Source organism: Martes martes (assembly GCF_963455335.1).
Source record: "Martes martes genome assembly, chromosome: 5".
Taxonomy (NCBI): Eukaryota; Metazoa; Chordata; class Mammalia; order Carnivora; family Mustelidae; genus Martes; species Martes martes.
Window position 1 is genome coordinate 64,186,781 of NC_137892.1, and position 138,623 is coordinate 64,325,403.

General features: G+C 40.6%; 3 protein-coding genes across 12 annotated transcripts; 1 reads left to right on the plus strand and 2 right to left on the minus strand.

Moving 5' to 3' along the window:
• The first annotated feature begins 4,662 nt into the window (after positions 1 to 4,662).
• ZBED3 (zinc finger BED-type containing 3) lies at positions 4,663 to 13,989 on the plus strand. 9 transcript variants are annotated; one of them, XM_080803570.1, is made up of 5 exons: positions 4,700 to 4,808; positions 7,103 to 7,170; positions 10,474 to 10,621; positions 12,005 to 12,140; positions 12,772 to 13,989. In XM_080803570.1, the coding sequence occupies exon 5, from the start codon at positions 12,786 to 12,788 to the stop codon at positions 13,473 to 13,475; it is 690 nt and encodes a 229-aa protein (XP_080659696.1). In that variant the 5' UTR covers positions 4,700 to 4,808; positions 7,103 to 7,170; positions 10,474 to 10,621; positions 12,005 to 12,140; positions 12,772 to 12,785; the 3' UTR covers positions 13,476 to 13,989. The 9 variants fall into 9 exon arrangements, with proteins under 9 accessions (XP_080659691.1, XP_080659696.1, XP_080659694.1 ...); XM_080803572.1 differs by lacking the exon at positions 10,474 to 10,621 and adding an exon at positions 8,092 to 8,191 and having other exon boundaries at positions 4,718 to 4,808; positions 7,130 to 7,170; XM_080803571.1 differs by lacking the exon at positions 10,474 to 10,621 and adding an exon at positions 8,092 to 8,191 and having other exon boundaries at positions 4,722 to 4,808.
• AGGF1 (angiogenic factor with G-patch and FHA domains 1) lies at positions 8,467 to 71,221 on the minus strand. Of its 2 annotated transcripts, XM_080803564.1 has the most exons (17): positions 70,599 to 71,221; positions 66,601 to 66,645; positions 65,834 to 66,104; positions 63,039 to 63,141; positions 61,842 to 62,050; positions 60,295 to 60,459; positions 57,698 to 57,886; positions 52,119 to 52,449; positions 50,080 to 50,191; positions 49,054 to 49,105; positions 42,230 to 42,331; positions 41,190 to 41,355; positions 39,455 to 39,537; positions 32,613 to 32,740; positions 30,416 to 30,515; positions 28,687 to 28,889; positions 22,910 to 23,587 (listed from the first exon to the last, which is right to left on the minus strand). In XM_080803564.1, exons 3-16 carry the CDS (start codon positions 66,041 to 66,043, stop codon positions 28,689 to 28,691), a joined length of 2,151 nt encoding a protein of 716 aa, XP_080659690.1. In that variant the 5' UTR covers positions 66,044 to 66,104; positions 66,601 to 66,645; positions 70,599 to 71,221; the 3' UTR covers positions 22,910 to 23,587; positions 28,687 to 28,688. The 2 variants fall into 2 exon arrangements, with proteins under 2 accessions (XP_080659689.1, XP_080659690.1); XM_080803563.1 differs by lacking the exons at positions 22,910 to 23,587; positions 66,601 to 66,645; positions 70,599 to 71,221 and adding an exon at positions 8,467 to 8,835 and having other exon boundaries at positions 65,834 to 66,388.
• Positions 71,222 to 108,350: 37,129 nt separating this feature from the next.
• Positions 108,351 to 121,604, minus strand: CRHBP (corticotropin releasing hormone binding protein; the record flags this gene model as incomplete). Its single annotated transcript, XM_080804793.1, has 7 exons — positions 108,351 to 109,110; positions 111,769 to 111,886; positions 116,451 to 116,599; positions 119,121 to 119,331; positions 120,640 to 120,797; positions 121,068 to 121,161; positions 121,524 to 121,604. 7 exons carry the CDS (start codon positions 121,602 to 121,604, stop codon positions 108,953 to 108,955), a joined length of 969 nt encoding a protein of 322 aa, XP_080660919.1. The 3' UTR covers positions 108,351 to 108,952.
• Between the last annotated feature and the right edge of the window lie 17,019 nt (positions 121,605 to 138,623).

A 138,623-nucleotide genomic window follows, 5' to 3' on the forward strand; every position in this document is an offset into this window, starting at 1 on the left:
AAATTAACGAACAAAGAAAAAAAAGAGAAAACCAAAAAATAGACTCTTAACTACAGAAAACAAACTGATGGTTACCAAAGGGGAGGTGGGTGTGGGGATGAAGGAAACATGTATGGGGATAAAGAGAACACTTACTATGATGAGCGCTGAGTGATGTATAGAATTGTTGAATCACTGTACTATACATCTGAAGTTAATTTAACACTGTATGTTAACTATACTAGAAATAATAAATAAATACTTTTTTTTAAAAGATAGCTAGATCCTACCTTTTTCCCCAATCCTCAGCTCTTCAAACTACCTTCTACTTTTTTCTACGTCAGTTAAACTGTAGGCAGCTGCTAACCACTGCTCCCATTCCCCACCCCCACAAAAAGAATAAATTTGAGAACGCTTTCCTAGCCAATCTTCCCCATCCCATTGCCCATTCCTGCAACTACATTCCCCAAGTTACAGGTTTGATTTTTCTTGGCAAACTTTTCTTCCTCCCTCCCTTCCTTCCTGCCCTCTTTCCTTCAGATTCTGCTAAGATGCATACAATTAGGAAAAAACTAAATAATCCAGGGAATCAGGACAAAAGGAAAATAAAAGATTAGCACAAAGAAAAGTTGACAGTGTTATGAGCTGAATTGCATACCCCCCCTGCAAAAAAAAAAAAAAAAAAATGTTGACATCCTAATCCCAGGTACCTGTGAATGTGACCTTATTTGGAAATACGATGTTTGCAAAGGTAATCAAATGAAGACAAGGTCATTAGGGTGGGGCTTAATCCAATATGACTGGTGTCTTTATTTTTTTTTAAGACTTTATTTATTTGAGAGAGAGCACTCACCACATGAGCGCTAAAGAGCAGGGCTGAGGGGGACAGGCAGAGGAAGAGGGAGAAGCAGACTCCCCACTGGGAAGGGAGCCCTATATGGGGCAATCCCAGGATCCTGGAATCATGACCTGAGCCAAAGGCGGACACTTAACCAACTGAGCCACCCAGCCGCAGCTATTTTTTACTTTTATTTTTTAAAGATTTTAAGTAATCTGTATACCCAATGTGGAGCCCACAACCCCAAGATCAAGAGTCACATGCTCCACCAACCAAGCCTGCAAGGTGCCCTCAATATGACTACTGTCTTTATAAGAAGAGGGAAACTTAGACACAGACACACAAGGAAAAGGGCATGTGACAACAAAGGTAGAGACTGGAGGACATAGCTGGAAACTAAGGATGGCTGGCCACCACCAGAAGCTAGGAATAGGCAAGGAAGGATTTTCCCTACAGGTTTTAGACAGACTATGGCCCTGCTGACACCCTGATTTTGGACTTATAACCTTCCATACTGTGAATAAATTCCTGCTGTTTAAACCACTTAGTTCATGGTAATTTGTTAGAAAACTAATAGAGTAGGCATTCATTATATATTTGACTCTTAGTCTCTTCCTAGTAGCTGAAGCAAGGAAACAGTCTGTTACATGATCCACAGTGCCCACAGGATTGGGGGATACAGAGTTTTTCATGACACTGAGAGTTCAGAGAATGGTCTCCACTGGGTCCTACAAAAAAAAACAAAAACAAAACCCACTGTGGGAATCAATGGACCACTACAGTGGATGACATCATGACACTAGCCCCAATAATAAATTTTATGCAGCTATTTCCTACAAGGGGGGTATCCAGGAATCAGAAATGAAGAAGACAGTATTACCAACTTTACAGAAGTAAAAAGGACTATAAAGGAATACTAGATGCAACTGTCTACCAATACATTAGGTAACTTGAATGAAATGGACAAATTCCTAGAAAGATATAAATGAACAAAACTGACTTGAGAAGAGATGATCTAAGTAAATCTAAACAAATGAAAAGATTGAATTAGGAATCAAAACACTGTTCATAAAGCCCAGGCCCAGATGGCTTCCCTGTGGAATTCAACCGAACATTTATTTTTTAAAGATTTTTAATTTAGTTTATTTCAGAGAGAGAGAACAAGCAAGCACAAGGAGGGGAAGGGCAGAAGGAGAAGCAGACTCTCCACTGAGTAGGGAGCCCAACCTGGGGCTCGAACCCAGGATCCTGAGATCAGGACCTGAGCCGAAGGCAGACACTTAACAGACTGAGCCATCTGGGAACCCCTCTACCAAACATTTAAAAAAGAATACCAATTCTTCACAAACTCTTCCCAAAAAGAGAAGAGGAAGAAATACTTTTCAATTTTATGAGGCCAGTAGTACTTGGACACCAAAACCAGACAAAAACGTCACAAGGAAACTACAGACCAAATGCACATATAGAACCTACCAAAAGGGTATGTTCCAAGTACACAGCTCTATAATTTTATGCATTTGAGGTAATCTCCATAAACAGTTTTCTCATGATGGGTTTTTGGTAAGGTCAGACAACAGATTTCAAGGCTATAATCTTTGGGAAGCATCTGGGGAGTAAATATTCTGTGTTACCAATGAAATGCAGGTCTTTATGCTTTGCCAGCTTCTAGAACAGCGAATAGAAATGAGATCTTCTGAAGAAAACTAAATGTTATTTATTTATTGTTAAATGGATGACAAAAGTTAGGGGAATTGCCACTACCAAAGCAAGAACTAAAGAGCATTTTTCTTGCTGCAACTTGAACAAAGAACATGGGACAAAGAAGAGTTATTAGATAGTTGACATATATTTTATAATTTATTTAAAATTTAATTTAAAACTACAAGAAAGAGATTCTAACTCATAAGAAAGTTCAAGCATCGACTCAAACACAGAAAAGACAGCCTCTATTTCTCTGGACTTCAAAAATAAATTCAAAACACATCTTGGCTAGGATAACAAACATGTAATTCCAGGAGTCCAAATCCTATACTTCTTCAAGTCTTGCTTAAATGTTGCCAGTTTTGTTTTGTTTTTTTTTTTTTTTAAGTGTAGCTGTTTTCAAATTAGTGTGGCACCTGAATGTTTCCTCTTACATCATTTTCCATTTTCTTCTTGGAGTTGCATTTGTCCTACTATCTTACTGAAGTGTAATCTTTTTGAGGGCAGGAACAATCCCTCGAATCTCCAGACTCCTACTCAGGTTTAAAACAGAGCTTTGCTCATAACCAGCACTTACTACAAACTGTTCCACGAACTAATGAAAATATCATGTATCTCATTACATGGTCAGCCTAAAGCCAAATGGATTTTTAAGGTATTCAAAGTAATAAAGCCTCCTGTTAAAAGGACTGCCAAATATAATAATCTTTAAAAATATGTTTATGAATTAAGCCACAAATAAGAGATGACTTAACCAGATTCACTGATACTAGTTACTGCTCTTGTAATCGATGTCCACAGCAGTTAAGTGTCCCTTTGAGAAGAAAAAGGTCAACCTAACAGTTTACCTTCACATTGAAAAATTATCCCTTTTAAGACACCCAACCAGTTTTTTCTGAAACCATTCTTGGAATGGTAAGGAGAAACTCCATTAATGGACAGTGACACTTAGACATTGTTCTAATTCATAGGAAAAAGTGAGGTTGAAAAAAAATTACTTGAACCAAAACATGTACATCCTATTATAATATTGTAATCTGTAATTCCCTGTCCTCCTTTTAAGAGAATTATATAATCTCTGCCCATCGTTATATGACCTGCAAAGTTTCTTTTTGTGAGTGCACTTTCTGGCCCCATTGACAGCAAGCTTTGCCAATGTGACTCGCTTAGGCCAATAAAATGTGAACAGAACTGGGGTGCGCAAATGTGAGCTGTTTTGTTTTAAGAGCACCATGTGCCAGCGGTGTATAAGAGTCGGTTGTAAGATTTCCAGAAATTTGGCAAGTCACTTGTGACACTTGTTAAAAGTAGCTTGAAATCAGCCGCGGTGGGAGTATTTACAACATGGAAATAGCAAACACTACAAATCAGGACTCTTCTTCCCTCAAAGTTGGTTCCAGCACACGGCGGCAAAGTGAGTGTATCCCCAGAAAAGTTGATCTTTCAACCCGGAGCGTGGAGTAAAGAAAACTAGTGGAATTGATGTAGCAGATATAATTTGCCTGAGAAATGAATATTTCTCTCTTATTGTAAATCACTGAGTTGTAGGCGTTGTTACCTCAACATAATCCATGCAAAGCTGATACCCTAGCGTTATTAAGTTTTCAAACACCAAGGAGCCCTACCTTTACCTGTCCAGACTTCGGTTCGGTGGGTTTATTTTTTTTATTTTTTTAAAGATTTTATTTATTTATTTGACAGACAGAGATCACAAGTGGGCAGAGAGGCGGGCAGAGAGGGAGAGGAAGGGAAGCAGGCTCCCCGTCAAGCAGAGAGCCCAATGCGGGGCTCGATCCCAGGACTCTGGGATCATGACCTGAGTTGAAGGCAGAGGCTTTAACCCACTTAGCCACCCAGGTGCCCCCCCACCCCCGTGGGTTTCTTTTAACAACTTGAACCATCTGACCCCTTGAACCTGAAAGGATGCAAACTGCACTCAGACTCAAGACAGGAAACCAGGTCTTGGAAGGTTAATGTAAAAGTATAAAATAAAAATTAAATTTTTAAAAAGCACTAAACAACTGCATCATTTTAAAACCTTGGCGAACACCAGTCTGTCAGTCGTGGACCTGGATGGCTAAGGAGTGACCGTCCAGCCCTTTCCCCTACGGGTCACACGTTACCGTCCCCCCTTTCACCCCCCCAGATGCGTGAATTGAGCGCTGTGTCTTTAAGGCAGACGCGCGGAGGTTTCTGCACAGGACAAAATGTCTGCGACGATCTGGAGGGGACCGGCGATCCCAGACTTGTAGCCCGCCTCCTGCTCCCGCCGCGCTTTGGGGGTGATGGGGTGAGTGTGTGCCTCCACGCAGGCGGCCGTGCTCCCAGAGGCCAGGTCAGGTCGCGGCCCCGCAGGGGTTTTGGGGAGAAGGGGGGCGGCGAAGGGAACGGGAACCAGTCCTGGGCCTTAGGGGCCGCAGGTGAGCAGCAGCCCGCAAACGCCACTGTGCGGTATCATCACAGCAGGCTGCTGGGCGGGCTGCTGGACGTGCCCTTCCTTCGCTGTGCTCAGGTTGTCCCTAGTGGGAAAGGCGCATGTGGCCCCGAATTCTGTCTAAAGGCACTGTTGAGCTTCTTTCAGCACCTCCTTTTTGCTCCTCCAGTCCCCTTTCAAAAAAGTTATTTGAGAATATCGAAAATCATCTGCTCTCCTTTTAGTAAAATTGCCTTTTTACAGACTTTTAACAGTGGCAAATGGCTGTGTGCCCTGTAGTGTGCTCTTTCTCTGAGACTTTTTTTTATTGTTTCTCATTTTGGAGAGGAGAAGGGAAATACGAGCCAGATGCTCAAACAGGAATCCCTGCCCCCATCTCCACGGTGCTCAAACAAAAGAATTTTCTGATCCTCTCCTAGTCCAGAGGAGCAGTTTGCTGTAACTACTTACAGTAGCCAAATGCCCGAAGCTTACCCAACAAAATTTTTTTTTCTTTCTTGAAAGAAAAAAATACCATCCAAACTTTGAATTAGCCCAGAGTACATGGGTATGGTGTTAAACAGAAGCTGTTGTAGAAAAAGCTTAATAGGAGTGCCCGAGTGTCTTAGTCGTTAAGTGTCTGCCTTCGGCTTAGGTCATGATCCCAGGGTCCTGGGATCCAGCCTCGCATGGGGCTCCCTGCTCAGCGGGAAGCCTGCTTCTCTCTCTCCCACTCCCCCTGCTTGTGTTCCCTCTCTTGCTGTGTCTCTCTCTATCAAATAAATAAATAAAATATTTAAAGGAAAAAAAAGCTTAATAAATTGACATAATTAGGGTAATTATTTTATGCACTTTGCATTCATGTATTATTTGTACGCCCTTTTTGGCCAAAACTGGCATGAGGCAAAATACAATAAAAAGTATGCAACAATGTGTACAATGGCCAACAGCCAAAACAAGGTAATTCTCTATTAAAAATTCTTTGTATTACAAGGGACTTCAAAGTAGGGCAGTTTTAAATTCCTGTAATTCATATTACAGTATGCATTTTACAAGACAAAATGGATCAACACTCTTCTTTTGAGGAATGTATGTATTAAAGTAATGTAGACCTAAAATAAAGGTTCGGTTTCAGATAGAAACTTTTCATTTTTAAAAATGCATTAATAGAGAATACATCTGGCCTTTTAGCTAATGGTAGAGGTATCTAAGATTTTGGCTTAACACATTCAAAGAACATCTCTGACTCACCATAAAATTAGCTGTGGGTTCAGTACATTTTTTACAGTCCATGTGTAATCTTTTATCTAAATATTTTCACACTTACCCTGTACTGTCTGAGCTGAGTATCCACACTTCACAGTTTGGAGGCATTTTTTTGCTTTTTAACTTCATCTAAGTCTTCAGCCTCATGATCCCAGACTAATTTTTCTGATTGGCTGGATCTGTTTATAAAGAGATGAATCCATGGTAGTAAACTAATATTTCTTTTTTTTAAATTATGTTAGTCACCATACAGTGCATCATTAGTTTTTAAAAGAGATGGACAAGTAACAGGTGAACAAATTGTGGTTTCCTTGATATTTCAATTGTCAAGGCTAATTATTTGTTTTAATTATTATGTTCTGCTTTGACTGAGTTACTGGTGGATGAAGTAAATGAAAATGTTTTTAGTGTTTCCACCCCAGTAGTGAATTTCACATTAGTGTGAATTTCTTACCTAAGATCCAGGCTCAACATACATGTATTTGTTTATCTCTGTCAGATTAATCCACCTGAAGTGATTAGCCTTGGCTGTGGAAGAACAAACAGAGCTATAGTTCATTTGCTATTACCTTTTGAGAACATTGCCTGGTTCTTTGGTCTTTAGCCTGCCTAATATTTTGTATGTGTCCTAGCATAAGTATAAAGTAATAAAACTAACTTCTGTGGGTGTTTTATAGAATGATTCCTAATGTTATGGTCATGTATGTATATATACCCAAATTTACACAAAATATTCATCCAGGTTTTGATCTTCCTTATTCTCTATATTGTTTTTCAGGGAGATGATACTGAGGAATCTGGGTTTTAATCTGCTAGATTATTAGAAGACTAGAACTTTAGAGAACTGCTAATAAAACTTCAAATGCAGTTTGAAATAATTAATGTGCATTTATTATCTTCCACAGGCTTAATTATCTTATCATTCCTTCCAGATAATGGATACTCAAATGAAACACTATGGGCAAGTTCAGAGGTGCGGTTTCAACTCTCCCCTCTTCCATGAAATAACTAAAATCTACTTTTCTTTCAGCTTTTTCCCCTCCCCAAAATTGGACTAGAACATTTCCATTATTAAATTAATTTCATGCTAGCTGCTTCCACTTAGCATCAAGAAATCTTACTTTAAAATAATGAGCTTGGAAGCCCAATTATAAGACTAAAGAATTGGAACTTTATGAATAGAGTCAGCACTAGTGGCTATGTGTTTTTGTGAATTTGGGGCCCTGAAGGAGCTCAGGAAGGGAAGAGATGCTGAAGCAGGAGTGTCTGCATGAACATTTGTGTTAGGGCCCCCAATGCCCACCCTTTCCCCAGTATAGACATTCCATGATGGAATTCACCTTCATGAGTGAACAGTGCTCTGACCTTTACCATGTGTATCAGAATTATTGCGGAAGCGTCTCTCCCCACCAGACATTTTCTTCACCTTAGCTGACCATGTAGTTAATAGGTGTGTGTTTTTCTTGGTTACTTGGTAAGGAAGTATTACACATCATAGGGTTCCAAGTCACCAGACCTCCCCATCATTTTCTACCTGAGAGAGGAGCAACCTATTTTTCATGAAGGTCCATTTACGAAGTGAAAATAAATTTGGCTGGGGAGGGAAGATGGATCTGTGATTCTTTTTTCCTTTCTATATTCAAAATCCTCAAGAGAATATTTCCAATATTTCCAACTACTTACTCTAATGAATAACAATGTCAAAGAGAGTAATAACACTTCCTTTAGCCACTAAGATACTAATGTGGGTGTGTTTGAGCAGTAAAGTCTGGTAGTCTTTTTTGTTCAGGCCCTGAAGTTATACAGCACTGCAGAGTCAACAGTAAGATCATTTGGATTATCTGATTTCAGCCACAGGTTTAGAGGCAGATAACCTTATCATTTTCCTTGACAGATGGAGAGACTGGGATTTGGTGAGCTGGGTCTAAGAAAACTAGAGTCAAGTTCATTGCATTGAATGCAGCATCCCTTGAGTGCCAAGGGAGATGAGCAAGGTGGGCAGTCCTCCCACAGCACCTCCATCTCCTGTGCATACAGAATCTCCTTCTGTTCAGGCAGGACCAGCAAACCACCTGATGCTGAGCAGCCTCACACACTGGATTCCCTCCAGGGCCAGATGGCAGCATGCTATGCCCCGCAGGACTGTGCTCTCCAGTCTCCGTAGTTAAAGCTGCCTAGCCCAGCTTGCACTCACATGCCTGAGGATTTATAAAATTACTTTGTATTTACGTTGTTGGGAAGCTACTCTGTTAAGGTGTATACACAGGTTGTGTCTTTCCATAACATCCGCTTTATTGAATCATAAAGCAATGTTAACACAATTGTAAAAGCAGGTTCAGAATCCCAAACTCAATGACATTTCACTGTGCATTTAACTTGGCTTCGTATGAGACTCACAACAGAAAGTACAATATAAAAGTCACAAGATAAAATAGGGGAAGTGAATGAACCAAATGCAGTCAGTCTATGAGTGCACAGCTGAGATGAGGTCTTGACCAATGTGGGTCCACTCAGTGCTTCCCTTCCTGCTTAGTACGTTCAAGCAGTGGAGGATCCCTGTTATTTTCCGAGATCAATTGGGCAGAATCTTCAGTAGCAGTTGCCTTTTTGATGCGGTCAGACATGGAAGGGTCAGCATCTGGAGAATAGAACAGTTTGCTATAAAAAATCTTCCCTTTTTAAAGGAGTTTGATGAGTCTAGCCCTTCTAGACTTCTGATTCTACTGATCACCACTTCTCGGTTCATCCAGGCTCTCTTGCTGGTCATCACTTCTGGGTGCCACCAGGCTGAGACTTTTGGTGATATTTATTCTCAGTTCATCACCCTTGTCTGCTTTCCTGATTCATGACATCACTGCTGGACATGAGTGACTCCATCTTGCCTCTCCACATTATATGTAGACCCTGCCATATACATAGTCTACCTAAATGTATCCACAAATGTGCATGCTTTCCTAGGACCTCTTTACTCCTCCTTTTGTGTTTACCTCTTCCCATTCTCTTTTCACACCAGCTGCCACTCCTCAACCGACAATGTATCTTCATACCAGCTGCCACTCCTCAAGTGACAATGTATATTCCTCCTTATTTTTCTTCATATATATATAAAATCTTCATATATGCTACACAGATCTGTATTAATAATAATGACATCATAATATACATATTTTTCTGCATCTGGCTTTTCTTCCTGAAGAGTTCCTCCAGAAATCCCTCTAGGTCTTCTAGCAGAGCTCCAATCCATCCTTTTTAATGGCTGCACAATATTCCCAGGTGTTAATACACATTATTTACCCAGCCATTTTCCAGTTGACAGGCGTTTCTGTGTTTCCAGTTTTTTGCTATTCCAGACAATACTGTAATATTGTATTGTATTGTAACATCTGTATTGTATTGTATTGTAACATCCCAATACATATCATTTTATGTATTGGTACTTTTAGTTCTACAGAATAGATTCCCAAGAATGGGATCCCTGATTGTATCTATTTCTAATTAACAGAAATCACCAGACTGCTTTCCTAAAAGCCTCCACATCTCCACTAGTAATGCATGAACGTACCCTTTTCTTTGCCTCCCTTCTAGCTTTGGCTGACAGACCTCTTTTGTTTTTGTTAGTGTGATGGATCTAAAATGAGACCTTACTGTTACTTTAATAGCACTTCCCTGAATATAAGTGCTGTGTATCTTTTCACAAATTCCTTGGCCATCTGACTTTGTTCTTAGGTCATTTACCTACTTGTATTTCTTGCCCATTTTTCTATTGGATTGTTCGTCTTTTTCTTGTCAGTTTGTAAGAGCTCTTTGTGTATTAGGGTTGTAGCTGAAGTTGCTAAGGCTTCTCTCCCAACCCAAGATAGCAGACTAGGAGGCTTCTCTCCCTCTGTACTGTAGGGATAGCTGAAACAAGCCCAGGGGTTGTTTAGCAGAACTAGGAAGGCTATGATGACCTCTGGCCCCAGACGCCTGGTCACTGTTTAGATACTTAGTCTGAACAGAAGACTGTATTGAGCCAGAATGTAGCTGCGTGCGGAGGACTGAGAAGGTGAGGCAGTTCAGTACTGTGCTGCCTTCTACCGGTTAAGGCCTCCGAGAGTGAAGGCCTGCCAAGGCAGAGGATGTCCCTCTGCCGCCCTTGGAGGGGCAGCGCTGTGCTGGCCAACATTTATGGTGCTGCGTGTCCCTGGCTCAGATGAGGCAGTCCACTAAGTCCAAAGGATTAAGACATCAAAATCAGTGCTTCTCACTCTTGTTTCCACCTCTGCTCTGACGACAGATGGCATTTATGTGGCACTCCTCTGGGCATCCCAGATTTTGAAGAAACTCAGAAACATCTTGCAGGGAGGTAAAGCATGACAGTAATTGGTCACCCCTGGCACTTTTAAGAGCACATCAGTAATGCTCACTCTCAGACTTTGTTACAGGTAAGATAGTCTGCAGTTTTATATACAGTTTCCAACCCCCCAGCTCTAGAAAGCATATCAGAATGCAAAGTGACAGTCTTGATATAGAAAACCTTTAAATCTCTCTTAATTTATAAAAATTCAAGGATTCATAATCCTATTCTCTCCCCTTTGTGTCTATCTAATAAGAAAGGAACTCTGTAAAGAGGATTCTAATGTAAAAGAAATGAACTTAAAAAAAAAAATAGAAAAAATTTTAGGTGAATTTAGGTTACCAAAAACAATTTTTTATACTAAAATCTGGTCTGTTTACCAACCATAATGTTACATAAACATAATGTTTACTAAGCATAAATGTAAAAAATTATCCTTGAAAATGGTGTGTAACTCCAGTCCTCAACCTATTACTCCCCCTTCCGGGACTTCAGGGATTTAGTAAATCTCTTGGAGGAAATCTAGCCTTTTAATTTCCAAAGACTTTTTATACTAATCGGCCTTCATGAGGAACTACATTCAAATCAGTGCCTGCTGTATCACAAGATATGTAAATAGCTAGGTTTTTTTTTTGTTAGAAGAGGGCTGTACTTGTCTTTTTTGATGATTCTGGTAAATTTGTTACCTTTTTTCAAAACCTGATATGTTAAATGTCATGTCTGACCCTGACTAGAACGGCTCGAGTAACAAGACTCTTAGCAACTGAAATAAAAGCTTACACTAAATACTACTACTATTAGAGCAACTTATTTTTCCTGTTCTTAACTGTGTCTTCCTTCATTCCCAGTGACGTTATAAAAAGAGATTCTGGACATTTATCATCTCCACTGCTGTTGGTTCAAAACTTGACAGTACGAATGGACACAGGCTATCTCACTATGCATCTTGGCCTTGATTTTCCCCCTGACATAAGCTCTCAGAAGACCTGCAAGCCTGTGTGTTCTCTTATTATTTTTAAATTTTCAAAACAAATTTGTTTAGAATCACACATTTGGTCCTTTGTGAAGTTACATCCTGAAGAATAAACTTCACCTTTTCTATTTCTCCTTGTTTGATAGGTTATTGCTGTGATAAACTGTTTTAATAGGAAAGACTTTACAATGATAGTCCCTGGGTTGTGTTTGGGTCCTTTTAACCACCGATATTTGTTGGACAGAGCAAGAAGCTATTACTTTTCTTTATTTCCTTCCTCAATTAAAAGCATTGACAAAGGTTTTTATCTTTTAAATGTATAAAGGGGATGAGCAATACAGAAAACTGATTTGTTTTATAACTGGAGCAACTCTGACAGGGTGAGAGGAAAAAAAGAACACGAGAGTAACATGGTGCTAGCCAGTATTTCCAGTATCTGTTTAGGGAGCTGTTTACTGAATTTCTTTTACTCACTGCCTTCCCTTTTATTACTCTTAGCACTGCTGATGGTTCTTTAGAACTCAGGATTCATGCTGCAGTGTTTCTACTGGAGAATTGACATTGGCTGGAAACCCTGAGGCATGACAGGGACCCCCCAAGGCCCACAGGACATGGCCTACCAACTAACTTAAAGGTAAAATTTTACAAAACTGCTTTGTATATTTGTTTTCCTAAATATGTATACTTTAAAAACAGTTTAGTGGTTTTTAGTACTGACATTTTCCTCTGAAGCACATCGTTTTTAAAGTCATAAAACAAAGACTTGTATTTTGAAAAACAACGTCCTCACTGAAAGGTCTTTAAAAAGGCTGTTCGCCCGGGGCACCTACACCCATGAAGTTTAAGAAACCAATTTTCTTTCCCAAGGCTTTCTTTCCGCCTCGTTTCTACAGTCTGTCCCCTAACCCCGAGAGCAGAAGACAAAAGGAAGTTTACTCTGTAAGGAGTAACCTTTGTAAAAGAGAGCAGGGGACATTAGTTAAAACTCGTTAGTACAGCACTGACTGGGGTGGTGCTTCCCCTTTGTTCGTGTCAGCCCCTGTGAGCGGGAGACCCGTCTGATCTTGAAGAGAGCTCCCAGTCAGGGGCGGAAGGGCTAGGCAGGGCTAACATTCCCTGAGGACTAAACCGTGTAATAGGAAAAAGAAACCCAGGTACCACCCAGACGTAATAAAAAGGCGGCCACCTCTGGCCACCGAAGTTGTGCGTTTGAGTGTGTGTCTCGTCGCGTGGCTGTCCTTACCCCTTTCTCCCCCGGAACGCAGGCGCGGCGGAGAGAATGCGGAGTGACGAGCTGGCGGCGCCCATGGAAGACACCCGCGGGCCAGACGACGCGGCGGCGCGGGGCGGCCCGTGTCCCGGCCTGGCCCCGGCGCCTCCCGGCCGCCTGGGGGCGCCGTACTGCGAGGCCTGGGGCTACTTTCATCTGGCCCCCGCGCGCCCGGGCCACGCCGCGGGCCAGTGGGCCACCTGCCGGCTGTGCGGGGAGCAGGTGAGCCGCGGCCCGGGCTTCCACGCCGGCACCCCGGCGCTGTGGAGACACCTCAAGAGCGCGCATCGGCGGGAGCTGGAGAAGAGCACCGCCCGCCGCTCGCCGCCCGCCGCCCCTTGCCCGCCGGGCCCCGCCGCGGCCGCCGAGGGCGACTGGGCGCGCCTGCTGGAGCAGATGGGCGCGCTGGCCGTGCGCTGCAGCCTGCGTGAGCGCGAGCTGGCGCGGCGCGAGGCGGCTGTGGAGCAGGGCGAGCGCGCCCTGGAGCGGAGGCGCCGGGCCCTGCAGGAGGAGGAGCACGCGGCGGCCCAGGCCCGGCGGGAGCTGCAGGCCGAGAGGGAGGCGCTGCAGGCGCGGCTGCGGGAAGTGAGCCGCCGCGAAAGTGCCTTGGCCGCCGCCTCTGTCCCGCTCCAGACCCCGCTCAAAGAAGAGCCCGAGGGGGAGAGGGACGGCTACAAAATCACCAAGGTCCTGCTGTAGGCTGTGGCCGCCTTCCGCCGCCAGTCCCTCCCATGCCAGCGCTGCTCCGAGTGTCCCTGGACCGGCCTTACCTAGGACCTGAATCTCAGGCCCGCCGACATCTCCACCGGTGGGCCCTTGAGAAGCACTTCAGAGGCCAAAGCAAAACCAAAAATCACTAACGCTCCGTGACAACCCCCCCAACCCCGGGGGCCTGGGAGCACAAGCTCCAGTGGCCTCCTTTGCTCTTGGGCTTTAGTGAGCACGGTGCAGGAGCTGGTTTTCCTCCAACTGCCTTTGGAATGACAGCTCCAGCAACTTCGTGAGACTAGGTCACCGGAGCAGTCTTGTAGCCGGTGACTTTGAAAGGACGGAAACTTCCTCGTGTACCAAAGACTATCCTACGTGCCTGTACACCAGCCAGGGCAACCCAGGGTGGAGGGTGCTTGAAAATTAGGATAAAGCATTTTATCCAAGAAGAGTTTTACTCACTTCCCAATGAATAAATAAATCTTTGGTAATTGGTTTACTTAGCAGGAAGTTCTGAAAATGGGGCCATTTAGTTTCCACAAGGGCTCTTTACCCTGTCCTCTCTAGTGCCTCATCAGAGCAGTCTGCGAGAACCCCTATTTACTCCACTCCCTAGCCTGCAGATAGTACCAAGTGCATCCTGTCCTCACACCAGCTGTTTTCTTTCCGTTTCACACCCAGTACCAGCTGTAGTGAGTTTCCCAACTTTCCTGCCTCACACTCCCTTACTAACAAAACATGACCTCCTCCCTCGTTGTTAGGAAGAGAACTTGGTTTCCCACATATCCACAGTCCTCGCTTCTGGGCCATAGTAGAAGGAAGGCATTCCTTCAATCTGAGGCCATCTCTGCCTCTTTATCTGTTCTCATCCATTTCTCTTCCACCATTACTGGACCTTTGCTCCATTGCAGTTTCTTCTTTCCTCTGACTTATTCCCTCCCTTCCCCAGATTACTGTTCCTCAGTAACACCCAGTCTGCTCTTGTACTAAAAAGAAAGACTCCCCCAGCCTGGCTGCTCCCACTGAACACTATCCAAGGGGGGCCTGGTTATTCTTGCTGCCTATACTTCCTCCCATACTCCAGTTCTTCACTAGTGGTCAGCTTCCCATCCTACCCTGGACCCTTAAGAAGCTGAATATGACAATTTATTTTCAGCCTTTATCTTGCTAGTACAATGAACACCACATATACCCTCCACCTAGACTGAGCAATTGTTAACATTTTGCCTTATTTGCTTTTTCGGCCCTCTCCCCCAAACACACCTCTCATTTCATCCATTAGTATTTCAGCATATATATCCTAATAGCCTCTAAAGTAGTCCTTAATCAAAATTCTGCAATTGTCTCAGAACTGTCTTATCTTCTCTTAAAAAGGGGGGGGGTCCAATCAAGGTTCATTATTTTTTATTATAACTTTGCCTCTTTTAGTCTAGAACAGCTCCTATGACACTTTTGAGAGTTCCAGGCATCTGTCTTATAGAATGTCCTTTATTCTGGGTTTGTCTGATTGTTTCCTTAAGTCAATTTATGTACTCATTCTTGACTCATCTACCCATGTGCCGGTGACTCCTGACTACCTCCAGCCTCGAGGTTCTTCCCAGTTCTGTCCTTCATGTCCAAACCCCTGCTGCATGTCTCCACCTCTATTTGTATATCCTGCCACTGCTGATCCAAAGGGCAAATCTATCCCATTCCACGTTCCCACCCCTTACCTAATAACTAACATTTACTGGGCTCTTAAAATGTACAGATACGTACTGCACACTGCATACATTACCTCACTTTATTCTCATAGCAGCTCCCTAAGGAGGTAGTAATGTTATGCCCATTTACGGCTACGGAAACTGAGATACAGAGGCGTTAAGCAGCTTCTACAGGATCACAGCTGGTAAGTAGTAGCGTTGAGATCCAAATCCAGTCTCCACCTCCAGACACGCTGTTCCTAGCTGCTGTACTGTCTCCCTTGCTAGTCACTGAGCTGACACCAAGTTTCCTCCCTCTCATTCCAGGTACTACTGTCAGTGACATTAACATGCACTGAGCATTCACCATCTGCCAGAGCTGTGCCAAATGCTTTACAAGAATAACTGCCTACCACAGAGCAACCCCATGACATAATTAATACTATGCCCATTTTGAAGAGGAAGAGACAGGCTTAGGGAGTTAAGCCATGTTGAGGCAGAATGGGAATTGAACTCATGTCACTGAATCCCAGGTCCCTGATCTACTGAGTCTATTTCTACAAATTGTCACACCTGTCTTCCTTCTGATGCCACCTGCCAAGCTCAGGCCTCATTTATCATTCATCTGGGGTTCATCTTCCCATCCTTGTCTTCCCAACTGTCCCCTTCTTAACACTCAACTTGACCAAAGGAACTGTTTGGTTTTTTTTTTTTTTTAAGATTTTATTTATCTGACAGAGAGAGACACAGCGAGAGAGGGAACACAAGCAGGGGGAGTGGGAGAGGGAGAAACAGGCTCCTTGTGGAGCATGGAGCCCGATGCAGGGCTCAATCGCAGGACCCTGGGTTCATGACCTGAGCCGAAAGCAGACGCTTAACTACTGAGCCACCCAGGTGCCCCCAAAGGATCTGTTCTAAGCCAACACTGATTATATCACAATTCCTGCTCAAAGGCCCCCCAAGATCACCCATCATTAATAAGCTTCGACTTTGTAGCCTGACATTCAAGTACCCCAACCCTGCTGCCAGTCTTTTCTGTCCCCTCCCCTACCTATACTATATGCTCCAGCCCAACCGGACTCTGTTCTTTTTGACATGCCCTCGTCTTGGCACCTGTATGCCTGTTCGCTTTCGCTCCACTTAAAAGGCCTTTTCAGTCTCTGAGTATGAAGAATTCCACCCATTTTCAAAGACCAAGCTCAAATTCAACTGCCTGCATGAAGCTTTCCGTGATTATTCCTAATTTAGAGACGATTCTTTACTTCTCTGGACTCCTTAGCATTTTATAATCTCAACACTTAGAACGTGCCATCTGGCATATAACTCTATGGATTCTTGTCTTTCTTCCTGCCAGACCCGAACCCTTGGGTCTATTCCTACAGTGCTTTGCATATAATAGCTGCTCAATAAATATCTGAGGCATTGAACTCAATGTGTTGAGTTTTACAAGTCAGTTTTCCCAGTTATTAATATAATTATTCATTTATCTTTAATTCTGAGTAGAAATCACAGCAGAAAAAAATAGCCTAGAAGGAAATAGCAGTAATAATTTTTTAAGTTTTTTAGTCAAGTGTCCATTATTGCACTGTTCGGTTTGAATCCAAATTAGTATTTCACTACTAGTATGTCATTATCAGGAATGTTTTTCTTAAAACATTTTTCATTACCCAAGTAACACAAAGGCAATGCCCCAAACTAGGAAGAAATCAGAACAACATCCCCCAAGATCCTGTCACCTTAAGAAGACTGTATAAATATTTTAATGTATTTTATTCTTTCGTCTTTCACAGTCTTTACATTTCCTAAAAATAGTATGTTATTTCTATTAAGTACTGAAATATAACTTCTTCATGTGGATGTATAACTTTGGCTATATGAGGAATTTGAACACTTTAGAAGAAAGAAATCATCTACAAACGTTACTCTTCTATTTCACCAACTGTTAGAACCATCAATATCAGCAAAGACTGACTTTTAGAATCTCCAACTGCTCGCTCAAGAATGATGACTAATGGGAACACCAATAGCTTCTGTTTGCGAGACAGGGGGAAATAGCCTGATAACTCAGTGCTGGCGGTGGGAGTTAAGCAAAGAGATTTTACTTTCTGCTTTATATAGTTCTGCATTGTTGTATTTTTTTACACCAAGCATGAATTACTTTTATAATAAAAAATAAAATTATTTACATTTCTCAAATTAGAACTCCTGACCATTCCACTTTCTTAGGTAAAATACACAAACCCAGCAAAGACTAGTGTAATCTCCACTTTTAGAAAAGCCTAGAGAGAAATGCAGCCCTTGTCCAGTCTAACATTATCATTTGATAGAAGAGAAAAATGAGCCCCTGAGTGGCTTCCCCACTACCAGGAGATAATGGCTATGGTGGTTCACCTGACTCCAACCCCAACAGATACTGTGCCTCTTTAGCCTTAAGGACTTCTGCTGGCTCATCTGTCAAAGCCCAAGGGCTGTCAGGACCAATAAGTCAAGCTGGCCTCCAGAGAACGTAGACATGGGTTATGGGGACTGCACTGGTCTGCCTGTGACCCAGCTGACTCACAGCTGTCATTGCTGATGGGTGACAGTGACACAACTTGCCTAGATCAGCTGGGCTTCCCTGACTTCCGTGACTGGGCTTGCTAATAGAGCCACCCACATGCTACCTTTGAGAGCAAGCACTCAGTAGCGAGGTGGATGGCTGGAACGGGGATGCAGAATGCCCTGAACCCAACTTCTGAACTCCTCCCATGATGTAAAGTGATCAGTCACTTCTTTAAGTTAAAATTTGGCAGAGACGAGGGGGAAGCAAAGCAGGGTACTGACAACCAAAGTTGAAACAGCTAGAGCCCTTTATATACCCAAGTTGTCATCCCTGGATCTGGAGATGGAAGAGCTGGTTTGGGCTTTCTATTTTAAATAGCTGTCCATATCTTTGACATCTTAGGCATTCATTAAGACTGGGCTTTTGTTTTGCTGCCACTCAATAGGGAATTCTACTTTTAAAGGTTTGAACTTCTTACCTTTCCACAATCTAAATCTGCTTGTCTGCAAATATGGATGAGGTGATCATTAAGGTCCTCTTCGGCTCCAACATGGTATGATTACATGCAATAGTTTAACATCAACTGACCTTTGAGTCATTGAGTTGTTTAACTGGATTTTCTTGTTCACTTTAGAAGAAATGTTGACAGTAACATGCTTATTCTCAAAAAAACAAAAACCCTGGGGCACCTGGGTGGCTCAGTGGGTTAAAGCCTCTGCCTTCAGCTCAGGTCATGATCCCGGGGTCCTGGGATCGAGCCCCGCGTCGGGCTCTCTGCTCAGCGGGAAGCCTGCTTCCCTTCCTCTCTCTCTGCCTGCCTCTCTGCCTACTTGTGATCTCTGTCTGTCAAATAAATAAAAATATTAAAAAAAAAAAAAACCTTAAAAAAAAAAAAAAACAAAACAAAACAAAAACCCAGGAGTATATCAAACTTCTTCCACAATACTGAGGTACTCACTCTATCATTCACTCCCTAGGAACCGAAGATGTGTGCAACGGTCATGAGTATGCTCTCTTGTACCCACTCTTTTGTCCTCATGACATAACTGTCCAGATTTTACAAATGAGGCCACACACTTCAACAAGGCGAAGTGACCTGCTGAAAGACAACAGCAAATTGGAGGCTGGCGCTCAGGCCATGGATTCCAGTCATACCTAGGACCAAATTTCCTCCCAGGCTTCCCTTGTGGTCCACCTCTTCACCAGTGCTATCCTGGGTGGAGTACTGACAGTTGGGTTGATGCTGGCTGCTTTCCACCCACAAGTTCTGTCGCTGGGGGTAAGCCAGACCTTAAGGAAGTGAGGCTGACCATTGTATTTGTTTGCTGTTGTAGCAAATTACCACAAACCCCGTGCCTAAAAACAACACAAGTTAATTATCTTAAGGTTCTGTAAGCCAAAAGTCTGAAATTGAATGCAGTGTCTGCAGATTTATGTTCCTTTCTAGGGGCTCTAGGAGATGGTTTTTTTTGTTTGTGGTTTTTGTTTGTTTTTTTGTCTTTTCCAGCTTCTAGAGGCTGCCCACATTCCTTGGCTTGTGACCCCTTCTATCTTAAGGTCAACAAGGGCCATTCTTTCTCACATTGCATCACTCTGATACCCTCTTCCACATTAAATGGACCCTTCTCCTTATTTTATGGTCTGTTGGTTAGCAACTTAATTCTACCTGCAACTTTAATTCTTCCCTGACAGGTAACATACTGATAGTTTCCAGGGATGAGGACACAGACATTTGCTAAGAGGCAAATGTGGGAATCTATGATCTGCCTACCACATAGCATTATCCTGCCTTGCTTAGGTTTGGAGGTATATGAGAAAGGCAAAGTGCTTGATGGGAAATCCCTATTCCCCAGAAATCAATACTTTAATGGGGGTCCTAATCTCCCCCCTTTTGTAAATCTGCTTAGAGCAGGGAGTGCTCATAGACTTTTCTGAGATAGATACCTGCTAGGTGGGTGTGAAGGATGCCTCTAAAGGGAAATCAGAGGCCTCCATAGTGTTGAGAATTAAATATTTAAATATCTGTGCACTCACTAGGACCTGACTGACTAGGAAGGTCAAGTGGTGATGTGTGACTTGTAAGCCTTTGGAGTCAGATAGGAATTAAAATTTAAGCTTCCCCCAAAGAAGAGAGTACTCAAATATTACAATTAATAAAGTTGTTGAAATATTTTTTTAAGAATCAAGATTCCAACCATGCATGCTACATGTCACCTTGGCAACCACCTTAACCTCTCTGAAACCCAGTTTTCTCATTGGTAAAATGGGAATAATACATACAACGATTGAATAAGATAATATTTGGGCAAATTTTGACATATAGTTTAAACTCAGTAACTATGACTTCTTTCTTTTTCTCTTATCTGAATGGGAGCTCATAACCAATCCAAAGGATCTCAGAAAGAGCAGGTTCCCTGGGATGATTCCTGAGAACAGCTGCTCACAAGCCACACAGGTTTGCCAAGTCATTTTCTTTCATGATAGATACCTGAGTTCTCAAAAAAGCTAATCCAGTCAAAATTCTTTAAGACTTTTGACTATAAAGTAATTTGACCAAAATTACAAATCAATGCATCAAAACCTATTCATCTAACTACTTTTCCCTTCAAAGCAGTTACCTTGAAAGGCTAGAGAGTTATTCCAAAAATGCTTCCACACTTAAAACATCTCTCGAACTCCTCTTCTATGGTAGCTCTCAGAGTTTCTGGAACATTCTTAAAAACATCCTTAAGTTGGGAAATACTCATCTTTCCAGGAAAATTTTGATTTTTTGAAAAGAGCACCCAGTTATTCAGAGCCCCTTCTGATAAATATGGTAGATGATGAATCAGATTAACATTACTAGTAAATAAGGTATATTATAATAAAGCAATAATTATTTTTGTGTGGCTCATAAACTGGCCTTCATAATGTTATATATTAAGGTTAAGTAAAGGTAGCATGGTCATAGTAGACATTAAGGCCCACTTTAGTGGGTTTATGATTTGAATTAATTCAAATAGCACTGGGAGTCATTACAATTTAAATAGTATTAAAAGTTTCTTTTTATGAAAATTTTAATTATGACATTCTCTGAAATCTGATTTCATAGTACTAAAATAAAGGCTTTAAGGAAAAGCATTAAATGCTAATGAAAGCTTTATTATTTCAGTATATATTCTCCCAGGCCTTTGGTCAAGGTAAGTAATGATCAGATGAAGAAGTTGGCAACCTTCAGTCTGGCCTCTACAGTCTACTAGTAACTAAAGGCTAAGTAACACACTCACATGTTTAAATATATTGAATAATATTCTACCAACTTCTTCCTCTCTTTGCTTTCTGGACAACAAAATACCATGGTATCTTAACACAGATGAAAAAAAGCTAGCTTTCTGTTGGAAGAATTTCTGAAAAGTCATTCTTACTCAAGCAGGCGAAAGTCATCGTTTGCCTCCATTCACATTAACTCCCCCAAGTGTGTCTGCTTCTCATCCTCCAGGGACTTTCTGATTTACATGTTCTCCATCAATTCCAATTTCCAATGACCTGATTCATGTCGCCTTTTTTTTTTTTTTAAGTACTTCAGTGATCTATTGTTCAGACTCAGAACACAAAAGCCCAGTGTTTGAGCAGGCAGAGTCCATACTGTTCACAGGTAACTAGAGGAGATACATAACTGAATGAAAGGCTGCAGCATCAGTAAGGTTTTACTGTTGTCTACATATACAAAACCTTGAATAAACATTTTTTGAAGGCAGAGTTTATAAGATTCCCCTAAAAAGGTCTGGTTTAGGGGCAGATGTGAAACATTTGAAAAACAAAAACTGTTCCTTCCCCAAGAACTCTGGCTTTTGCAAAAACTTTGAAATGAACAGAAACTGTTTTGGATTAATACTCTGGACTATCAAGGCCTTCATGTGACTACTTGGCCTTTACATGCTACAAATACTATCCAAAAATAAATGTAAGCTCCAAGATTACAGGGAGTCTTGTTCCATTTACTACTGTATCCCAAGCACCCAGCATAATGCCTGGACTTTATTAAGTTCCTCAAGGCTATCTGCTGAATGAATGCATGCTGTTCGAAGATTTTACTGTCTGAAATCAGTCCCTTTTGCAGTTCTCCTACAGTTCTGCTCCTACAGTGTACTGAGAGCCAGAGTGGGCCTGCCTGATGTCCCTATCACCTTCTCCAGATGGTTTCATTTCCAAAGTCACGCAGAATCCACCCCTTCTTTGAGGAAGACCTCAAAGTCCCACCGACAAGACCTTCTACACTTTATCACTATAATCTACTAGTCTCCTGCTCATTCTGCAGTACTAAATAGTAAATGTCCCTCCTATCATCACCTGAAGGAATGAAGATGACGCATCCACTTACTCACCCCACCCCGTCCTCTGACTTCCTCTAATTTCAGAAACCACCATACCTACTCCAAGATGCTTCTCCTACAACTGCGCCCTTGCTATTGGTAGCACGGCATAACAACACTAATAACTGCTAATATGTGAGGGCTTACTATGCACCAGACACTGAACCACATAGGCCTTATCTCATTTAAACGTCCCAATAGCTACATGAAGACAAAGTATATAGACAAGAATAGAGGTTTAAACAAATTTTAAACATCGCTCAGCTCAGGAGTGGTAGAGCTAAAATGCGAATCCAAATCAGCCAGGCTCCTTAGCCTGTGCTCTTAATAGTGCACTGGGATGAAAAGAATCAAGATTTAAACCCTAGCTCTGCCACTGTGCCATAGAAACTTTTTGATTTTGAGCAAAATAAAAACCTCTCCAAACCTCAGTTTTTTTAATTCATAAAATACTGGCAGGAATAAAGAAGATAATGTATGTTAAGTGCTTAGCAGAGCGTCTGACATGCTACAGATGTGGGTTCCATCCATCCTACCAACACATGCTCTTTGAGCCATCATAAACATCGAATGCTGTGACAGGTATGGAAGATACAACAGTGAATAAGACCAAAATGGTCACTGCCTTCACAGGTCTGCACAGCTCCTGATGGGTGCTCAGTAATATCTGACAGATGGAAAAAGCCCTCAAGGAGGTCTGTTAGTCTCCTTCAATCAGCCCCTCTTCAATCAGCCAGTTATTCTGATATAAAACAATCTAATGAGAATATTTCACTGCTTAAAACCTTCAGGAATTCCACACTGTGGAAGAGATAAAATCCAAATTTCTTTTTTTATTATTATTATTTTCCTAAAGTAGGCTCCATACCCAATGTGAGGCTTGAACTCACAACCCTGAGACCAAGAGTTCTATGCTCTACCGACTGAGCCGACTACTGACTGGGGCTCAACCAGGAGCCCCAATCCAAATTTCTTTTTTTTTTTTTTTTTTTTTTAAAGATTTTATTTATTTGCCAGAGAGAGAGAGAGAGAGAGTACACACAAGCAGGCCGAGAGGCAGGCAGAGGCAACGAGAGAAGCAGGTTCCCCGACAAGCAAGGACCCCGATGCGGGACTCGATCCCAGGACCCCAGGATCACGACCTGAGCTGAAGGCAGCGGCTCAACCAACTGAGCCACCCAGGCGTCCCCCCAATCCAAATTTCTGAACACAATATTATAGCTAAAGGTACGTGGTTCAGTTCCCCTCCCCACCAGCTCCTCTTTAAGCCATGAAATTCTTTCTACGTATGAAATCTGGAAGTCAAATCAACATAGACTAATTCTGGTTAACAGCATGAGAACTGGAATTACCAGTTTGGCATCCTAACCCTTTCCCACCCCCATCACTTATTCACACATACACACACATACGCACTCGCATACATACCCACCTACCCGCAGCTCCTTTAAGACAATGCCATGGGTTCTGTCAAACCATCTGAAAACCAAGTTTTAAATCCGGGTGTTTCTAATTGTAGAACACAACCTATCAGGGGATTATGAAATCAATTTAGTGGTTGGAATTAGTGATTTGGAAAACAAAAATAAAGAGTACATTATGTGAACTAACAACTAAGTATTGGTATATAAAACCTGTTACAGGGGAGCCTGGGTAGCTCAGTCCATTAAGTGACTGACTCTCGGTTTTGGCTCAGGTCATGACCTCGGGGTCCTGGGATTAAGCCCCACATCGGGCACCGTGCTGAGTGTGGAGTCTCTTGTCCCTCTCCCTCTGCTCCTCTTCCTGCTCTCTCTCAAATAATAAAATCTTAAAAAAAAAAAATAAAACCTGTTATAAATGCACATATAACATACTTATGTTCTGAGCCATGATATAAACTATATTTCTTAACATGGACCATGGTCAAAATGGTTTGAAAACCATTGCTTCACACCCTCTGTGTAGCTAGCCTCAGTTCCTTCCATGCTTCCTCAGTCACACAAAACTCCATCTGCATCAAGCCACTTGCAATTCCCCAAACCCACCTCGTTCTTTCACTGCTTGCCTGTAAGCTATAACCCAGGCACAGTGCTAGGCGCTGGGAATACAGTTGAGAGAAAAACCAAGGTCTTGCCCATATGGCACTTAAGAATCTAGACAGACAAATGCTATTCTAATCACATTAGTCTCTGTGACCCAAAGTAAACAATCTACATGAAGCAAATATAGATTCCCAAGAACATTTATCAAAGGCAATCGATCAGTCTAGGGGACAAGGGCTGCACCCCTGAAGGGAATTAGCACAGATCTAAATGTCAGAGTTACCTAGGTAAAAGAGTACAGGAAGAGCAATACAGACATAACAGAAGTTCAGTGGCCCTAGGGTAGAGAGGGTGTAGCATGATTGAGAAACTAAAAAAAGGTCAGGATGCTGAAGCCTGACAGCAAGTGGGAGTGATAGGAGAGAGGACAGGAAAAGCTGGCGGTGGCTAGACCGGGTAGGGTGTTATGGGCCAGGATTACTCCTCAGAGTAATGGGAAGCCATAAGAGGTTTTAAGTAGGAGATGACGAAAGAGGTGCTCTGTGAAGACACTTTGTCTGCAGTGTGGAGGATAGACTGGAGGGAAGACAGGAGTTGGAGATGTATCCTGGCAAAGAAAACCTGAAGTCAAGGGAATGTAAACGGTAAATGAAATGTGGCACAGGAGAGTAAGGAAAATGCCTGGGGTTGAGCCCTGAAGGCCTCTCGACTTGCAAGTGTTATATTCCTACCTATTATAAATGTGTATGAGCACACATACGTAAGTGCACAATTATACTTGCTTCAAAGGTCACATACAGAAAAAAAAAAAGTGAAAGTCTGCTCACTTCTTTAGCAATTAGTATTCACAATTTGACGTATACCCTTACATTTTTTAAAAAATGAGATCAGGCTATACACACTTTTCTACAATCTGCTTTTTCAAGTCAGTGATGTAGTGAGAATATTCTTTATCAGGATATAGATAATTCTAACTAACACATTTGAATGGTTTCAAAGTATTACACAGGAGGACTGCAAAAACAATTTAACCAATCCCACAGAATTCCCACTGATGGATAGTTGAGCTATCTGGGCCCGTTACCTGTCCATTCAATAACCTCTGTCCTCTTTCCACCTTATTCACTGAACCCTGATTTTGTTCCAACAGCAACATGTTCAGCCCCACATGATGGTTTGTGATTGTCCAAGACAGACCATCCTCTTGCCCACCTTTCCAACTTCCCTTGCAACTATGGGTAGTCACATTATCAGATTCTAGCTAATGCCCTAAGAAGAAGTTTGCTATCAGTTTCTGAGTAAGCCTTTAACTTCCTGGTAAAACAGAACACAAATATTGCTCTCTTTTCCCTTTCTTCCTGTTTTGGACATGAATATAATGACACAGGAGTTCCAAGTCATGTGCAACTATAAGGCCATAAACCAACACGAAGATTAGTAAAACAGAAAGGCAGAGAGAAAGCCTGGGCTCTGACACACACATACGCACACATAAACACTAACTCATTTTGAAGAATCCAAATTATGTATATATTTCCACTATAAAGTCTGAAAAAGTAAAAGTGTTTCAGATTAAAGATACAGAGCAGAGATATAAGTGATGCTCTACAAAAATAAGAAGCGTGCTTAAGACAAGATGATAGGGAAACACTGTGAACACCTTTAGGTCTTGGGTCCAGAAATGCCTTGCTGGCTCCCTGCCAAGCACATCCCTCTGTCCTGCAACTTGATGGGATGACCTTTCTACACAATCTCTGACAGCTCTTGCTTTCCCTTATTTGAGATTTCTAGCTTCTTTTACAAGCTCTTGGAAAATGTGCCAAATTAAGACATAATCTTTTACACAAGAAGTTGGAAGGTATCTGATTTGGCTGAGCGATTAAATTTCATAAGAATAAAAATGAAACACCAGAATAAAAACTTTTAAAAGCTTGGGTAGCTCAGTTGATTAGGTATCTGACTTCGGACTGGGCTGTGATCTTTGGGTCCTGGGGTGGACCCATGTCCGCCTCCACATTCAGCAGGGAGTCTGCCTCTCCCTCTTCCTCTCCCCCTCACCCCACTTTCTCTCAAATCAATAAATAAAATCTTTTAAAAAATTAAAATAACAATAAAAGCGGGGGGGAATCCTCTTTCTGAGAAAAAGTGCTACCTAGCTATTTAATTCTAAAAAACAACTTCTGTTAGTTTACTTTAATTACGGTTTCTCAAATTTTGCCAGCTTCTCATGTTCTGGTAAAAATGAAAGATACTGGATTTCTCAGAATTCAGCAACCTGTAGCTCCACTTAAACCCTTAGGCTTCTCCCTCTCCCTCTGCCTCATCCCCCCAGCTCATGCTCTGTCTTTCAAATAAAGAAAGTCTTTTAAAAAGGGGGGGTCACCTGGGTAGCTCAGTCGTTAAGTGCTTTCAGCTCAGGTCATGATCTCAGGGTCCTGGGATAAGGCCCCACATCAGGCTCCAAGCTCAGTGTGCTTCTCCCTACCCCGCCCCTCCACCCCCCGGCTCTGTCTCTGTCTCCTTCTCTCAAATAAATAAATAAAATCTTTTTTTTTAAAAAAAACCTTAAAGTCTACTACAATAAATTTATACTGTGTGAATAAATAATTAAAATGAGACACAAAACAATTTTATGTGTAATCCAAATTGTACATAATTCACATCTTTGCTTCTAAACAAACAGAAGCTTACATCTCCATACTACTTTTACAGTTTACAAAGTGCTTTTATATACATCTTCTCATTTTCTATTCAAAAGACATGAGAGATAAATATTTTTCTTATTTCACAAATGGAAATAGACCCAGACATTATTCAGTCCTTTAACCACCATACAGTATAGCCCTGAGACTTTAGATCTGCAAAGGGTTTTAATAACGCAAACATCACATATATTTCAATTTTTATCACCATTTTCAAGTCTCCATTTTCTTAACAAAAGAAAGCAATGAAAAAAGCCTTCCACAATCTAATAATAAAAACAGGAAATATTATATATACAGTGTATACTTTAATGAGTGAAATCTACCACAATTCTAATTTGGGCCTCCTATATTATTACCTATATACAGGGCACCAGTACCAGAACCACATTTAAATGAGCAATTTTTTTCTATTTTAGAAAAAAGAATGCAGAATATTCCTGTTGCCTTCAAGTTTAATGTATATATGTAAGTGTCAGGGTGTGTAGGTGGATAGGAAGGATACAGAAAATTACTTTTTGCAGATTTGGAGTTACAGGACCTCTGATTATCCCAGCTTAGACACACAGAGTCTTGACAATTCATTTGGTCTATGTCTCATCTTTAGTAATGTATTTACTTTTCTTTCCCGACCATGACCTTTTCTTCCTAAGTACCCTGCACGAATCAGAGTAGAAATTCCAGCACGTAGCCTTTCTTTCTGAATTATCTTCCCCATTATATAATTTTTTTCAGAATTTTCTTTTCCTATTTCTAAATCTTAAAGACATTTCTTTATAGTAGATGAGGGAGCTATAGCTTCTATTCACTGCCAGAAAAGAGCCTATTTCAGCATAATTTCTCAGCAAAAAGCTGAGAAAAAAGTTGAACAGAAAGGAACAGAACAGTGACAGCTGGCAGAGCAGCGACATCTGCACTCAGAAAGCTGCACTGCAGTTCTCTCTGAAACTGCAAGTTATCCTGGTGTTACTGCTCTGCCAACTGGAAGAGGAAAATTCTGGTTGGTCCTGAGTTAAAGGCAGACCAATATGTTTAAAACACTGGTTCCAGGAATCACCTTCTTGATGTTATAACATTTTTATTGCATTTGAAGACATTTTCAACAAATATCTTGTGTTTGAGGCCTTGGCTAGGCAATCCTTTAGCAGTAGAAACCAGATTTCTCTGGCACAACTCCATTGCCAGCAATGGGATTTATCAAAACTATAAATACCAGCACATGGAATATTTCAATACTGTACTCAATTGCTCATATCTAAATATTTCAGCTATAAAACAAACCAAATGTAAATGCTTTATAGTACAAATCAACAAATTCTTCACAGAAGAAAACAACGAAAGACTAATTTTCTATAACATATCACCTGTTCATTAGTTCTTCAATTATATTACTTAGAATATTTCAAGAATAATAAAAGTTATGCACCACTACCCCTGTGTTCTCAACATTTTTTATCTAAGTTCTAAAGGACATAAACAAGGATGCATATAATCAGACTTGTTTTTATAAATTTTTGATGTTTCTCTTGTTGCATATCTTATAATAATGAATACATGGAGACAAGGACAAATGTACATTTAAATCATTACTGATTATATGAATTTTGCTTAAATGGGTCTTACAAATGACAAGATAAAATAACAGTTTGATAAGCTCAGCCGTGCCCTGTGAACTTTAGTCTGCTCACAGCATAACCTAATTACTATTTATTAATTTTTTAAAAATGTTTTTTTAAAAGCTGCAAACCACAGTTTATTACACATATCTGAATCATGAGGGGGTAAATTGTGATACAGTTCCCTCATGCCACTGACTCATTTGGAGGGAAAAGTTCTACAATAAAATAAGAGTTTATAAACTCTTTATTTAAAAAAGCTTGAATTGTGTTCTATGACTAACCTTTATTCTATGGTCCCTTTGACCCAAGGGACGGTTCCTGGCACATCTTTTTGAGATTTAGTTTCTGGGAAGTTTTCAGCAAACCTCTCTCGTGCTTTCTCCCAGTTCTTTTTGCTCTTGTTTTGGAGAATGTGAACATCTTCAATCGAAGATGGTTTGCCGGTCCCCAAGCCTGCATGTGTTCGCCGAAGTTGAAGCTGGATCTGTTACCAAAAATTGAGCAGCTGATTTACTATAGAGTCTAAATACACTGAAATTTGCTATACCCAACTTGGTACTTTAATTCTTTGATTTACAAAGACTGATGCAAAAGATAAACCTGTCAAATCTACCAAACACATGCAGGAATGCACACATGATTCTATAAAGAACTTCAAGTCATTCATCTACATTGTCTTGCTTATCAGTAACCACAGCTGACACTGTACAGAAAACAGAGTACTCCTTAAAGAGTAGCCACTAAATTTCACCGAGATGCCACAGAGGCTGCCGTCCCACCTTAAGAAGAAGAAAAGGCAATGGACATACTTAAACCTACTGCTGCTCTAGCCTTGCCTAAGAAAGTATAAGCGGAGATTAAACATGAAGAGTCACAAAGAGAGGAAGGTCTGGCTAGCTCAGCTGATTAAGTGACTGCCTCTCAGTTTTGGTTAAAGTCATGATCTCATGGGTCGTGGGACTGAGCCTGGCATTGGGCTCTGCACGTACATGCTCTCTAAAATCAATCAAACAATCTTAAAAAATAAATAAATAAGAGCCACAAATAGAACGTGATTATTTTCATAAGATGAGGGGCAGGACTTCTGATTGTTTTGAGAACTATTAAAAGCTACCGGTGCTGAGTACCTACTGTATGCTGGGCACCATACTAAGGGCTTTAGCTTCACCTTGGAAATACCCCTTGAAAAACAGTTCTTATAATCCCCATTTTTACATATGAAAACTCAAGTCCAACCTGCCCTAAGTCACACAACTAGTAAGTGACAGAACACCTATTCTAACAAAATAATTCTATTTTGTAGGTTTGGCTATAAAACCCACTTATTGTACCTCAATAAGTGAGAAAATTCACATTAACCCTCACACTGATCCATCCATTATCTCCTTAGGTACCAGATAATTATCAAAAAAGTTCTTTAATCATGTTACCTTGTAAGGTTTTTGTAAAAGATAATCTAAACCTCTGATGAACCATGGGGACTGCAAAATTAATCAGTGCATTGTTTTCCAGACACTATTCCCTTTACTGCTTGTTACATGACCTGATTCTTAAATCTAAAACAGATACAGGATCTGCCTGTTTATAAAGTAACACTGTGGGGGCGCATGGATGGCTCAGTCGGTTAAGCGTCGGACTCTTCATTTCAGCTCAGATCTGTGACCTTAGGGTCATGAGATGGAGCCCCATGCAGGGCTCTGTGCTCAGTGGGGAGTCTGCTTGAGATTCTCTCTCTTCGTCTCCCTCTGTCCCTCCCCTGCTTGTACTCTTACTCTCTCTTAAATGAATAAATCTTTAAAAAACAAAACAAAAAAACCCCAGAAAACAAAAACAACACAAAACAATGTGCGTGTGTGTGTGTGTGTGTGTGTTGGTAACTATGAACGCACAAAGACAGTAATCATGTCTATTTGTGCTTGATACTATATTCCTGGCACTAAGGTACAAAGCAAGTACACAGTAAATACATCTGCTGTACAAATAAAGAATGAAAGAAAACACACATCTTACCGGAATTTTCATTCCTCCACCATCCTTCCCTAGGCCCTCTCCTTTTTTCCAACCCATCTTCTCCAACATCTTCCGACCTTTGTTGCTATCAGTAATTTCACTTTAAAGGAAATTAAGAAGATAGTTGATTTCAAAAAGGCCATGTAGGTCACATTTATAATAAACTGATAAATTAAAAGTAACTGGTAAAAATACTATAGAAAACTGGCCTACCTAATACAGTTAAATAAATTCTCTTATATATACTACTTAAAAGAAAAACACATACTGGTACACAAAAAAAACCCCCATGTATAAGAATGTTTCTCCTGTGGGCACCTGGGTGGCTCAGTTGGTTAAGTGACTGCCTTCAGCTCTGGTGGTGATCCTGGAGTCCTGGGATCGAGTCCCACATCAGGCTCCCTGCTCGGCAGGGAGTCTGCTTCTTCCGCTGACCTCGCTCCTCTCATGCTCTCTATCATTCTCTCTCTCTCCCAAATAAATAAATAAAATCTTTTAAAAAAAAAAAAAAAAAGGAATGTTTCTGCCACAAATCTAATAACTTTAAGTTGGAAATAACCCAGATGTCTATCAATGGTAAAATGTATAAATGGTGTCATATTCATGTAAGAGAATATTATACAGCACTGAAAATAAAATATACCTAACAAAGTAATGTTGGACAAAAAGAATATAGACACAAAATAAATATTGAATTATCCCATATATTTAAAATTCAAAAATAAGTGAAATTAATCTGTTCCTATTGGAAGTCAGGAAAGTGGTTGTCTTAAGGGAGGAAACAGGAATTAATGATCAAGAAGGGGTATTAGGAGAGGCCAGGTTTCTGGGGATTACTGATCATTTTATATTTCTTGACCAAGAAATGTATACTCTACAATGTGTTAATCTTAAAATATGTTATTGATAGTGATACTTACATTTGTATATTTTTACGTATATAAATTATACACCAATAGAAAAATAAAAGTAAAATTAAACAAAACTCTCATTCACTATTTGCATTTTGTTCTATGATTTTATGTTCTGCTAGTTTAAGGATATTTTAATTTTATGTTCCATCACACACTGTATTTTCGGTTCTACAAAATATGTTAAATTAGCTCAATAACAGTAAACCAAGCAATGTCAGACCAATGTATTTCATTTTTTATTTCTGCCTTCTAATTTAACTCTAATGCTATCTTTGTATTTTCCAGCAATTATATAAAAAATACTAAACTTAAAAAAAATCATGTTGTTTATATATCTAATTCATAATGCTGTATTTCATCAAGGTTGATGGATACAAGATGCACTGCTATTTTATGTACCATTAAGAAAACACTGCTGTCATATATACGTAACTAAAACTCTATCCAAGTAGTATATTTTAGAATTAATAAAATACATTTAATCAAAGTTTATGGTTAGTTGTCAGTCTTACACAAAAGATTTAAATTCTAATTAAACCCAAATTTATATTCTGGAAAAAAAGTGTAGTTAGTATATGATTAAATGCAGAAATATGGCCATATCATATAGGCCACAAAAATCACATTTTTCATGTTATCAGTGCTACTTTACCAAAAGAAAAAAACTGAACCAAAGAAAAATAAGTAAGAAAAATAGTATTTCAGAGTCAACAAGAACAAAAGTAGGTAAGTATTAAAATAATTATAAAAAATACCCCCCCAAAACACAGTTCATACTAATTTCTTACTAGTCCAAACTTTAAGATATCTAGTATATAAAAAATATGTTAACTCAGGGGCCCCTGGATGGCCCAGTCAATTAAATGTCCAGCTCTTGATTTTGGCTCGGGTCATGAGCTTGAGCCCTGCATTGGGATCTGCAATGGGCATGGAGCCTGCTTGAGATTCTCTTTCTCCCTCTCCCTCTGCCCCTCCTTCCCCCATTCCCCCACCAGATTCATGGCTCTCTAAAAAAAATGTTCACTCAAGGGCATGGCTAGAATGTTAGGTATGTGTATATATGTCTGTTTAAGTATTAGTACTTTCATATATGCTAAGTAATCTTCTAGGGAATGGAATTCTATTATTAAAAGAAAATGTAAACAGAGACAGTATTTCCATCTTGTTAAGAACCATTCCTTTAAAGACTAATTACCAGTATATATAGTCCTATAAGTCATACTACTCTACAAATGTGATTACAGTGCCAAGAATGTTTTGAGAAATTAAAACTTAGTACTCACGAATGAACAGATGCAGGAGCATCATCTCTTTGGAAAGTCCCTTCACTTCCAATCTGCTCCCTCCGTTTTCCAGCTCTATCTTTGTATTTTGGATTCTTCAATGCCTTTTCATCTTCATAGTCTGTATTCTTTATAAACATGAAATATTCATTGAAGAAAACAAACTGATACATGAAAATGAACTGTCTGTGTATTTGCTTTACTTGGCAAATACGGTTCAATGTAGTTTCTATTAAAACAACAAAACAGGCTATGACATAAATTAAGACAATTTGTTAGAGTATGCTATTTTCATTCTATCTCTTTTGAAAGGTTTATATTACTTCAAGTTGTAGAACATAAACTGCATATAGAAGATAATATAAATCACATCTAAATTGTAGTATGTAATCGTAAGTGAACATATAGTACATTTTGATTTAATATTGTGTACGCATATTCTCATAAACTGCCAGTATTCAAAGAAATATGTAGAACTCCTGGGTTTGGCAAAACATTGATGACTTCTTTTCTCTAAGGAACTGAAAGTTCCAACAGACCTAAAATAGTTAGGTGTTATTCCTTAGGAGGGAAAAAGGTAGGAAGTGTTTAAAAAGTGGAAAAGAGCAGGTACTCTTTTGCCATGGCAATAAAATAGATTTTTACTTTGATATAGCTCCATTTATATGATTAGTCAGCCACTCAAGAAATATTTACTGAATAAAAAGTGTGGTATGCAAAGAACTTTATAATCCCGAAAGGCAGACACATCTGCTTTCAGTATGCTATTGTCTGACTGGTTCGACAGTAAGAGTATGCACAAGACACAGCAGTGGCACAAAAGCAGAGGTAGTCAATTTCGCTTGGGGCTGAAGAGAAGGCTTCTTTCTCTTTCCCTTTCTTATGACTTGTTGATCTTTATATAAATCCCTGAAAGATGCTAGGGAATGTTAATAAAATTCAAGGTAAGTACCACAGAAATTTTTACTTAATTTTGATTTTAAAGGGAGAAGAAAAATATAGAACCACCAACCCTAATGGGTTTTCCCCCAGAAGACAAGAGAGTTAAAACTTTTGAGAAAACATTTTATCCTCTCCTTATTATCTTCTATTTTCCTCCCAAATTAGCCCCTCAACATTTTTTCTATTATGATTTTTCCTAGTGTGAAAGTTAACAACAAAAAACACAATTCTGCAGAAAAATATGTTATTCTGGCAGCATTTTTTCCCCACAAATTCATGAAGTTTAAAACCACTGGACAAATGCACTTAAGCCCTAGATTCCTGGGGCATGCAGCTGGCTCAGAGAAGCATGCAACTCTTGATCCGGGGGTCATGAGGTCAAGTCTCACATTTGGTGTAAAGGTTACTTAAATAAATATATAATAAATAAAATATAAAAAAATTTAAAAACCTAGATTCCATAGCTAATTCTGCCACTTAGCAGCTGAGTGACCCTTAGCTTAGGTCCTCAAATGTAAACAGAATACTAATTACCTTCCTCATCTACTTTTTTAAAAATGTTTTTAAAAAATGTTACTGTGGGGGCACCTGGGTGGCTCAGTGGGTTAAGCCTCTGCCTTCGGCTCAGGTCATGATCTCAGGGTCCTGGGATCGAGCCCCCACATCAGGCTCTCTGCTTGGCAGGGAGCCTGCTTCCTCCTCTCTCTCTCTCTGCCTGCCTCTCTACCTACTTGTGATCTCTCTCTGTCAAATAAATAAATAATATCTTTTTAAAAAATAAATAAAAATGTTATTGTGATAATTAACAATACATAATTAATATGTTACACATAAAACATACAATTAGATATGTCTGAAATTTGTATATACCTTTGAAACCATCACCATGATCAAGATAATAAATAAATCTATCTCCCACAAAAGTATCCTCAACCTTCTTTGTAATCCACCCCTAGAGAGCCTTCCTTGCCTCTCTTGTATCCAGGCAACCACTAATCTTTCTGTCATGATATGCTAGTTTGCCCTCCTAGAATTTTATATAAATGGATATATACAGCACATACACTCATGTTGTCTGGCTTCTTTCTCTCAGCATAATTATTTTAGGATTCATCCCATATTGCAGCCTGTATCAACAGCTCATTTTTTTTATTGCTAAAGAGTATTTGACCATATAGATACACCATAATTTGTTTATCCATTCATGATAGATACATGAGTTTTTTCCTATTTCTGGTTACTAGAGAAAAAGCTGCTAATACCACAATGAAATACCACTTCGCACGGATGGGAATGGGTAGTATGCGAAAGACAAGAAATAAGAAGTGTTGGTGAGAATGTGGAGAAAAGGGAATCCTCACGCACTGTTGGTCAGAATGTAAATTAGTGCAACTACTATGGAAAACAGGATGGAGGTTCCTCAAAAAATTAAAAATGGAAATACCATAGGATCCAGGAATTCCACTACTGTATTATTTGCCTAAAGAAAATGAAAAGACTAATATGAAAAGATACAAGCACCCTTATGTTTACTGCAGCATTATTTACAATAGCTGTGATATGGAAGCAGCCCTAGAGTTCATCAAGAGATGAATGGGTAAAGATGTGATGTACAGGGGCGCCTGGGTGGCTCAGTAGGTTAAAGCCTCTGCCTTCGGCTCAGGTCATGATCCCAGGGTCCTGGGATTGAGCCCCGCATCGGGCTCTCTGCCCAGCAGGGAGCCTGCTTCTCCTCCTTCTCTTTCTGCCTGCCTCTCTGCCTAGTTGTGATTTCTGTCTGTCAAATAAATAAATAAAATCTTTAAAAAAGTAAAAAAAGATGTGGTGTACACACACGTGTACACACACACACAGGAATATTAGTCAGCCATTAAAAATGACATCTTGTGTTTGGGGACAACATGGATGGACCTAGAAGTTAATACGCTAAGTGAAATTAAGTCAAGAGAATGACAAATGCAACATAACATCACTTATATATAGAATCTAAAAAACAAACAGAAGCTAGCAACAGAGAACTAGAATACAGTACAAGCTGGTGGTTGCCAGAAGGGAGGTGGGGAAGTGGGGAGGTGGGGGATGGGCAAATTAGGCGAAGGGGTTTAAGAGATACAAATTTCCAGTCATAAAATAAATACATTAGGGAGGTAAAAAGTACAGCATAGAGAATATAATTAATAATATTTTGGTAACATTATGTGGTGACAGATGGTAACTCCACTTACTGTGGTTAAGTATCATGTAATGTACAGAACTGTCAAGTCATTATGTTTTCCATGTGAAACTGACACAACACTGTATGTCAACTATACTTTGGTAAAAAAAAAAAATAAAAATTTTTAAAAAAGGTTTTCAAAAGAAAGAAAAAAACCATCATTAACATTTGTTTCTAAGTCTTTGTATGAACATATGCTTTCATTTCTCTTGGGTAAATATGTAGGAGTAGAACGGTGAATCACATGGTAGGCATACATTTAACCTTCAGAGAAATTACTATTTTTTCTTTTCTTTTCTTTTTTTTAAGATTTTATTTATTTATTTGATAGAGATCACAAGCAGACAGAGAGGCAGGCAGAAAGAGAGAAGGGGAACCAGGCTCCCTGCCGAGCAGAGAGCCCGATGTGGAACTTGATCCCAGGACCCTGAGATCATGACCAGAGCTGAAGGCAGAGGCTCACCCACTGAGCCACCCAGGTGCCCCAAGAAACTACTATTTTCCAAAGCAACTGCCCCACTTTATATTCTCACAAGCACTGTATGAGAATTCCAGCTTCTCCAGGTGCCTACCAACATTTGATGTAGACAGTCTTTTTACTTGGTTTTAATTTGCAACTTCCCAGCAATACTAGACATCTTTTCATGTGTTTAGCTGCCATCTGTACATCTGCACTCGTGAAATGTCTATTTAAATCTTCTGCTCACTTTTATTTATTTTTTTAGATTTTATTTATTGGGGCACCTGGATGCCTCAGTCACTTAAGCATCTGCCTTTGGCTCAGGTCATGATCCCAGGATCCTGGGATCCAGCCCCACATCGGGCTCTCTGCTCAGCAGGGAATCTGCTTCCCTCTCTTTCCCTCTGCCCCTCCTCCCTGCTTGTTCTCTCTCCCTCACTCTCAATACCTCTTTAACATTTTACTTATCTGAGAGAGAGGGAGAGAGAGAGAGCAAGCACAAGCAGGTAGAGTGGTGGAGGGAGAAGGAGAAATAGACTCTCTGAGGAGCGGAGAGTCCAATGTGGGGCCCAATCCCAGGATCCTGCAATCATAACCTGAGCTGAAGGCAGACACTTAACCAACTGAGCCACCCAGGCATCCCCTTTTTGCTCACTTTTTTTAATTTAAAGATTTTACTTATTTATTTGAGAGAAAGACAGAGAGGGCAAGCATGAGCAGGGGAGAGGGGCAGTTGGAGAGGAAGAAGCAGGCTGCCTACTGAGCAGGGAGCCCAAGGCAGGGCTCAATCCCAGGACCCTGGGATTATGACAGGAGCCGAAGGCAGCCACTTAACCAGTTGAGCCACCCACGTGCCGCTCTTTTGCCCATTTGTAAATTATTTTCTTATTAACAGGCAGAAGACATGAATAGACATTTTTCCAAAGAAAACACCCAGAGGGCTGACAGGCACATGAAAAGATGTTCAACATCACCATCATCAGGCAAATACAAATCAAAACAAGATACCACCTCACAACCTGTCAGAACAGCTAAAATTAACACAGGGAACAACAGATGTCTGCGAGGATGTGGAGAAAAGGGAAATCCTCTTACGCTGTTAGTAGGAATTCAAACTGGTGCAGGCACTCTGAAAAAAGTATGGAGATTTCCCGAAAAGTTAAAAATAGAACTACCCTATGATCCAGCAATTACACTACTAGGATATGTATCCCAAAGGGTACAAAAATACAGATTCAAAGGGGCACATGCACCCAATGTTTATAGCAGCGTTAGCAACAATAGCCAAACTGTGGAAAGAGCCCAGGTATCCATCAACCAATTAATGGATAAAGAAGAGGTGGTGTGTGTGTGTGTGTGTATGTATGTATATAATGGAATATTACTTAGCCACTAAAAAGAATGAAATCTTGTCATTTGCAAGGACATGGATGGAATGAGAGTGTATTATGCTAAGCGAAGTCAGTCACTCAGATAAAAATGAATATCATATGATTTCAATTGTACGTGGAATGTAAGAAAAAACAAATGACTATATGGGAAGGAAAAAAGAGAGACAGAAGCAAAACATGAGACTCCTAACACTAGAGAACAGAGGGAAGGATGATGGAGGGAGATGGGTGGGGGGATGGGTTAAATGGGTGATGGGTATTAAGGAGGGCACTTGTTATGATGATCACTGGTGTTACACATAAGTGATTAATCACGAAATTTATTCCAAAAACCAATATTACACTGTATGTTAGCTAAAATTTAAATAAAAATTAGAAAAATAAAAAATGAATAAATAAATAAAAACAAATAGCTTTCTTATTGTTTTGGGACTTTGTTATATACTCCAGATATAAGATCTATGATTTTTTTTTTTTTAAAAGATTTTATGTATTTATTTGACAGACACAGCGAGAGAGGGAACACAAGCAGGGGGAGTGGGACAGGGAGAAGCAGGCATCCTCCTGAGCAGGGAGCCCGATGTGGGGCTCGATCCTAGGACCCTGGAATCATGACCTGAGCTGAAGGTAGACGCTTAAAGACTGAGCCACCCAAGCGCCCCAAGATCTATGATTTTTATCAGGTTAAGGATTTGTAAATATTTTTCTGAGTGTGTGGCTTATCTTTCATTCTCTTTTTTTATTTTTTATTATTTTTTTAAATATTTTATTTATTTATTTGACAGAGAGAGATCACAAGTAGGCAGAGAGGCAGGCAGAGAGAGGGGGAAGCAGACTCCCCGCCGAGCAGAGAGCCCGATATGGGGCTTGATCCCAGGACCCTGAGATCATGACCCAAGCTGAAGGCAGAGGCTTAACCCACTGAGCCACCCAGGCGCCCCTCATTCTCTTTTTTTAAAGTAGGTTCCCACGCCCAGTGTGGAGCCCAGTGATGGGCTTGAACTCACCACTCTGAGATCAAGACCTGAGCTGAGGTCAAGAGTTAGATCCTCAACCAACTGAGCCACCCAGGGGTCTCATGTCTTTTCATTCTTTTAATAGTGTCCTTGGAAGAACAGAAGTTTTGGAGGAAGTACAATTTATTAATCCGCCCTTCTATAGGTTGTGCTTTTGGTGTTAGGTATCTTAAAAAAACCTTTGCCTCTAGAAACTTAGAAGTTTTAAATTTGTATTTATGTTCCATTTGAGTTCATTTTTTTATACGTTATAAGGTGTAGATCAAAGTTATTTTGTTTGTTTTTGCGTATCGCTGTCCAAGTGCTCCAGCACATTTGTTGAGAAAGACCCTCCTTTCTCCACTAAAGTGCCTTCACACCTTTGTTGAAAATCATACATACACACACACACCCCCTCATACACACCTACGTATCTGTGAATCTATTCATTATTCTATTATCTATCAACTCATTATTCTGTTCCCTTGACCTATTCATCTTTATGCCAATACTATACTGTCTTAATTACTGTGGTTTAAAGTACGTTTTGGATTCAGTACCAGTACTCCAACAATGTTCTTCAATGGCACCATCTTAATCCAAGTTTTTTAAAAACCAGAAGTGGCTACTTGAATGTTGGGTATTATTACCATTTTTATACTCCAGCCTCAATAGTTGTTGAAGTAAATAGTAACCAACTAAAAGAAATTACATAAATCTTGAAATCATTCCAAATAGCTGTTATTTCTACATATAAAATGGACTATGTATATCTAAAAACATTTTTACTCAAAACCAGATGCATAATTAACAAATGTAACAGTATTTAACATCCTTACCTGCAAACCATATTTTACTCGTATTTTCTTTAATTCTTTTCTCCTTTCCAACTCTTTTTCCTCCTTACTTAGTGTTGGACCAACTAAAAGGAAAAAGTTGAGTTTGGTTTATTTTTTTATTTTTTTTTTAAATTTATTTATTTGTTAGAGAGAGAGCGAGCGAGCACAGGCAGACAGAGTGGTAGGCAGAGGCAGAGGGAGAAGCAGGCTCCCCACCGAGCAAGGAGCCAGATGTGGGACTCGATCCCAGGACGCTGAGATCACGACCCGAGCCAAAGGCAGCCGCTTAACCAACTGAGCCACCCAGGTGTCCCTTGAGTTTGGTTTAAAAGAAAAAATTCTAAGTCTGATAGATTTTACACAAAATTAATATTGTTATTTAATAATAAAAAATTAATACTATCCATCTGCATATTAACTAAAAGTTCAAATAAACATTAATATAAAAGAATCTTGAGTTGTGGTGATGTCCCTTCAGCATTCTGGTAACTAAATCTACTTGGGAAGTAAACCAAGTCCCAAAGACTACAGGAATGCTACTATATAGGTAACAAAAGAACACTAAACATCTTAATTTTCCGATATGATTATTATAACGGAATTTCAAATGCAGAAATATTATTAATTTTCTAAAGGAATACAGGCATGTAAAAATCACCGAATCTAAGATTCACATTACTGTGTAATGTACCATACTCATTTTCATCATCTAGAATCAGAAAAAAAATATACAATTAACACGTACAATTGGTTTTTGGGGGAAAGCGATGTTAAAAAAACTTCTTACTGGTTCAAAGTATCTATTCAAAATTTAAAAGCCTTTGAGGAGCGGATTTAAGTAAGATAACAACCTCTTACAGTGTTGTTACAGAAAATAATGGTATATATATATAGATAGATAATAGAGCAACAGAAGTTCTAAGTAAGAAAGCAAACATATTGGGGTGCCCGGGTGGCCCAGACAGTTAAGAATTTGCCTTAACTCAGGTCATGATCCTCCAGTCCTGGGATCAAGACTCACACTGGGCTCCCTGCTCAGCTGCGAGTTTGCTTCTCCCTCTGTCCCTCAAGCTCGCTCTCTCTCTCAAGTAAGTAAAATCAGAAAGAGAGAAAGAAAAGGAGAGAGGGAGGGAGGGATGGATGGATGGATGGAGGAAGAAAACATATCAATCAATAACTCTTAATACCTCTATTATATTACATATTTTTATATATATATATAATATACCGGCCTATTATATTATTATGACAGAGTTTAACCACGGCTGACTTTTTTATATCCATAAATAGAAGTCAAAAGGAAACCAATCTTCACTCTAGTTGTGTCACAATTAACCTTTTGAAGGACATTTAGCTATCACTGCCATGCTGCTTCCAAAGTCTATTAAACTTTATTAGCAAAAATAGCTAATTACCACCTTATGGGTCAGAAAGCAACCTAATGCTATAATAGCACAACTAAATTGTTGCAGAGAAAAATGAACTAAAATCACAATCTACTAGCTTAAAAAAATCTATTAAAATCATAATCAACTAGCCTAGGTTTCAAATTTCAAATATATGTCATTTCTTAGTCTCATGTGATAATATTCACTAAAACATAGATGTATCTCAATACAGTATTACATCAATTAAATATGAAGCTGGTAGCTGATACTTTATAGTTTTTTAGAATACTCCAGTGAATTCAACAGAAAAGTTATCATGCTTACATATAATAGTATGTTTCACATACCAAAAGATTCATCTTTCTTATCAAGACGAAGGTGAGCTCTAACCTGTCCTGGTTCACAGCCATCACAGGTATCACTGCCAGGGTGGATGTGAAAAGACAGTACGGTCTCTCCAATTTTCACTTCATCACCATGCTCAAGGACGTAAGGGTCACATTTAGTTTTAGGCTAAAGGAAAAAATTACAACACAGAAACCCAAGAGAGTTATGTAAAATTATTTTATGTTTACTCTAAGTAGTATCTGATTAAAACAAAAAAATATTTAGGATGGTTCTCAATGAGACAGACACACATATGTACACACAGCACACATTTCCACAACTTGAGGATGATACAATGTTCAACTAGTGGAGAAGATACCTGAACCGAGCAACTTTTATATTATCAAAACCCGCTAATCTCATCTCCATGCGTAATCCTTGAGAAATACCCACCCCAAACATCAAACAATCTATTACCAAAATGAATAGCCATTATAGTCAAAAAGATAAAATATTAAGGGGCTAGGTGCATATTTCCCTTTTTTCCTCTTCTTTCCTGATAATTCAGTTTTATATCATTTTTTATTCTTATAGACTAAGGACTTCTCCACCCTCTTCCATTTACTTTCTTCCATATGTTATGTGCCAAGCACCTTGCCAAATGTTGGTGATACAAGAGTTAACTGGATAGACATAGGCCCTGTCTTCAAGGAGTATCCAGTTTAGCAACATTTCCATTTAAACAATTTTTTTTAAAAATACAAAAAAAGGAGTGCCTTTTAAGTTACTGTAAGACCATTTATTCTGAAGAGCTTTAAAATGCATTTACTTCTAAAATAAGGCAAAAATCCATAATTAGAAGATAAAACTCAAGAGTTAAGTATCCACTTGCTATATGCTTTTTTCAGCCCTATCTGGGAATCCCCTTTCATGTAATGCATTTGGGCTTGAATAGTGATCTGACCCAAACTTTAGGTTTAACAACTATGGCTTTCAGAATAAAAATTTCAGTTCATTTTTTAAGACTTATGTGCCAAATAATAAATAAATACACACTCACCTGAAGAATCTGTTTTCCATTAACAACTGTACCATTTTGACTACCTTGATCCACAAGAACGTAACTTTGTAAGTCATGGTCAAAATAAATTTCTGCATGAAACTTAAAAAAAAAAAATGAGGTAATTATAAAGTATAGTACTTTTTTTTTAAAGATTTTATTTATTTATTTCACAGACAGAGATCACAAGTAGGCAGAGAGGCAGGCAGAGAGAGAGGGGGAAGCAGGCTCCCCGCTGATCAGAGAGCCCAATGTGCAGCTCGATCCCAGGACCCCGGGATCATGACCTGAGCCAAAGGCAGAGGCTTTAACCCACTAAGCCACCCAGGCGCCCCATAAAGTATAATACTTTTTTTAAACCGTAATTTCTCTCATAGGATATGAGAGACTTAAGTCTACGACAATTTAATTTTTATTATTTTATCTCCTTTTTTTTTTTTAAAGATTTTTGTTAATTTATTTGACAGAGATCACAAGTAGGCAGAGAGAGGCAGGCAGAGGGGGGAGGGGAAGCAGGCTCCCCGCCGAGCGGAGAGCCCAATGCTGGGCCTGATCCAAGGACGCCGGGATCATGACCTGAGCCGAAGGCAGAGGCTCCAACCCACTGAGCCACCCAGGCACCCCTCCTTTTTTTTTTAAGTAAGGTCTACACCTAATGTGGGGCTCAAACTCATGACCTCGACATCAGGAGTCACACCAACTAAGACAACCAGGTGCCCCCAATTTTACTATTTTTAATACTTTTTTTCCTGAATACAAAAGTACAACAACGCCTCTGGTAGAAATGTGAAGGCTACGGAAGAAAGTCACCTATAATTCCACCTACTACTGCCATTAATAATTCAGTGTGTGTCTTATATTTTCTGTTTCTATAATATATTTGAGATTAGAGTATTTAAAACATTTGAAACTATTTTTCACCTAATAAAAGTATTGGTCTTAAATGTGTAAGCCTGACGATTCACAGACCCGTACCCCTGGGGCAAATAATACATTATATGTTAACAAAAATAATTTTAAAAATTACAAAACAAAAAGGCAAAAAAAAAAGTATTGGTCTCTATCATTAAAAGTTCTTAATATAAAATATTCAAGATGAACTTTTTCTTTTAAAGATTCTTTTTTTAAGATTGTATTTTTTTATGTGAGAGAGAGACAGTGAGAGAGAGTATGAGAGAGGAGAGGGTCAGAGGGAGAAGCAGACTCCCCGTGGAGCTGGGGGCCCGATGTGGGATTCGATCCCGGGACTCCGGGATCATGACCCGAGCCGAAGGCAGCTGCTTAACCAACTGAGCCATCCAGGCGCCCCTAAAGATTCAATTTTTTTAAAAACAATCTCTATACCCAACATGGGGCTCAAACTCCCAACCCCTGAGATCAAGAGTCATGCTCTACTGACTGAGCCAGCCATGTGCCCCTCAAGGTGAACTCCTCAGAGAAGTTCTCCAGATTTTCAATACTCAGGACTAACATTCCCTCCTTGCTCCACAGTACTTTGTTTACATAAAAATTACACTACACAAAATTACTGCATAGGGGATAGCTGCTGTAGGGCTAACAATTACTGCTTAGTTTACATTTTTGCTTAGGACTCAGTACATATAACACAGATCCTCACATATAATGGCATATACTCAGTACATGTCTATTTAATGGGATAAAGAACTACAGACATTTCATTTAAAATTTCATAAACAATACACTGCTGGTGGGAATGTAATACTGTGTACCTGTTTTAGAAGGATATGGCAGTTCCTCAAAAGGTTAAACAGAGTTACCATAGGACCCAACAATTCTACTTTTAGGTATATATCAAGAGTAATAAAAACATACAAATAAAAACTTGTACATGAATGTTCACAGCAGCAGTACTCTTAATAGAGTAATTCCAAAAAGTGGAAACAATTCAAACAACAACCAACTGATTAACAAAATGTAGTATATCTGTACACTGACATTATTATTTGGCAATAAAGAGAAATGAAATACTGATATATGCTACAACATGAATGAATCCTGAAAACATATTAGGTAAAAACAACTATATATATAGGATTCTATTTACGTGACGTGCAGAACAGGCAAATCCACAGAAACAGAAAGCAGACTGTGGTTGCCTAGGCCTGTGGGAGTTGAAAGGAAATGGGGAGTGACTATTACTGTTTTTTCTATGGTGATGAAAATGTTCTGAAACTGGGCGCCTGCGTGGCTGAGTCAGTTATGCATCTGCTGCCTTCAGCTCAGATCATGATCTCACGGTCCTGGGATCAAACCCTGAACTGGGCTCCAACCCTGAACTGGGCTCCCTGCTCAGCTGGGAGGCTGCGTCTTCCCTCTCCCTTTGCCCCTCCTACTCATTCTCTCTCTCTCTCTCAAATAAATAAATAAAAGCTTTTAAAAAAAGGGGGGGGTGGGGCACCTGGGTGGCTCAGTGGGTTAAGCCTCTGCCTTCGGCCCGGGTCATGATCTCAGGGTCCTGGGATCGAGTCCCGCATCGGGCTCTCTGCTCAGCGGGGAGCCTGCTTCCCCCTCTCTCTCTTCCTGCCTCTCTGCCTACTTGTCATCTCTCTCTCTCAAATAAATAAATAAAATTTAAAAAAAAAGGGGGGGGGGTGATGTTCTGAAACTGTGGTGATGCTAACACAACTCTAAATTCACAAAAAAAACCTTTGAGTTACACACTTTCAATGCATAAACTGTATACAGGATGTGGACTATATCTCAATGAAGTTGTTCTTAAAATTTCTCATAAACAGGGGTGCCTGAGTGTCTCAGTTAAGTGTCTGCCTTCGGGTCAGGTCCTGTCCTGGATTGAGCCCACATCAGGCCTCCTGCTCAGTGGGGAGCCTGCTTCTCACCCTGCTTGTGCTCTGTCAAATAATAAATAAAACCCTTGAAAAAAAGAAGAAAAAAAAGTTTCCATAAACAAACTAATTATAAAGTGTTCCAAAAACACAAAAGAATATACTGAACTGGTCTACCCATGACCCAGCTTTAATAAATTTTGCCTTATTTGACCCAAATACTTATTTTTTAGGTTTTATTTTATTTGACAGAGAGAGGGTATAAGTGGGGAGAGGGGCAGAGGGAGAGGAGAGAGAGAATCCCCAGCAGATTCCAGGCTGAGCATGGAGCCCAAAATAGGGCTGGATCTCAGGACACTGAGATCATGACCTAAGCTGAAATGAAGAAACTTCACCAACTGAGCCACTAGGCCCCCTTGCCTCAGATATTTAAAAGAAAAATTATTATTCTTGGATGTGTAACTCATTCTGTTCATCCCACACCCTTTCTTTTCAAAGGTTTAATATTTAATCATGATATTACTTTCACCCCATATGTATGCATCCATAAACAATTCATGTTTATTTTGCCTGGTCTGGAACTTGACATAAATGGGAATTACACAGTATGAATATTTTCTTGAGATGTAACTTATATACAGAAAATTCACAGGTCTTAAATTTAGTTTGAGAAGTTCTGACAAACATATGCTACTGTACATATTTCTTTCATTTTGCTTCTTTGGCTTAACATTATATTGTGAGGTACATCGAGTTGTGTTCAGTTTTGCCATTTTGCTGAATGGTAAAATTCACTGTAGGATTCCTCAACATATTCTTCTGATGATGAACATTCATTTTTTTCATCCCAAGGTTTTACCATTTGTTAAGATATTTCTATAAATATTCTTATATTCTTATTCATATATTCATATATATGCAAACTTATTGTAGACAATGCAAGGGTTTTTCAGGGGTATATTCTTTTTTTAAAAATTTTATATATTTATTTGACAGAGAGACTGAGAGAGCACAAGCAGGCAGAGCAAAGGGAGAAGGAGAAGCAGGCTCCCCACTGAGCAGGGAGCCTGATGTGGGGCTCAATCCCAGGACCCTGGAATCATGACCTGAGCTGAAGACAATCTCTTAACCAACTGAGCTACCCAGGTGCCCTTCAGGGTTATATTCTTAAGAATTAAAGTGCTAAGTCATAGTATGTGCAAATCTTAAACTTTATTAGATACTGCCATAATGTTTTCCAAAGTGGTATAACCAATTTATATTCCTAAAAACAAACTATAAGAATTCTTCTTGCTCTATATAGTCTTAGCCAACATTTGGTATTATCAGAATCTCCAGTTTTTGCAAGCATAACAGGTATGAAATTAAATCTCATTATCATGATTTTAATTTGTATTTCCCCAATTACTACAAAGACAGAAACCTTTTATATTTAGCCACATGGATTCCCTCTTCTGCAAATTTACTCTTCATGTCCTTCATACATTTTTTTTCAGCTGGGTTCTTTAGAATACTAATAACTATACCAAAGCATTTAAATAGTTTCAAGTTTTTTTTTTTACTTGAAATCTTATTCCAAAGAGCTGTTTTAAATTATGCTCCCAAGAGGAGTGAAATTTAATAAATATGACAAATGAAAACTGACATCTTGACTTCATTTGTATTTCTTAAAATTTTTACAAAGACTGAATGGTTTTCTCATAGTAATGATATCCCCTGCATTGTGAATTGTTTATTCATATACTTTGCTCACTTATCTATCAGTGTCACAGTCGGGTCTGAAAAAAATGAATCTGTATGAGATTTTAGAACATAAGAGATATATATTTTGTCATATATTTTGTCATATTTGTCTTACTGTCTTACTGCCTTTCTTTTTTTTTAAGATTTTATTTATTTACTTGACAGAGAGAGCACAAGTAGGCAGAGCAGCAGGCAGAGGGAGAGGGACAAGCAGGCTCTCCACTGGGCAGGGAGCCCGATGCAGGGCTGGATCCCAGGACTCTGGGATCACAACTTGAGCCAAAGACAGCCACTTAACTGACTGAGCCACCCAGGCGCCCCTTTTCTTTTTAATTATTATTAAGTAAATCCTACCTCCAACATGGGACTTGAACTCCCAACCTCAGGATCAAGAGTTCCAAATTCTACTGACTGAGCCAGCTAGGTGCCCCATGTACTCTGCCTTTTAAATTTTTTTTTTTTAAAGATTTTGTTTATTTATTTGACAGACAGAGATCACAAGTAGGCAGAGAAGCAGGCAGAGAGAGAGAGGAAGGGAAGCAGGCTCCCCGCTGAGCAGAGAGCCCGACGCGGGGCTCGATCCCAGGACCCCGAGATCATGACCCGAGCCGAAGGCAGAGGCTTTAACCCACTGAGCTACCCAGGTGCCCCTGCCTTTTAAATTTTTTTAACAAGAACTTAAAACTTAAATTACTCAAAATTGTCTTCTGTGATTTTTTTCCCATTTTTTTAAACTCAGAAGGTCTTCCCCTATCCAGTGATAGATTCCATTTTTCCCTAATATTAAAAGAAGTGTCTAGGTTTTTTTATTTTTTTCATCTACCTGGATATATGTGATATATAGTCAAACTGATTTCATAAAGTAACAAACCATTTACTCCATCAGTGAATATCTTGGTTTTAAAGAAAGAAAAAGCAGAAATGCCACTAGAGAACTACCTATATTTTATTTTATTTTAAAGATTTTATTTATTTATTTGACAGAGAGAGATCACAAGCAGGCAGAGGCAGACAGAGAGAGGGAGAGGGAAGCAGGCTCCCTGCTGAGCAGAGAGCCCAACTTGGGGCTCGATCCCAGGACCCTGGGATCATGACCTGAGCTGAAGGCAGCAGCTCAACCCACTGAGCCACCAGGCGCCCCAAGAACTACCTATATTTTAGACTGAATTGCTATTTAAATGAGTGGGTTTTCTTTGGAGGCAGAAGGGTCATAGCAAAGTAAAAAAGCAAGATAATCTGGTCTGAGTTAAGATTATGAAAATTTTCTCCCTTCTCAATGAGTTGAAACAAAGTAAAAATAAGTGGACTTTCAAACTATAATGGAAAACAGATTTCATTCCCAAAAGAAAAAAAACACATAAAATGTATACCTTAAATCCATATTATAGTCTATTAAATAGAAACAAAATGGAGATGATGAAAGGTCAGAAAAAGATAACCACCATAGAAGAGAGGGAAAAACTACAGAAAATACAGTAAAGAAAAAGATAAATACTAAATATAGAGTATCAGTAGCAAAGCCTTTTGTTTTTCTTCTTGTAACTAAAGTTACAAGCAACTCTGCTCTGTTTGTTTTAAAAACCCAAGATTCCTTTTCCTGAAACCATAGTTCTTGAGTTGTAAAATACTCTAGACTCAACCACCTAATAAAATAACCATCTAATATAGGATGAGGAGGGAGACAAACCGTAAGAGACTCTTAATCTCACAAAACAAACTGAGGGTTGCCGGGGGGAGGGGGGTAGGGAGAGGGTGGTTGGTTATGGACATTGAGGAAGGTATATGCTATGGTGAGTGCTGTGAAGTGTATAAACCTGGCGATTCACAGACCTGTACCCCTGGGGCTAATAATACATTATATGTTAATATAAATAAATAAATAAATAAAACTGAAGCAGGAAAATGTAAAATAAATAAACAACCATCTAATAAAATAGCCTGAATCCAGGTCTGATTCATTTTTGAACTGCCAAATCAAGCACACTTACTTCATTCTAAATATTTGTTAAATGGTTATTACTTTAATACTTAAATTAATCTACATTTCTATTCCTGCTCTAGACTGTTAAAAATTAAACATCATTTAGTTTACTCTAATTTTGATAAAGAATTATTCTTATAAGCAGTGGAATAAAGAAATCTGAATTGCTTTCATTTCCATTACTACCTGGACTGTTAAACTTTCTACTAAATAAAAAAGCTCCTAAGCTTTCTGTTACAATGAGGGTTTGTAAAATCATATCTAGGGCTCTATATTGGAAAAATCAAAGAGCTTACCTTACTAACACCAACTTCAGGGATTCGGAGAGTATGCTCCATATCTTTTTCTCTGCAGAGTTAAGTAAAGTGTCTTTAATAATTTTTGAACCACATATAGATTAAACACAGTTAACAAAGAAATAATATTTTTAAAGATTTTGTCGTCGTTGTTTTAAAAGATAACGTTAAATGCAAGTCTCTCTATCACACTAAGTCATTTCCTTAATCCTACTCTTAATTTCCTGTTTGAAAGAAGTTCCAGAGTTCCTTTTACTTTTTGATACATCTACCCCACGTTAATAATAAACATCCAGGGGTGCCTGAGTGGCTCGGTCAGTTAAGAGTGCAACTCTTGGTTTCAGCTCAGCTCATGATCTCCTGGGTCATGAGATCAAACCCTGAGTCAGGCTCCATGCTCAGGGTGGAGTATGCTTGAGATTCTCTCCCTCTGCCCCTCCCTACACTCATATGCTGTCTCTCCTGCTCTAAATTTAAAAAAAAACTTTATAAAAAAATTAAAATAATAAACATCAAGTAGGACAGCATATCCTTTGTACTAACATCATTCAAGATCCATTGACTACATTCCCACCTCTATTACTATATGTAAAAGGACTACACTATTCCTCAAGAATTTAAAGCTAAGATATTGTACAGAATATGAATTAAGGATAGATTTTTTCTTTCCCGTTGGGAAGTAATGAAATGATCCTACTTACGATTAAAACCTCTCTATCAAGCTGGTTATGAATTACAAAGGGGTAAAAGAAACAGAAAGGAGATTAAATACTAGACAAACACTGGATTTAACTAATGAATTTAAACCTAAAAAGAGCAGTACAAAAAGTAAGAAAATGACAAAATTTCTGTGACAAAGGTAAGTGTGAACAATATTTTCTGAGTGGGAGAGGGAGGAACATGGATATCATTCAGTGTTTGCCTATTCAACAAGTACCATGAACATTTTATGATAACCGCTTGAGGAATACACAATCTACTGGAATAAGATAAATACACAAACATAGTAACATGAAATATTTTTACCTTCCAATTGTAGCAGGGTTTACAGCTGTAATGATAAAAAGTGATCCTGTCTGCAATACTGGTGATCTAATAACAATTACTCTAATACATGGGGGCCAAATTTTTTCTTCATCTGTTAAAGAAAGAAATGTGTAAGTATTAATTCAAATGCTATGGAAAAAATTTCTAGACAGGAACAGGAAGCATCCATAAAATAAAATGTATTGAGGGGTGCCTGGGTAGCTCAATCAGTTTAGCACCCAACTCTTGATTTTGGCATAGGTTGTGATGTCAGAGTCAGGAGTGTCAAGTGTAGGACTCCACACTGAGCATGGAGTCTGCTTGTCCCTCTCCCTCTGCTCCTCCTCATGCCCCGACCACATGCTCTCTCTCTCTCACTCAAATAAATAAAAATCTTTAAAATTTAAAAAAAAATGTATTGATCTGGGCGACTGAGTGGCTCAGTGGGGTAAGCATCTGTCTTTGGCTCAGGTCATGATCCTGGAGTCCTGGGATTGAGCCCCGCATCAGGCTCCCTATTCAGCATGGAGTCTGCTTCTCCCTCTGCCTGCTGCTCCCCCTACTTGTGTGCTTTGTCTCTCACTCTCCTTCTATCTCAAAAATAAATAAAATCTTTAAAAAAAATGTAAGTTTCCTTTAAAAAAATGTATTGATCAAAATCTTAATTCTGTTTGAAACAACCTTCTTAAATTCTGCTATATGAGATACTTGATAAGGCTTTAACACTTACCAATTTGAAGTGATCAACCTAAAGATACTCAGGGTCTATCACAATTACAAAATAAAGAATTCTCTCTCTTTTTTAAGGTGCTGGAATTTGAAAATATCCTAATCAAGAATTTTTATATTAACTTAGAAAAACTGAGTCCCGCTTAAAAAAAAAAGTGAGAAAAACTGTATTAAGAACAAAATAAGCTCATAAAACCTAATGTAATATCCTGGGCTTTAAAAGTATGTCTTTACGGGGCACCTGAGTGGCTCGGCTGTCAAGCAACTGCCTTCAGCTCAGGTCATGATCCAGGGTCCTGGGATCGAACCCCCAATCGGGCTCCCTGCTCAGTGGGAAGTCTGCTTCTCCCTCTCCCACTCCCCCTGCTTGTGTTCCCTCTCTCACTGTGTCTGTCAAAAAATAAATAAAATCTTTTAAAATTTTTTAAAAAAAAAAGTATGTCTTTATGACCTCATGTTAAAAAAATGTAAGATTTGGGGCACCTAGGTGGCACAGTCAGTTGAGTGTCCGACACTTGTTTTCTGCCCAGGTCATGATCTCAGAGTCGGGAGATTGAGCACTGTGTCAGGCTCCACACTCAGTGTGGAATCTGCTCAAGATTCTCTTTCCTTTTGCTTTTCCTTCTCTTTCTCTAAAATAAATAATAGTTTTTTAATGTAAGATTTACCATAACATCTACGTAGCTAAATCATGGACTACACTTTTTTTTAAAGCTTCTATTCATTTATTTGAGAGAGAGAGAGAGAGAGAGAGAAAACGCACGCAAGTGTGCACTCACAAGCAGGGAGAGCAGCAGAGGGAAAGGGAGAAGCAGGCTCTCTGATCAGAGAGCCTGATGCAGGGCTCGATTCCAGGACCCTGAGATCATGACCTGAGCCTAAGGAAGCCGCTTAACTGACTGAGCCACTCAAGTGCCCCTGGACCACACTTTTTAAATGTAATTTACTTTTTCCCCTCAGTTACAAAAGCAGACTACAAATACCTAAACCATCAAAAAGCTTTAGTATATACTTTAGAATGTAAGTAACTTGGTTTTGTTCTATTGACTAGGCCACTCAATGCAATAAAACTTTAAGGTCCAAGTATTAGTCATTTATTCAAATTCTTCCCTCTAAAAATAATCATAATGGTACTGGTGACCACTTTGTTGGTAGCTCAAATAATTTTCAACAATGTCATTAAAATAATCAGTTTAAAACAGTTTACTTTTTGCAGACATAAGAGTTACTAACATTTTTAACTCTGTTGTTCTTTTACCATGACCAGACTGGGTTATTTACAGAAAATTAAACAATAGTTATTTACTCACCTTCATCCTCAGTATCTTCTGCAGTTACATTGTCTTCACTGGTAATGTCTTCATCATAACTGTCCTCTGTCTGAGAGTCTGTAATTTCACCTTCTTCTGGCTCACTATCAGTCTCCATGATTTTCTCATCTTTAAATGACGTCGAATTATAAATGTTTTCACTAACAGAAGATTCTGTAGTCTTTCCACTAACTGGAACAGAAAATTTGGCAGGACTACTTTTGTAATGAATGTCTATTTTGGCCTTCTTTTTTACATTTGCAAAATCTTCTCCCTCACTGCAGCTTATACGTTCAACACTGGATGCTTTCTGATCTTCTGAATTCAAATCCTGGAAAGACACAGGTAGGGAGGTAGCAACAGGGGAAAATAGGTTAAATATGACCACCTTCTAACGCTAAATGCTAAATGTTTCAAAGAATTAGTGAAGATATATGTACAGTATTTTATATGAAATACCAATAGCTATTACCTATAAGCCCCTCTTCCTCTCATGTTCCCTTTCTTACTTAATGACATTACCATCCTCTAATAACCCAAATCAAAAATCTTACAGTTATCTTTGACATCCCCTTAACTACCACTTGGAATACATTCCCAAGTGCTATGGACTGTTTATACTTTATCCCAATTCTCCTTATCTATTCACTAACTGTCCCAGTCCAGGCCCTTATAACACATTCCTTGGACGATGCGACAGCCTAGACCACTTCTAACCAACAAAAATATAATGCAAGCCACACACACACACACACACACATATATATATATATATATATATATACTTAAAGTTTTCTAGCAACCAGGGTGCCTGAGTGGCTCAGTGGGCTAAAGCCTCTGCCTTCGGCTTAGGTCATGACCTCAGGGTCCTGGGATCGAGTCCCGCATCGGGCTCTCTGCTCAGCGGGGAGCCTGCTACCCCCTCTCTCTCTGCCTGCCTCTCTGCCTACTTGTGATCTCTGTCTGTCCAATAAATAAATAAAATCTTTAAAAAAATAAAATAGATAAAATAAAATTTCCTAGTAACCACATTAAAAAGGTAAAAGTCGGTAAAGTTCGTTTTATCTATCCAATGTTTACAAAGTATTACCATTTATTATAACAAATAACATTTAATCACTATAATACTATTAATGAAATATTTTACATGGATTTTTTGGTACTTCAAGGCTTTCAGTCTTCAAAAGTGAGCATGCTGTACTTTATACTTATAAAACACCATGATTAGGACAAACCTCATTTCAAGGGCTCAATAGCTGTATGAGGCTAGTGCTGACTACTTTACTGGGTAGTGCAGGCCTAGAAAATAGATTTACCCTAAATTTTCTTTTTGAATTTTTAACCAATAATCAAGTCAAAACACATAAAATACAGAATCAGCTTTTTTAAGATTTTATTTATTTATCTGACAGAGAGAGACACAGTGAGCAAGGGAACACAAGCAGGAGGAGTGGGAGAGGGAGAAGCAGTCTCCCCACAGAGCAGGGACCCCGATGCAGTGCTCAATTATGGGACCATGATCCTAGCTGAAGGCAGATGCTTAATGACTGAGCCACCCAAGTGCCCCAGAATCAGCTTTATTTACAAGAGTGATTTAAAGATCCAGATGTGGGGCATCTGGTGTGTCAGTCGGTTAAATGTCTAACTCTTGGTTTTGACTCAGGTCATGATCTCACGAACTGTGGGATTGAGTCCCAAGTTGGGCTCCACACCCAGCCTCTCCTCCCTTTGCCTCTCCCCTGAGAGGCACACACACAATGTGTGCCCTCTCAAATAAATAAATCTTAAAAAAAAAAATAAAAAAATAAAAACCCAGATGTACCTAATGTAGCAGAGCTACAGTTTCACTAAAATTTAGTACTTTCATTGAGGTGGTCTGATTATACAAAACAATTTAAAGTGTAGAAGAATTAGTTACATCTCTTTTATTCTAAAATTCCAAATTAGTGAACATAAGCCTTTTATTACTCATTATACATGTCTAGTGGGCAAACCTCATGACAAATGAAATCTATTATTTTAAACTTAAAATAATCAGTTATTTTCCTTTTTCCTTTGGTTTGTAACATACTTTGAATTTTCTTTCTGCCTAAAGTAACATGATGAAGTGCATTCATATGGTCTTCTTTTATTTTATAAAATATGAGAGCATCTTAAACACTTATTTTTTTTTTTTTAAAGATTTTATTTATTTGACAGACAGAGATCACAAGCAGGCAGAGAGGCAGGCAGAGAGAGAGGGAAGCAGGCTCCCCGCTGAGCAGAGAGCCCGATGCGGGGCTCGATCCCAGGACCCTGGGACCATGACCTGAGCTGAAGGCAGAGGCTTTAACCCACTGAGCCACCCAGGCACCCCTTAAACACTTATTTTTAACAGTAGCATAAATTCAGTTTGGAGACCAACTAAACATTCACAATATGATAAACTATATACACTCCCAGCAAAACAAACTCCTCAGAGGGAAGAAGAAGGACAACAAACCGAAAAACTTTGAGAGCTTTAAAAGCCACTGCAAATATAGCCAAAAATTTCCCTATAAAAAAATTTCCCTATTAAAAACTTCCCTACTTTAAAAAAAAAGGCAGTTTCCAATCTTGTATATTTTATTATTACTACTTACAGGAAAACACATGTGGGATGGGAATGAATGAAAATGTCAGAGGTGCTACTCTTAAAAACCATCTACCAGTCCAGAATGTTAGATAAACATTCATTAAGAGATAAGAAAGGAGCCTATATGTGGCCATTGAAGCATATATGCATATTTCAAGTTATTTACGCCAATCTCTTTAGTTAGTTACGCCAATCTCTTTCCACATACCTCCAGTTGCAAAGAGTGAGGTTCGAGAGCATCTTAATTAAAAAAAAGGGGAGGGGGATGAGGATGTCTTAAATGGTCTCCTATGTTTCACAGCTACCTTTTAGAATCTTAGGGGAATTCTCAAAATCCCATCAGGATTGTTTGTAAGTACCTATCCTAACACATATTTTTAAAAAAGGATGGTAAAGATGAGCAGTTATGGGAACAAACCTGGAGTAAAATCTCACAAAACACTTTGAAATTTCATTCTCCCGTTTGTCAGAAAAAGTCATTTAAGGACCCTCTATGTTCTTTTCCATTGCTTCAAAGAAGTACTTTCACAACCTATCTTTCCAAAAAGTTCAACTACTAGCAACAGGTTTAAGTCATTAAAACAGAAGTTTTGAAAGCGAACAGAAAAATCATTTTCAGTATTTAGTCTCATTCTCTTTTATTCCTACGTACGTCAGTGAAAATAAGAGAAATACAAACAAATCAAATAGAGAAAAGAAAATCCAAAAGAAACCTAATTCCATACGAGAATTTTAGTATTATACGTTAAAAAAACTTTTTTCTTTGGTTACAAGAAAAACGTGAGATGAAATTTCAAGAGCGAAATATCCAGTAGTTGCCACAATTCACAAAATGCCAATGTAACAAATAAGCTTCCTTTCCTACATATAAACCACCAACCTTATCTGTCTGGGAATACACAAAAGAGCACTGGTAACGTTTTTTTATGTTTTCCTTCTTTAAATTTAACCCTGCATCATAAGCACTTTTTAAATTCCCCCCAGTCTTTATAAATTACCATTTTGAGGCCTAAAGAATGCGTTTTCTTTTTTAAGATTTTATTTATTTATTTGACAAAGAGAGATCACAAGTAGGCAAAGAGGCAGGCAGAGAGAGAGAGGAGGAAGCAGGCTCCTGCTGTGCAGGGAGCCTGATGTGGGGCTCGATCCCAGGACCCTGAGATCACAACCTGAGCCGAAGGCAGAGGCTTTAACCCACTAAGCCACCAAGGCGCCCCAAGAACGTTTTTCAATTAAACATACTATCATTTTCTTTTTTTTTTTTTAAGATTTTATTTATTTATTTAACAGACAGAGATCACAAGTAGGCAGAGAGGCAGGCAGAGAGACAGGAGGAAGCAGGCTCCCTGCTGAGCAGAGAGCCCGATGCGGGACTCCATCCCAGGACCCTGAGATCATGACCTGAGCTGAAGGCAGAGGCTTAACCCACTGAGCCACCCAAGCACCCCCTATCATTTTCTTAACCAGTATCTTGCAGGCTATTTGAACTCTTAATTTTTTTGTTCTTAAAAATATTGCTATAGAACTACACAAAGGCATCTTTCTTTGGATTTTTTTTTTAAAGACTTTATTTATTTGAGAGAGAGAGAGAAAGCATATGTATGCATACACACGAACAAGGAACGGGGCAGAAGGAGAGAGAGAGAATCCCTTGGGGCTGGATCTCACAACAAGGGACTGGATCTCACAACCCCGAGATCACAACCTAAGCTGACATCAAGAGTCAGACACTCAATCGACTGAGCCAACAGACACCCTTCTTTCTTTGGATTTTTAAAAAAAATTACCTGAAATTATATTTTCCAGTTAAAAATACATACATTTTTATGGTTATTGATACAAATGGCCAATCTATTTTCCCAAAAGACACCAAGGGCACCTGGGTGGCTCAGTCAGTTAAATGACCAACTTTTGGTTTTGGTCCAGGTCATGATCTCAACATTGTGGGATCAAGACCTGCACCGGGCTCCCCACAATGCAGGGAGTCTGTTTGAGAATTCTCTCTTCTCCCCTCTGCTCCTTCCACCACTCTCTCACTCTAAAATAAATAAATCCTTAAAAAAATAAATAAATAGGGGCGCCTGGGTGGCTCAGTGGGTTAAAGCCTCTGCCTTCAGCTCGGGTCGTGATCTCAGGGTCCTGGGATCGAGCCCCGCATCGGGCTCTCTGCTCAGCGGGGAGCCTGCTTCTCCCTCTCTCTCTGACTGCCTCTCTGCCTACTTGTGATCTCTCTCTGTCAAATAAATAAATAAAATCTTTAAAAAAAAAAAATAAATAAAATAAATAAATAAATAAATAAAAAGACATCAATTTCCATTTCTAATAAACACATACCTACCCTGTATTTGCTAGCAACTGATTTAATATTTGCTAACATAATAGGTAAGAAATTGCTCAACATGACTAAGAAGCAGAACTTTTATCTATATCTAGTTACAATCTGTGCTTTTATTGTGAATTGTGCAATGACACCAACTTATTTTTTTTAAGACTTTATTTATTTGAGAGAGCGAGTGAGGGACAGAGAGCACAGAGGGAGAGGGAAAAGCAGACTCCTCAATGAGCAGAGCGCCTGATGCAAAGCTTGACCCCAGGACCCCAAGATCATGACCCGACCCAAAGGCAGACCCTTAACTGATCCACCCCAGCACCCAAACATCAACATATTGGTTAAGGGTCGGACTGCTCTTCTTCCAAACTATGTAACACATGAGTATTTTATCTGCCTTAAATCTACCTCCTCCAAACTTTAAGAAGTTCCTTTTACTTCTAAGTGACTAAGAATTTGTGGAAAAAGTCCATCTTTGCCCTCTGTGAATGCTCCTTGGTTGATAGATTCTGATATCTTATCTTAATGGACATGTTTGAAATACAAAGTTACTGAATGATAATTTTCAGTTTCATCAAAAACCTTAACATAATTACATCATCATTAAGTAACTTTTTAAAGTTATGAAGACATTACCTTTTCCTCATTTGTTACAGAAGAATCTGGATCCTTTCTTTTCTTCTTCAATTTTTTTTCCTTACTTTGTTTTGTGCCACATGTCTGATAAGGTTGCAAATCAACTCGAGAATGAAATTGATATCGACCACTTTCCACATCACAGTAGTAATAAATTCCAGTGGAAGGATCATAATATAGTTGATTTTCCTTTCAAAGTCAAAAAAACAGTAAGTTCTAGTCAGGTACAACAAAATAAAATTAAAAAAATAAATAGAAATGCTACACATATTAAAAAATGGTCAATGTTTCTTTTACGAACTTTTCTATTTTCTGAAGATAATGAGTAAAGATGACAGAAAGAAAAATGCTTCTAAGTTGCCAAAATACTTTACATTCACTATTTGTTCTAATTTTCCTAGTATGAAAAATGAACACATTAAAATATTAAATTGAATCTAATGAAATTGCCAATAATTTTACCATTTTCATACTTAGAGAAATAGCAATTTCATATGGTTCAACCTAATACATTAATGAAAATGAAAACAAAAACCCTTTTAGAAGTCATGAAAACTAAGGCATGCACTGGAAAAAGCTGACCATATAAAAAGTAATTCACTCCTTATCCTTATGATTACACAATAATGGTTTGTTTTTAGGTTCTGTCCTAGTAAGTGGTCCAAATTACATGTCCGATTCCACACAAATTCCCTAGTTCTCAGTCCTAAGATCAATTTTTTTTAAAGTGAAATGCTTAAAAGCCACAGAACTTTGAAACTAATAATAAACATGTTACTGAGAATTCAACCCTCCTCTCAGTGTCATAAAACAAGTATTTGCTCATTCATAACTAAAAGCCCTGAAGAAAAACTCAAAATTAAGCTCATAAATACATTTTATATATAAAGAAATTGATAAGCTGTTTTCCTTAATTAATTCTACTATAAGTAATTAAAGAAGTAAAAGAACCATGTAGAAATGAATTTTGGCAAATTATGGATAAAAACTGGAAAGATAAAAAAATTATGTAATCATCTATACTTATTAGATACTGGCCCATACTCTATAACCAAGATTTAATTCAACAGTGTATATTTTATATACATCATAAATCCAGTCAGATCAGACCTGGGATTGTCTTATGATATACTAAGATTAAGCAACTAAAACTGCCTGGAAAAGAATATTTTTTTAACTGTTGATATTACTGCAATTTATTGTCTTTAATTCACTTTGCAGATGTCTTACAAAAATATTTAGAATTCAATCTTTTCCATAACTAAAAAACTGAGTGGAAGCTTTTAATCTTTATTACCAGTGATAATAAAACTTTTACAACTCAAACTTGTTTTATCTCTTACTTCTTTCAATCCAAAACACATTTTCAAAAATTTAAGAAAGACTATTTAATTACAATAAAATGAAAACTAGTATAATAAAAAGGGCAAAACAATGAAGTCCCTAATTTACTGAAACATAAAACCAACAGAATGTAACTAACCATTTATAGAAGAGATGTCAAGAGGAAAGATACAGAAAGGAAGGTAGAAGAATGATGAAGACTAACATCACATACTTGTAAACTCTGTATTTTCCTCAAAACAAGTAAGTAATAGCTGGTCTCTTTGGTAATAAGAATTTAAACATTAATTAGCATGGTCAATTAGCATACTCCTTTGAAAGAAAATCCTCTCTTAATGAGGGATTTACAAAGTATACCAAGTACAAACCAACAAGCTAATGAAATCCTTTCTCTAACTTAGGTACCTAGTATTATCATTATGTTCCCTAGATTAGTTAACAATAGTTCCAGTGACCAGAATGCTGAACATCTGCTTCATTTTTGGGTACCACATTCTATAATTTCTGAGGACCAGACCACATGCCTAGACCACTGAAGCCGAGGTATACAGGGGTGTAAGTTCCATCATCATTGTTATCAAATTCTGAATGAAATACAGTTAAGTACCAGATGTCAACAGCCATAACACTGAATTGTAAATCAAGAACTTTATTTTTAGGTTCTGTCCTAGTAAGTGGTCCATTACGTGTCTGATTCCACACAAATTCTCTAGTTCTCAGTCCAAACATTGATTTTTTTAGAAGTGAAATGCATAAATGGCACAGAACTTTTAAACTAATAATAAACAGGCTATTGAGAATTCAAAAAAAGGACTTCCACTGCAGCTCAAATGGATTCATAAGTACTTGAAACAATTTTTTTTTTTACAATTTAGCTCACATACCAAGCCTAGAATTAACAATGTCATTTCCTTATAAATTCTATGAAAAAAATGTTAAAGTTCTTAAACACTATAAAAATGCAGTTAACAGTCTATTTTTATTAATAAATGTTGTAACATTTTTGTGTTACTTTACATATAAAAGACTAGCTCTTTCTGAAGTATTAATCTATAACAATCACAATTAACTTATTTAATTAAAAACACAGAAGTATAGCTTCATAAGCTATTTTACAATTCTTTATTCATGTCAAATACCTTTGAATCAAATATAATTTTTCAATGCAGTTTCCTGCCTTTCTTAATTCAGTTTAGGGTTTAATACTTGGTATCAAGCAGCAAGTACAACATTAAACAGCGCAACATACTTACAGAATCATAATAGAAACCAGTGCTGTGATCAAAATATAGTCCAGTGTTCTCATCATAACTAAATCCAGTCTGAGACACAGCAGCTTCTGCTGCAGCTCTCAAACTTTCAGCTAATGAAGAACCTTCTAAGGATGTATCTTCTGCTGCTAATACAGATGCTGGCTCCTAGGTAAGACATATTCATGTCAAATAAGACAAAAACTTCCTTTTATCACTTTAAAAGCAGAATTAGAAACAATAAATACACTTAAAACAATTTTAAATAAGACTTCAACTTCTGCAATGGAAAGAGATGGCTATCAATTGCAGTTTGGTTCACTTTAAAAAATAGTTACTAGTCTTTAATTCAATTTTAACCTAGTTTTGAAAACATTAAAAGTGAGTGTGTGACCACTACTCAAAAACACTACTCAATGATACCATGAGATAGCTATCTATAAAATAAAGACCACGAAATATTCTTTAAGAATAACTACAGGTTCGGGAGTGCCTGGGTGGCTCAGTGGGCTAAAGCCTCTGCCTTCGGCTTAGGTCATGACCTCAGGGTCCTGGGATCGAGTCCCGCATTGGGCTCTCTGCTCAGCGGGAAGCCTGCTTCCTCCTCTCTCTCTGTCTGCCTCTCTGCCTACTTGTGATCTCTGTCTGTCAAATAAATAAATAAATAATCTTAAAAAAAAAACAACAAACAAACAACTACAGGTTCAGGGGCCCCCTGGGTGACTCAGTTGGTTAAGCATCTGTCTTTGACTCAGGTCATGATCCCAGGACTCTGGGATCGAGCCCATCAGGTTCCCTATTCACTGGGGAGTCTGCTTCTCCCTCTCCATCTGCCCTTTTGCCCTTCTTTGTGCTCTCTCTCTCTCCCTCTCAAAATAAATAAATAAAATCTTTAAAAAAAAAAAAAAGAATAATTACAGGTTCAAAGGGGAAAAAAAACTTTAAAAAGAGAGATGGAGGAAAAAGCTATAGATAATGTGAGATATCACACACTAAGAAGTTATACTGGATCTTGGGATCCTGGAATTACTGGGATCCTGGTTCAAATAAATTAAAGAAATAACTTTATATGACACTCAGGCAACAACGGCAAGGTATCTGACATAAAGTAAGCATTAAAAAAATTTTAATATGGGGGCACCAGGCTGGCTTAGTTGGTGGAATGTGCGACTCTTAATCGTGGGGTTGTGAGTTTGAGCCCCAATTTTGGATGGAGAGATTACTAAAAAAATTAAAATCTTGAAAAAAAAATTACTATGAATGTGATACTGTGGCTCTTGCCCAAATTTTTTGGTTGAGTGAAAATACAGTTACAAATTTTTTTAGTTTATACACATCATTAATTTTTAGAACACAACAGAGTAGAAAAACATTATATTTATTAATAAATTCTGATTTTCCTAAAAACTGTAATATTCACTCTACCATTATACACAGGATGTTTATAAGCCTTGTACACATTGTAATGGACTAAAGAAGTCTCTTTTTTTATATATCAATAAAGGACACATTCTTGGGCATCAAGAGTTTCATGTTAAGCATCTTATTACCTGTGAATTTGAATTTGAGGCAAAATGGTCCTCTTCTGCACATTTAACATGTTCTGTTATATCAGCACCAGCGTAAGCATCATTTTCTATTTGTGACTGATCTTCAGAATTAAAAGTGGAAGCTTCGATATCCTGATCTTGCTGAACTGAGACTTCAGTCACTTTATTTGGAAGACTGACATCCTTATAGTATGTCTGATAATAATAATCTGTAGCAAAAGAAATTAGGTGATATCGTATTAGAAAAATGTAGAAATTAATTCCAAACTACCAGCACTGAACATAAAACAGCACACAATGCTAACGTATCATATTTTCACAATTGTATCCGACTTAACAGATTAAATGGATGGTGCAGATAAATTGGCAGAGTATTTATCTTTGATCCTAACATCATCTTCAGTACCCTAGCTGTTAATTAAAAGTTAAAAAAAACGGTAGATTTGGATTTTCCATTGGAAGGATATAAATGAAAACAGGTAAATAGGTTGTGTTCTGTCACAAAAAAAAAAAAAAAGAAAGAAAGAAGCAACTCTTAACTTCTAATCATATACTACCTGAATACTATTGCATCACCAAATGACAATGGATATAAAGATCAAGAGTGGTTTTTTTCTGTCATATTTCTCTCATGATGACTTTTAAAAAATGTATCATACAAATATGTAATGTTAATACTAATGCTGCGTTTAACAATTTAGTTAAATTACATACTGATTAAAACAGGACAAAACTTAATGGGAAGATCATTTCTTCTGATCCCTATTTCTTAAAACTCAGTTGCTCAGTTATTTTGTCTCACAATGCCACTCATGAGGTCATGGCTGTGAGCTCATCACTACCATAAGAGCCTAAGACATTGAACAAAATGCTAAGTGGAATGCATCAACAAGAAAACACAGGTACCTGGTCCAAGCAAGGCCAGATATGAGTAAATGGTTGAGAGCATGGCAAACATTACTCTAGTAATGAGCCCCCCAAAACACATTAGCATTATTATGTATTTATAGAATGACATTTCTATTTTCCCACCAGAAGAACACGGAGATTATCTGAAAATACCAAATCATATGAAAAGTCAACATAACAGTTCTCAGATTTATCTAGATGTATGTCTATTTTAAATTTAAAGAAAACTCCACCTTATCATGATGTGAACGTAACAGCACTAAGATATCTTCACTATAAGCCGAATACCTGAGATTGACCAAGCAGGATGGTTCTCTGTTTGTACTTCTACATCAGACTTCTTATTGTCTTCATTTCTCCCACAATGGAGTATTTTACTGAGCTCTTCTACCTAAAAGAAAACAAGGCCTTTAGGAAAATAGATCATTTAGCAATCTAATAATATACACACCATTCTCCTGAAATTACCATAATTATTTTTCTTGGTTGAAGTTTTAGAGAAGTACCAAAGCAGCTCATTTCCTTTTCAGAAAAATTAAAAATAGTGTAATCTTTCTTTCACCTTTCACATTTGTAGAGGGAAATATTTTTCTTCTTATACTCTCTTGCTAAACCTCAAAATAGTCCCTCCAAAATGAATTTAGATGAACTAAATTAAAAGGACTTTGTGAAGGCGATCCCTTACTTCTAACAGTAAGAATGTTTTATACTAAAATTTTAATGCTCAGTTCTTCCTGAAGAATTAGTTTAAAAAACCATTAATTCTAATTCATTAGATTAAATTATCTAGTATCATTCAGTGCCCTCCACCTGGAATTACCTATTCACTTAAATGTATTAATACTCACTTGTATGCTTTAATGCACTTTTTTTTTCTTTAAACAAAAGACAGTAGTCATAGGCCTAAACAACTGCAGCGGAAGGGAAGAGAGGTGACTACCTCAGAAGGGCATCTGTCTTCCCTGTGCCTCACTGAATGCCAGGGCCAGAACAACAGTGTGGAAATACCCACAAGCAGATGAAGAGCAACACCACAAATACCCATCATTTAGAAAGATCTTGGTGTGAGACAATGTCTACTACAGGCATGAAACTAAATAAAAAACCAAGCTTTTAAACAGTTAATGACACATAAAGCTTAAAAGAAGGTGGTAAGACTGACTACATACAGATTATCTAGGCACTTCGTTAGTTATCAGATCCTATTAGCACCAGTGCTCAAACTAGAGTGAAGCAAGCAAGGCACCTAGAGCGCAAAGTTTAGGGAGGCACTCATTCTCAGCTTCTCACAAGTAGAGGGTCTGTACCAGAGAATGAGTACTCCTTACATTTTTTGCCCTGGGTTACTGATTGCCTTGCCCCAGTTCTGGCTCTAGCTACTACCACTATAACTATAAACTTGGTGATTTATTTAGTATCTCCCTACATGCTAGGCACTAAACTTAGTACTCTGGATAACCTCTCACTAACTCTTCCAAACTTCTTACAGAATAGTAGCCCTAATCACCATTTTACATGAGAAACCCGAAGAGACAAAATAACTTGCCCAAAGTTCTTCGGAGTCCAAAACCTGTTTTTCTATCAGCTCACCGTCAATTCCCAAGTCACCTTTTTACCACTCCAGGTAAAACATTATTCAGTCATCTGAGATGACAGTTAACCAACCTATACCCACCACCAAAGGAGGCTCACTAAGAAGAGGGTAAAGAGGAGTTACTACTATCACCAGTAGGGTCAAGGCTTTTTATGCATTTCAATTTTTATATTAGACCACTATCAAATTCACACTAATAATAAAATGCTGGCTCTTCAAAGACTAGCAACAATGTTCTCTTTTAGATCTTTAGATTAAAAATTTGGAGGGGCGCCTGGGTGACTCAGTCGGTTAACTGTCTGCCTTTGGCTCAGGACATGATGCCAGGGTCCTGGGATCTAGCCTCACATCGGGCTCCCTGCTCAACGGGAGTCTGCTTCTCCCTCTGCCACTCCCCCTGCTTGTGCTCTCTCATTCTCTGTCAAATAAGTAAATAAAATCTTTAAAAAAAATTAGAATTATAAAAGGGTTTTTAAAAAGGAATTTTAAATATTTTGCTCGCCTTTCCTCATGATAGTTTAGCCAAGGACTCCTAGCACAGTCCTCGTACATTCATTGTAAGAGTTCAAGAACTAGTTATTGAGTAAACAAATATTTTCTATAACATCATATTAACATCTATACAACAGACGCAATGCACTACATTTCAGCAGTTGTTTCCATAGATCATTTGATAACAAAGCATAACAAAGTTTTTTTTCAGCATACAACCTTTATGTGCAGTTTTAGGAAATATTACATTACTATTACAAAGGACTACACAACAGTTTACATTAATAATTACAGGGAAATAACTTGTTGGAAGAGTGTAACTGCCCAACAAATTAAGCTGGAAAAAAATATTATGCTCCTTTTTAAAATTAAAAAAAAAGGTGACACTTAAATATTAATCCTTACTCCATTTTATGAATATGAAATTAACTGATTAGTGTCTCTAACAAAGACAGAGCCCCCTACTTTCACCAGAAAACTCAAGCAGAAAAATAACCTGACACAAGCATAATGTTCAACAGTTTGTAAAACTCTAAAACCGTTCATGCTTAATCTGATTTAACCTCCGCTTGCGTGCTACTAGCACTCTCATTTTATGGACAACCAAGGCCGAGCATCAGTTCACACACCAAGTGTGTAATAAATGGAATTCTGCTCTAAGTCCAGAGCTTTAACAAACTCAAAAGTGATGCAAAATATATATATATATATATATATGTTCCTAATGCCAAAGGGACGTCTCAAGTGAGAATGAAAGGGTAAGGTAATGAAGTTCACTTCCCACAAGCAGCTCGAACACTTATCTAAACCCGAGGAACCCGAACTCTTAGGCTAGCTTCAAACGTACTTGGAATAATCCAAGTGAACTTTTCTTTCTTTCAGAATCCCTATAAAACAGTTCTCGGCCCCTGCCACGGAGCCCTCCCGAAGCTATCAGAGGCTTCGGAGACCTCCCCTTGGGCTGGATGGGGCGCCGGGCTGGGGGCGGACCGCGCACCTGGGTGCGGAGCTCCTGGTTGTTGCTCTCTGCGCTCTGGTACAGCCGCTCGGTGTGATGAAGCAGCTTCTCGATCTCCCGCACCTGCCGCTTGCAGCTCCGCAGCTCGCGTTCCAACTTCTCCACTTTCCGCCTCAGCTGGGCCAGTTCAGGCTCAGGGGAGGGAGGTGACGACGGCGACAACGAAGGCGACGGAGCTTCGGAGGCCATGGGGTCCAGCACAGGGTGGCCCGTGGGCGCGGAGGGACTGCGCTCACGCTGAGGCGGACGCCTGCGGGGCCAAAAGCCATAAGAGAGCGCGGGCAACGAAAGTTGGCCTCAGACCGGCCGGGCCGGACCGGCCCCTGGCCATGACGCCTTGAGGCTCCTTGCCTGTAGCCTAGAAAGACTGAGGACAATGAACAAGGGGACAGAGAATGCGCCCGGCCCAATCCGCCAGACTTTCAAACGGGGAAACTTTATCGGCAACTACCTTCCCCACCAACCGAAAGACCTGGAAAAACGTTGGAGAAACGGTCGGCCCAGAGAAGCGGAGGGTAGAAACACTCGGAAGACTCCTGGGCTGAACCGGAAACGAGGGCGCTGGTGGTGGGCGGGGCCAAAACCTAAAGGGAAGCTACGGGTACCGGGAAGGGCCTTAAGACACATGCGCAGTCTCTCTACCCGAACATTAGTTACAGCGCGCTTGAAGAGTCTGTTTGAAAGGGCTGCCTAGCTTTGGGGGTAGTTTTAAGGTCGCTGCCTCTGGTCTTGGGTTTTGCACTTGCCTGTGTCGGGGAGCAAGAATTCCGTCTCCTCCAAGGTCCTTCTAGCTGCATGGAGAATCAAATTTACGAGACAGATAAACAGAGAAAAATAAAAGTTAATACGCATAGGTATGAGGAACTACCCATAGACATGAAAATTCCAAAGATAGGCACAATGAGGTATATATGTTATTCTGAACTAAAAAGGAAGTAGGAGTCTGGGACTTCAGATGAAAGGAATGCACTTTGCGATAAGATGAGCAGATGTTTGGTAATTAGATGTTTGCCTTATACAGATGGCTCACTCAGATAAAATTTATCTGTTAATACAGTTATTCTGGGAAAGACCCCGATTTAGATTCTTCTGTGTGGTTGACGGAGGACAAAAGTTTCTCTTGAGCCCTCAGAGTCTAAAGCAACTTAAGCTTGAGATAATCCACAAGCCAAAGTGTCACATGAGGGGGAGGGGGTCCTATCCTGTACCCCTTCATCTACTAACAAAAAGTTTTCACACTTTTTGCAGAGTTCACTTTGCAGCTCTTCACTTTATAGCACTCTGTAGATGAGAACACTGAAACTCCAAAAATAATTTGTCAAGATTTATAGAAATAATGCTAGATCGGGGCTAGAACATAGTTTTCTGATGCTCTGCTTATTTACCATTTCTGTTGATTTGGTGAGTTTAGGCCCCCAAGAAATAAAAGCAGATTCATTAGGTCTGAGGTGAAGAGGGGAGCATCCCCAGTGGGAAAATAAGCACCTAGATTCTGTGAAAGTAGAAGCGAAAAATGCTCTGGTTCAGCGGATTTATTTGGTGTTTCAGCTGTGTGGAACTGGCATTTGTTCACCAGGCTTTAAACTGATGAGGGCCTCTTGAAACATCTTTTCTTCACCAAGGTCAATTAGAATTATAGCCTGAGATGCTGTGCCTGAGGACTATGGAGGTCAGCGCCTATGTCTTGCCAGTCCCTTCCCAGAGTCCAGCACAGTGCCTGTCACAGAACAGGTACCCTTAAATGTTTGCTGAACACAGCCAAACAAAAGAATCATATTTGGTGTCCCAGTTCAGCATGCTTTCTGTCATTTGCCCACATCTTCAGTCACAGGCAGTGAGTTCTTCGATAGGGATCTCCCTTTTCTCAGTCCTGCACACATTATACATTAGTCCCTAAGAGCACTTTTACAAGGCACCCAGTGACAAGGCAACAGTGATCTAGTAATGAAAGGATGTTTAGTAAGAAGACATAGCATGTCTTCCCTGACGTAAAATAGACATGTGCTGGAAAAAAAAAAAATTCAGACTTACCTTAGCTTAATTCAAACTTACCTTACCTTAATGCATTTTGACTCTAGCCAAGAACTTATCAAAACCTTTTAAAGTAAAAACTCTTATTTTTCTACTTTCTCCACCTTTGGGGCATAAGAAATCCCATGAATACCACCTATGAGGTAACTTTAAGATAGAGTGTACTTTCTAGGTCCTCTTTTTATAGATGAGAAATTTCAAATTTTAACCATTATCAAATGAATAAATACTTATTAACTACTACTTGAAACTGTTTCTTTGGCTTGTCTTTTAAAGTAATCCATTTAAGCCTAGATTCTGGCCTCATCATGCTATTGGTCATTAGTCTTGAAGAAAAGAGTGACTGTTAGGGCCAATTTAATGTTAAAACCTGTTTAACTATTAGGGCCTGCTTAGCCAGAGCAACTCCATTTTGCCTAGGTAGCCATACTGTTGTTTACATCCACGGACTTCATTCCGGGAATAAACGCCCCAGCAGTTCCTGGTATCGGTTCCGGGTATTGATTCCAGGAATAAATGCCTTAACAATAGAAGCCACATACCTTGGGTCTGCAGTTATGCCCTATAAAAGCAGCCTGTGAGATCGGGACGGGGTCGCTCTCTTCGGAGGCAGCCCTGGCCAGTCAGTCTGACTTCTAATGCTTGGCATAGAGTAAAGCTTTTTGCATAACTTTCACTTTGTCTCAGTCTCATTCCCTGTCCAGTCAGTCTAACTTCTAATGCTTGGCATAGAATAAAGCTTTTGCATAACTTTCACTTTGTCTCAGTCTCGTTCCTTTGATAACTGACCCCAACGGTGACTTTTTTTTTTTTTTTTAAAGAAAAAGGGAAAACCTTGTGTATCAGGAATTGCATTAAGGTTTGTAACGGCAGTTAGTCTACAGTGGCTTGTTAAACAAATTAGGAGGTTATTCTATTACATTAAAGAAGTCCAGAAACAGGCTTCCAGAGCTGGTTTAGTGGCTTCACCAGGTCTTCAGGACTCAGGTTCCACCTGTCTCTGCTCTGCTGGTCTCAGAGCATTATTTCCAGTCTTCAGGTCAATTCATTGTACGAGAGCACAGGACAAGAAGACTTTCCCATGGGGTGTCTGGCTGGCTCAGTAGAGCATGTGACCCTTGATCTCAGGGCTGTGAGTTCAAGCCCCATGTTGGGTGTAGAGATTAATTAAAATATTTTTAAAAAAGGACTTTTCCAAAGGCCTATTCAATGACTTCTGTTTATAACTCAATACCCACCCTTGTTATGAGTGTGACTGGGAATATTTTGTGTGCGTGTGTGTGTGTGTCTTTCTAAGTTGTCTTTCTAAGTTGGACACATTACTCCATAATAATACCCCAATAATAAGGGATTCTATGAATATGGAAGAGAGGGAAATGCCTGGTGAGTAGGTGAACAGCAGTTTTTGCCAGAGAGGTTTCGGATCAAAAGTGACTTAGTATAGTGGGCAGAGCCAGTGCCCAGAGAAGGAAACTACCTGACACTCTTCACAATTTGCTTTTGTTTCTGTAATATTTTTTCTTGGTTACTATTTCGTACCTCAGACTGTAGTCATAGTTTCTAGTTCACAACACATTTTCAACATTGGCCCATGAATGGCTCCTCTATTTTTTTGTTTTGGTTTATACCCCCAGTATAAACCAAATTGGTCTATACCCCTAGTCTCCAGGGGTATAGACCTTTCTGCCAATGGACACCCACTCTTACATGTCTGCTGTGTGTCTTTAAATATAAATTTACCCTTATATGTTTTATGTGTATTCATTTAACATAAATAGTATTTAGGATTTTTTTTAAGGTTTTATTTATTTGTCAGAGAGAGAGAGAGTACGCACAAGCAGGGGGAGCAGCAGGCAGAGGAAGAAGCAGGCTCCCTGCTGAGCAAGGAGCCCAATGCGGGACTTGATCCCAGGACTCTGGGATCATGACCTGAGCTGAAGGCAGATGCTTAATCCACTGAGCCACCTAGGCAGCCCTGGTATTTGGTTTTAAATCTTATACTCTTTCTTATTTTTTCCATGGTAAATCTAAGTGCTGCATAGTATTCCAAAGGGTAAGTACACCACAATTAATTTATCCATTAGCTTTCAACATCTAAGTTATGTCCAACTGAGATATCCATTATTCTCCATTGATACAACAACAAAAACCCTTATTCATTCTACTTTATAGGCCTGTGCATTCATTTCTTTGGAATATGTATGTAGCAAGGGATGTGACCTCTGGTTCCTAAGGCAAACATTTAATTTCACTCTATTCCACTAGGCCACTTTCCGGAATGGCTGTACGTTCCCTTCACTGGAGAGGCAGAATCTCCCTTCCACCTTTGAAGCTGGGTTTGGCCAAGTGATTTGCTTTGGCCGGTTGAATGAGGTGATTTCAAGAGCAGTAGACCAGTTCTGAGCCTACATCTCAAGAGGTCCCAGGATTTCTGCTTGCTTTCTTGGATTTCTTCTATTGCTGTGAGAAGAACATGCTTAGGTGTGTCTGTTGGTCTTAAATGGGGGATAAATGACACGTGGAACAGATCTGTTCCAGCTGAGATAACCCAACTCCGCAGCCTACGGTGGAGGTTCCAAGAAACCCTCAGACAGTCAGCAATCCCAGTGGAGATCAGCCAGCCACCACCTCACCCCAGGCTTGGAAGAAATAACAAATGATGTTTATTGGAAGTTTAGGGTTATTTTGTATGTAACAATAACTGATACTCAACCTGATCTAGAGGCACTCCAGGATCCTGTGAGTTTCAGCAGGCCAAGTACCAGGGATAGTTCTATATTCTACAACAGAGGAATATCGTCAATTAAATAAAACCTGATTTACATCCAATTTCTTTTAGAATGTCATCAATTCTACATTTAATGAGCATTCACCTGTCATAATTTATGTTGGATCCAATGGGTGGCCAACACTCTCCTACCTGATCCTACTATTTGATGTTACATGAGAATATCCGGGGAGCCATGGTGTTTCAATAGTTCTGATTTATTGCCCTGTATTACTTTTGGTCAATTGACCATTACCTGTTTCCTACCCCTGGAGAGCTAAGGAAAGAATGGGTGGGTGTAACCCTAAAGCACTGGAGCGATGATGGTAAGGGGAGGAAGCCAAAGGAAACAAGGCAAGCCCCTCTTCTCCACCCCCAGCTGAAATACTTACGTTTTGCACTTTCATTTTATGATTGTACAATGAATTTTAAAATTACTGTATTATAAATTTTCCCATGCTATCCCCTGACACACACATCCCCAATATTAAGAATGCTGACTCCCTGAGGGACTCTATCTCCACTGGACTGATTTGAGGCCTTCAAGATGCAAAATCAATGCTTTAGACTAGAACAGTACTTTCTCAAACTCTATGTTAAAGGATCATTTTTTTTTAAAGTTCCAATTTATTGTGGATTGATACTTTTGTAAAATACCACAAAATCTATGAGTGAATAGCAGAAAATAAGGGATGCCAGAGATGTTGCTGGGTAGTATGAAATGATCCCCCTTGAATATTTAGTTTTTCAAGAGATGCAACTCAGAGATTGAGTCTCTTGTTACTTGGCTACTTGAGCAGTAGTTCTTTGAATGCTACTGGTCATCAGGTGAGGAATTCATTAGTATTAAAATTGGGTAAAAATTGCAAAAACTAGCAACCACGCATCATTGCTAAATTCTTTTGAAGCTGTTTATCCCTTGGTTGGGCCTTTTTTTCTTTCTTTTTTTTTTTTTAGATTTTATTTATTTATTTGACAGAGAGATCACAAGTAGGCAGAGAGGCAGGCGGGGGTGAGGGGGAGAAGATGGATCCCTGCTGAGCAGAGCCTGATTCGGGGCTTGATCCCAGGACCCTGGGATCATGACCTGAGCTGAAGGCAGAGGCTTAACCCACTGAGCCACCCAGACGCCCCTTGGTTGGGCCTTTTAGGCATCCTATAGCATAAATGGGAAGTCCCTGGCTTTTCTTTAAAAATCACTCAAGCTAGCCTATGCTGAACCATGTCTAATTATCCAAAGCTGGGAATATGGATAATATCTTTGTCTTGAGACTGAGCCTGTAAGTAACTTTTATTCAAAATGTTAACTTCATTCATTTTCTCACTCCCTCCAAAGATCTTGGGACTTAAATCCTTTCTGAGTTTAATTTTAAAATGTATTTTTGTGGCAGATTCTGCTAGTTGTCAACCCAATAGCCACTCTCTTTACTTCTAGCAAGAAAATCTGAATTTTGTTCAGGGTAACAACACACCTAAGCTGGGCCATCATGTGACGTAGTTATAGTCATTAGAAGTCCAGAGGCAAGGTTCCTGGCAAAGCTATTGGCTTCTAATAAAAAAGGACAGATTCAGCTTTTTTTTAAAAAAGATTTTATTTATTTATTTGACAGAGAGAGAGAGTTCACAAGTAGGCAGAGAGGCAGACAGAGGGGCGGGGGGAACAGGCTCCCCGCTGAGCAGAGAGCCCAATGCGGGGCTCGATTCCAGGACCCTGAGACCATGACCTGAGCCGAAAGCAGAGGCTTTAACCCACTGAGCCACCCAGGCAGCCCAAGATTCAGCTTTTTGACTCTGTCCTTCTCTTTCTTTTTATTCTTCCTAACTGGAAAATGGATGTTATGGTGGTGGTAGTGCAGCTTCACTATGACCACGAGGCAATCACAAACATGAACACCGCACCTTAAGAAAAGCAAACTGGAAAGATAGAAGGGTCTTGAGATATTGATGATACTGCCTCTAGACTTCCTCTTAGGTAAGAAAAATAAATCCCTTTTAATTAAGTCACGATGCTTGTATTTCTAGTGCATTCAGCCAAATATAAGGCTTAAATGACATAGTCCTTTAACTATATAGAGTAGTTCTTCTACTTGTTAGAGGTCTTCATCATTTTTAATAATCTTATTTTTAAATGAGTTAAGCATTTACTACACTGGTCTCTAGGCATACTTCATAAAAGTTTCACTCAAGCAATGAGTGCTGATAAAATGATGCTAGATCTTAAAACTTCTGAGTTCTTGTTACTGTTTTGACTACCAATAGAAGATTTGAGAATATGTAGGCTTTTTCTTTCGACCATCTTTTGTTTTTCCTCCATGTGACAGGTCTAGGAAAATTTCCAGTTAAGAAACATATCTGCTGTGGCACCTGGGTGGCTCAGTGGGTTAAGCCTCTACCTTTGGCTCAGGTCATGATCCCAGGGTCCTGGAATCGAGTCCTGCATCGGGCTCTCTGCTCAGCAGGGAGCCTGCTTCTCCCCTCTCTCTGCCTGCCTCTCTGCCTACTTGCGATCTCACTCTGTCAAATAAATAAATAAAATCTTTTAAAAAAAGAAAAGAAAAAGAAACATATCTGCTGGCTCAGAGATAAAAGTTTTATACCTTCCAAACTTTTCTCTAGAAGTCAAGTACTAATTAACTGAAGTCCCCAACATTTAATATCTTAAAACTTACTAGAGAATTCACAAAGAAATTTTTGTGGATTTTTTCCATCTGATGTGACATAAAACTGTTCCTGGTGTGTTTTGAAGTTTCTGGCTTTTCTTCTTCCCCTTTGGTGAATATTAATCAAGAAATGAAGTATCAAAGTTGTAACCAGGGTGGAAAGAGGAGGCTGACAATGTGTGTGTGCATGCATGCGCACGTGTGTGTGTGTTTGCATGCACTTGTATATGTTACAGGGGTTCAAAGTACAAACTGTATTTTGCTACATTTGCAAATAACTGTTTGATTCAGGCTTTTACAAATGAGTAGTAAAGGGGCACCTGGGTGGCTCAGTCATTAGGCATCTGCCTTTGGCTCAGGTCAGGATCCCAGGGCCCTGGGATGGAACCCTGCATCAGGCTCCCTGCCCAGTGGGAAGCCTGCTTCTCCCTCTCCTACTTCCCCTGCTTGTGTTCCCTCTCTTGCTGTCTCTGTCCCTGTCTCTCTCTGTCTCTCTCTCTCTCTCTGTCAAATGAATAAATAAAATCTTTAAAAATATACACATGGGGTACCTGGGTGGCTCAGTAGGTTAAAGCCTCTGCCTTCGGCTCAGGACATGATCCCAGGGTCTTGGGATCAAGCCCAGCATCAGGCTCTCTGCTCGGCAGGGAGCCTGCTTCCTCCTCTCTCTCTGCCTGCTTCTCTGCCTACTTGTGATCTCTGTCTGTCAAATAAATAAATAAAAATATTTTAAAAATATACGCATAAAATCTTCAAGATGGGCTTTAAAGGCAAACTCAGATAACATCTATTTGTTCAACAAATATTTATGGAACACCAGCTATGTTCCAGGCATGGTGCTGGGCGCTAGGGGTACAATGGTGAATCAAAATAGAGTCAATTCCTTTTCATTTATAGTCTCATAAGGGAGAGAGACATTATTCAAGAAATCACATAAAAGTATAATTATAAAATGAGATTACTATACCACTAGAACTGTATCATCCAATTCAAACAAATTGAATGCAATTTGTTTCATAGAACCACAAGTCTAAAAATGTCGTGGAAGTTATCCTTATAGGACAAAATTACTAAAAATGATCAGAGAAAACAGAGTTAGGGATATAACTTCAGAGAAGGTAAGGAGCCTAAAAAAAAAAAAAAAAAGACAGGTTTAAGGGCTGGGTTGGGAGCAAGGAGATACTGTTCAAGAAGAGCCAGGCGGGTGGGTCAGAGGAAGGGCCACCACAAAGGCTACTGATGCAGGGCCCAACAACTGCTTGGAAACTGAGCCATCATCACTTGTAGTTTGCTCTGCTTTGATTCAAGGGTGTGTCTCCATCACCTGCACGGGGGGCTCTGATAACTGCCCCCCTTGCTATCCATGGGGACTCTATTCTCACTGCATCCTCTCCCATGGATTGCCTAGGAGAACTTGCAGACCACCCCCCTTCCCATTTGGTTGCCCAATGCACACAATACTTCAAGACACCTGGGGACATATAGGATAGGAAGAGGACTGATGGAATTGTGTACCGGAACCCCCAGTGGAGTTGGGGTACAGAAGCATTGTATACTTGTACTTAAGGTGGAGGTTGCTGACTGAACGTATCTTGATGCTGGAAGAGCCTTCTTCTTCCCTCCCTGCAAGATAGAGCAGTAGTTATTAACTATTTTCTTGTAATAATTGAAAATATTTAAGAGTACAAAATAGAAAATTAAAATTAACCAAAGGAAGTATTAGAGTGCCAAGAATGCACATTGACCTTCTTGATGTTTTGAGGTAGGGTCTGGACGAGATCCTATCATTTACTGAAATACACGTACTTCCTGCTTCACTTGACTTTGTGAGAATTTAATGTGAGATCACAGTGAAGGGACATTTACTCACCCAAGTCGTGGGATTCATTTGTTGAAACAGCCTCTTATAGAAAAAGGTCAGATTGTGAGCATAATCACTTCTTTACTATCTTCATATGTAGATTAAACATAGTCATGGTTTTTCATTTGGCATTAAACGTATCCTCATATGACACAGTTATAAACAAATTAAGGTTCATCTGAATATATGCCAAAAACCTAAAAAGAAACACAAAATTGGGTGTTTATGCAGCTCATTAGGGTTACAGAGGACATGATAGTGTAGAATTAACTTGATAAATTAGTGACATAGTATAAAGCAACAGGGACAGGTGTGGGTTAGTAAAGTGACTTTTAAAAAATATTTTATTTATTTATTTGAAAGAGAGAGACAGCACACATGAGCTGGGGGGCAGGGCAGGGGTGAGAAGGAGAAACAAGACTCCCTGCTGAGTGCTGAGCCTGATGTGGTCCAACTCGATCCAGGCGTGGAGCCCTGAGATCATGACCTGAGCTGACGTCAGATGCTTAACCTATCGAGCCACCCAGGTGCTCTGTAAAATAACTTCTAGACAGAGACATGTTAACTGAATTTCAGCTCTGCCACATATTAACTGTGTGACTTTGGGACAGTTACTTAAGCATACTCGTGGTTCAGTTTCCCCATAAGCAAAACAGAGATTAAGTAATACCCTTCACAGAGGACAGTGGGAGGATGAAAAGCAATAATGCAGGTAAAGTGCTAACTTTATAACCCGGTACATGGTAATATTAATTATTATCATGATTGTTTTCTTTAATAAATGTTTATATAGTGCTTGCTGTGTTGTACCAGGCATTGTCCAATTATTTTACAAAAATAACTCATTTACATACTATTATGTGGTAGGTACCACTTTAAGCATCGTGTAGGTATTCACTCGTTTCCCATACAATCCTGTAGATTTAGTACTATTACTATCATTATCCCACAATCCTGTGGGATAGGTACCTCCATTTACAGAGGAAGAAATTGCAGCCCAGAGATTAGGTAACTTCATTAAAATAACCCAGCCAATAAGAGTCAGAGCTGGCATTCAAATTCTGATTTCAGGGGGCAATGCTCTTAGCCATATGCCATCAGTTCTCTGTACCTTAGCATCATCACCACCATTATCTTGAGCCATAAACTGAATATGATGCACAAGGTATTAATGTGTGTGTATACACACACACACACACACACATATCCATATATATATATATATTTATTGATTATTAAATATGGGATCATTCTAGAAAAGTTAAAGAAAGTCAGTAGGACAGGAGCAAGTGACTGGCTCAGTTGGTAGAACACATGACTCTTGATCTCAAGATTGTAAGTCTGAACCTCATGTTGGGTGTAGAAATTACTTAAAAGTTAAAAAAAACTTATAAAAAAATTATTAGAATAACCAAAAGAATATTGGAAAAGAAAACCAAAGCTGATGGCATCACAATTCCGGACTTCAAGATATATTACAAAACTGTAATCATCAAGACAGTATCTTACTGACCCAAAAACAGACACAGAAATCCATGGAACAGAAAAGGGAACCCAGAAATGGACCCTCAACTCCATGGTCAACTAATTTTTGACAAAGTAGGAAGAAATGTCCAGTGGAAAAAAGACACCATACACAAAAATAAACTCGAAATGGGTGGAAGACCTGTGTGTGAGATAGGAATCCATCAAAATCCTAGAGAACACAGGCAACAACCTCTTCGGCCTCAGCCGCAGCAACTTCTTCCGAGACACATCTTCAAAGGCAAGGGAAAGAAAAGCAAAAATGAATGACTGGGACTTCAACAAGATCAAAGGTTTTGCACAGTAAAGGAAACAGTTAACAAAACTAAAGAGAGCTGAAAGAATGGGAGAAGATATTTGTAAATATCAGATAAGGAGCTAATATCAAAAATCTATAAAGAATTTATCAAATTCAACACCCAAAGAACAAAAAATCCAGTTAAGAAAATGAGCAGAAGACATGAACAGGCATTTCTCCAAAAATACATACAAATGTCCAACAGACACATGAAAAAATGTTCAGCATCACTTGTCATCAGGGAAACACAGATCAAAATCACAATGAGGTATCCCCTCACACAGTCATAATGGCTAAAATTAACAACTCCAGAAACAACAGATGTTCACGAGGATGTGGAGAAAGGGGAACCCTCTTACACTGTCAGTGGGAATGCAAACTGGTGCAGCCACTCTGGAAAACAGTATGGAGGTTCCTCAAAAAATTAAAAATAGAACTACCCAGCAATTGCTCTACTAGTTATTTATTCAAAGGATACAAAAATCATAATTCAAAAGGGGACATGCACCCCAATGTTTATAGCAGCAATGTCCAAAAGAGCCAAGATATGGAAAGAGCCCGGATGTCCAACCACAGGTGAATGGATGAGGAAGAGGTGGTGTATATATACAATTTAATATTACTCAGCCATGAAAAAGAATGAAATCTTGCCATTTCCAATGACGTGGATAGAACTAGAGGGTATTATGCTAAGAGGAATAAGTCAGTCAGAGAAAGAGAAATATCATATGATTTCACTCGTATGTGGAATTTAAGAAACAAACCAGATGAACATAGGGGAAGGGAAGGAAAAATAAAATTAGATGAAAACAGAGGGGTACCTGGGTGGCTCAGTGGGTTAAAGCCTCTGCCTTCGGCTCAGGTCATGATCCCAGGGTCCTGGGATCGAGCCCCGCATCGGGCTCTCTGCTCAGCAGGGAGCCTGCTTCCCTTCCTTTCTCTCTGCCTGCCTCTCTACCTACTTGTGATCTCTGTCTGTCAAATAAATAAATAAAATCTTTAAAAAAAAAAGATGAAAACAGAGAAGGAGACAAACCGTAAGAGACTCTTAACTCTAGAAAACAAACTGAGGGTTGCTGGAGTGGAGGTGGTTGGGAGGATAGGGTAACTGGGTGATGGGCATTAAGGAGGGAACCTGATGGAATGAGCACTTGGTATTATATACAACTGATGAATCACTAAATTCTACCTCTGAAACTAACAATACACTATATGTTAATTAATTGATTTTAAATTTTAAAAATGAAGATTAGTAGGACAAAACACCTGTGAGGAAGTTTAAGGGCTCATTGATAATTCCCTGTCTTTTTAAGAAATTGCTATAAAATCATTTTCTTGAGGCATGTGGGTGGCTTGAGCATCTAACTCTTGATTTCTGCTCAGGTCATGATCTCAGGGTTATGAAATCGAGCCCCACATTGTCTCTATGCTGAGCATGGAGCCTGCTTAAGATTCTCTCTCTGCTTCTCTCTGTGTCCCTCCCTACCCTCACTCTAAAAATAAATAAATATATATATGTATATATATCATTTTATTAATCATCCCTACTTGCCTCTCAAATTAATAGAATGACCAAATGTGAAAGCATTTTATGAACTATTTTTCAAAAACCTGTAGAAATACAAGTTACAATTATCTTGTTTTAGACCCTTACAGATTCAGAACAGTGTTCATTTGTGTGTGATATAAATAGACATATACATGCATGCACATCCTTGGAAAGTTTCTTACAAGTTAGATACTTCTCTATGTATTTTGGTTGCTACTGGCGATGTGGAATTGCTGATCTGACAGGGACTTAATTTCTCTCAAATCCTTTTGACCAAGACCAAGAAAGTGAAATGAAGAAATATGACAAAACACATTTTGACCAGCAGGTGGCAGTAAAGCATTGGTAGTTCCCAAAGATTCCACCCACAAGAATTAACTTCTGGCAGGTGTGGTATATCCCAGGAGACAAAATATTGCCTGGAGGTTCTGATTGTCCAGATTCTGTGGGCACCTCCCTACCTCGACCTGCCTCATCCCTGCCCTGGAGGAGCCAAGCCTCAGAAAGAGATTATGGGGACACAATGTGATAAATGCTGCCATCGGAAAAACACATGGGCTCTGGGAGCAAGGTCATTTATCCGAAAAGTATATCCCCATCTCAGAATCCTCATTTAAGTTAACTTTATTGCTTAAATGGAGTGATTACGGGGATATTGTGATTATCTTATTTTAACCCTTTGATGAAGTTTTTCTACATACCAATTTTTCTGCATCTAAAAATGTGATTTCTCTTTGTTCTTCAAATAAGGAATGACAAAGAAATACTGGAAGAAATGGTATACCCTTTAATTAGGCCCCCTCACCATTCACCCCAGGCAATCAAGAAGACCCCTAGAAGGCTCCCTGAATGCTGGAAAATGCATGTCGGTGTTGTCTAGTATAGACTGGGCCCGGAGTTCATAAAGGAGAAAAGGTATTCTGCCACTGGTAAGGAAGAATTTATTCAGGACTGTTGTCACAGGTATAGATGCCAAGACTCTGGCAACAGGAGAAAGAGACCGGACTCAACTCCAAATGCAACAAGAAGTGGAAATCTACAGTCAAGGAGCAGGGAGAGGGAGTTGGGGACCAATTACTCTGGGAGTCTGATATAAGGAGACATATGGGGGTGTGGTTTGCATGTCAAAGGCAATTCCATGGGCAAGTTGTTGGCCATCTCTAGGAATTAGCTAATCCTGGAGGAGCAGCCACTCCCTTTGTCTATAAGACCCCAGGATGTCGAAGCACTATAAAACATAGGAAAAAGTGGAAACATGATTAATACAAAGTGCTTTGCTTCTAGCTTCTAAAACACTATTTCTGTCAACCAACGAAGGAACAAATGAAATTAGGAAGCACCGAATAAGTGAGCCCATATGATTTCACCTAATAATCATGATACGTAACATTTAGTTAGTTCCTTCTATATGCTACCTCTTGTGCTATGCACTTTAAATCCTTACTTGTATTTAATCCACATATTTGTATCTTGATGGTAGTGAAGCTTATATGTGATAAGGTACCTCAGAATTACACACAGAACAACAACAAAAAAAGCATAAAAGGGGTGCTGGCTGTCTCAGTTGGTAGAGCATGTGACGGCTAGTCTTGGAGTTGAGAGTTCCAGCCCCACATTGGGTGTAGAGCTTACTTAAGAGAAGAAAACAAAAACGGTACAATACAAAAAATGAGTGTATGCAAAAACTGGCAAAATTTGCTAAGAGCTATAGCCTAGTTAGTTGTATTTGCCCATTAATTTCCTGGTTTTGATCATGCACTATAAATAAGATTTCCCCATTGGGGTAAGCCAGGTGATGGATACAGGGGACCTCACTGTACTATTCTTACAACTTCTTGTAAATCTATAATTATTTCAAAGAAAAAAAAAGTTAAAAGTCCTTCAAGACCAATACTATTATTATCCCCATTTTACACTGGAGGAAACTAGGTTGGAGAGGTTAAGTAACCTGCCTCAGGTCATTTAGCAAGTAAGTGACAGAATGTGTGTGATTCTAACCCAGAGCTAATATACCAACAACTTCCTCCAACACAGATAATCCTCAAACAAAATAATGATTCCTGCTACTCACAGAATGTTTCTAGGTTCCAGTAAGTTTTGAAAAATATGTAAATAAATTCAATTACCCTACACTGTTTGAAAATTAATCAGCAGCACACTTAGTATAGGAATTGGGATGGGTCTTCAGCAAAAAACAAAGAAATGACAACATTTCACTTTATGGGCTTCCTTCAGCAACAAATATTTGATATTCTTATGAACACTTCATTTTTTTTTAGCTATTGTAAAACACCAGATATCAGATTAATAATTACATAAAGGAGTGCCTGGGTGGCTCAGTCATCAAGCGTCTGCCTTCAGCTCACGTCATGATCCCAGGGTCCTAGGATTGAGCCCCACATTGGGCTCCCTGCTTAGTGGGAAGCCTACTTCTCTCTCTCCCACTCCCTCTACTTGTGTTCCCTCTCTTGCTGTCTCTCTCTTTGTCAAATAAATAAATAAAATCTTTAAATAATAATAATAATAATAGTAATTACATGAAGATTGTATTCATTTACCAAGAAAAGTCTCAGACCTGAGTCAAAAATAACAATGTATTTTGTAAAATTCAGTCTTCTCTAATGGCAAAGAAATTGGCAACACAGTTCCAGGATTCTAATTCCATTGTAGGTAGATGAATCATAGCCTTTTCTATGACACACTTGTTAGAAGGCTTTTCACTTAGTCTTAATTACAGTGGCAGCATACGGTGCTGGATTGACTAGGTACTCACATCTGATCCGAAGGTCTGTAAAATGTCAGAGACAGATGGTATTCAGAGACCCAGTACCTTTTCTTTAATACATTATGTGTCTATAGAATTTAAGTCATAAGGTACAAATAAATGATCTCTATAGGTTTATTAACCACTTTGTGTCATTTCCTTAATATTCTCAATTACTTTTATCTTTGTTTATTTCTTTTATTTGGTTTAGTGCAACACAAGGCTGTTAGGTTAATGGACAGGAAAAGACTGTGATGTGTCTTTCTCAGCTCATCATTGCCACAGTCCCCGGTTCCTCACCCTAAATTGTCTCTGTGGAGCAGGAGGCTTTCCTATAATAGGGTAACCCAGTGCGGGGAAGCACTAGCCAATAACTATCACCAACGCCACTCTGGCCTGCCTGCTTACATGGAGCGAGGAAAACCAGCAGAGTTTTTTGTTTTGTTTTGTTTTTAAAGATTTATTTAAGTAATCGCTACACCCAACATGGGGCTCCAGCTCATGACTCTGAGATCAAGAGACACATGCTCTTCTGACTAAGCCAGCCAGGTACGCCCAGCAGAGCTTGGTTTAATCAGCCAAAGACTAAAAAAGAAACTCTTAGTGCAGGGTTTATTTATGTAAAATACTATACAGATTAACTGGTGATCATTTTCAAAGGCGGGGGGAAGGAGAGAAACTAGTATGAAACCACTAATATTTTTGAGAATCTGGGGGTACCTTGGTGGCTCAGTTAGTTGGGCATTGGACTCTTGATTTTGGCTCAGATCATGATCAGGGTCATGGGATCCGTCCCACACAACAGGCTCTTTGCTCAGTGGGGAGTCTGCTTGGGATTCTCTCCCCTCTCCCTTTGCCCTCCCCCACAAAAATAAATAAATAAATCTTTTAAAAACACATTCGAGTATTTGAATGAATCCCCATATTCATTTTTTGTTTTACCCATTGTAACTGATTTCAGTTTCTTCAGTGTTTCTTTACGATTGACCCCGAATTTGACATTAGTGAGAGACTTTGACACACAACGAATCCTATTCAGATACTAAGTATCATGGGATGTGAATGATCATTTGTTTTAAAGATTCTTTGTACTTATCTTAATTAGAGAAAGAGAGTGGGGAGAGGGGCAGAGAGTGGGGGAGAGAATCTCGAGCAGACTCCATGTTCAGCATAGAGACTGACCAGGGCTCAATCTCACAACCCTGAGATCATGACCTGAACCTAAAATCAAGAATTGGATGTTTGAGTATCTGAGCCACCAGGCACCCCAGTGAATGGCCATTTTTAAGGCTCATTTATTCCCAGATACATTTTCCTTATCAAAAGAATGAAGTAGAGTTAGTGAATTAATAGAGTTTTCCTTACTGTATTCCACACAATTTGGTTAAGGGTACAAAAAAAGATTTTAGGCAACCAAACACCAGGTAACTCTTCTGGGCCATGATGGAGTTAAAGGTTGCTGTAACCACACAGGACACTGTGAGTCTCTCTGAGGAGTGGACCTCAAGCTAACAAGAGAGCTGAGGCCAAGAAACAAGATCTTAGTTGGCTTTGAAAAGACAAAAATTAGAAAGGGATATAAATATAGAACTATAAAATATAATCGTACAGTGAAATGCTCTGCAGATGTCAAGATAGTAATATATGGATATATTGATTATGTATTTTTTAAATTTTTTTTCTTAAGTGGGCTCTACACAATGTGGGGCTCAAACTCATGACCCTGAGATTGAGTCACACACTCCACTGACTAAGCCAGCCAGGCACCCCTTGGTTATATTTAAATGCATATAGATTGCATATTTTTAGTGTGAAAAATCAGATTGCAAAACACTATATCTCATTTCTATATATCGAATGTATAGATAGAAAATAGCCTGGATAGATAAACACCATAATATATAAGGCTGTAATATATGGTAGAGAGGTAATGGGTAATTTCCCTTTTTGGGGAACGTGTAGGGTTCCCAGGCTTTAAAATTAACTTACATTAATAATACTTTAAAGAATAAATGAAAGAAAAAAGGGAGAACCTATAGTAGCAGAACCTATAGAAATCTGAAAAGATAACACTTAATTCAGTTAGCATTATTCACTCAAAAGATACTCAGCAAAGGTTTATTGTCTACTTACTACATACACAGACCTTCCCTATGTCCTTTTTTTAAAAAAAGATTTTTATGTATTTATTTATTTGAAAGACAGAGAATGTGAGTGAGAGAGAGCATGAGCAGGGGAATGGGCAGAGAGAGAGAGGGACAAGCAGACTCCCCACTGAGCAAGAAGCCCAATGCAGGGCTCAATCCCAGGACACTGGGATCATGACCTGAGCTGAGGGCAGCTGCTTAACCAACTGAACCACGCACGCATCCCTACTATTCTTTTTCTTTTCTTTGTTTTTTTAAGTAAACTCTTCATTCAACATGGGATTTGAACTTACAACTCTGAGATCAAGAGTTGCACACTCTATCAATAGAGCCTTCCAGGTGCCCCTGATCTTTGCTATGTTCTGAGGGAGATTTAAATGTGAGTTAACAACTTATCTACTGTCAAGGACTTATTCTTAGTAGAGATGGAGGCATCCACTTAAACAATGAAAATTAACCCAGAAACAGAAGGAAAGACACAGGGAAAAAAACCAGACAAAGGGCTGTGAGAAGACAGAGGAAGGGGTCAGTGACTGCTGATGAGACACTTGACAAACACAAAACACAGGACCAGACTGAGAAGGTGACTCATTTACCTGTTAGGATATGCTTTGGGGTGGGGCTTCAGCACTACACCCAAACCAAGCTGGGGGGCTCTGATGGCAGAGCTCAGTCCAGACTTCTACTTATACTTAGGCTCCTGAACTGTTTGAACTATAAACTTATCAAAACAAGCAAGAGCTCTTGCTAAAGCTCTTGGTATTAGGCTTTCATTGGAAACAATCCGGATGTGTTAGCATTTAATGGATAAAAAGTATTTCTCAGGCACCTGGGTGGCTCAGTGGATTAAGCCTCTGCCTTCGGCTCAGGTCATGATCTCAGGGTTCTGGGATGGAGCCCCGCATCAGACTCTCTGCTTGGCAGGGAGCCTGCTTCCTCCTCTCTCTCTTTGCCTTCCTCTCTGCCTACTTGTGATCTCTGCCAAATAAATAAATAAAATCTTTAAAAAAAAAAGTATTTCTCATCACTTGAACCAATATGCCCAGCAATATGCCCAATGTATCATGAACAGTAGGCTGATGGCTAGCAGACAAGTGGCAAAGATGCATGGAAGACTTATTCAGGGACACCTAAATAAGTAGCCTGGTTACTAATCACTCAGCATCAGGGAAATACAAATGAAAACCACAGTGAGATACCACCTCACACCATTCAGAATGGCCAAAATTAACAAGTCAGGAAATGACAGGTGCTGGCAAGGATGCGGAGAAAGGGAAACCCTCTTAGACTGCTGGTAGGAATGCAGGCTGGTGCAGCCACTCTGGAAAACAGTATGGAGGTTCCTCAAAAAGTTGAAAACATAGCTACCCCATGATCCAGCAATTGCACTACTGGGTATTTACCCTGAAGATACAAATGTAGTGATCCGTAGGGGCACATGCACCCCAGTGTTTATAGCAGCAATGTCCACAATAACCAAACTGTGGAAAGAGTCCAGATGTCCATCGACAGATGAATGGATAAAGAAGAGGTGATATATAAATACAATGGAGTATTATCCAGCCATCAAAAAATTGAAACCTTGCCATTGGCAAAGATGTGGATGCAACTAGAGGGTACTATACTAAGCGAAATAAGTCAGAGAAAGACAATTATATGATTTCACTGATATGTGAAATTTAAAAAACAAGGATTATAGGGGAAGGAAGTGAAAAATGAAACAAGACAAAACCAGAAAGGGAGACAAACCTTAAGAGACTCTTAGTCTCAGGAAACAAACTGAGGGTTGCTGGAGGGGAGGGGGTGGGGGTATGGGGTGGTGGGGTAATGGACACTGGGGAGGGTATGTGCTATGGTGAGTGCTGGGTGTTGTGTAAGACTGATGAATCACAGACCTGTACCCCTGAAACAAATAATACATTATATGTTAATAACAAAATAAAATTTGGGGGGAAAGCAGGAAGATGAATTTTTTCTTTCTGGGGACTCCATCCGAGTTGAACTATTTAGGTGCCCACCAGACAAAGAGAAAAAGGCAGTGGAATGAGAGAGTCATGGCTGTTGATAAGGGATCGACTGACTCACCAAATCACACCACTGACCTTCCATCAGGGGACTCACTATTGCTTAGTAGCACACACTCTACATTCTCTTCCCTGCTTATCCAAGTGTTGCATACGGAAATAAAGCTCTTCTGCTCAATTTCAGACCCTGCTTCAAATTATCCTGTCCTTGGAGCTTAATCGCACAGTTAAAAAGAACATGCAAATGGGACTGATAATTCCCAAAATCATCGGAATCCAAAGGATTATGATAATGAATGTCCTCTTATGAATAAGCTGGTTCAGGGATTAACAAATGAGTGCATCAGGATATCAACAATATTATAAGAACATCAGATAATCTCACATCTTGTCTCACCCTTCCTTCATGACTCACCCTGCTTTCCTCAATTAAGAGGCTCAAGAACCCTCTTGATCATTTGGCTGATGCTAGATGTATGCCTATTTTGTGGCAAAATTTCAGGTTTGGGATCATTTTCTGATACCCATAATACTGAGTAGGATGTCAATTGCAGCAACTTATTAAAGGTTGAATTTTCCGGTTCCAAGAAACAAAAATTAAGTTGAATGAAGGTGTGAACAGAGGACTGGCTAAGAGTTGTGAGTGCAGCACACCTAGAGTTTATCCTACAGGGTCGAGTGCTTTTCAGTCACTAATCATACACTGTCCATTCTGCTTTGCAGGGCAGGCTGATTTCTTTCCCAAGCTAATGGGAAAGTATCATGTTGCTATTCATCTGTAGTGAAGTATATATAAATCATTTGCAACTTTAGAGAGCTCATCCATTTCTCTTACAGCTTAACTTGCCACTTTGCTATAAAACATGCACAGGTAGGCCTTTATGCAATGGGTATATTCTTGGAAAAAGTTACTTGACAACTGAATTTTTTCCTCACTGAATTGTTTTATAATTTAGAATTCAATGATTCTTTTTCGATTGACAATAATTTGTCTTTAAAATTTTTCTAACAGGGGCACCTGGATGGCACAGTCGCTTGAGTGTCCGACTCTTGGTTTTTGGCTCTGGTTGTAATCTTGGGGTGGTGAGATCAAGCCCCACCGATGTGGGGGCTCCCCATGGAGCATGGAGTCTGCTTAAGATTCTCTCTCCCTCTCCCTCTGCTTCTCCCTGCCTCTCCCTCTCTCTAAAATAAATAAATCTTATAAAAAAATGTTCTAACAAACTAGTCATTACAGTCTGATCACAAGTATATGTAGTTTTCTCAAGAAGGACACAAAATATGTAAAATATGGTCCTGGTCCTCCAATAGCCTAAAATCTAATTATGGGAAGCAAGACATTAGAGACTTTAAACAATTGAAAAGGAAGGTAGGAAAGCCATGATTAAGTGCAGACAATACTTGGAAAAAAAGGGATTAGAGTAATTTGAAAGAAATAGTTCTCCAGCTGAACCTCAATGACAGAGAATATTTAAATAAAAGGGAATGAAGGGGTGCCTGGCTGGCTTAGTCAATAGGCCATGTGACTCTTGATCTCGGAGTTGTGAGTTCAAGCCCCATGGGTGTAGAGGTTACTTAAAAATAAAAAATCTTAAATAAATAAATAAATAAAAGGGAATGGAGAGAGCATTTTAGGCAGTGGGTGAACCTGGGTATCCATCTGGAGTCACTACTGAACCTGATTTATATGGAGGACAGAGGACTTTTTGGCAAACAGAAATACCTTCTAATGTACACAGTCATTTACCCCATCTATCAGTTTTCTATTGCTGCTATAACAAATTATCACAAACTTAATGGCCTAAAACAACACAAATGTCATCTTCTCACTTATATGTGGAATCTAAAAACCACAACAACCCAAGCTCAAAAATACAGAGAACAGATTGGTGGTTGCCAGAGGTGGGGGTGAGGAGTGGTGAAATGGGTAAAAGGGTCAAAGGACATAAACTTCCATATAAAATAAACAAATCATGGGGCACCTGGGTGGCTCAGTTGGCTCTCGTTGTGCTCCGTGGGGCTGTGCTCAGCGGAGTCTGCTTCTCCCTCTTTCAGGGCTCCTCCCTCTGGCTCAGGCTCTCTTGGGCTCATGTTCTCTCTCTCTCAAATAAATGAATAAAATCTTAAAATGAAACAAAATAAGTTAGTCATGGGAATGGCATAATTCATATTTGAAGTTTGCTTCAAATCTTAAAAGTCCTTATCACACAAAAGAAGTCTATAACTATGTATGATGACAGATATCTAGATTTATTGTGGTAATCATTTTACAATATATACAGACATCAAATCATTATGTTGTACAATTGAAATGAACATAATGTTGTGTGTCAGTTATACCTCATTTTAAACAACTGTACTATCTTACAGTTCTGCAGGTTAGAAGTCCAACATGCATTTCACCAGACGAACGGTGTCAACAGGGCTGTGTTCCTTTCTGGAGACTCAAGGGAACGATCTATTTCTTGTCTTTCTCAGCTTCTAGAGGCCTGCCCTATCCCTTGGCTTGTGGCTCCCTTCTTTCCTCTTGAAAGCCAACAGCATGGCAAGATTGCATTCTTCCCTAGTTACATCTCCCTCTCTCCACAACCAGGAAAACATCTCTATTTTTAAGGACTCATTGATTACACTGGGCTCATCTAGACAAACCAGGATACTCTCTCATCCCGAGGTCCTTAACCTTAACCACATCTGCAGAATATCTTTTGCCATGGAAAGTACCCAATTTTCTCTAACCCCTTTCTTTCCATTCTCATTCCCTTGGTTTTATTCAGGGTCGTATATCCTCACTTGGGATTATAGCAAAACCTGCTAATTGGTCTCCTCTACTTCAAGCCATCCTATGCATCTGTTTCAGACAAATCATCTTAAAGCACTACTAAAAAACAAAATTCATCTAAGTAAATTTTAAAGATCTTTCTGGCTTTATTCAGGGATTCATGAATTGGGCAGCACCCAATCTAGGAGACAGAAAGGAGCTCTTAGGAACTACACAAAATGAAAGACTTTTATGGGCAGAAGGGGGTAGGAACAAGCAAGCAAGAGGGTTGGTTATTTCAAGGGTCCTTTCCTTTAGGTGACAGCAGGGAGTCTTTTGGGCGGATTGATTAGTACTAGTCATGTGATTCCTAATTAGCTGGTTTAAGATTCCATTTCTGGAAAAGCCAAAGCTAATTTTTGCAGCTATTCATATATATTCCAGTTACACATAAAACATTTCTGAAAGGATACCCAAAAACTGTCAATGGATGGAGACATGGAACATAGTAGGGGTGGAGAAGAGGGGCATAAAAGGTTCTAGAAGGATACGCTAGAAACTAATAAAATTGATTAGCCATAGGGATGGAGGGCAAGAATTCGTCAAAAAGGGGATGAGAATCAGAAGCACACCGAAAAAAAAAGGATGTTTTTATATATTCAAACTTTTTGAACTATATGACTATATTCCATATTAAAAAATAAACAAATTTTAAAGAAAAACAGGGAGCTGGATTCATGGTGTTTATGCCAGTTGGCGCTGTGGTGCAACCTTAAAGGTTTTGTTTTTGTCATTTTTTCTTTTTTTACATGAATTCCTTTTCCTCTTTTTTTCTTTTTATTATTACTGTCTTTTAAGTAGGCTCCATACCCAACATGGGGCTTTAACGCACCACCTTGAGAGATTAAGCCTCTCCTGTTCTACTGACTGAGCCAGCCAGGTACCCCAAGATGAATTTATTTTGAGTTCATTCAAATTCAAAATTCAAACGGTAAAAAAGAGCACATGGTAAAAACATGTCCTTCCCACCTAAGCTACAGAATTCCCCTTCCCTCGGCCAACCAATGTTGAAAAAGATTCTTGAACATAAAGTTTTTAGACACTTAGGTTTTTAAGGTGTCTGTGCGGCCGGGCCTTCAAGGGGGATTATGCTATCCTGTTCTTGGCAAGTCAGGACTCTCTTACGAAAAGCGATCTCTTTTATTAAACCATCTTTTCTTATATTGCAGACAGCTACTGACAACACGATGTGATGATGTGATGATGTTGCTAACAGGCCAAGAAGGACCCCTCTGGAGGCCGGGGGCACACACAGGCAGGAAAGGCTCCGAGGCTGGCTACCCTCCGGGCTCCGGGACGTTGGGGCCCCCTTTGCCAGCTCGGGACTCCTTATGGGAGGCCTCGGCTGTGAGGGGCCACGAAAGCCCCAGTGGCAGCCGGGTGCATTCTCGCACTGCAGCATGACTCCCGAACTCCGCTGTCACGTACCCAGCACCCCCTCTTCCCCACCCCTCCTCCCACCCCGCCAGGCTCAGGCCTCCAGGGCAAAGGGATGCGGAGGCCAAGGATTCGCAGAGTGTGGGAGTTAGTGCCTCTCACAGAGCCCAGTCCCGGGCCCAGCAGCGGCAGCATCCCGGGGGAACCTGTTAGAAATGCAAATGCTGGGACCCCACCCAGACCGACAAAATTGGGAGCCCTAGGGAACGGAAGTTTTAACCAGCCCTTCAGGTCGTTCTGAGGTGGGCCAAGTTTGAGAATCACTGGTTTCAATCTACATTTCCTCCACTTGCGTAAAGATAACAATCATCTGGAGGGGGGAAGGAGGAGGTGGGAAGCTTGCGAAAAATGTACCTCAGGGGCCTACCTCAGACTTGCTAGATCAAAATAGTTGATAGAGGAGCCTCAGAATCTACCCCTAGGGACCACTGAGCAACGGATTCCTAGTATCAGATGCACGATGTTAGCAAAACAAACTCGCCTTATCACTCCCTGAACATATCAGATGTTTCTTTTTCTCGGAGCAAACATCCAGCCTGGCCTTACAGCTCAAACAAGACTCTTTCAGACTACCTAATAAGGAACAGTCTCTTCGGGGACATGCTTGTCGTTTCCGACCCACAGCTGTGCTGTGGTCTACATCTTGGAATCCTAATTCACCAGTCATCCGAATAAGGAAATACAGAGCCTTCGGCTGCTTTGCTGACAACCACTCCCTTAATAAATTCACGGGTGATCCACCTAAGACCTTCTCCCCGCTGTTAACACACGGAAGGGGTTGCTAGGTAATGAGACCTGAGATGATGAACTTGAGAGGTGAAGGTAGAATTTGGGAACCCTGTGCTTCTTACTGCCCTGCGTGATGGCAGACAGCTCCAAGGAGAGAAGAATGGGAGGGCAGCGCTACATTCTCCTCCTGAGTCATACCCTGTAGTCATGTCCTGATGGACGGGCTGCATCAGTCCTTAGTTCTAAAAGCAAGAGAACTTTGTCATGCTCAGCCCTCCATTCCAAAGCCCCTCATCCCCTGCCCTGGGGTGCAGGGCAGGCAAGTAGAAGAAGAGCTTGGTGCATAATGTGCACGTCTTAGGACTGGGTAAGCCCCACACTTTGAAAGCACTCTGAGAAGCTCCTTTCCAGAGTCTGGCTAGGAACCCAGTGGGAGAGTGTGATGAAGCCTGCAAGGGTCCAACTCCCACGGGCGGTGGCTGCAGGAGATAGCTGAAGTCGGTACCTTTAGGAAAATGAAGGACAACCATAACTTAAAGAATAACTTCATACTTCCGATTCATCATACATACTGTGAAGTCATCAGTGTCTCCGGCTGCTTTCTTCCGAGTTCAGCTATGTTTCACAAGTCAGGCCACAGCTCACTGGTCCAGAGTATGCGAGCAGAGAGACCACAGGTTCCAGGGCCAAGACTGTCGTCTGTGACAAACAGGAGCATCTCTGTAGCAGGAGAAGGATCCACAACGGTTAAACGCCACCAGTGTTTGTGAAGAGCGACTGCCACAGAGTGTTTCCTGTTCACCACCGTGCAAAGCACCACTCTGCAGCTGGGAAGGCGGTAGGCCTGTTTATTCTCCGCACATTCTGCTCCACTTAGCTCTAACAGCAGAAAGAAAAGGGATGTGTTGAGAAGGACAGGACAGGGCAAGAATGCAAGCAGAGAGGCTATGCATGTAAGATTACTTCAGGAAGAACACCAAGAGGAATCTCAGCCTCCACCTGCTAAGGTGAGCTGGTGTTCTGCTTTTGTTTATTAACCTGGATTTATAATAACTTCAGCCAATTTTTTTTTTTTTAAGTAGGCTCCAAGTCCAGCGTGGAGCCCAATGCAGGGCCCAAACTCACATCCCCGAGATTAAGACCCGGAAATCAAGACCTAAACTGAGATCAAGAGCTAGAAACTTAAGTGACTGAACCACCCAGGCAACCCTTAGGCCATCTTTTTAAAATCCAGGTTTGTTGGCCATTTTGTCCCAGGCAGAAGAAAATTCCCAAGCTGACCCCACAGCAGTACCAAGGCAGACGCTGGCGCGTGAGATGCCTCGAGGCCTCACCTCATGCTCATCCCACCGCAGATATTGCCTGTGTCATCAATGGTCAGGGAAGCCAGGCCATTTGCAGTGTAATACCTTTGTCACCTCACTGTATGCGACTTGTTGTATTTTACCCACTAAGAGGACCCAAAGAACAAATGGCGGCTCCACCTAAAATGAATGTGAGGCACGCCAGGGTGCTTCAGTCAGTTAAGCCTCTGCCTTTGGCTCAGGTCATGATCCCGGGGTCCTGGGATGGAGCCCCACATCGGGCTCCCTGCTCGGTGGGGAGCCTGCATCTTCCCCTCTCTCTGCCTGCCTATCTGCCACTCCCCCTGCTTGTGCTCACTCTCTCGCTTTCTCTCTCTCTAATAAATAAATAAAATCTTTAAAAAAAATAAATAAAATGAATATGAACTCCATGAGGACAAGGATCTTTGTCAGTTTTGTTTACACTGCTATTGACTAAATGTTTGTGTCCCCCTACATTTGTGTGTTGAAATCCTAATGCCCAAGGTGGTAGTAGTAGGAGGTGGGGGCATAAGGTCACGAGGACAGAGCCCTCACGTTTGGCCTCAGCGCCCTTAGGAAAGAGACCCCAGGAAGCTAGCCCACCCCTTCTACCACGTGAGGTTACAATGGAAAGAAGGTCATCTAAGAACCAGGAAGAGGACCTCGCAGGATACAGAATCAGCCAGCGCTTGAACTTAAACTTAATGAGAAATAAATTTCTGTTGCTTATAAGCTATATGGTTTCTGGCATAGGACCAACAAGTGCCTTTATAATTTATCTATTTATATGGGATTCATGAAACTTCTTTGCATTACTTTCCATCAGTTATGTCTTGTTTTGTCACTACATGTATGTGTTTTACTTTATTGGCCACTTGTTTTTCACACTTGCTTCAAGAGCAGCCCCGAATTGTAGATGAATATCACAGAGCCCTGGGGAGTCACGGGCCCACTCCACTTCCTTGGGAAACAGTGATAAGTCAAGGTAGGTGGTATAGGCATGGAAGGAACGTTAGCCACCATGTAGTCCAAATTCCCTGTTTTATAGACAGGGACACTCAGACCAGGAGAGAGAAACCATCAGATGATATCATGGCCCACTAATATCACGGTGATTTAGTACGACTTCTTTGGCTTTCCAGAGTCCTTGCTAAACAAAATGAGCTATTTGAGGAACGCTAATTGTTACTGGAATCCCTTAAACTGTTGGCTTCCCATGCTCATTTTAGGATATGGATTTTTAATTGATAGGCTTTATGAATAAGCTCATCCAGTGAACTAGGAATGGGATGCAGGACAAATTAGTTCTAAAAGGGTGTGGAAAAGGTCTTAATTCATTGTACAAGAAAAAAGAAACTTTAACAATCATTTTGGAGAGGCAATGTACCGTAGAGAATAACGAGGCTGGAGCCAGACAGCCTGAGTTCAAATCCCAGCCTTGCCACTCACTGGCTTGGGAAAGCTACTCACTAGTTCTTGGTCTTGGTTCTTCCATTGGTCCTTATCTGTCAGTAGGAGGCAAAAATAGTGGAGTTTTTTTAAATAAACAATTTAGTATAGAAAGACAAAAATTTTTAGATGAAAAATGCCAACAAATATATTCATTTAATTTTAATAAAATTAAGGGAATAAAAAGAATTTAGTACAGCACCTGATACTTACAAGTTATCAATATATTGGGGGCTATTGTTTTTTCTTTCCAGAGCTCTTCAGGTAAAATTTTGCTTACATTTATCACTCATTTCTAGAATAAAGCCCATCCAGATCTGTGGTGCATGACCCACTCACCATGTCCAAAATTGTTGTCTTTCTACTTTAACCAAGGGTACAGGAAGAAAGCTCCAGTGAGGAAGTGGTACTAGAATGCCGTGGATGGTTTTCCCTCTGAGGGAAGACTTTACAGAAGTTAAATTTATAGCTAAAAACACCCCCATTTTAATCTATTTGAGAATAGTCTTCAGAGTCTGGATTGAGTTTGTGTTTATCGTTATTACTTCATGTTTTGGGGGGATCTACATCTAAAGGACATAAACATGGGGTCTCACAACAGAGCTGAGTAATTCAATTTGTGGAACTCAATAAATGTGAGGCAATGTCATATACAAAATCCTGAGGGATGTGAAGGCAACTAAAAAACAGATCTCACTCTTGGGTTTAAACAAGAAAGTCTATTGAAAATGATAGTTGGGTGGCTGGATGGCTCAGTGGGTTAAGCCTCTGCCTTCAGCTCATGTCATGATCTCGGGGTCCTGGGATCCAGCCCTGCATCAGGCTCTCTGCTCAGCGGGGAGCCTGCTTCCCCCTCTCTCTCTCTGCCTGCCTCTCTGCCTACTTGTGATCTCTCTCTCCGTCAAATAAATAAATAAAATCTTCAAAAAAAAAAAAAGAAAAGAAAAAGATAGTTGAATGCATCTAATGACACTCCTATATAAAAACAGGCAAGGACAGAATCATTTATAAAAGATTATCACATTGTCACGAATTCCTTCCAAATGCTTCTTATCTACTTCGCCTCTAACGTCATAACATTATCCTAAACATCCATCTCTGAAGTTCACTTCGCTACAGATATCCTCCGGTGAACTGAGAAGTAAATTATATGATCAGAGATTATTCTGGGTGCCGTCAAAAAGGAATGAAGGTTTATTTTCTGAGGCAAAAAATAAAGTGACATTTCCACAGAATAGAATCTGTTCTCTTCCCAGCTCATAAGGATACAGAGCTATAAAAGCCAGAGTAATTTCGTGTTGGTTTTCTGACAAATACCCAGTATGATTTTACTTAAAATTTATTTCATGAAATCCTTACAGGTCTATATTGTCAATATTCATTTTCAGGTTTTACTGTACGCTTTAATTATTGAAACCAAAATTATTTGAAACCAAACATATTAGTATAGAATACTAGGGGAAAGGTCTTTAAATGAAATGTTTTATTACCTCTATTATAATTCTTTCATGTTCACGCTACACAAGTTTGAACTTCATTAGCATTTTACAATGCTGAGTTCTAAATACAAGCCTTCAATGATAGGTGGTTAGCTAGTAGTCTTTCTAGAAACTTGGGAGTTTTGAATGCAAATTCTAATTTGGCATTAACTCACTGTCAATCTTGCACAAATTTTAATCTCATGTTTTCCTATGTCTTTTAAAAATAGATTTATTTATTTGAGAGAGAGGGCATGAGCAGAGGAAAGCGGCAGAGGGAGAGGGAGAAACAGGCAACTTGCTGAGCCGGGAGTCCAATGTGGGGCTCAATCCCAGGACTGCAGAATCATGATCTGAGCCAAAGGCAGACGCTGAACTGACTGAGCCACCCAGGTGCCCCTAGTGTTTGCCTAAGTCTTAAGAAGACACCCATGTTCTCCTGGTTCACAGAGTTGAGTCCTTGCACACTCTAGGGAATAAAGATAAACAAAAGTCCTTTATGAAGTGGTAAAAAAAAAATATACAAATAGCAGTAATAAGTCACTACATCTATTAGAGCTCAACTGTGCCAAGATACCCAAGTCATACTAATATGGCACATATAAGTATCTCTCATGGTTCTGGAGGCTAGAGCTCTGAAACCAAGTTATTGGCCATGCTCCCTCTAAAGGCTCAGGGGAGAATCCTTCCTTGTCTATTCCTCACTTCTGATGGTTGCTGGTACTCTTTGGAATTCCTTGGCTTGCCTCCAGTCTCTGCCTTCACTGTCACATGGCCTTCTCCTCCAAGTAAGTGTGCACCCTATCCTCTTATTAGGACACCAGTAATTGGATTTAGGGCTCATCCTAACTGACTGTGTCCTTGTCTTAATCAATTACATCTACAAAGACTATTCCAGGCAAGATTCCACTCTGAGGTTCCTGGTAGAAATTAATTCAAGGGAACACTGTTCAACCCAGGACACTCATTAATGAAAATTTCAACGCAGTGTGATGATGTTAGGGAGGGAAGTAAAATAGAGAACCAAGAGGGAAAGTGAGAGCTGCCCTGGCCTCCGAACCCACGTCTCACGAGGTGTCAGATGGGACAGCAGTCCATGAGTCCTGTGGGCCACAACCAAAAGGGAAGCGAGTAGGGTGGTGAGGAGTGACAAGTGGCCGGGGACCAAGGTCAGGAGGTGCCTCAGAGAGGGCGGGAAGACAATCCTCTTTTCTCCGCCCAAACTGAGGCTGTACCCACAAGCATAAAGGAAGTTGCTAGAAGGGAAGTTGTATGCCCTTCTTGTTTCTCCATCTAGAGTCAGAAGTCACCAAGGCATAACAAATAATAAGGAGTTTCAAACAATTCAGACTAGCTACACGGAGCGGCTTTGGCATGTGCTGTGGGTTGGGGGCTGCTGATGAGTGGCGATAACTGAGAAGGTAGTTCTCCTTCTCAGGCGAAGTGTATCAGATGTTTGGTTACAAATGGTCAGAAATTGTACTTAACAAGACAGGGGTATCGATCAGGAAATAATTGTTTGCTGGGAAAGGGGCAGTCTTTTCCATGGGTAATTAAGATGGTGTCACTTGATACCTACTCCAGGGAGAATCACTCTTCCAGCGCAGTGTCATTAACCTGGCGTCATGGCAACAAGCTGGTGGCGAGTTCTCCCTCCGGAGCTTTCTTTTATTAATGTGTCTGCTGTTCACAAGTTACAGCTTGCCCTTTCATTGTGTTGCTCCAAACACAAGTGACAAGGTGGAAAGAAAGTGAGGTAGCTTTTATTATTCAGCACAAGCCTTCAAGAAAAGGAAAAACAAATAAACCAACCATGGGCAAGCTACACTGACAGGTAATCTCCCGGGACGTCTGGGTGGCTCAGTCTGTTAAGCGTCGGACTCCTGATTTCAGCTCAGGTCATGATCTCAGGGACATGATATGAAACCTTGTGTCCTGCTCTATGTCCTACTCTCTCCTTTCCCCCACCCCTTCCCCCTCCATGCTCTCTGGTACATGTGCAGTTTCTCTCTCAAAAAATAAAAATCAAAAAATATAATCTTTCTCCATACATTTTTCCATAGGGGTTCATGGACCAGTAGCATAAGCCTCACCTGGGAGCTGTTAGAAATGCAAAATCTCAGACCCCACCCTTGAATCAGAATCTGTTTTTTGATAACATCCGCAGGAGATTCACATTCACATCGAAGTTTAAGAAGCACTGCCAAATATAGACTTTTCTTTAGATAATGACATCACCAGCAGCAGCCTCAGGAGAGACACCCCTTTTTTTCCACTAGCCTTGGTGGCCTATCAGATTTTTAAAAGATTTTATTTACTTATTTGACAGAGAGACAGTACAAGCAGGGGGAGCTGCAGGGAGAGGGAGAAGCAGGCTCCTACTGAGCAGAGAACCTGACCTGGAGCTTGATCCCAGGACCACAGGATCATGACCTGAGCTGAAGGCAGACGCTTAACTGACTGAGCCACCCAGGCGCTCCCTAATAAAACTTTTTTTAAGTGGACAATAGTCACTGTTTCCTGCAGTAAGAGGAATTCTTGGTAATTTGGGGAAAGTTTATAATGAAAATCAGTTTCTAAGTGGTGCCAAGTACTTGGTCCCCAGGCTTTTCTTATGCCCCGTCTAGTTTTAGGAGATATGTCCCCTGGACTCTCGGCTCACCCAGTCAGCTCAGAGGCTCCCGCCAGTGAATCAGGCACCATATTGCCGCAGCACTAAATGGAGGAGGTTTTTGTTCTAGAAACACTGCCTGGAAACTTCGCCAAAGAAAAGCTCAAGAGCAAGTTTTATGTCTTTTAGCCAGGACAGAAGGTCACGCTGTTGCTTCTTATTCATCACAGTGATGATTTCTGGTCTAAACCATAACTTAAGGATCATTACGAAAATGTTTTGATAGTCAAAACACCCAGCTTGAGGGACTTCCCTTCATTCCTAACAGACATATGAAACACCACAAACCAGGTCTTAAAGTGAAATGAAAAATGATAGAAATGACTCAGATCTTTCCATTAAGAAACAAATCATAAAATCAAACCCATTCAACTATCTAGATTTTTTTTTAAATCAGACTTTGTGCTTTTTTAATTTGAGGGAAGGGAGGATGGAACAGAATGGGTTGTAATGGAAGAGGAAAGCTGGGGCTGTAAAGCAGATTGTACAAAAGAATGACTGATAATTGATAATTAGGAATAAAGGGAATTATTGTTGCCATGAATTAACCTTGACAAAGGAATGTGAATTGTTTTCCATTATGAATGGGTAGCTGTATGACCTTGGGTAACTGTCTAAACCTCTTTCTTCCTCCGTTTCTTAATTGGTAAAATAAGGATAACAATACTACCTCTGCTGTGGATTTTTTTTTTTTAAGATTTTATTTATTTATTTGTCAGAGAGAGTGAGCACAGGCAGACAGAGTGGCAGGCAGAGGCAGAGGGAGAAGCAGGCTCCCCACTGAGCAAGGAGCGAGATGCAGGACTCAATCCCAGGATGCTGGGATCATGACCTGAGCCGAAGGCAGTTGCCTAACCAACTGAGCCACCCAGGCGTCCCTGCCGTGGATTGTTTTAAGATGAAATGAGAGAATATGTGAAAGCAAACCACTTTACAATGGTTAGTACATAATAAACACCAAATAAATGTTAGATTTATTATTATACAGAGAAGAAGTAAATCCTGAGACTAAAAGAATATGGGGCACCTGGGTGACTCAGTCGATGAACCGTCTGCCTTAGGCTCAGGTCAGGATCCCGGGGTCCTGGGATTGAGCCCCACATCGGGCTCCCTCTGCCTCTGTCTGTCTCTCATGAATAAATAAATAAAGTCTTATAAATAAATAAATAGGGGCACCTGGGTGTCTCAGTTGGTTGAGTGTTTGCCTTCAGCTCAGATCATGATCCTGGGGTCCTGGGATCGAGCCCTAAGTCAGGGTCCCTGGTGGTGAGAAGCCTGCTTCTCCCTCTGCTGATCCCCTGGTTGTGCTCCCTCTCTTTCTCTCTCTCTCTATCAAAATAAATACAAATATTATCTTTTAAAAATGTTAAATAAGAGATGCCTGGGTGGCTCAGTTGGTTAAGCAGCTGCCTTTGGCTCAGGTCATGATCCCAGTGTCCTGGGATCGAGTCCCACATCGGGCTCCTTGCTCGGCAGGGAGCCTGCTTCTCTCTCTGTCTCTGCCTGCCACTCTGTCTGCTTGTGCGCTCTCTCTCTCTCTTTCTCTCTCTCTGACAAATAAATAAATTTTTTAAAAATTGCACATTGGTATCTCTTTTTAAAAAAAAAAGTTAAATAAATAAATAAATAAAAGAATGTGCTAGAGCAAAAATTTGGGTACCACTTAAATCAAAATCTACATACATAAAGCAGTGAAAAGAAGACTTCAGGTACTTTACAAAGTGACTTCAAAGGACTTGGCAGATGGATCAGGTTTGGGAGAATTAGTCTGTTTGGGCTGTTACAACAGAAATACCATAAATTGGGTGGCTTATAAGCAATAAGCATTTATATCTCACAGCACAGGAGGCTGGGAACCCCAAGACCATGGCACCAGCAGATTCAGTATCTGGTGACAGCCATCTTCTCACTGTAACCTCATGTGGCAGGAGGGGCAAGAAGCTTTTTCAAGCACCTTTTATAATAAGGGCAGTAATCCCAATCACCTCCCAAAGGCCCCACCTCAAAGCACCATCACAGGGGGGATGAGGATTCAACATATGAATTCTAGGGGGCCACAAACCCCTCCATAGCAGAGGGGTTACCCTGAATTATTAGTTTTGTTCACCTACATTCAGTTTTTAAAAGATTTTATTTATTTATTTGACAGAGAGACACACAGCAAGAGAGAGAACAGAAGCAGGAGTGGGAGAGAGAGAAGCAGGCTTCCCGCCGAGCAGGGAGCCCGATGTGGGGCTCGATCTCAACACTCTGGGATCAGGGTCTGAGCTGAAGACAGATGCATAATTAATGACTGAGCCACCTGGGTGCCCCTCGCCTATGTTCATTTAATAGAAGTAATCAGTTCCTTACAGCATCTTTAGGGACATCACTTTTTCAGATGGTAAATTTCAAGAGAACTATTTTTAAAAATCTGCAAAGTATCTGAGAATATTAATCATTCAGAATGAGGAGAAACACAATGCCTAATATGCAGTGGCCCCCATCAGAGGTATGTCAGTGCATCTCATTATACCCTCCATACCTCTTGCTTCCAGAACTGATTTTCTCAGCTTGTCTGAGCTGCTATGAAACCTGCCCACTGAGCTTTGTATTTTACTGTCCTTTCCTCATTTCTTAAATTTATAACATTTTTTAAAAAATGAATCTTCAGGGGCATCTGGGTGCCTCAGTCTTGATTTCGGCTCAGGTCATGGTCTCAGGGTCATGACATTGACCAGATGTCAGGCTCCATGTGGAACCTGCTTAAGATTCTCTCTCTTCCTCTCCCTCTGCCCCTACCAGCCTCCACATGAATGCTCTCTCTCTCTCAAAAGAATTTTTAAATTAAATTTTAAAAATGAATCTTCTGAGTTTCTTTCCCCATAATGTTCTCCTCTTTTCTTATTATATTCATCCCAGATGTTTCTGCAATCCTGGATAGAGCACATTTCATTAGCGGCCTGAGGAAACACATTGTTCGTTCATGCATGAGGGAGTCCTTTCCAATTAAAGACATTGCTTTGAAAAAGTCTTCCAAATTGGTTTCATCGATAAGAAATGAAGGAAGCTAAAAGCTTTTCACTTAAGATTTGACAACAGCCAGAAAACTTTTGTTAATCATGACTGTTAAGTGATAACATTTAATTAGCATGGGTTATAATTAGAATATTGGCTGGAATTTACGTAGGCATAATCTTGAGTGTCTGTGTAATTGCTGCCTGCTCTTTCTACAGTTCTTCCTAATACTGGGACAATGACATCTCACACCATTTTTATTTTGGACTTCCTTTTCAGAGACAGTTTATTTGGGTGAGAACTGGGTTTTACTTTGGCCCTTGCCATCTTCAACACTTGCCTCTCAGGTAAGTGGACAGAAGTGAGGTAGGGAAGGTGCTAATAAATCTGTTGGCATCCATTCCTCTGCCCTTTTGTGCTCCTGTACATGAAGGTCAGTTTGATTGTGACTGGGAAGTCATTTGGGACTATGTGGAGAAAGAAAAGACAAACACCTCAGATCCTTCATCGGTAAATAGTGATTTAACAACAGCTTTGCTTACAGCACAATATGGCTTTAGTACAAGGGAAAGATTTTAAGAGAAAAACAAAATTAGTAGTATTTAGTGTGCTCTCCAGAAAAAGTAGAACCAATAGATTCCCTCTTCCTCAGGGACCTCCATCTTTTTTCTCTTAGGACCTTTAACTGATTGGATGAGGCCCATCTAGATTATGGAGAGTAATCTGCTTTACTCAAAGTTTACTGATTTAAATGTTCATCTCATATAAAAAATACTTTCACAGCTACATCCTGACAAGAGTTTGACCAAATATCAGGGTACCCTGACTTAGCCAAGTTGACACAAAGTATTAGCTGTCCCATTTGGCCACTCTGAGAACTGGAACTGGGAGTGATTTGTTACCCTCAGACAAATGCCCTAAAATCACTGTGAATGGTGTGAATCATGTGTTGTTTTTTTAAAAAAATATTTTATTTATTTATTTGACAGAGAGAGACACAGTGAGAGAGGAAACACAAACAGGGGGAGTGGGAGAAGGAGAAGCAGGCTTCCCGCTGATCAGGGAGCCTGATGTGGGGCTCGATCTCAGGACCTTGGGATCATGACCTGAGCCAAGGGCAGAGGCTTAACAACTGAGCCACCCAGGCACTCCCTCAGAATGGTGTGTTCTGTTAAAGGAATAAGGACCAGAAGGCATAGAGTGTTAATGTCAATTGTCAATGTACTGATACAAAGGCAGAAACCCTCCAGGAAAGCAGGGTCTCATATTTTGTTCTAATAACAGTCTTTGGCAGGGTCATGCAATAAAATGGTGGCCAAGCTTTGATGTCAGATCACTGGAGTCTGTGTCTTGGTTCTATCACTTTCTGTGTGATTTGAGGCAATTTACTTTTATTTCTCTCTGCATCAGTTTCTCCATCTATAAAATGGAGATAGGTTTAAATGTTCTAACTCATGAAAAGTCTGTAGAACAGTGCAAGGTACATATTAAATACTCAATAAATATTAGCTTTTACTATTCCCTTAAATTAATAATAAAGCCAAACGTTTTCTTAATGTTTCTCTATCTTAGAGAGGTTTTGGTTTCTTTGTTTTGTTTCTAAGCCTGCGGCTTTATAGAAAGTGATACGTGCCTCACCCCTTCTTACATTTACCCTGGGGTTGAGGTTTCAGGGTCTCCTAAAGGGCACTCAATGTAAGCAAGTTGTTTTTCACTAGGAAGGTGGGGGGAGGGAGAATTGGAGAGGTTCCCGTTAATAAGTAAGAACAGAATGGGTGGAAGATTGGCTTTCACTGAGAAGATGGCAACCTTTATGAACCTTGCAAATAAAAAAAAAAATAATTTTTTAATATATTTAAGTAATCTCTACACCCAACGTGGGGCTCAAACTCACAACCCAGAGATCAAGAGTCGCATGCTTTTCCAACTGAGCCAGCAAGGCATTCCTGAGCTGCCCCATTTGAATAAACTGATGAATATATACCATAGCAGGAAGATCATTCAAAGAAAAAAATGTATATAATAATTTGATGTTACAAAAACAATCAGCTATTTTCCTTTTGCCAAATATATACTCATCACTTCAAAGAGCCCCCTCCTGGGGTGCCTGAACTTTCCATGTGGTCATTCAGGGATCCAGGATATGTATCCTAAGGCTCTGTCTACTTATATGGTCTCGGACTCCTCTGTTAAAACCTTGGTATCTTGGCTTCCCTTTACGGACTATCAGCCAGCTAGTGGTTTCTTCAGTTCCTTTCTGGCTTTCTCAAGAGCCTTAATGAGGTATTCGTGTGAGTCTGTCTCCTCTCAGTATCTCACACTCTTAATTCCATATAGCACACTCTCCTTTATTCAAAGCCTACCAGCCAATTCTCTGTCATGGTATAATGCTTAGCAACATCTTCTATGGTCAAATTAATTACTTATTTGTAAGTTATTTCATTAACTAATTACCTACATGGTTTGAATCTTTTAAAGCAATAAAGAACTTATGAACTAATTGCTTAATTAAAAATACATACTAGGGGTACCTGGGTGGCTCAGTCAGTTAAGTGACCAACTCTTGATTTTGGCTCAGATCATGATGTCAGGGTCTTGAGACTAAGGCCCATACCAGGCTCTGTGCTGAGCATGGAGCCTGCTTAAGATTCTCTCTCAGGGCACCTGGATGGGTCAGACATTAAGCATCTGCCTTTGGCTCAGGTCATGACCCTAGGGTCTGGGATCGAGCCCCGCATTGGGCTTCCTGCTCAGTGGAGAGCCTGCTTCTCCCTCTCTTTCTGCCTGCCACTATGCCTACTTGTGCTCTCTATCTCTCCGTCAAATAAATAAACAAAAGCTTAAAAAAAAAAAAAAAAAAAGGATTCTCTCTCTCCTTGTGTCCTCCCTGCCCCCAGCCCCCACCCCCTGCTGTAGTATACTCTCTCTTTCTAAAAAACAAACAAACCCACAAACAAACATCCTAAAGAACAAAAGGAGAAGTATTTTAAGGGTGCAAATTTTGGTGAATATTCTCAGTCAAGTGGGTCTTTTGCTGTCCCTCAAATCATTCCGCATAGATAGCCATCATATGGGCTTGGGCTTGGGCTGGCTTGATTAACTCAGAGCCACTTATAACACAGGACACATTTTCTTACACTTTACAAATCTGGAGAGGGGAGAAAAGTCATCAGAGAGGAGCCCATCTTCTTACTAGGGAACCCCTGTATCTCAAAGCCCATTAGTCACAAAGATGGTGGTTCTTTCTAGTCCATCCCCTGTATGTCCTAGTATTGGCATTAAATCTTCCCCTTAAAGCACAAAAACACTTCTCATTTTCAAGTTTTCAGCTGCAGAGGGATTGGCTACACTGTTGCTACCAAGAGCAAAACCCAGAATCCAATTTGGAGACCTTGATTTTCATTACGTTTTCAAGCCCTTAAATCAAGCCTTCTTTCTTTTACCCAGATTTCCCCTTTTGCTCTCTGCTTCTCTCTTTGCATAGTGTGTCTTAACACAAAGAAAAAAACATTTAAATGCAAAGAGATAAATGGATATAATCATTACAAATGACCCATTAGAACTGGAGCCATTGAATCTGCTTATTTGAACGTTCAAAGGTGGTTCTCTCTTCTGAAATACTACACTGAACAGATAAGAGTATTTTCAGATATAATTTCATGTGATTACCCTATAATAGGAGCTCCTAGCCACAATTCTCTATCAGGTGTTGTTAAGCACACAAACTTCCTACCAATAAGTACTGCCCATCAAATTTTCATTTTTCTTTCACAAAGATTCTGCTTTGCAGGCAAACTCTGGTAACATTGCCTACCTACTAAAATGGCAAGAAAAGAAAATCTGAAATTGAGAGAGAAGAGTATGGAACAATCATTGTCACAAAAAATTGTCCTGGGTCAAATATATTTCCTCCCTTAGGAAAAACTACCTAACAGGCCAGAAAAAGTAGTAGTGAAAGGCAAAATTAAATAATTAAATACAAAAGCAGAAACATTAAGTTGCTATTATGGACTGATTTTGCAGCTGAATTAACCCATTAATGTTTTTTAACTAATACTGAAGAGTATTAGTTAAGAGAGGGCAGCCCAGTTTGAGAAGACTGGTTTAAAAACTGCTTTTATAGGACGCCTGGGGGCACCTGGATGGCTCAGTAGGTTAAGTGTCTGCCTTCGGCTCAGGTCATGATCTCAGGGTCCTGGAATTCAGCCCAGCATCAGGCTCTCTGCTCAGCAGGGAGGCTGCTTACCCCCGCAACCCCTGCCTGCCTCTCTGCCTACTTGTGATCTCTGTCTGTCAAATAAGTAAATAAATAAAAATCTTTATAGGACACCTAGGAAAGGTCATGATCCCAGTGTCCTGGAATCAAGTCCCTCATCAGGCTCCCTGCTCAGTGGGGAGTCTGCTTCTTCCTCTATCCCTCCCCTCTGCTTGTACTCTTTCTGTCTTTCAAATAAATAAATATTTTTTAAATTACTTTTATCCATTATTTATTGCTGGGGCAGGGATTCTTATCCTGAAACCTCGGATGGGCTTTCAGGGTCCTGTGAATTCTCAGAAATTTGGGGGTGTTCTTAAGTTTATTGGGCTATCTTTTTCCCCTGGGAAATGATCTGTAGTTTCTGTCAAATTTTCAAAGGGGTCTAATCTAAGAATCAGTGTTCTTAGAAGATTCTCTAAGGCATATGGAAAAGTTGGATACAATGATTTCAGTTAAATATTGGCATTTGTGAGATCAAAGATGTGCATTTGAGGTACCTTTCTCTGGAAGACAATGAGATCAGGCCTGTCTGGACAGTTGCAACAAAACCTGACAGGGAAATAAGAGAATAGCTGAGAACTGGATTGAGGCAAGCCCTTGTATGAACTATGGTAACACTCAATGCTATACCCAAATCATCATCATCATCATCATCATCATCATCACCATCATCACCATTATCATCTTAGTAACTATGGCAATAAAAATTTATTTCTCATTCACACAAAGTCCAATTCCCAGTCAACAGGCAGCCTTCCATGTGGTCGTTCAGGGATCTAGGATCTGCCTCCTATGGCTTTGTCTTCCTGTATGGTCTTGGATTCCTCTGTCAAAACCTTGGTATCTTGCCAGTAGGTAAGGGAGGAGAGAGAGGGCATGGAGGATCACAGGAGGATGGGACATCCTTCTACCCACATGTCTTTAGGCAAAATTCAGTCACATAACCAGACCTAACTATAAGGGAGGCTGGAAACTGTAGTCTGGCCACATATTTAGGGGGGGGTAGAAGAAACGACTTCTGGTGAACATGGTAGCATTTCTGCCCTGTCCTCTTTTTTTTTTTTTTAAGATTTTATTTATTTATTCGACAGACAGAGATCACAAGTAGGCAAAGAGAGAGAGAGGAGGAAGCAGGCTCCCTGCCGAGCACAGAGCCCGATGCAGGGCTCGATCCCAGGACCCCGAGATCATGACCTGAGCCGAAGGCAGAGGTTTTAACCCACTGAGCCACCCAGGCACCCCATCTGCCCTGTCCTCTTAAATGAAGCAACAGTACCATGACCAGGAAGAGGTTGGAGGTGAAGACAGGCTGCTTTAGATACTGGGAGAAAGCCCATTGTCAGACAGACCAACGTATTCCACCAACAGTAAGCAGCAGAGGCAGGAGGTAGAAAAGTTTCCAGAGGATAGGACAGGCACGGTGGCACAAAACTTAGGAGCAAATGCTCAGAATGTCAGGCATGGAGGCAGGAGGAGTTTGGGAATCCAGGGATCTGTAGCAGAGCCCGAATCACCTAATTAGTATTTGGGAAGACCTAGGGCTAGGAGTGGATGACAAGGGTACAGCCAGATATCTCTACCTACAGAGATAGAACCCAGAGCAGCAAGGTTACATTACAGAGATGAGGGTCGCACAAAAAGGTAAAGAGTCAGGACAGATTACTTGTGATGTGACTCCAAGACCAGAATGTTGGACAAGAGCTACCTAAATTCCTCCTGCCCAAGGTCTGGAATGGCCCTAGAGATGTGCAGAGCCTACAGACAGGGGTCAACTAGCAGGAGGAGCACATGGGAACCTGTTCAGGCCTGACACAACTCACCCTCAGATGTTATCAGTAACTGCACACTCTGCTTCCCACTCACGGACAACATCCCTAACTAACCCCAGCTTCCTCACAAACATCCTGGGATGAAAGAGGCCAACGAATCAGCACAAACCCTTCAGACAACAAAGCAAATGCCTTACTAACAGTATGAGGTGGCCTACTTGCTGATAAGTAATACATAATAATAATTATTATATCTGTTAAATAAATAAATTTTTAAAAATCTTCATAGGACACCTGGGTGAGGTCATGATCCCAGTGTCCTGGGATCTAGTCCGACACATTCAAGACATAATTCTTGGGCTTTCATATGTATTTAACCACAAGTTTGACCAAAATGTCTATTTGAAGGCTGTACCTTCATCACCTCAGTTTTATAGATTAAAAGCTGAGCAGTGAGGCTTATATTAAGTTGCTCAAGTGAGTGGCAGAGGTCCGGTTCTAGACTCAATGACCCTGAACACTCTGCCTCCTCTTTTTCTTAGAAAGTCTAATTTGGCCAGAATTCCAGATAACATTTTACTCCCTTAGTGAAGGTGCCAGTGAGGACACACCAAGGAACACTCTTCAGAGATCCACCATCTGGTTTCCAGAGAACTGCCCCATCCTTTTGGAATGAAGACTAAGACGTGGATATCCAAAGAATGTTCTTGGACAGATCACTGGAGTGGCTGTCCTCTTACAGAGTGTGTGTTCTGGTGCAGTAATAAGCTTCAAAGAAAAATATGTCCCTCACAAATGAATGACTGCAGACTGTCTGCCTTAGAAGAGCCACTGTCCTCCCCACTTAGCGCAGTGAGGTTGAGTAGCTTACATCATGTCCCATAGGAACAGAAGCAGCAGCTTGTCCTGAGGTCCATGGTAAAGACTCGCCTCCTTACCTCAGACCATTTTCTGTACTCAGCATGCAGGATCATGAGGGTTAAAAGCCAGAAACTGCTGACAGTGATGTGTCTGCATTCATTCTTAGGTTGCTAAAGGGACTGTGAGAAAGAAAAGGGTTCAACTTCACAGAATTTATTTGCCATGAAAGGAGAAATCCAGTGTCTTATATAACTAACCAGGAATTCTATCCATCCAGAAATTGATTCATTCACCCCAGCCTTTACCCTTCCCTGTATCCATCCATCCAGCCATTCATCCATTCAGGCAATCATTCACTCATTCCAAAATATCTACTGAGCCAGTAATACAATACTGATTGTATTAAATCCTGGGTATTTTTAGCACCCTCAATCAGGAGTTTTCTTTCTGCCTGGTTTTCAAATTGTGTGAACAAGCCCAGTGTAGGGGACTGCAGTACGTTTCGTTATAAAAGGACCATTATATTACATATGTTTCAGGAATCATAATCAGGCCATTAATTATGGTAGAGTTTGCAGCTTCTACCCATTAATCCAAAGAAAAGACTTCATGAGGGGTGTTTCCCTTTTTTGCTCAGGACCTCATTTTTGGCCCCAAGCTGTCTTTTATAGACCATGTGCTTAGTGTTCAAGTGGACAAGTCTTAGTCAACAGTAAATTAGAAGTAAAGAAGTCTTCCAATTTCTGCAAATGTCTATGAGAGTGGTCAGTCCCTTCCTGTCCTTGTGAGAAGTACACCCCACTGGTACAAAAACGTGTATTCTCAGTTCTCTTGGAGGACAGTGGGAAGAGGATTTCTGCACCCTGCTGCCTAGACCAGTTAGTGTTTTTTATGCAAACACTGGAAGTCTGCCCTGTGCTCTAAATAATTCTATTCCTGTGGCCCAAGTTCTACTGGCTGTAAGAAGTCTAAACTGATTTAGCTCAGCATTTGCTTCTGCAGCACGTAAGAACATTATTTTCTGATGGTAGTAAATGAGGGGACTACTCAGGAAAACAAAGCACGATGCCAATATTCTTACATATTTATTCACATTTGTATCTGTGGATGGAAACTTTTTCCATGCTACAAAGTTGTGTTAGAAACAAGATGCTACAAATCAATAAAGAATAGTTATAGTTATTGCCTATTATAAACAGAGTAACAAACAGAAAATAAACCAGTGCAACTACTTTGGTATACACAGACATTCAATGGTTTTCTGCTCTAAGACTGATATGAACACCATCATTTTAATTCATTTCTGGCATTTTCCCTGGAGATACATTTTTTTTTCTTTTGAGATACAATTTCTTATTGGCCATTGCTTTGTGCTTCTCTTACCAGTTCAGGTTTGTAGCATACCAAAGAATTACAGAAAACTGTTTTTCTACCAAAGGGGGGCTAGTTGCCGCCACGTGGTCATCCACATATTACAATGAAAAAGAAGCAAGGTACAAAAATTAATGCACATTTGTGCACACACAGGGTGTCTGCGTGTGTGTATGTGTCTAATGTGTGCTCAAGCCTGGGAATACTGACTGATATTAAAGGCTTTTAACTAGCTAGTCATCAAAATCATATACAATAGCCATTAAGAACTCACTTAACTAGCAGCATGTAAATCACTGGGGTTGGTTACTCAAAGACTAGACAAACAGATTTCTTGGATACTGTTCCCACTTGGGTTTTCCAGTTCATATGGTTCCAGCTGGCGGTACTCAAAAGTCACACGATTTATGTGCTTTCCGCTGGACACCATGCGCACCACCGTGTTGTCACAGCCGATTTTCATTTGGGCTACAATTCATGAAAAAAGTAAAAGGTTCCCTGTAGGTTAGAAACCACACAAACCATTCTATCGACAAGATCATTTAAACACAAGGAAAGCAAGTGGATGTAGCTTCCTCTCACATACTCAAGCCATGTGCCTGCCATCAGGCGAAATGTCCTGTTTTCATTTTTATTATAATATATAATTAATTGTAGAATACCAAAAGTGAAGTCAGGTTTCCTCATGTGTAAAAGCATTTGTTAGCCAAATAAAACTGGCTGGAAAGAGGAGTTAAGAAAATCACGGCGGGGGCGGGGGGGGGAGACAGAAAATCATAAGCCCAAAATTGTGTCCTTTAGACCAGGGTATGAAACTGGGGCTTCATACCTAATCTAGTTGTAATTTCAACATTCCCCCCCACCCCCAAAGGTAGCCTTAATCAGTCAGTCAGGAATTTTTCTATCCTGTCAATGAGTCAGCTACAGGGGCCCTCTGCATCCCACAAAAGGAAGATGAGGCAATCCGCATGACAAGACACCTTGCTTTCCCCCCTAAGGGAAAGTGGCCTTGTCTGGAACAATCTTCTTCTTTTGCCAAATTTCTTGCCCACCCACCCCCCTTCTATAAAAACCTTCCATTTGGTACAATGCCTTTGAGTCCCCTCTGCCTGCTAGAAGGAATGCTGCCCAATTCATGAATTGTTTAATAAAGCCAGTGAGATCTTTAAAATCTATTCAGTTGAATTTTTGTTATTCAACAGAGGCAATAAGATGCTCTGCACTTTTCATGTTCTCCTTCCTACCTGCAAGGCTTCCACAGTAAAGGCAGTGAAGAGAAGCCGGCTGTCTACTCTGCACCTCTGGTGTAGTTCGGGGGTCTCAGCAGGAACAGTACCGCCCTCTAGGGACAGGTTGGAAATTTGCAGGGGCAGTTTTTGGTTGTCATTATCTGAGGATGCAAGTGGCATTTAGTGGGCAGGGATAGAGGATGGAGTGTATGCTGGATTTTGTGTCGACTAAAGAAATATCACCTGTTTATTATTTTCTGAGCCTAGATAATAACCCTGTTTACATATAACCAAAAAATCATTTGCATAGTTTAGATAGACACGAATATACTTACTTTTGTTCTATTGTTATTTGACAGAGAGAGACACAGCAAGAGAGGAAACACAAGCAGGAGGAGTGGGAGAGGGAGAAGCAGGCTTCCCACTGAGCAGGGGACTCGATCCCAGGACGGGGCTCAATCCTAGGACCCCGGGATCATGATCTGAGCCAAAGGCAGCCACTTAATGACTGAGCCACCCAGGTGCCCCTCAAGCTGGTTCCAGAGGTAAGATTTATCTGCCCAACAATAATTTTTTCTGCTGTTTTAATTTTAATTTTGTCTGTCTTCCGCTCCCCAGCCCCTTGTCTCTGCCAGGCCTGCATCCCAAGGAACACTAGCATTACTATTGCATTACAGGTACTTCACAAACCTGTGCCTGGGTTCAGAGGAAGTAAAACAGCCAGATACTTACCTGAGGTAAAAGTCAATTCAGAGACATTATAAGTATAAACCCTATAATTACTTTTATGTAAGAACCTGGGAGTCTAGGTTAAGCTTCTATGAGCAGGTCCAAATTTAATTTTCTTTAAATGATTTGGAAGGTTATTCTTTTTCTGTTCTCACTCTAAACTTTGATATATGTAACATGCTCCATTTCCTTTGTTAATGTGCACCTGATTTACTTATTATTTGACATAACTGCACCAAAATTCCTCTGCCTTCAGTTACCTAAATTTTAAGGCAAGAGTATTCTTTAGACCTTAACCTACTCTTACCCAGAGCAAATGCATCTTTTCGCAGGTACCCTCCAGCATGGAAGGATCCAGTGCTTCAGAGAACACAGTAAGAGGCAAGCCAAGCCACATGTACTCACAGTTTAAACCAGCAATTCCCAGCCCCCCTCACCCCACGTAACCATGAACCGATGGAAAACCTTCACTGATCCCCCACAAAGAATATCTGGGTTTGCTTGGCATGCCATGTATTAAACTGGTCTTTCATTACCAGTGACCATTTTTCAGTTTCAGAATGTATTTCTGTTTTTATAGTGGTCTTCCAGAGGCCCACTTTGCCCTTAGACATTGGGGACATTCAGCAGTTCTGAGGATGTCTAATAAAGCATAACACTTTTGAATTTATGTACTATGAATAATACACACATATACATATATGGAAAAGTTATTTAGTTATCTATTGCTCCATTATTTTAAAAAGATATTGCTTTATTATTATACTCTTACTAATTGATTATACATCTATTTGAAGCATTGTTTTCAGTTAGTAAACTTGTTAGTCTCTAGAGGATGAAAGCAGGCACCTTTAAGAAGGTACAAAGAGCACAGAACATAAAAATAGTCATTTTCATGGTTTTCTTGGGGCCAACTTTAAACATGCACCCATCTCTCTTCAGAGGTTCCTCTCCCAGTGTCAGGTATTTTGCTAATGCCTTCTCGATACCATACATATGCTCAAATATAAAAATCTTTACATTGGCTCAAGGTGCAAAATGCAAGTTTTTTGGGTGGAACTTGCCTTTTCATGTATAAAAAATCTGAGGTGTTCTATTTGAGGGAGTATTAAGTTTTATTAAAGGAATCTTGACAGGCTCATAAATAATAATCAAAGAAATATCTCACCAGGGCCATGAAACGAATAGCAGAGGTCAGCCAAAGGCATCATCTTGGAGGGGTCCAGGCCAGGTCCTCCCAGCAGCTCCACAAAATCTCCTATTCCCCCACAACCTGCTGAGGGGTTCTAAGAGAATAAAGCAGCAGAGAAAGATATATTTCAACAAAAGTCAAACCATTTGACCAACCACATGTTGGTGAATTCCCTCAATCAGCCGTTGCCACGTTGGTAGTGCTGTTTCATTGAACATCCGGGACTCCGGAAATGAAAAGACATCTCTAAGGAACAAAATCGTAAGAACTGCTCTTCTAAATGAGTTGAGTAATCAGTTTCTTTACATGTGTGTGCATTTAAAAAAATATATTATAATCTCAAGGACCGAAATGATGAAATGGGAATCTGTAAACTCCACATAAAATGAGTGAAAATTGAATCTGAAAATGCTTTACTTTTTAAATCATCTGCACATACATATGGAATTATTTGAATTTCTTAATACATGCAGTCCATATTTATAAATAGGGCTTTCATACCAGTTCTTCTTTCAACTCACCTCTTTTCCTCTTCTTTAGAAAGGACTTTTCCTGCTCTTGGGACAATCCTTATCACTTCTACTAATGGGCATTTAGATTAGTTCTAAGAATATTAAAGAAGGAAAAGAACGCTCCTTTGGAGGTCAAGGTAGGTCGAGCTACCAGTGTCTTTCTCCTCCCAACTAAAACAAATTTATTTCAAGCTACTCCAAACCGGAATGTATTCCAGGATGCAATCCACTGTAACTGTTCTCCACTTCCCTTCATCCTTTCCACATTGCCTTGTCCATGGCAATTCCTGCACTTCACTTCCCCACAAAAATAAAGCAGCCACTCTCAGAGGTTGCCCCTTGGGCCACCCATCTCTGCTGATCAGGTCTGCTGGCCTCGTCGGCATGGTCCCCTGTGCCCACAGGGCCCACACTTACAAAGGCCCTGTGCTTGGCTTAAGGCTCTGCTGTCACCTGAAATTTCTAATAACTCTAAGATAAGGGCCCGCACATTTTCGTCTTGCACTGTCCCGCAAAATTACAGTCGGTTTTGCCTGTGATCCTCTTCTTCGCTGAGACAGACTATTGAGAGATCTAGTGCCACATAGGGAACAACATCTAAAAAGAGAAAATGTGGGGCTCCTGGGTGGCTCAGTTGCTTGAGTGACTGCCTTCGGCTCAGCTCATGATCCTGGAGTCCCAGGATCAAGTCCCATATTAAGTCTTGCATCGGGCTCTCTGTTCGGCAGGGGGTCTGCTTCTCCCTCTGACATTCCCCCTCTCAGGTTTGCTCTCTCTCATTCTCTCTCTCTCTCTATCAAATGAATAAATAAAATCTTTAAAAAAGTAAAATAGAAAATGTTAGGGACGCTTGGATGGCTCAGTCCATTAAGCTTCTGCCTTAGGCTCAGGGTTCTGGGATCAATTCCCTTGCCAGGCTCCCTGCTCAACAGGGAGGCTGCTCTTCCCTTTCCCTCTGCCCCTCCCCCTGCTTGTGCTCTCTCTTGCTATCTCTCTCAAATAAACAAAATATTTAAAAAATAAAATAAAATAGAAAATGTTAAACACACACACATTCAAACATCTAGAAGACACTGAAATGCAACTAGAACGGGACAACAAATGAGGAAGTAATATAAAACCAACTGTTTGGCTAATACAAGGAAGGAGGTGGGGACATACATTTTTTAAGTGTCTACTATATCCTGGGCCCTATGCTTAGATGCTCTACACATAATTTCATTCAATAATGAAACAGAGGCTTAATTAGCCCTCCTGTGTATAGGGCTTATGTTCTTATATGAAGAGTTGAATGAGAGATGAAGGGGAAAAACATCTTAATTGTCTTTCTCTTCAGGAGAGAATGTCCAGGGGGAACATCCCTTAAGACTAAACTGTCCACTTGGTTCTTCAGGTTCTAAATTTCAGTATGAGGTGGTGAAGGGAAAGGCAGACCCCAGAGAGAGAAATGAGAAGTAAGGAAGTTAGGAAGAAGTAGGAGCTAAAATGAGGGGAACCAAGAAGAAACAAGGAAGTTGGACACACCTGTTCCTTGACGTTCAGTGACTTTCCTCTGCTCTTCCCAAACCTCTCAGCTATTCCTGGGAATGAGAAGTACTACACTACCCTGCTGTGTTCAGCTCCTCGGTAGTGAGCCCCTAGAGTTCTCTGTTGAGGTTCTGGCTACCTGGACTAAGCCACTACCTTCTCTTGCCTAAACTGTGACAATGGCCCTCCCTGCACCACTCTGGCCCCCACAGCCCATTCACCAGCCAGAATGGCCTTTAGGTAATCCTCTCCCTCCCTCCGTGGACTTCATTAGTTAATGTGGTCACAAGATCAGCAATCCCCAACCACCTTCACTGGACCTGAGCATAATCAAATGGATTATGTCACTTTCCTGCCTACACCCTTCAGTGGTTTCCCACTGCATTTAGAATAAACCCAGACTCCTTCATATGCCCTGCTGAGCTCTCCACACCCTGGCTCTGCCCTTCTTGATGCTGTCCAATATCCCCCCGCTCCACCTTTCTTTCTATTTCTGGGACCCAGCAAGCCCATTCCTCCCTCTGAGTCTCTGCATTACTGTCCCCTGTGTTCCAGGCTTTTCCAGTGGCGGCTGGGCCCTTCCTACCTATCACTCACATTTTACCTTAAACATCTCCTTCTCAGAGGGTTTCTTCCCTGACCACCTTACCTCGAGGAGCTCCCCGCCCCTCTCTCTACTCCTTTGTGGATTGCAGCACTCTGCCTCATTTTCTGTTGGGCACTCATCACTATCTGAATGCATTACTCTTCTGCTTATCTCAACCCACAAGAATGCAGGTTCTGTGTGAGCAGGAGTGCGTTGCTCCCTGCTCATTTCCAGCATCTAGAATAGTGCCTTGAACATAGGAAGACCTCAAAAACTATTTTGTAAAAGAATAGATGCCTAGAACTCTGCAGACTTCAACAGGTTTTCAAGCAGAAACACCAAGATTACTCCTCACAGCCAAGAACAACTGAAGTGCAGATCTCCCAACCTGGGATTGTGCTTGCCATCTTCTGAGGTATACATCAGGACAGGCATACGATCTCAGGCCAAGAGGGCTATGCCAGGGGTGCCTGGGTGGCTCAGTGGGTTAAGCCTCTGCCTTCGGCTCATGTCATGATCTCAGGGTTCTGGGATCAAGCCCTGCATCGGGCTCTTTGCTCAGTGGGAGCCTGCTTCCCCCTCTCTCTGCCTGCCTCTCTGCCTACTTGTGATCTCTCTCTCTCCATCAAATAAATAAATAAAATCTTAAAAAAAAAAAAAGAGTGGGGCACCTGGGTGGCTCAGTGGGTTAAAGCCTCTGCCTTCGGCTCAGGTCACGGTCCCAGGGTCCTGGGATTGAGCACCGCATCGGGCTCTCTGCTCAGCAGGGAGCCTGCTTCCTCCTCTCTCTCTGCCTGCCTCTCTGCCTACTTGTGATCTGTCAAGTGAATAAATAAAATCTTTAAAAAAAAAAAAAAACAAAGAGGACTATGCCAAAGACATCTGCTTATTCTGGTCTTTATCAAAGGATTATTTTCTTCCACTAAGGCCCAAACAAAACAAAACAAAAAAAATAGGCACTGGCCCATGAAATTAGGGTTTATTGGAAATTAGATATACGCCTTTTTTCAGAGCTGGTCCTGTTTGTTTGGTTTTCACTGAAATCTGCCTGATGAGGAGCAATGACCGTCTTTGATGTCAGCAAATATATGAGCTATCTTAACCTAGGAATATGGGAAAGTGAAAGGAAATGAGAATGACTCAGAGTGAAGAAGCCAGCAATGCTCTCCCCTGCCCCCAAAAATGTGGTCAAGCTCAGCATTAATTGTAAAGTCCATACAGAAGTTCATGGAAATACAGATTGATGGAGATTCTCAACTAATATTTTCATACAAAATATATTTAATTAAATGTGATGTAAAAAAAGGGATGCCTGAGTGGCTCAGTTGGTTAAGCGTCTGCCTTTTTGGCTCAGGTCATGATCCCGGGGTCCTGGGATCCAGGTCCGTGTGGGGCTCCTTACTCAGTGGGGAGGCAGCTTCTCCCTCTGCCTGCTGTTCCCCTGCTTGTGCTCACTCTCTTTCTCCCCCTCACTGCCCTGACAAATAAATAAATAAAATCTTTTTAAAAAAATGTAAAAAAAGGTCTTAAAAAATCTTCAAAACTTTACTGTATTTTGTAATATAAAAAATCCAATTTTGTATTTTATGCTACACTTAGCATTCCTTCATCACACAGTTCTGTCACTGAGATACTTCCTTCATGTGATAAAAAAATTCCAATAATCAGAAAAACAGCTGTGTAGATGACTCACACTAGGTTCTGCTAGGAGAGAATTTTTGTAAAAGAGGCAAGTACAAGAGAGTTCAATTGTAATTATATGCCACAACTTTCCTAACTGAAAACATTTCTTACATCACAAGAGAAGTAGTCAAGTAATCAGAAGGGGCACCTGAGCACTCAACATGCAGCGTAAGGGAAATAGAAGGGGGCTTTCATCAAAGCAGCGAGGGCAAAGCGCATGAGAGCTTGATAGTCAACAGAAGGTTATGTTCTTGCACTTTGCTAATGTCTGTGTTTGCCCTGAATGCTTCCTCCTCCTCTGATAAAGCTGTGGCCTTAGTACATAACTGGGAAGTAAGAAAGCAACTTACCTTGAACTGCAGACCATGTAAGTGTCCCAGGGTGAGATCTGATATTTTTATGACCACAGGATAAATTATGGAGAAGCTGCAGTTTCGATGCAAATGTGGGACGACCAGGGTAAACCTTCCACTGGGGGTCTGGGAGATCGCATTGCAGGCTTTGTGGAAAAGTAAAATCACATTTTCACTATTTGGTATGCTGGGTCTTCATAGAAGTTTATCCTATCCTTATTCTAGGCTCCTATTCATGGTCTAGGGCCCTTGTGGCCTGGACAAGAAGAGATATCACAAGGGCAGTTTGGAGTCGGGAAGGGATAAAAGTCACCAGGGAGATATGGACATTGTTGGAAGGTCCTGGGTGGCAAGGGGGCTTCTGATCCCAGTCTCAACGAGCTACCTTGTTTACAACAATAAATTAATAACCAGACATAAATTAATAATCAGTCAAACAACACTAGCTAGTAGAAGTTCTAGAAACACTTCATTAACTAGTCTCCAAATTTGAGCTGTAAATCTGAAAGAATAAAAACTCAAAGGTGAGGCCAGAAGTCAAACCCTACCTGCCTGAAACCTACATTCACTGAACTTGGAACCATGTGATATTTTTAAAATAATGAAGTTCAATAAATAAAAAAATAACTACAAAATAGGCTGAGAAAAATAGAAAGCAAGTTTATGTCTGAATAAATATTTCCTGCATGTTAAGTGATAAATTGACTAAAAGGTAAAATATTTTGGGGGCGCCTGGGTGGCTCAGTGGGTTAAGCCTCTGCCTTCGGCTCACGTCATGATCTCCGGGTCCTGGGATCGAGCCCCGCATCGGGCTCTCTGCTCGGCAGGGAGCTTGCTTCCCCCTCTCTCTCTGCCTGCCTCTCTGCCTACTTGTGGTCTGTCAAGTAAATAAAATCTTTAAAAAAAAAAAAAAAGGTAAAATATTTTTAAAGGTAAAATATTAATGTTTAACTTTATCATAAGACTTTCTGATTTGTTTTGTATCTCAAATACAGACTTATAATACATTTATTCTCTTAACTATGAAACAAGAAGTATCAGAGTTTTGCCGATCCTGGACCAAAGGTTTCTTTTCTTTTCTTTTCATTTCTTTTCAGCGTAACAGAACTCATTGTTTATGCACCACACCCAGTGCTCTATGCAATACATGCCCTCCTTAATACCCACCACCTGGCTCCCCCAACCTCCCACCCCCCACCCCTTCAAAACCCTCAGGTTGTTTTTCAGAGTCCATAGTCTCTCATGGTTCACCTCCCTTCCAATTTCCCTCAACTCCCTTCTCCTCTCCATCTCCCTATGTCCTCCTTGTTATTTGTTATGCTCCACAAATAAGTGAAACCATATGATAATTGACTCTCTCTGCTTGACTTATGTCACTCAACATAATCTCTTCCAGTCCCGTCCACGTTGATACAAAAGTTGGGTATTCGTCCTTTCTGATGGAGGCATAATACTCCATAGTGTATATGGACCACATCTTCCTTATCCATTCATCCGTTGAAGGGCATCTTGGTTCTTTCCACAGTTGGGCGACCGTGGCCATTGCTGCTATAAACATTGGGGTACAGATGGCCCTTCTTTTCACTACATCTGTATCTTTGGGGTAAATACCCAGTGATGCAATTGCAGGGTCGTAGGGAAGCTCTATTTTTAATTTCTTAAGGAATCTCCACACTGTTCTCCATGGGCCAAAGATTTCTAATTGATCAGAATAGGTCAGAATTCTTCCTTCCTATGTTTAATTTACACTTAATTTTAAATTTAAATTAAATTAAATTTAAATTTAAATTACACTTAATTCCAAAAGGAAATGAAATCCCTTGGTGATTCTAGAAGATTTCTGATTTCTAACCATACAAATATAGGAGAAACATTTCAGGTTGCTTTCTAGGGTTATTCTGCTCCAGTCCTCAAAAATGGACTTTTGGGGGCTTCTTTTTTAAAAAATAAAAATTGGAAGGTAAGTCAATACCTTATTCTTTGGCAGATTAGATCGTATTCTTCCACCATTTGAAGTGTTAATACAATCGTATGCAGCCAAAAATGAGCAATTTTTTTCTTTTCCCGATTTAAAAAAATATAAGCAGATGAACGAACTAATTTTGATTATAATAACATATTTTAGGCCTGGGCTGTTCAGATTTATAGCATCTATGTGAGTATCCGACATAAGTTAGAGTGGTGGGCTCAGAATTAGAAAGCAATGTAGAGGTCCTTCTGTCCAACCCTCTGCTTAGGACATGAAATCTGTCTATCACATCCCAGATAGAGCCTTTGCCTAAATATCTCTAAGATGGCAACTTCAGATCTGATTCCTCAAGCTAATCCCAGATTAATGGAAAGACTCAGAGTTGGTAACTGAATCCATTGTAGTGCCTCCGAAGATCAGAAAAAGACTAAAGAAAAAAAATAAAATTTTACCTACTAAAAAATCAATATCCTACCTAGCCTGGGAAATAAATTAAAAACTGAATTGATTTTCAGAGTAATGAATAGGAAATATCCTTTAGGTCATTTCTAATGGCAAAAGAATTCCCATTCAAATCATTCCTCACTTCAAATTTCGTAATTTCTTAAGGCCGGTGCAGTCACACTACCTTTGAAAAGCAGACCTGACACTCCGTCCAAGTCCTGCCTTCCCACCGGGAAGAGAGGGAGTCCACTTACGAAAGAGGTTGGGATCTGTCTTTATGCTGAAGGTGAATCCGTTTCCTGGTTCATGAACCCGGAAGAAGATCATGGCCACATTCTGGGAAGATCTGATGCTCCTTCGACTTAGACCACTGTCACAGAAATCTATGTACCGCTCAGTTGTGGGGAGAGGATGATCCTGGGAACTGGGGAACTTCTCCCCCTTGAGAATCCAACCATCAAATACCTTCCGACAAAAAACACAGACATAGGTGATCTTTTCCATCAACTCCTGAAGACACAGCTGTGTTAAAAAGGGAGGAAGGAGAGTTCCCTAGCAAGGAGTCCTCCGCAGTAAGTGGGTGACTGACAGTCTGCACTCCCCTGCCCCCTTGCTTTCCATATATATATATTCTGACCATGAAGGTGGTCTGCAAGTATTACTAATAATGATTTTTTTCTTCACAAACCTTAAAGAATCCAAAGTAAGTAAACTTTACCATACTCTACTTTATAATTTCGTCCTCCTTGGTAAATGAAACTATAGACAATATACATTTTTATCTTGGTCACATTTCCCACACACCCCATCTTCAGAAGAATTCCACACAAGCATAATTTGGGTTTCAGCTAGTCTCTGCCTTCTCCACCTTAATATATTAACAAAATATCTCAAAACTAGCAAAAGAAAAAAAAAAAAACTGGAGCAGCAACTTTACCTACTTGCCAAAGGCTGTAATGTGCCCATTTCCCTCATTTTGTAGCACTTATTTCATATTAAACTATCAAGAACTACTCAGACAGCAATGACTTCTTTTCCTTCACTTTGGTTAAAGTTTGCAATTAGATAAAAGGTCAGAGTCTACTGACGGTACCCCAGATCACCACAGGTCTCCAACTAAAAGAGTCCAACCGAGTTCACATTAGCAAAATCACCAGCTACAAACGGCTTCACGACCCAGACGTCTTCTAGGAGTTTGCCAGATTTCAAAATAATTCCACCTGGGAGGCTCTAATCATGACCATCGTAATGGGTCAGACTCACGGAGACCAACGAGGACTGGGGATGGGGTGAGGTTGGGGGACCCGTCCTCGCCTCCCAACGGCCTCAGACCCCCTCTCAGCCTCCGTCCCAGCCACCAGGGCCCTCCTGTTTCCAAACCGGGTCACCCCGGCATTGAGGACGACCTCCGCGAGCCCGGAATGCCCCGCACAGACGCGGGCCGGCCTTCTAAGCTGGGCTGGCCGTCCAGGTGGCCCCAAGCTGCGGGGCCGGCAGTTTGTATCAGTTTTCATCTCACACAGCGCTTCACGGCGCGAGTTCAAGTCTTTGGAAGCGCGGGCTCCCGGGAGCGCACCGAGGGAAATTTAAAGCCCTGCGACTGGCAAGGCGGGAGGCCCTCGGGTGCGGGGCGAGGTTCGCTCCGCGTGGCGGTCCGGGAGACGCCTCTGCCACTCCGGAACGAGGTCCCCGCCCCGCACCCCCACGCTGGGCACCGCATCCCGACCGGTCCCCTCTCGGGGCCCCGCGGCGGGCGCTGGCCAGTGGCCTCACCTTCAGGAAGTCGCCGCCCTGACAGTCGATGGAGACCAGGTCGTAGTGGATGGTGATGAACTCCTCGGGCTCGGCGATGAGGAAGGCGGCGCAGTGCAGCTGCGGCCGGTCGGCGGTGAAGGTGAACTGGCCCGGGAGGCTCAGCATGTCCAGGCACCCTGCGGGAAGGGGTCAGGGGGGCGGGGGCTGCACCCCCCGAGGCGCCGGCCCCTGGCAGCCCGTCTCGCGTGCGCGGTTCCCGGGTCTGCAGCGCCCAGCGCCGGACTCCCCGACCCCCGCGGGCGCGCCTCCGGCTCCAGCGGGACCCCGAGATGGGACTCGCACTCCACCCCACCCCCGGCGATGCCCGGAGCCTCCTGCCCCGGCGCAGAGCCCAAGCTCGCCACCTCCCCGCTGCCCGCGGACGCGCGCCGGCAGCCCCGACTCACGCAGAGCGCGGCGGTACAGAGGCTCCCCCGCCACCTCCCGCTTCAGATTGGCGCCGAAGAGCAGGAAAGGGTCGTGGTCCGTCGCTTCCCGCAGCTGGCAAAGAAAATGAGTCAGTCGGGAGAAGTTCAAGAGGTGGGAAAGGGGACTGGAAGCGGGGCCCTTGGTCTGCCCCGCAGCAAAGAGAATAAAGTGGCGGGATCAACGTCTCCCGCGTCCAAAGAAGAAAAGGTCTTAGATCCTTTCTACCAAACAGGGCATCCCCAGGGGCCAAGAGGCAGGGAGGAAGACTAGCCAAGGGGAAACCAGGAGAAGGAATGGGCAAAAGACAGGGAAGAAAGAGCTAATCCCAACAAATGCAGCTTATTCACCCCCCAAGGCTGGACACACACACACACACACACACACACACACACACACACACAAGATGTGATGGGGTCAGTCTGGAGATATCTCACCTCTAGGTACCGGTTCTCCCCTCTTAGAGCCATCAGGAAGATCAGAACGAAGTGATACTGAAGTTTGAAAGAAGGAGACATGCTGGCCTGGCTTCTGCAGCTGGTCTTCTTGGCTCTGAAGGTCTCAGGCTTTGCTTCCTACACCTTCGCCCAGGCTGAGAGCTAGAAGCTGGTAGGGTCCCTTTGCTGGGTCTCTTTTATAGAGCAGTGAGGAGGGGGGGCTCTCTGCCCCTTAACTGATCTGAGCTCAGTAACCATGGGTTACCCTGTCTCAGTGACAAAGTGCGTGCTGATGACGAGGGTCCCCCTCTCAGCCACAAATTTTTAGAGTGGTCCAGCATTATTCACCAAGAATGATTTCAGGGACTTACAACTTATTGAACTAAACTGTGGGAGCGAGAATGAGGTAAGGCTAGAGAATAAAGGAGGGCATTTTGCTGGATCTGCCAAATTCTGAATTATCTCTTTCTGTGGATATTTAGGGAATTCTCGGTGTTGCAAAGCAAAGTGACATAGTTAAACACATGCATAAAACAGCCAAACACTTATCACTTTATCATGCAGGCTTGTCATAGAACCATGGATGGAATCATGCTGGAAACTACCAGAGAATATAGTATTCATGCAATTGTTCATGTCTCTCAGGAAGAAACATGAGGTGTTTTTAGTTCCAAACAGAAGCTGAAGTCTGATTTTGCAGAAAATGGCAATAATGCAGCTCAAGCTTTCTTTCTGTCCCTTTGTTTTTTATGCTGGTCCAGTTCCTTTTAAGCATTTCCCTAATGGAAAGCTAACTCAGGCATCTATAAACTTCTGGATTTTAGCCAAGTTTTATCATTTAGCCCAAATGTATACATGGTAGGACACCTCCTGGGCTGGCTAACTGCAGCCATGACCTCGGCATCCATCTGAACCAGTGAGGGAGGAAGTCATTCTATTTCACACGTTCAAATACTTAGATTATTTTAATACTCTAGTAGAAAGAACTGCCCAGAAGCTTTATTATAATTGCTTATCAGCAAATGTATAGGGCTAAACAAATGACTTAGAGATCCAGAAATAAGTATCTTTGGTGACTGGACAGAAGACAGTTGCTTCCTGTTTATGTCAAATTTTGTGGGAAATATTGGGGATGCTAAAATTTTGGTTTTCCTGTTTATATGCTAAGCAAGACAACTACAAATTCTAAAAACATCATGTTGTTTTACCTCTCTCTGCCTGGTAGAAAATACTACCCTTAGCTTTTGTTGTCATTAAAATTAGTACAAATAATGGGAACATAATACAAGTTTTCACTGAAGGAAATGGTTTATTTTTAGTTTATAAATACTCAAAATTAAGCAGTACTTTACCTAGTGGTGTTGGAACTTGATGTTTTCATATTTAAGACTATCTGAGCTCTAAGGGAGCTGCCTCTTAGTTTTTAACTGGGAGGCCTTCCTACTGTACTCCAATTTTGCAAACAGTCCTCAAGACCACAGAAAGCCTGAAGGGGAAAGATACCCAAAGGTCATGAAACCTGGGAACCATGTTCTTTTCCCCATCTTGGGACTGTTTAGATGTCTGAATTTCAGAAATGGTATAAAGAAATCTTAGAGGAATAAAACAGACAAATAAATGGTTTAAGACCAGCTTCCTTGGCCTCTAACATGCCAGGCCATCTTCAGGTCTCCTTCCCTCACTGACCTTCCTCAGTGTTCCTCAGGCAACACTCATCCCACATGCCATGGGCCCATTTGCCTTTTCTGTCAACCTAGCTGTGGCCTTGGCCTGCTCCCAGGATTAAGCCCATCACTCAGTTTGGAGACTCCTGTTTATCCTATTTTGGAGGTCTGGCTTTGGTAGCATCACCATAGAGATGGTCTTCTCCAACCCGCCCCTTCACACTTCATCAAGGAAGTGGAAATCAAAATCACAATGAGGTAGCACCTCATATTTGTTGGAATGGTTAAAATAAAAAATACAAGAAACAACAAGTGGAGAGGATATGAAGAAAAAGGAACCCTCATGCACTATTGGTGGGAATGTAAACTGGCATAGCCACTGTGGAAAACAGCATGGAAGTTCTTTAAAAAATTAAAAATAGAAATATCACTTGATCCAATAATTCTACTATTGGGTATTTACCCAAAGAAAATGAAAACATTAACTTGAAAAGATATATGCACCCCCTATTTATTGAAGTATTAAATGTGATAGCCAAGACATGGAAGCAACCAGAGTGTCCACCAACAGGTGAACAGATGAGGAAATGTGGTATATATACACAATGAAATATTGCACAGCCATAAAAAAAGAATGAGATGGTGCCATTTGAGGCGACATGGGTAGACTTAGAGGGTATTATGCTATGTGAAATAAGTCAGCCTGAGAAGGACAAATGCCATATGATTCCATCAATCAATCAGTCAATCAAGCCATCAATCAACAAATGAAAAACAGATTCATAAACTGTAAAATATAGAGAATAAACTGATGGTTGCCAGAGGGGGGCAGGGTTGGGTGAAATGGGTAAAGGGGATTCCAGTTATGGAATGAGTAAGTCATGAGAATAAAAAGCATAGCATAAGGAATGCAGTCAATGATATTGTAATAGTGATTTAATAGGACAGATGGTAGCTATACTTGTGGTGAGCAAAGCATAATGTATAAACTTGCCAAATCACTAAATTGTATACCTGAAACTAATGTAACATTTGGCTACTCAAAAAAAAAAAAAGAGTAAGTAAAGTATAAAATCTAGAATTTATAGGGGAAAACTAAGAAGATTGAACAGGAGGACAAAGAGAAGCCAAGTAGCCATTCTCTATGAGCAAAAGTATAAAAATGGTTGAAAGCAATGGGAGAGTAATTTGGATGAGACAGAAGAAAAGTTTCTGGAAAATAAGTAGGTCTATATCAGCAGACAAAAGATAAATTATTTCATGGACTGATTTAGTCATTCAAACAACCAGCTTAATATTTCAAAGCCATTTGTTCAACCAATTTCACTGGTTATTTTGAAATACATTCTTAGTAAACCCAGAGTCCCTAGGCATCCTGGTTGGAAACTATCTGTATATTCACCTCCATTCTCTGAAAATGTCTTTTTTTCTCTCCATATTTTTTGAGACTTTAATGTTGATGTTGATACAGTCCCTGATCAATGCTTTTAAGGTCTTTAACTACCGTTGGGTGGCGTTAAGACATTCTTTTTGTTAGGTAGGATTAAGACATTTTTTTCTTTCACAAACCCCGAGAGCAAACTGTCACTTGTGTCAAGTCTGAGGGTCAAGGTGGCCACACAATATAGATTCATATTCAATTCATGAACATGGGTCATGGGGCAGGATTTCAAATTGTGCTCAGGCTGAAGAGGCTCACCAAGACAATTGCTAAGTATGCAGAGGGAACTTTGTAGTCACTCACGTGGTTGGTGATGTGATTGCAGCAGCCAAGTGTAAGCTTCTGCAATATTTTATACACTGAGGTATCATGAAAAGCAGGGGATTACATAATCCCAAATCTCTTTCTATTCTAGGGTCAATCCCAAGACCCCCTTAAGTATTCCCTGCTTGTAGTAGTAAATTTTTTCTTTTGTTAATTACTTCAACAGAGAACACCACTGATTCATGCTTCGGAAGACCTTCCTTTTCCCTTTCCTGACTGATATGTTGAAAAGTTGGGAAATGGTACATACGATTGAGTTCTTTAAGAAATAAAGATGACGTGGGGCCCCTGGGTGGCTCAGTCGGTCAAGCATCTGCCTTCAGCTCAGGTCATGATCTCAGGGTCCTGGGATTGAGCCCCATGTAGGACTTCCCCTCCCTCTCTCCTTGCCTCTCCCCCTGCTTGTTCTCTCTCTCTCTCTCTCTTTCTAATAAATAACTAAAATCTTAAAAAAAAAAGAGAGAGTGATAAAGATGACTGAATAAAACTCACTGTTAGCCAACAACAACAAAAAAACTAATTTTCAGTTGCATTCAAGATGACTTGCTATTTGAATGACTCTGGCTGTTTTAATGCAACCATTTTTAATAGATAAGATTTATTTTCCAGATGTGTTTGAGATCAGGAAGGAAGAAACTAAACAAATACACTTAGGGAACTAGTAAAAACCAACCCTTGAATGAAACCCTCATGTGTCAGTAATTTCCATTCCAAATCCATTATCTTCTTTTGTTCTACTTAAGATGACCAACAGTGATATGTGGAATATAAGAAACAAAACAGAGAATCAGAGGGGAAGAGAAGAAAAAAATAAAACAAGACAAAATCAGAGAGCGAGATAAACCATAAGAGACTTTTAATCATAGGCAACAAACTGAGGGTTGCTTTGAAGGGAGTGGGATGGGAGGGATGGGGTAGCTGGGGGATGGGCATGAAGGAGGGCACATGATGTAATGAGCACTGGGTCTTACATGCAACTGATGAATCACTGACCTCTACCTCTGAAACCAATAATACATTATATGTTAATTGAATTTAAATTAAAAAAAAAAAAAGATGACCAGCAGTGAGTAAAGATTAGGAATTTGGGGGGGCTGCAAGGAACTAACACCAGGTTTGAACTTAAACAAAAAGAGGAACCATCAGGACACAGATATCTTGCACACTGCATGGGCAGAACACTGGAGACAAGGATTTGAATGCCTACTTTCCAGTGTCTCTGCCTCAGGCTGCCTTCCCCTCCCACATGCAGTGTCTGTGGCAGGAAACTGGCCACCAACCATTGCTAAGCTTTACATGTTACCATTTGACAAATAAAAAAATACCCTGAATCAATCTTCTCATCATTCCCAGTCCATACAACTTCGTAGGAAAAGGCTCAGAGCCCAGGGGATAAGATCCTGTCATAACATGACTGCTCTCATGACAGCCGTGTGGACAGAGAAGGGAGAAGCAGTTTTCAGAAGGGATGCTGACTTCACAAAATAATAGGGATCTTCAAAAGACTGAAAAACAAAACAAAAAACCATGATTTAATGACCTCTTTGATCATGTCTTCTCACCTGTAATATGATGATCTACAATGAGTATTATTTTAGGAATTCAATATTGTATGTCCCACATAAAGGAACACTGCCAAGCAGTGAAGATAGGAGAAAATGAGAGATTAAATGATCAGCCCAGATTATCACCATGAGTCAGAAATAAAGTCTAGACGCAAAAGATCTCTCTATGACCAGCCAGGTAATTGATCCTCCTTCAAAGGCAAGAGCCCTGGAACTTAACCCCCCAAATTTTATTTTGGGTTTTAAAAATGACTATGCTAGCAGCAAAGAGTGAGATGGCCCAGCGCAAAGCAAGATACTGGCAGATCAGTAAGTACAAAGGAGGCTGGGGATTGTTGGCGTTTGTGCATTGGCTTCCCTGACTTTGGAGTGACATTGTTATCTCAACCTCCTTCAGGCTTACTCCGAAATATGCCATGACTAACATCTAGCCGATAGATCATAATGAAATGCAATTTAATAATCTCCCACTGCCTGCATCAAAGGGAAAAGTACAGTCGGGTCCAGAACTGTTGGTGTGTTTGTCATTAGGTGGCGGTGACGCGCACAGGCACGTCGCCTCAGCCTCTTCTCTGACGGAAGAGAAACGAAGTGGAAAGAGTCTCATTTCTTGGTGCCTTAAAATAAACCTAAAGGAGAAACGTCTGCCTGTTATGTGGAGTGACAGGAGATGTTCTAAATAAGGAAATCAGTAGGGATAGCTGCAAGCTAGGCACCAGAGAGATGTGTGTGGTGCCCTCTGAGCACACTTTTGTAAGACCCCTGCCAGTGGCCAGCTTTCTTCCCCTCTCCGTCAGCCTTTCCTTTTCCCCTCTCCCCCCCTTCCTCCCCTCCCCCTCCCTCCCTCCCTCTTTCCCTCCTTCTTTCCTTCTTCCCTCCCTCCCCTTCCTCCTTCCTCCCACCCTCTGTTCCTTCCACAAACTGTAAGCAACAGACTGAGCTGCTCTACATTCATAGTATTTTATATACACCCTGACAACACTTGATCATATTTTATTCTAACTTTTAATATAGCTGTCTTTGACTCCAAATGTAAACTCCTGGAAGTCTGGCCTATGGCTCCTCCCTCTCCGTCCTCCGCACACACACACCTGGAATTCACGGATGGTACCTAAGAGCAAATTGAGTGGAGGGGCTTCTGCTCTTCCTACCAAGTTATAAATTAAAGAACTGTCCCCCCTACAATATGGGCTGACCACATCCAAAGATATGGCAGCAGCCACTTAATGAGAGTCAAAAGGTAAAGCCCAGGGAAAGGGAAGAGAGGAGGGTTGTAGACAGTAGCAGAGTTGGCTCTCAAGGACCACAGCCAGCTGTGTGGTGTGGTAGTGAGAAAGGTAGAGGGGAGCTGGAGGGACAGGGCTGGGACTCAGGGGGGGCACAAAGACTCAGTCATCATGACCAATAATTTTACAGTGTAATACATAATAAAATGAAAATTAAAGCCATGATGAACAAAATATCAAAGCTTTAGATAAAGACACCCTTGGTCCTAGTGATATTTCCTTTTGCCTCAGGTTCCATTCTGGCCACACACAGCACTGTGGAGACAACAGCTCACAGGAGTGACCAAGAACTGTAGGGGTTTCATTCTGGTTCCCATGTGTGTCAGCTACAGAGTGGAAACAAAAGTGCTCTAGATTCAGTGTCCCAAGGCCCAGATCACTAACTGGGAGTTTGGACAAGTTGTTCACTTCATCTCTAAGATGAGGAGGTGGGTGTAACAGCCAGGATCATAGCAAGGAAAGATGGCACTCTCAAATGGGTAATTTGGGGAGGAGTTTAATAAAAGGACTATAAAAAGGTGGGGGGCAGAGAGCAGGGCAGCCACAAGGGAGGGGACAGTATTTCAGGACTGAGAGGAGTTGTTGCCCAGCTTTGGAGGCCACAGGTAGGTGAGAGTGGAAAGGAGGGGTCAGGGGAAAGGCCTAGCCTCAGAGTTCGGGGGGTTCCTAAGGTCCTATGATGGCTTTAAAGTTTGTCTGAAATCCTCTGACGCTCCTGATACAATGTGATTTAAAAAAAAAATAGCCCTTTACCTCTGTGAGCTTTGTCTCATAAACCCATAACCCAGTCTAATCATGAGTAAAACATCAGACAAATTCCAGTAGACAGGCATCCTACAATATACCTGACCTGTATTCCTTATAACTGACAAGGTCATCAAAAACAAGGAAAGTCTGAGAAACCATCATAGACAATAGGACCCTAAGGAGAGATGACAACTAAGTGGAACAGCTTAAAAAATTAGCTCTTAATTCTGTTCATACCTGGTTATGACTTGGTTTTTCCTCAGCCTCCTTCACTCTGGCTTCCAGCTCCACCAGGCCACAGAAACTTCCCTCACTTAGGGCATTCCCAATTTTATATCGGCTGATCGCTTCCATTACTCCCTGCCCTCTTTGCAGTTTTCAACACTTTCCTGTTTTCTTTTTTTTTTTTTTTGGAACTCTTATTCCTTGGATTTTAGGTAAAGTTGATTTTCTAAAAAAGTCAGACAAATACTAACTCTGAAAACACCAAAAAATGATTTAAATGCTAATTTCATATTATTTCACTGTATATACACTCACACACACAATTTTGTGGCACAAAATTCAACAGCTGATTTTGTCTTTGTCTGCATCTTAAACATTGGAAGGGCAGAGTCAAAGAAAAGCTAAAAAGTTTTTTCCTTACAAAATCGTTTCTCTCTTTCAATTTGAAATATATGATTGTAAAGAAGCAAGTCATTTATAATTGGGGGATATGAGAATTTGCACTTAAAGTTATTGGCTATGCTTTAGGGAGGCAACAGGATGTGGAAGACAAAGATGCAAATCCTGAGATTTCAGGTTTAGGTTTAGAATACTTTTGGGGGGGCCACTGGGTGGGTATGTCAGTTAAGTGTCTGACTCTTGATTTTGGCTCAGGTCATGAGCTCAGGGTCATGAGACCGAGGTTGAGTAAGTCAGGCTCCATGCTCAGCGGGGAGTCTACTTCTCTCCCTCTGCCTCTTCCCCTGGCTCGGGTGTGCTCTCTCTCTCTGAAATTAAATAAATAAACCTTTAAAAAAAATTGAATACTTTTTTGTGTGATGGGCAAAGGGATGAAGGCACATTCAGCCAGCTTAAAGGCATGAGGTGCTGGTACAACAGGATATCTGCATGGAAAACATACAATTTGATCCCTACCTTACACCATATATAAAAATTAATTTGAGAGGGATCATAGACATTGACATAAAAGCTAAAACTATAAAGCATACAGAAGAAAAGATAGGAGAATATCTTCACAATCCTGGGAGAGGCAAATATTTCTTAGGTTACAGAAACACAAACCATAAAAGAAAAACCTGATAATTGAACTTTATCAAAATTAAACATCTCCGCTCATCAAAAGACACCATTAAGAAAATGAAAAGACATGCCACAGAATGGGAGAAAATACTATGAATTCATATATCTGACAAACCAATCATATAAAGAAAACAATTCTATTTTTGAAACGGGCAAATGCCGGAGTGACTGAGTGGCTCGATCAGATATGCATCTGACTTTGGCTCAAGTCATGATCTCGGGGGTCCTAGGATAGAGCCCCACATGAGGCTCCCTGCTCAGTAGGGAGTCTGCTTGTCCCTCCCCCCTGCCCCCTTCCCAACTAGTGTGTGTGTGTGTGTGTGCATTCTCTCCCTTTCTTACTCAAAAAAATCTGTAAAAAAATAAAATAAATAAAATGGACAAATGCCCCAAAGAGTCACCTCATAAAGGAAGATATATAAATTGCCAGTAAGGGCATGGGAAGTTGCTTACCACCACTAGTCAGCAGGAAATGCCAAATAAAACCACAATGAAACACCACTTCACATCCACTGAAGAGCTGAATTAAAACTAAAAAAAAACCTCTGATGACAGGTGAGATTTGGGGAGAGTCGAGGCCCTGGAGCATGGAAGTTCCACGTCCTTTCCCCATAGCTTGCCCTATGCATCTCTTCTGGCTTTGAGTTACATCCTTTCATCATAAACCAGTAATCTAAAATTCACCATTCACGAAATGCAGTGTGAAGACATCAAAGCTCATATGTAAAGAAACTAATCCAAAAGTCTTAGAACCAGTGTCTCTGGGCTCTAGCCAGGCCATTAAGTATTATGGCCTAAAGTAGAGGCAGAGCAGTGCGCCCCTACCCGTGTCATTGTGCCAAATACGCAAACATCTGGAAGACTACAGCCGCACCAGTCTCAGAAAAATGAAAAAAGAAGACCTGGGCTATGTCACGTTTCCCGGGGATTATTCAAGTCCCACAGCTAGGTAAATACAAAGATGACATAAAGACCTACTCATTTCTTTTTTCTTTTTTCTTTTTTTAAGATTTTATTTATTCATTTGAGAGAGAGAGAGAGTATGAGAGGGGAGAAGGTCAGAGGGAGAAGAAGACCCCCCACAGAGCTGGGAGCCTGATGCGGGACTTGATCCTGGGACTCTGGGATCATGACCTGAGCCGAAGGCAGTGGCTCAACAAGCTGAGACACCCAGACGCCCCGACCTACTCATTTCTAACTTAAAAAGAAAACATTAACTTTTTAAAAACTGACATTTACAAAAATGTAAAGGCAAACAAATTGTAGCGTACTTACATATTGGAAAAGTACTCAGCAATAAGAAGAAAGAACTACTGATCCACGTGTCAACATGAATGAATCCCAAAAAGTTACACCGAGAGGGGAGAAGAAGTCGGACAAAGAGAGTACATGCTTCATGTTTGCGATGTTCTGGAGTTTAGATTTGACAAAACCACTTTGTGGTGATAGAAATCAGAACAGTGTTTGCCTCTGGGGTTGGTGACTGACTGGGCACAAGGAAACTTCTTGGGAGGAAGAAAATGTTCTAGATCTTGACTGGGATGGTGGTCCCATGGTATATATGTTTGTCAAAACTCACAGAATGGTACAGTTAAGATCTGTGTATTTTATCATACACAGATCATACCTCCATTAAAAATACTGGGGGATCAAAATCATGGTGAAAAAACTGTGTGATACCTTCTAAAAGCTTCATGACAGATGCCAACACTTTTGTTCCCTGAAGACGGCTATCGAGGAGTAACTAAGCTCTAAGGTAAAAGTAAGAGAAATTAGAAAAAGGAGGAGGGGATGAGAGAGCAGAGGATACAGAACAGAAATGAAAAGGAGACCGGGAGAAAGAGAGAGAGAAGAAAGAGGTCTTGGGGTGCCTCTCATAGTCCTATCCCTGCGCTATCTTCTGAGATGGCACCAACATTTTTTGAACTGTAAAATATGTAGGGCATAGAGAACGAGTGTATTAAGTGCACATACATAGTTTAAATGAGAATAATTTTGAGATGTATTACCATCCATATTCTTACCACTGGGTTTAAGAAACAGAACACTACTGGGGTCTATTCAAGTTGGAACCCCCTTATTCTCTGTTACAGGGACCAAGTGTTTATCCCTTACTGTCCTATGGTTGTGGGTCACCTAGAGACGTATCCCCAAGTGTTATATGGTTGAAGTCTAAAGCCTTCAGGAACAGGTGTAAATTTAGTCTGTAAGGAAGCCTTTTCTAATCTCTTATCTAGAAGGGTGAAGTCTGAGTGCTGGTGTTCTAGAGCCAAACGGAAAGATCTAGATGGGTGCACAAGATCACTCATCTCTCCTGCTTTTGGTCTGGTGCTCGAATTTCAAGTGTCTGGTGTCTGTAGTACAGAGACCCTCTGCTGAGAATGAACCTTCAAACTTCTGGGGGGCACGGCAGGGGGATGGATAATACGCTCAAGGGCTGAGAAATGATGAGAAACTGCATCTTGAGATCTAGCAGCTTCTATCAGGCTTTCAGCAGTGTTTACTTTGATGCCCTCCCCTCCTCCCCACGCCCTCCAGCATGCCCGTCATGATCAATTTCGGCAGCCATCCCTTTGAGGGGGTTGGTCTGTAGGCTCCCCCCACTGCTTTCCTGGAGACCAGGCTTTCTCTAGCCTCAAATCAGCTTTTCTTCTCATATCTGCTTCCTGGCTTCTGAAATGTTGTTGCTGTTGTCTTCTTTACAGTTGGCTCTCCATCCCCTCCATCCCACTCTTCCTCTCTCTCTTCTTCCTCATCTCCACTTTCAACCTTCCTCTCTCTGCCCCCTCCCACTCCCACAGTGTGTATGTGTGAACCCATTATAGGAAATTTAACGGAGTTTTGGGAGAGAGTGAAATTGGATGCTGAGTTCAGTCTGCCATCCTTCACGATTACAAGAAATATTCATTCTTTTTCTCTAAAATGTTCACAGTAAGAAAAATTAATATAGGCAAATAAAAATCCTTAATCCTACCATGTAGATATAACCATGATTAATATTTTGGTATTTATACTTCCAAGAGACAGGGACATAATTTTCCTTACAAAAATGAGATTATAGTACATATACTATTTTGCAGTATGATTTCTACACGTCATATATCACAAACCTGTTTTTATGTTATACGTATACTTTTCCCACATCACTTAAATGGTATAGCATTCTACTGGCATGACATTTTATTGAACCAGTCATCTATTGGTGAACATTTCTATTGTTTCTAATTATTAACTGTTTTAATCAAATAAATGTATAATTTAAAATTCCTGATTTTGGTTCTCTAGATTTAAAACTATAGTCTTAAATGGATCCTCACCATGGATTCCTTTTTTTTTTTTTTTAAGATTTTATTTATGTATTTGACAGAGAGAGAGCACAAGCAGGGGGAGCAGCAGGCAGAGAGAGAGGGAGAAGTAGACTCCCCATCGAGCAGGGAGCCCGATGAGGGGCTTGATCCCAGGGCCCTGGAAACATGACCTGAGCCAAAAGTAGACGGAGCCACCCGGGCACCCCTCTCACCATGGGTTCGTAAAGGTGATATCTCTTTGAGTCTGGGATCAAGAATAAACCAACAGCAGGGAGAAGGTAAGACCATTTATAGTATTGGTGGAGAAATAAATCAGTTACTTTTCCTAAAGTCATGAACACTTGGAATTGGATGCCTCCCCCCGTATTCACTCATTCCCTTCTTTTCCATTCCGAAGAGCTCGAAAAGAAAAGCGGAAAAGCAGGAGGCACACTGACAAAGGGGTTGTTTTATTTATGAGGCTGAATGGTGGATTTTAGATTGCCACATATGGCACCTCCTAGCACAACATGTCTGTCTGCGAAGACCTCTGGGTATTCTGAGAGCGAGAAGGGTCGAATTAATCTCAATGATGTGTCAAATTAGTGATCATATTAATTCCATATTGTCACCTGCTCTTTGGCAGGTTTGATAAACCACATGTTAAACTGATTATGCAAATTATCATAGGTAAATTAAAACATCTGCTCCACATATCATCAGATTTCAAGGTGAAAGTCTTCCTGAAGGTGAGTTTTCCGTCCCATACTAGATGTAGCATGTCCCCTGGTTACACTGTGCCTTGGTTTGCCAGCATCTCAACTCTGCCCTGGTATTTTCCCTTTTTGATGCCACACTTCGGATGCCGTATTTTCACAGCTATGAACAATAAGCTAATTTGTTTTTCATACATAATGTAAGTTGACGTGCTCCATAAAAATGAGAGTGAAAAATACAGCATAACTATAAAAGATTTACCTTTTCAGTTCATAAAATGGTAAGTCATGGGGCCGGAAAGGAGATATAGGGTGGACACAATAGAAAGCAAACTGGGAGAGCCCACCTGCTCACACAGGCTCTAAGAATTCCTGGAAACTTTTTACTCACTTCTTCCTGTTAGTGAGACCACCCGGCCCCGAGTGTGTTACTGGGCATCCGTTTTCTCAGCTACCATCACTTCACAGCTGCACTTTCAATAAAGAAACATGAAGTAATACTCAAACTTTATTTTTCCATAAGAATCAACTCAGGGGGCGCCTGGATGGCTCAGTCATTAAGCATCTGCCTTCAGCTCAGGTGGTGATCCTGGGGTCCTGGGATCGAGTCCCGAATCAGGCTCCCTGCTCAGTGGAGAGCCTGCTCTGCCTACTTGTGCTCTCTCTCTGTGTATCAAACAAATAAGTAAAATCTTAAAAACAAAAACAAAAACAAACCCAAGAGCTTGTTAAAAATGCAAAGATTATCAGTTACTAGGATGGGTGTGGGGCAATATAAAAAAATAACAAAACAAAAGGGGGATACTACAACATAGATGACTCCCGAAAACACTATGCTAAGTGAAATAAGCCAGACATAAGACAAGCATTGTATGATTCCACTTCAATGAGGGACCTAGAATAGGCAAATTCATAGAGACAGAAAGTAGAACAGTGGTTAACTGGGGTTGAGGGGAGGGAAGGAACTTTTTCTTTAATGGGTATAGAGTTTCTGTTTGGGATGATGAAAAAGTTCTGGAAATGGATGGTAGTGATGGTTGCACAGCAATGTGAATGTTTATAATACCACTGAATCATGCACTTAAAAATGGTTAAAAATGGCAGATTTCATTTCATGTGTATTTTACCACAATGAAAAGAAAGATGTGGCCATGAAGAAATGACAATTGAGGAGTTGTATTAATTAAAAATGGAGATTAAGGGCGCCTGGGTGGCTCAGTGGGTTAAACCTCCGCCTTCAGCTCAGGTCATGATCTCAGGGTCCTGAGATCGAGTCCCACATCCGGCTCTCTGCTCTGCAGGGAGCCTGCTTCCTCCTCTCTCTCTCTCTCTCTCTCTGCCTGCCTCTCTGCCTACTTGTGATCTCTATCAAATAAATAAATAAAATCTTTAAAAATGGAGATAACAGTTCCTGCTCCCTAAGGTTGTTGTGAATATGGAGCAAGATAATATTTGAAAAGTGCTTAACAGAGGGTCTGGCATGCGGTCATAGTTCAGTAGATGGTAGTACTGCAGGAGGCAATGCTCCTTCCTGTCCACAGCAACACTGCCCCGGGGTATGCTGAGGGTGAGTCGCTACACACCAACGCTCATGCAGCCCAGGCTCCATCAGGTCGGCGACTTCCCAGTTCTCTGAGAACTGCCCAGGTGAACACCCTCCCCCACTCCGTGGGAGGCACTCCAGAAGATTCTCCCTGTGTCACTGCTCCCATGAGGGGAAATACACCACAAGGATAACGTTCTTGTCCCCTGTGGTCCTTGAGGGAGGCAAAACTCTGCCCAGCAACACAGCTGAGAGGAAGATGGTGGCGGTGGCCACACCCTGGGGACCCAGCTGACCTGAGGCTTCTTGCCTGGCTTCTCTGAGGCATCCCACCAGCAACACAGGGCTTGAACAACTGCTTGGATCTCGCCTCATCCGTCTCTTCTGATGCCCTCTATTCTCCCTCCTTTGAACCATCTCATTTCTACACAAAACTTAGCAATCGTCGATTCTTTACTAAATATATCTTTAAACATTCTTTTAAAGAAAACACCCACAGTTGCAAACAGCAGGAACAAAGATTATTACACAAAATTAAATTTGATTGCAAAAACACCTCTTTGTTTTCTCTTGGATTTAATATTGATGAAGCAAATATAATTTTGATTTCTAATTAGTTTTAGCTCCCACTGGTACAGAGCTGCTTTGTTTAAGTCTTAAATATTACAAAGAATCATTAGAGCCTTTTCTTTTCCTGATTTTTAAACTCTTATTTCCCAAACCCTGCCAATAAAAAAAAATAATAAATCTAGCTTCATTTCCTTTTTATTTTAAAACTGCTGATGAATAAATAAATGGCTTTTCTTTGAAAAGGGTAATAACGAAGCATTCATCTGTGGAATGGGGATAGTAGGAAGCTCAGTGGGGTTTTATTTTTCTAATGAGAGTTTCATAAATGACCTTCATTCCTGTCTGGTCACTATAAAGGCATAAAAATCTCATATTGTTAAAAGCCTGGGGGAAGCTCAGAAAAACACTTATTCTCTAACTTCACTGAATTATTTTATGTAGGTTGTACCTATAGGGTATCAAAAGAACAAGTCGGTCTTGTACAAAAAACAAATGAACTAGAACAACAAATCTCATATCAATTTGAGGGAAGAAAGCCAACAAAAAGAGTCAACATTAAATGCCTGAATTTACAACCTTCTGTTTTGAGATACGCAGACACAGTACAAGTGACTTTGAAAGACAACAGAGATCTTGTGAAAAGATATTGGGAAGATTTTGGACGTAAATTTTATATATATATATATATATATATATATATATATATATCACAAATGAATGGAAAAAAATAACTCACAATTTCCCCACCTAGAAATAGGTAAATGGGTTTTCCCAGAAAACCACTGTTACAGACTCTAACCCTAGTTCTCTGTGTCTCCCTGCGTGTGTGTATGTGTGCATCTGAGTGTGTACACGTACTTGTGTCAAATTTTATACACTGTCTTAGGTGTACAAACAAAGAAAACAAAAGAAAAAAAAGGAAAGGAAAGAAACTTTCTTCCCTGTAAGTGACCTCATCTTATTCTCAAGACTGCTCCTTGCCTCTGGGTACCGGGCTCCCACAGTCAGTGTCCTCCCAAGCCCAAAACCAGTGCTCTCAGATTCCCTACCCACCTGGTTCTTTCTATAACACTTCTCCATCCATGTCACAGTTCAACCACACAAATGAGCTAGAAGTGAGGGCACCTGCTATGAATTAAACATTTTTATCTCCCCGAATTCACCCCTTGAAGCCCTAACCCCGCAATGGAACGGTATTTGCAGGTAGGCGAGTGGGTGGTGATTAGGTTTACAGGAGGTCATGAGGGTGGGGTCTGTATGATGGGATTAGAGCCCTTATAAGAGGAGGAAGAGAGCCCAGAGTGTGTTTTCTCTCCCCTGGGCCTCTGAGGACACAGGTAGAGGACAGCTGCCATGAGCAAGGAGGGAGGCCTGCTTCAGGAACCAGGTCTGCTGCCACCTTGATCTTGGACTTCCCAAACTCCAGAACAGTGAGAACTACATGTGTGTTGTTTCAGCCATCCGGCCTATGGAATTTGTTACAGCAGCCTGAGCTGATTGAAACACCACCATGTTCTAGCTGTGCAACTCATGGCATTTAGTGCCCTCCCTGTGACTGGGGTTAATCTGTAACAACGTGATAGTCCCACCTACTTCTCTGAGCTGTTGAGAGACCAACTAAAGATACACTCTGGAAGCTTTCTAGCTCTCCCAGGTACAAAACAGAATCCACCTCCACTCTATCTCGGCCTGAGAAACCGACTCCATGTAGCTGAAGGCTGTGCCCCTCTCCCAGGAGTTCTTTGAATTGCCAAGAAGGGGCTCAGAGTCCTTAACCATAAAGAGAATAAATCACTTTGAGTTTAAGGCATCAGTGTGTGTTCGGAGGGCTTTCGGCCCTGCACAAATCACTCCTCCTGAAATGTCATTGTCCCTGCAAAAAGCAGAAGTACCCAATAAACTGGGGATTTGCTTGTCTCTTGTATTACTCCTTATTTGCTACCAGTGGGTTCATAGGTTTCAAACCTAACTCCTGCTGACTTCAAAACAGCCTCTTGACCCCACCTCAAAGCCACAAATGGCGTATTATGTTTGTGCAAAAATACAAGTTAACATCAATTAAGTTTTGTAAGTTTGGGGATTCTTTTATGACTCTACTTAGGATAAATGCAGAAACCAAAGGTTTATACAAAAAAAAAAAAAAAAAAGGAATGCATAGCCTTATCTTAAATTAACATCTGAGGCAGAAAACACACTAATAAAACTGAATCCACAATGTTTCATCACAGATCACAAATCATCATTGAAAGGACCCAAGGGGCCCCTTTTAAAGACAGATCTGACTTCCTTTGCTTTTCTGCAGTTTCTGGAAGCATGCAGACCTCAGCATCCCGCTGTCTCCACAACTTCCGGCAAGAAAGCTCTTAACTTTGCAGACCCCTTCCTAACTCTCTAGGCTGCTCCTGAGTTAACCTGGGTATCAGTTTCCACAAAAAGCTTGTCATGCTGCATTTTTTAAAAAAGTCTCCCCTCGTAGACTCCTAAACCATACCCAGAAATTGTAGGACCGCAAACACTCTCCTTCACCCTAGATCCCCCTCCCTTCACTTGAAACAGACTTCAGACAATTGCTCAAGAATATCAGTGGTGAGTCAGACCGAGTGACCAATAGAACAGAGATCTGTTGTATTCAACAGAGTTATGATCTGAAGA

Coding starts and splice junctions, on each gene's coding strand:
- ZBED3 (XM_080803565.1), top strand. CDS start 12,786: ATGCGGAGTGACGAGCTGGCGGCGCCCATGGAAGACACCCGCGGGCCA.
- AGGF1 (XM_080803563.1), bottom strand. CDS start 66,043: ATGGCCTCCGAAGCTCCGTCGCCTTCGTTGTCGCCGTCGTCACCTCCC. Junction 60,460..61,841: donor CCTCAAATTCAAATTCACAG/GTAATAAGATGC, acceptor TGTCTTACCTAG/GAGCCAGCATCTGTATTAGC. Junction 28,890..30,415: donor GTGGAGGAATGAAAATTCCG/GTAAGATGTGTG, acceptor TTTTGGTAACAG/ATCCAGCTTCAACTTCGGCG.